This window comes from Cryphonectria parasitica (genome assembly GCF_011745365.1).
Source record: "Cryphonectria parasitica EP155 unplaced genomic scaffold M406scaffold_1, whole genome shotgun sequence".
NCBI lineage: Eukaryota > Fungi > Ascomycota > Sordariomycetes > Diaporthales > Cryphonectriaceae > Cryphonectria > Cryphonectria parasitica.
The window spans coordinates 4,494,978-4,597,394 of NW_024468909.1; the positions used below are offsets into that span (position 1 = coordinate 4,494,978).

The 102,417-nt window shown below is 37.6% G+C and overlaps 11 protein-coding genes across 11 annotated transcripts; 3 read left to right on the plus strand and 8 right to left on the minus strand.

The window, feature by feature from the left end:
• Positions 1-7,324: 7,324 nt before the first annotated feature.
• Positions 7,325-7,480, minus strand: M406DRAFT_245392 (uncharacterized protein; the record flags this gene model as incomplete). The annotated part of the gene is made up of 1 exon (XM_040916327.1): positions 7,325-7,480. A coding segment is annotated over one exon (156 nt), but the record flags the coding sequence as incomplete, so codon positions are not given.
• A 19,606-nt stretch (positions 7,481-27,086) lies between these two features.
• On the plus strand, positions 27,087-27,239 carry M406DRAFT_246851 (uncharacterized protein; the record flags this gene model as incomplete). The annotated part of the gene is made up of 1 exon (XM_040916429.1): positions 27,087-27,239. A coding segment is annotated over one exon (153 nt), but the record flags the coding sequence as incomplete, so codon positions are not given.
• A 308-nt stretch (positions 27,240-27,547) lies between these two features.
• M406DRAFT_245447 (uncharacterized protein) lies at positions 27,548-27,829 on the minus strand (the record flags this gene model as incomplete). Its single annotated transcript, XM_040916334.1, has 1 exon — positions 27,548-27,829. A coding segment is annotated over one exon (282 nt), but the record flags the coding sequence as incomplete, so codon positions are not given.
• A 141-nt stretch (positions 27,830-27,970) lies between these two features.
• Positions 27,971-28,195, minus strand: M406DRAFT_247915 (uncharacterized protein; the record flags this gene model as incomplete). The annotated part of the gene is made up of 1 exon (XM_040916493.1): positions 27,971-28,195. The coding sequence occupies one exon, from the start codon at positions 28,193-28,195 to the stop codon at positions 27,971-27,973; it is 225 nt and encodes a 74-aa protein (XP_040781575.1).
• Positions 28,196-36,767: 8,572 nt separating this feature from the next.
• Positions 36,768-36,938, minus strand: M406DRAFT_245961 (uncharacterized protein; the record flags this gene model as incomplete). The annotated part of the gene is made up of 1 exon (XM_040916375.1): positions 36,768-36,938. A coding segment is annotated over one exon (171 nt), but the record flags the coding sequence as incomplete, so codon positions are not given.
• A 13,936-nt stretch (positions 36,939-50,874) lies between these two features.
• On the plus strand, positions 50,875-51,111 carry M406DRAFT_246111 (uncharacterized protein; the record flags this gene model as incomplete). Its single annotated transcript, XM_040916390.1, has 1 exon — positions 50,875-51,111. The coding sequence occupies one exon, from the start codon at positions 50,875-50,877 to the stop codon at positions 51,109-51,111; it is 237 nt and encodes a 78-aa protein (XP_040781577.1).
• A 13,437-nt stretch (positions 51,112-64,548) lies between these two features.
• On the plus strand, positions 64,549-64,942 carry M406DRAFT_320448 (uncharacterized protein; the record flags this gene model as incomplete). The annotated part of the gene is made up of 1 exon (XM_040919387.1): positions 64,549-64,942. A coding segment is annotated over one exon (394 nt), but the record flags the coding sequence as incomplete, so codon positions are not given.
• Positions 64,943-65,953: 1,011 nt separating this feature from the next.
• On the minus strand, positions 65,954-67,215 carry M406DRAFT_320451 (uncharacterized protein). The gene is given in 6 exon segments (XM_040919388.1): positions 65,954-65,979; positions 66,075-66,105; positions 66,297-66,343; positions 66,425-66,654; positions 66,915-66,927; positions 66,943-67,215. 2 exon segments carry the CDS (start codon positions 66,625-66,627, stop codon positions 66,298-66,300), a joined length of 249 nt encoding a protein of 82 aa, XP_040781579.1. The 5' UTR covers positions 66,628-66,654; positions 66,915-66,927; positions 66,943-67,215; the 3' UTR covers positions 65,954-65,979; positions 66,075-66,105; position 66,297.
• Positions 67,216-72,471: 5,256 nt separating this feature from the next.
• M406DRAFT_67008 (uncharacterized protein) lies at positions 72,472-73,384 on the minus strand (the record flags this gene model as incomplete). Its single annotated transcript, XM_040925032.1, has 2 exons — positions 72,472-72,489; positions 72,896-73,384. The coding sequence occupies 2 exons, from the start codon at positions 73,382-73,384 to the stop codon at positions 72,472-72,474; spliced, it is 507 nt and encodes a 168-aa protein (XP_040781580.1).
• Positions 73,385-77,394: 4,010 nt separating this feature from the next.
• M406DRAFT_285362 (uncharacterized protein) lies at positions 77,395-80,294 on the minus strand (the record flags this gene model as incomplete). The annotated part of the gene is made up of 5 exons (XM_040918610.1): positions 79,463-80,294; positions 79,293-79,363; positions 78,859-79,227; positions 77,605-78,769; positions 77,395-77,502 (listed from the first exon to the last, which is right to left on the minus strand). The coding sequence occupies exons 2-5, from the start codon at positions 79,325-79,327 to the stop codon at positions 77,395-77,397; spliced, it is 1,677 nt and encodes a 558-aa protein (XP_040781581.1). The 5' UTR covers positions 79,328-79,363; positions 79,463-80,294.
• Positions 80,295-93,354: 13,060 nt separating this feature from the next.
• M406DRAFT_87468 (uncharacterized protein) lies at positions 93,355-99,545 on the minus strand (the record flags this gene model as incomplete). Its single annotated transcript, XM_040926107.1, has 3 exons — positions 93,355-95,478; positions 95,599-95,715; positions 95,761-99,545. The coding sequence occupies 3 exons, from the start codon at positions 99,543-99,545 to the stop codon at positions 93,819-93,821; spliced, it is 5,562 nt and encodes a 1,853-aa protein (XP_040781582.1). The 3' UTR covers positions 93,355-93,818.
• Positions 99,546-102,417: the final 2,872 nt, after the last annotated feature.

Sequence of the window (102,417 nt, forward strand, 5' to 3'; positions counted from 1 at the left end):
GCTGAAATCTGCTTTAAAAAGAATACTTTTATCTAATACAAATCTTTTCTATATAATTATCTAGAATATTAGAATAATTCTAATATATATACTTAAGATATAAAGAATATATTTAATTTCTTTACAAGCTTTAAGAAAGCTTTAAGAAAGATTTTTAGCAATTCTAATAAAAAATATATTATAGCTTAATAATTTATAAATCTAAAATAGATTAAATTAGCTTTAGCTTATATAATTAAATTCAAGTAATTCTTAATATAATTTTTATAAAAAAATAAAAATCTTATAAAATATTATTATAAAGAACTTAAGAATAAAATTAAGAATAAGATTTCTAAATAGAATTAGCTAGAAAACTTTATAATATTCTCAAATTAAGCAATCTATATTAATAATTATTTATATAAATAATAGATAGAAAAATCTAAGAAAAAAGAAAGCTAATCTATATAGTAATTGCAGCTAAATATTAGTAAAAAGTTTCAATTCTAAAGCTAGAATAAAAGCTTTTAATAAAGTATAATACAGAGTAAAAGTATTTATACTGAATTTATGAAATTAAATGCAATTATAAGAAAAATATATAATTAGAATTATTATAATTATAATAAATTAAGCTATATTATATAAGATTATTGCTAGCTTAAGAAGCTTTAATAATAAAAGCTTATTTCTAAAGAATAATAGCTTAATATAATATAAGTATAGCAATTCAATTAGCTAAGCAAAAATATTATTAGTTTACTATTTCCAATAATAACTATCTCTAATAAAAAAGAATAAACTTTTTACATAAAAGTTTAAACTATAAACTAAGGAGCAAAAGCTCCGAAAAGGAATTTCAGCTAATTACTTTAATTTAAACATTCTTATTGAAATTAAACAAACAAATAAATACTATAGAATAGAATTTCTAACAAAAGAAACATTCTTATTTAAATTAAACAAATAAATAACTATAGAATAAAATTCCTATTGAAATTAGATAACAAGCTATTTCAATTCCAGTAACTAAATTGTAATGAGCACTGCAGCAATCCAAAGATTCCTAAGTACACGAAGGGGTTTATGCTAACAAGAGCGGTATCGAAGTATTAAGTTCTTGAATACGGAACCGTACAAGTCTTAATAAGCGATGCAAGTGTTTACTGCCTTTGGGGCTACTCAGTGTATAAGACTGAATACTTAGATTGACAACTGAAGAACTATCTGAAGGAAATCTATCTAACAGCAGGAAACGTGAACCTTTATATACTTGGTTCTTCAGTACAGCTCGTTGGCAGGCCTAATGATCCATGGTGTGAGGCTCGCCTGGATTGGTAGCGATCCCACCGGTCCTCCCTCCTTTATAACCCTAATCCTTGCTTACATAATCTTGGTTGGTTTTCCATGACGTGTCCCAGCCCCGCTGATTCCTATCGGCCTACTCTTGCGACCTATTCAGTGCTGGTGGTGTTGGTTTATAACATTATCTCCCTTCTGTGGTCTTTCATCCCGAAAGTCCTTCCGTAAGTATTCTGGCAAGCCGTCCGTGTCCCTGATCATGCCTTCCTAATCGAGATGTTGAACAGAATCGCAAAACCCAAATCTTCGAATCCTCGTTCCAATAAGAAGAAACAGAAGAACTTCCTTCTTCAATCCATTGTTTCTAACGGTTTCGATATGCATTCTTGTTCTTATTGCGATGGGCGTGGTTTATCTTTGTATACCGTCTCTCTCAGGGATTCTTCTCGTTGTTCCGAGTGCGTGGCTCAAGGTTGCGCAAAGTGCGATGTTTTGGAGCCGACCAATGCTGCTGAGCTTCTTCTTACTTCGATACAATACCAAAAGCTGGAGGACGAGATCGAGGAGTTGGAGCTGAGATTGATCCGACTGCGCTAGCAGAAGAGGATGTAGCGTGAGAGGATGTCCAAGGCCATCCGCCGAGGCCTTAAGAACCTTGAGGAGCTCGAGAAGGAGGAGGCCGAGGAAGCTGAGGCCGAGCGGGTTCGTGCTGCTGCTGAAGTGCAGGCTGTGGTGGCCGAGGAATCTGCTGCTGTTGCTGGGGATCCTTCCTTTGAGGGTTTTGACTGGAATTCTGTGGATGTAGGAAATTCTGTGGTTGACTGGTTGGGTTTTCTGGAGAGCGAGGTTTCCGAGGCTCCTGGATCTCAGTTCGGGGTGGAGCGATTGTCTTAGGTGCTGGTTTCTTTCTTTTTCCAATACTCAGCTACTCTTTCCTGAGTATTTTCGATATTCTTCCATAGTTCTCATGAGTTTTTGCTCGCTGGATAGCCTTTTCATTTGATGAGATATTCCCTCGTGCTATTTATGCTTCTGTGCTTGAGAATCTTTTCTATCTTATATTCTGATTCATTATTCTTTACTTCTGCTGTATTATTTATTAGTATTTTCTGTGCTGCTAGTTCTAGCAGTAAGATATGAAAAACTGGATATATCTTCATTCCATGGAATAATGCTAACTTATAATTAACTGAGGAGATTTGTTATAAGATTTTGAATGATTTCAACTTTTTGTAATTGAGTTTATTGCTGAGTTTGGTTATTTTAATGTTTTTTCGAAGTAGGTAAGCCTTATCTCTTTTTTATAGAATTGATTTCTTAATTCTTTTGGAGTTTGTATAATATGCTATTCGTTCCTAGATAAATTATAATTCTAATTAGAGTTCTTTCTGAACTTTCTTAATCTTCTTAACTCTTTTATCTGTAGCTTCTGTATTTGCTTTCAGCAGTGCTTTGTAATAAGCTGTTAGATTATATTTATAGAATATAAAGAATAGCAATTTCTTTATTATGCTTATATTTGTATTATTATAAGCAAATTATATAAGAAGTAATAGATTAACTCAGTTATTCTATTTCTGATTGATATAATATTGTAAGTATTGTTTAATAACTTGATTCATTCTTTTTATTTATTTATCTGTTTATAGATAAAATGCTGTAGATATTCTGTAATATATTTCAAGCTGTTTTATAAGCAAAGTTTAAAACTTTGAGTTAAACTTTCTATCTCTATTAGAAATTACTTTCTCTAGTATGCTGTAATTAGCAATAATCATTCTAAGAAATGCATATACAAGTTTCTCTGCTATACTGCTTTTCTTATAAGAGAGAAAATAAGCATACTTGCTTAATTTGCAAATTACTATTAGAATATTATTATATTATATCTTAGTTAAGGATTCTTATAAGAAAGATAGCTTAATAATAAAGTTTAGATTAATAAATTGCTAGATAGTTATAAGTATTAATAGGAAGTGCAGTAGTTTGTAAAGCTTATATCTTTCTGCTTTATTCTTCTTATAGCTATTGTATTGTTATAAGATATTCTCAATTCTTTTTCTAAGATTTAATAGATTTCAGTATCTTTTAATATATTCATAGATTGCCCTAACTTCTTAGTATTTATATGCTAATATACTGTATATATTCTTAATATAATTGTTTTGTTTATTTGGAGTTATTAATTCTGAATTCTTTTTCAAGAATTCTATTCTAAGAGCAGCATTCAGTTCTCTGTATATATTGATAAGATTTCCTGATTTATCTTGAATAAAGATGTTCTATATATTCGAAGAATCTGCATCTCAATAGTCTGATTTTCTGCTGAGAGCATCTGCTTATTCATTCTTCAAGCTTTTGCAGTATACAATCTTGAAGTTGAACTGTAAGAGGAATTCTGCTTATCTAATTTATTATTTATTCAAAATCTTAGTTATTATAAATATAATCAGATTCTTATAATTCGAGTGAATTATAATCAGATATTATATGCTAATAAAATAATATTGCTACTTTTTAAAAGCTTTTATTATTGCTATAAGTTTCTGATTAGGGATTTTATAGTTGATTTTCAAGCTATTTAACTTCTTTAAGAAGTTGCTTATAATCCTTAAATGCTCTTAGTTGTTTTGCTAGCTAAGTTGTTTTTTGAATGCATATTCTAATATATTAATCTTAATTTTAAAGAGTTTATAAGAATCTGCTTTATACAGAATTAGCTTTAAGGTAATATGCTTAATAATCTTATTAAAAGCTTCTTATGCTTTAAGAGTTTATTTGAAGAGCTGTTTCTTTTTGATGAGATTTGTAAGAGAATATACAATCCAGCTGTAGTTCTTAATGAACTGCTTATAGAAGTTGATGTATTTGAGAAAAGATTTAATATCTCTAATATTTCTAAAAACTAGCTAATTTCTAACAGCTTTTATCTTGTTTTTCTGTAGCTTAATGCATCTTAGCTTGATTGTAAATCTGAGATAGTTGATCTTTTGTATGTAAAAGTAACTCTTTGCGGATTTTATAAGAAGTTTTGCATTTTGAAGCATTTGCAATACTATTTTCATATATTTCTTATATTCTTCTAGTATTCGAGAATAGATAAGAATAATATTGAGATAAGCAATAATAAACTGATTCAGATACTTATATAGAATATAATTGATTATTTTCTGAAATAAAGCTAAAGTATTTATTAGATTAAAAAGCATAATCAAATATTTGTAATATTTATAGCATATTCTGAAAGCAGTTTTTCATTCTTCTTTTTTCTTTATTCTAATCAGATTATAAGCTTTTTTTAGATTCAGAATTATAAATTACTATACTTCTTGTAATCTATTTTATAGTTTCTTAATAAGTAGTAACGAATATTAGTTCTTAATTGTAATATTATTAAATTGCTTATAGTTAATATATAGCTTGAGCTTATTATTTTTCTTAAGTATAAATAGGATGGAATATTCTGCTAATAATTGCAATAATTATATATATTCTTTCTTAAGATTCTTATTAAAATACTTTCTAAGTATTTCTAGCTATGCTTTATCTAGTTTATAAATAGAGAAGAATTTGAATTGTTTTTCTTTTTATAGCAGGATTTTGTAATTATATAAGCTGTATTCCAGCAATTCCGTATTCAATTCTTTCTGAAATAGTTTCTTAAACTTATAATATTCTCATAGTATATTTGCAAGTATTAGTTTTAATTCTTATACTATTTCTGCTATCTGAAGGAATAGTAGATACTGTTAAGCATGCTTCTTTTCTAATAGCGTTTTTGAAAGCTTTAAGCATTTGCTTCGGGCTGAACTGAGCGCTTGAAAGCTTAATTTCGAGGTTTTTCTTGTATAGTTCTACAATTTATATTCTAAAGCTTTTCCTTGCTGCTTCAGAGCGAACCAACTTGCTAAGAGTTTCGCTTCTATTGTTTTGCTAATCTATTAGCATTCTAGCACTGTTTGAGTTTGCTTATTACTAGATTCTTCTTCTTGAACTGCTAGCTCTGCTAACTTGGAGATGTATATGAAGTTGTTTAAAGCTTCTTTTTCCGAGTATTTTTCAATAACTAGCTTCGATTCTGCATTATTGATTGTAACTATCTCTCTGGATATAGCTTGTTCTTATAAGATCTAGCTAGTAATTCAATCGATTCGAGAATTGTGCTCTTTAAGCTATAAAAGTTCTATAATTAGTTCATATTATACTATATTCATGATATTAAAGGAAGCTCTGATTATATATTCTTAGATTAAGATAGATAAATAATTAGTTTTCTTATTAATTATTTCTTAGTTATATATAACAGATTATTCTTTTATAGTGCTGAGAGTATATAAGTATCTTTTCTATCTTTATTATAGTTATATCTGATTAATAATGTATAAGAATATAAAGTTTTCCTAAGTATTACTATTCAATAGTGTATTATATTTGTATTCTTGAATGTATATATTGAACTTAATGTAAGCATAGTTTGCTTTGAAAGCTTTACATAGGAACTATTCTAATCTGATTATCTGCAATTCTTTTATAAGCAATCCTGTTCTTTTGAATCTATTAAGAACTGCTTATTCTTCTGAGCCTGCTTTGCTGCTTCTTAAGCAAGCTTCTTAGCTTGCTTTTACTTATATTATTATTATTCCTAGTTTTTCTTCTATTAATGCTAGTTGCAAGCTTTATTATTGATATGAATTATGCAGAATATCATCTTGTATTGCTACTATTTTATTTTCTTATTTATGTATTGTATGAAGCAGTTATCTGGTAGTTCGATATATGTATTATAGTGCTATCTATTAAGAACTTCTCTGAAGTGCAGCTTTTGTTTCTCTACAGCTTAAAGAATTTATTCTAGTTCTCTGATAAAGAATTATTCATATTATATCTTTTCTGAAAAATGCGTTCTGCAGCTATGATAGCTGCAGAAGATTCATGCTAGTTCGTAATATAGATTGTGAAGTAAGCTGATTCGAGGATTCTTATCTCCTCATGCTTCGATGTTCTGCAAGAGGATGCAGATAAAAAGCTTTTCCAGCTCTATTCTGTAAACGAGATATTCGATTCATGTTATTTCCTTATTCTATCCAATGCTAAAGGGAAATCTTTCTTTAAGCTTGTTAAGCATATTATTTGCAGAGAGCTTCTACAGGCTGCTAGATTATTTGCTCTAGCTTGATTCTTCTATTGCTTAAGAAGCGTTTTCTATATTGCTTAGATATTTGTATCAGTAGCTAAGAGAGTATTATTTCTTATTCATATTCCTAATTATAGTGCTTAGTATAAATAATGAAGAATATTGAAGGATATCGTTGCTAAATCCTTCTTTTAATGTTTGAATGCTTTATTCTGCAATGCTAGAGTAGTTCAAATTGCTACTCATAGAGATGCTGAATATGCACTCTTACTCTGCTATTGCTATTTGTTTGCAGCGCTAAGGCTTCTGAAGGAATCATTCTAATTCTTTCTTACTCAAGAAGTATATTAAGCAGTTATTATTGTAGCAGAATATTCAGCTAAGACTTCTGTAATCAATAGAGTTCAATATTTACTTCAAGAGGATATTTTTGCTTAGTTAATTGAGTTTCTATTATTAAGCAATATTTATCTAATATTCTTTCTAAACTAGTTGCTATTTGTTTTTCTGGAATTGATAGCAGTTGTATGCTATATATTCTTATTTATTACAGTTATAGCAAGTAATACTATTCTTCTTACTATACTGCTTATTAGCTGTATTAAGTTCTATGAGACTAGCATGCATAGTACTGCTCTAAGCTATACTATCCTATTATCTGCTATTCTTGTATTGAAGTTTCTTATCTATATTAGCTAGAAACTTCCAAGTTTAGCTTTCTTTCTTCTTAAACTTCTTTATCTATTATTTATACAGATAATTATTAATATAGATAGCTTAATTAGAGAATATTGCAAAGTTCTTCAGCTAATTCTGCTTGGAAATTTCATCTTTAATATTATTCTTAAATTCCTTATAATAATACTTTATAAGATTCTTATCTTTCTATAGAAGTTGTACTAAGAGTTATTTAAATCTGATTATATAAGCAGAAGCTGATTTAGTTTGCTTGAGATTCATAAGCTGCTGAGCTATAATACATTCTTTGTTAGGATCTTCAAAGGTTTCCTTAAGAGCTTTCTCGAAGCTCTTAAAAGAATTAAATATATTCTTAGTACTCTGGATATATGCATCGGAATTATTCTGATGCTTCAAATAGTTGTATAGAGAAGGCTTGTATTAGATAAAAGCATTCTTTTTGAAACAAGTTTCTATAAGAATAACTTTCTTAGATTTCTTAGTAAACTAAGTCTTGTAATGCAGGAAATATGCTCTGCAGTAAATAAGAAATTTATATAGCATTTTTTGATTGCTATTATATATAGCAAGCTTATTCATCTTATATGCTTTTTCAGCGCTACTGATAATTATAAAGATAAACTGCATCTACTGAGCTTATTAAGCTAGCTAAGCTTATTAGTTAGCAATAGTAGCGCTCTAAGCTTGCTATTGTTTGTATAGATTCTGAATATACTGAATAAGCTAGTATATCTAATTAATCAGTTCTTTCTGAATAGAAGCGCACGAGAACGAAGAGATTCCTAGAGAAGCTATCGTATTCCGTATTGCTCAAGAGAATAATACTAAACTATTCTTAAATAAGAATTATCAAAATGTAATAAATACTGTAGCAATCCAAAGATTTCTAAGTATATGAAGGGATTTATGCTAACAAGAGCGGTATTGAAGTATTAAGTTCTTGAATACGGAACTGTACAAGTCTTAATAAGCGATGCAAGTATTTACTGCTTTTGGAGCTACTTAGTGTATAAGACTGAATACTTAGATTGACAACTGAAGAACTATCTGAAGGAAATCTATCTAACAGCAGGAAATGTGAACCTTTATATACTTAGTTCTTCAGTACAGCTCGTTAGCAGGCCTAACGATTCATAGTGTGAAGCTCGCTTGGATCGGTAGCGATCCCACCAGTTCTCCCTCCTTTATAACCCTAACCCTTGCTTATATAATCTTGGTTGGTTTTCCATAACGTATCCCAGCTCCGCTGATTCCTATCGGCTTACTCTTGCGACCTATTCAGTGCTGGTGGTGTTGGTTCATAACAAACATATTCAAGTTATCCTGCTAGCTCTGAATAGCACATATCCCAAGCTATCCTTCCTGATTGGCTATGCCTATAACCCTAACTCTGAGTTATGTAATCAATGTTTTGTTAGAACGTTGAGTTCTTAACATCTGATCCTTGTTACTTGTGACCTGTTCCGTGACCTGCATGTTGGATGAGTTATAACACTGCTGCTAATTATACAGATTCTGAATATGCTGAATAAGCTGATATATCTAGTTGATTAGTTCTTCCTAAGTAGAAGTATATAAGGATGAAGAGAATCCTTAAGAAGCTATTGTATTCCATATTGCTTAAGGGGTAATACTAAACTATTCTTGAATAAGAATTATTAAAATATAATAAGCACTGCAGTAATCCGGAGATTTCAAAGTATATAAAGAGTTTATGCTAATAAGAGCAATGCTAAGTATAAGCTTTGAATATAGAAATACAACTGAGATAACTATACAAGTATTCACTACTTTTGAAGCTATTAGAATAGGAGAATAATCTAATACTTAGATTAATAACTGAAGAGCTATATATAATAATCTATCTAATAGTAATGAATGTATTCTTATATATTCAGCTCTTCATTGTAGCTTATCTTAGATTATTAGCAATCTAAGTAATCCAGGCTTATTAGATTATCTAATGATTCAATAATCTATCTCTGTTGTAATCCTTGCTCTGGATTATATAATCACTATTAGTTATCCGATGTTGGGTTGTGATACCTGATTCCTTGTTTAGCGAGCTCGTTCTGTGACCTGCATGTTGAATGAGTTATAATATAATGAGCACTGCAGTAATCCGAAGATTCCAAAGTATACAAAGGGGGTTTATGCTAATAAGAGTGGTATTAAAGTGCTAAGTTCTTGAATACGGAATCGTACAAGTCTCAGTAAGCAATGCAAGTATTCACTGCCTTTGAAGCTATCAGAGTAGAGAGTAATCTGATACTTAGATTAACAACTGAAGAGCTATATACTGAATCTATCTAATGATAATGAATATGTTCTTATATATTCAGCTCTTCAGTTCTAATTAATCTGATTATATTATGATTTCTCATAATTATTGCTCCGAATATATTGATTATATTCATAGTTAATATAGTTGCGCTAGCAATTCTAATCCGAGTTATATAATTCTGATTAGTATCTAATGTTGAATTGTAATACTTAGTTTCTTAGTTAGTAGAGCTTATCCTGTAATCTGTATATTGAATGAATTATAATATCATTTCCTTTCTATTAGTTGTTATTCTTAATAATCTTCTATAAGTATTCTAGTAAGTTCTTTATATGCATGATCTTGCTTTCCTAATTGAAATATCAAATAGAATCAACAAATTCTGTATTTGCAAATCTTCTTTCGTTCCAAAGAGTATTCAAGATTGAAATCTCTTAATTTCCTGCTTCTTGGAAAATTTTATTGAAATACCTGTTTATTCCTATTGTAAGGATTATAGTTTCGGATTCTGCAAGGTGTTTTCCGGAGATTCTTCTCATTGCATCGAATGTATTCGATTAAGCTGCTTCAAGTATGATATTATAAGCTCTTCCTCTGAAAAGCTTTGCAATATTACTATTCAATATCGAAAGTTAGAGAATAAGATTAAGAAAAAAGAGATTAAGCTTTTTTGTTTGCACTAATAGAAGTAGATATAGTTTGAGAAGATGAAATGTACTCTGCATTGTAATATTACTTGTATAGAAGAATTGAATTGTATGGAAGCTGAAAAAGCTAAGGCTGAGAGGATGCATATTGCTGCTGAAGTGCAGGCTGTAGTAGCAGAGGAATCTGTTGTTATAGCTGAGGATTCTTTCTTTGAAGGTTTTGATTGGAATTCTGTGAATTTGGAAGGTTCTATAGTAGATTGATTGAGCTTTCTGAAAAGTAAGATTCCTGAAGCTTCTGAATCTCGATTCGGGATGGAGCGATTGTCTTAGATGCTGGTTTTCCTTTTCCAATATTCAGCTATCTTTTCCTAAGTATTTTTAATGTTTTTCTGCAGTTCCTAAGAATTTTCGCTTGCTAAATAATCTTTTCATTTGATAAGATATTCCCTTGTATTATCTATACTTTTATGCTTGAAGATCTTCTCTATCTTATATTCTAATTTATTGTTTTCCACTTCTGCTATATTATTTATTAGTATTTCTTATGCTGCTAGTTCTAGCAATGAAATATGGAAAACTGGATATATTCTCATTCTATAAGATAATGCTAATTTATAATTAATTAGGAAGATTTGTTGTAAGATTTTGAAGGATTTCAGTTTTTTATAATCAAATTTATTGCTAAGCTTGATTATTTTGATATTTTTCCGAAGTAAATAAACTTTATTTTTCTTCTATAGAATTAATTCTTTAATTCTTTTGGAGTTTGCATAATATGCTATTTATTTCTGAATGAATTGTAATTCTGATTAGAATTCTTTCTAAACTTTCTTAATCTTCTTAATTCTTTTGTTTGCAGCTTCTGCATCTGCTCTTAGCAATACTTTATAATAAGCTGTTGAATTATATCTATAAAGTATAAAGAATAGCGATTTCTTTATTATATTCATATCTGCGCTATTATAAGCGAATTATATAAGAAGTAATAGATTAACTTAGTTATTCTGTTTCTAATTAATATAGTATTATAGATATTGTTTAATAATTTGATTCATTCTTTCCATCTATTTATCTATTTATAAGTAAAATGCTATGAATATTCTGTAATATATTTCAAGCTGTTTTATAAGCAAAGTTTAAAACTTCGAATTAAACTTTCTATCTCTATTAGAGATTACTTTCTCTAGCATGCTATGATTAGCAATAATCATTCTGAAGAATATATATGCGAATTTCTCTGCTATACTGCTTTTCTTATAGAAAAGAAAATAAGCATATTTACTTAGTCTACAAATTACTACTAGAATATTATTATATTGCATCTTAATTAAGAGTTCTTATGAAAGAAATAGCTTGATAATAAAGTTTAAACTAATGAATTGCTAAATAATCATAGATACTAATAAGGAGTACAGTAGTTCATAAAGCTTATATCTTTCTGCTTTATTCTTTTTGCAGCTATTGCATTATTATAGAATATTCTCAATTCTTCTCCTAAAGTCTAATAGATTTTAATATCTTTTAATATATTTATAGATTGCTTTAACTCTCTGATATTCATATGCTGATATACTATATATATTCTTAATATAGTTATCTTATTCATCTAAAGTTATTAATTCTGAATCTTTTTCCAAAGATCCTATTCTGAGAGCAGTATTTAGTTCTCTATATATATTAATAAGATTTTCTGATTCATTTTGAGCAAAAATATTCTATATATCCGAAGAGTCTGCATCTCAATAGTCTGATCTTCTGCTAAGAGCATCTACTTATTTGTTCTCCAAGCTTTTGCAATACATAATCTTGAAATCGAATTATAAGAGAAATTCTACTTATCTAACTTATTGCTTATTCAAAATCTTGATTATTATAAACATAGTTAGATTCTTATAATCCGAGTAAACTATAATCAAATATTATATACTAATAAAATAGTATTGCTACTTCTCGAAAGCTTTCATTATTGCTATAAGTTTCTGATTAGAGATTCTATAGTTGATTTTCAAGCTATTCAACTTCTTTGAGAAGTTGCTTATAATTCTTAAACGTTCTTGATTATCTTGCTAACTAAGTTATTCTCTGAATGCATATTCTAATATATTAATCTCAATTTTAAAGAGTTTATAGAGATTTGCTTTATATAGAACTAGCTCTGAGATAATATACTTGATAATTTCATTAAAAGCTTCTTATGCCTTAGAGATTCATTCAAAGAGCTGCTTCTTTTTAATAAGATTTGTAAAAAGATATGCAATTCAGCTGTAATTCTTAATAAACTGCTTATAGAAGTTGATATATTCGAGAAAAAACCTAATATTTCTAATATTCCTAGGAACTAGCTAATTTCTAATAGCTTCTATCTTATCTTTCTATAGCTTAATGCATTCTAGCTTAATTGTAAATCCGAAATAATTAATCTTTTATATATAAAAGTAATTCTTTGCAGATTTTATAAGAAGTTTTGCATCTTAAAGCATTTGCAATACTGTTTTCATATATTTCTTGTATTCTTCAAGTATTTGAGAGTAAATAAGAATATTATTGAAATAAGCAATAATGAACTGATTTAGATACTTATATAGAATATAATTAATCATTTTCTGAAATAAAGCTGGAATATTTGTTAGATTAAAGAGTATAATCAAATATTTATAGTATTTATAGTATATTCTGAAAGCAGTTTTTCATTCTTTTTCTTTCTTTATTCTGATTAGATTATAAGCTTCTTTCAGATCTAAAACTATGAATTATTATACTTCTTGCAATTTATTTCATAATTCCTTAATAAGTAGTAATGAATATTAATTCTTAATTGTAATATTATTGAGTTACTTATAGTTAATATATAGCTTAAGCTTGCTATTCTTCTTAAGTATAAATAGAATGAGATATTCTGCTGATAATTGTAATGATTATATATATTCTTTCTTAAGATTCTTATTGAGATACTTCTTAAGTACTTCTAGTTATGCTTTGTTTAGTCTATAAATAAAAAAGAATTTAAATTGTTTTCCTTCTTATAGCAGAATCTTATAGTTATATAAGCTGTATTCTAATAATTCTATATTCAATTCTTTCTGAAATAGTTTCTTAAACTTGTAATATTCTTGTAATATATTCGCAAGTATTAGTTCTAGTTCTTATGCTGTTTCTGCTATCTGAAGGAATAGTAGATATTGTTAAATATGCTTCTTTTCTAATAGCATTTTCGAGAGCTTTAAGCGTTTGCTTCGAATTGAATTGAGTGCTTAAGAGCCTGGTTTCGAGGTTTTTTCCGTATGGATTTACAATCTACATTCTGAAGCTTTTCCTTGTTATTCCGGAATGAACTGATTTGCTGAGAATCTTGCTTTTGTTATTTTGCTAATCTATTAGTGCTTTAGCACTATTTGGATTTGCTTATTACTAGATTCTTCTTCTTGAACTGTTAGCTTTGCTAACTTAAAAGTATATATGAAGTTGTTTAAAGCTTCTTTTTCCGAGTATTCTTCAATAACTAGCTTCGATTCTGCATTATTAATTGCAATTATCTCTCTGAGTATAGCTTGTTTCCATAAGATTTAGCTAGTAGTTTAATCGATTTGAGAATTATGCTTCTTAAGCTATAAAAGCTTCATAATCAGCTTATGCTATGCTATATTCATAATATTAAAAAAAGCTCTGATTATATATTCTTAGATTAAGATAGATAGATAATTAGTTTTCTTATCGATTACTTCTTAGTTATATGCAACAGATTATTCTTCTATAATACTAAGAATATATAAGCATCTTTTCTATCTTTATTATAGTTATATCTAATTAATAATATATAAGAATATAAAGTTTCTCTAAGCGCTACTATTCAATAGTATGCTATATTTATATTCTTGAATATATATATCAAACTTAATATAAGCATAATTTGTTCTAAAAGCTTTATATAGGAATTATTTTAATTTAATTATTTATAATCTCTTTACAAGCAATCTTATTCTTTTGAATTTATTGAGAACTATTTGTTCTTCTAAGCTTGCTTTGCTGCTTTTTAAGCAAGCTTCTTAGCTTGCTTTTGCTTGTATTATTATTATTTCTGATTTTTTTTTTGTTAATACTAATTACAAATCTTATTATTAATATGAATTATGCAGAGTATTATTTTGTACTGCTATTATTTTATTTTCTTGTTTATGTATTGCATGAGGCAGTTGTTTAGTAGTCCGATGTATGCATTGTAATGCTGTTTGTTGAGAATCTCTCTGAAGCGGAGTTTCTATTCTTTAATAGCCTGAAGGATTTTGTTATAACTCATCCAACATGCAAGTCACGAAAACAGGTTACAGGCAAACAAGGACCAGATGTTATAACTCAACATCAGACAACTTACAAGGATTATATAATCCAGGATTAGGATTACAGGCTAACCAATCAGAAGAACTCACCTGTGCTCACCAAGCCTCAGTGAGCACCACTGAACAGCAGTGAGCCCCAGTGAGCATCAGCAAGCTATACTGAAGAGCTGAATATATAATTACACATTCATTACCATTAGACAGATTATCATACATAGCTCTTCAGTTATCAATCTAAGTATTCAGTTTCATATACTGAGTAGCTCTAAAAGCAGTGAATACTTGCATCGCTTATTAGAACTTATATAATTCCATATTCAAGAACTTGATACTTTGATACTACTCTTATTAGCATAAACCTCTTCGTATACTTAGGAATCTTCGGATTGCTGCAATGCTCATTATATTTTGATAACTCTTGTTCAAGAACAGTTCAGTATTATCCTCTTGAGCAATACAGAATATAATAGCTTCTTCAGAAATCTCTTTATTCTTGCATGCTTCTACTTAGAAAGAACTGATTAACTAGATATACTAGCTTATCTAGTATATTCAGAATCTGTATAAATAATAGCAAGCTTAGAGCGCTATCATTGCTAACTAATAAGCTTAGCTAGCTTAGCAGGCTTAACAGGCGCAGTTTATCTCTGCAGCTATTAATAGTGCTAAAAAGGCGTATAAGATAAACAAGCTTGCTATATATAATAGCAATCAGAAAATGCTACATGAATTCCTTACCTACTATAGAGCGTATTTCTTGCACTATATAATCTAGTTTATTATGAAATCTGAAAAAGTTATTCTTATAGAAACTTGTTTTGAAAAAAATACTCTTATTTAGTATAAATCTTCTCTATACAACTACTTGGAGCATTAGAACAATTCTAGCGCATATATTCAGAGTACTAAGAATATATTCGATTCCTTTAAGAGCTTTAAGAAAGCTTTTAAAAAGACTTTTGATAATCTCAATAAAGAATGTATTACAGCTTAGCAGCTTATAGATCTCAAGCAAACTAAATCAGCTTCTGCTTATATAATCAGATTCAAGCAGCTCTTAGCGCAATTCCTATAGGAAGATAAGAATCTTATAGAGCATTATTACAAGAGATTTAAGAATAATATTAAAAATGAAATCTTTAAGCAGAATTAGCTGAAGAACTTTGCAATATTTTCTAATTAAGCTATCTGCATTAATAACTATTTATATGAATAATAAATAAAGAAGTTTAAAAAGAAAGAAAGCTAGATTTGAAGATTTCTAGCTAATATAAGCAAGAAACTCTAAAATAAGAATAGCAGTCGATATAGCAATATAGCTTAAAGCAGCACTATATATACTAATTTCATGGAATTTAATGCTGCTAATAAGCAATATAGCAAGAAGAATAACATTACTTGCTACAATTATAATAAATAAGAATATATTATATGCAACTGCTATTAATCTCGAAAGAATAAATAGCAATCAGTTTAGAAAGAATGCTAGATGAATATTGCTTAATAATAGAAATCCAATTAACTAAGCAAAAACATTTCCTTGGAGCAAGTATTGGATTCTATTAATTACAGAAGTCTTAGCTGAATATTCTGCTATAATAATAACTACTTAATATACCTCTTAAATAAGGAAGATTCAGAATAGTTCCCTCAGAAACCTAGGCGCCACAGGCAGATAGCAATAGCAGAGCAAGGATATATGCTTAGCATAACTACAAGCAGCAATAACTCAGACTGCTCCGATGTTACTGAATGAAGCATTCAGGTGCTGAAGGAAGAGTTTAAAAGCGATGCTCTTTGCTATTCCCTATTACCTGCATTAGATATTATAACTAGAGAAATGAATAAAGGATAGTATCCTCTTGATTATTAATATAAATATCTAAATAATATCGAAAACGTTTCTCAGATAATGGAAAGATCAAGCTAGAATGAATGATCTAATAATTCACTGAAGTTTTCTGTAAACAATGAATTCAAAAAGCTTACAGAAAGATTTCCCTTCAGTATTAGATAAAATAAGAAAACAATATGAATTGAATATCTTATCTATAGAATAGAGCTAGAAAAGCTCTTTATCTGCATTCTCTTGCAAAACATCAAAGTATAAGAAAATAAGAATCCTCGGATCAGCTTACTTTACAATCTATACTATAAATTAGCTTGAATCTCCTGCATCTATTATAGCTGCAGAATGCATTTTTCGAACAAGATGCAATACGAATAATTCCTTATTAGAGAATCAGAATAAATTCTTTAAGCTATTAAAGAACAGAAACTCCGCTTTAAAGAGATTCTTAATAAGCAATATTATAATGCATATATCAAGCTACTGGATAACTGCCTTATACAATATATAAACAAAAAAATAAAATAGTAGCAATATAAAATAATACTTTATATAATTCATATTAATAATAAGATTTGCAACTAGTATTAATAGAAGAAAAACTAGAAATAATAATAATATAAGCAAAAGTAAGCTAAGAAGCTTGCTTAGAAAGCAGCGAAGCAAGCTTAGAAGAATAAGTAGTTCTTAATAAACTCAAAAGAACAGAATTGCTTGTAAAGAAACTGCAGATAATCAGATTGGAATAATTCTTATATAAAGCTTTTAGAATAAATTACGCTTATATTAAGTTCAATATATATATTCAAGGATACAAATACAGCATACTATTGAATAGTAGCGCTCAGGGAAACTTTATATCTTTATATATTATTAATCAAGCACAACTACTATGGAAATAGAAGAGATGCTCATATACTTTTAGTATTATGAAAGAACAATCTATTGCATATAACTAAGAAGTAATTAACAAGGAAACTAATTATTTATCTATCTTAATCCAGAGATATACAATTGAGATTTCTTTTAATATTATAGATACAGCACAGCATAAGCTGATTATAAAGCTTCTATAGCTTAAGAAGCACAATTCTCGAATTGATTGAACTATTAGCTAGATCTTATAAGAATAAGCTATATTTAGAGAGATAGTTATAATCAATAGCGCAGAATCGAAGCTAGTAGTTGAAGAATACTCAGAAAAAGAAGCTTTATACAACTTTATATATATTTTCAAGTTAGCAGAGCTAGCAGTTCAAGGAGAAGAATCTAGTAACAAGCAAACTCAAATAGTATCAGAGCGCTAATAGATTAGCAAAACAACGGAAGCGAGATCCTCAGCAAGTTAGTTCGCTCCGGAGCAATAAGAAAAAGCTTTAGAATATGGATTATAGAATCATACAGAAAAAACCTTGAAACCAGGCTTTCAAGCGCTCAGTTCAGCCTGGAGCGAATGCTTAAAGCTCTCAAAAATATTACTAAAAACAACGAACAAAAAGAAGTATACTCAACAGTACCTACTATTCCTCCAGATAGCAGAAATAGCACAAGAATCAGAACTAATACTTGCAAATATATTACAAGAATATTACAAGTTTAAGAAACTGTTCCAGGAAGAATTGGATATGAAATTGCTAGAATACAGCTTATACAACTACAAAATCCTACTATAAGAAGAGAAACAGCTCAAATTCTTCCCTATTTACAAACTAAACAAAGTATAGCTAAAAGTACTTAGAGAATACTTTAATAAGAATCTTAAGAAAGAATATATATAATTATTGCAATTATTAGCAGAATATCTTATCCTGTTTATATCTAAGAAAAATAGCAAGCTTAGGCTATATATTAACTATAAGCAATTTAATAATATTACAATTAAGAACCAATATCTGTTGCTACTTATTAAGAAACTACAAAATAGATTGCAAGAAGTACAGTAATTTATAGTTCTGAATCTGAAAGAAGCTTACAATTTGATTAGAGTAAAGAAAGAAGAAGAATGGAAAACTGCTTTCAGAATATGCTATAAATACTACGAATATTTGATTATATTCTTTAGTTTAATAAATATTCTAGCTTTATTCCAGGAAATAATTAATTATATTCTATATAAGTATCTGAATCAGTTCATTATTGCTTATCTCAATAATATTCTTATTTACTTTCGAATACTAGAAGAGCATAAGAAATACATGGAAACAGTATTGCAGATACTTCAGAATGCGAAACTCCTTGTAAAACTTGCAAAGAGCTACTTTTATATACAAAAAGTTGACTACTTCGGATTTATAATCGAGCTGGAATGCATCAAGCTATAGAAAGATAAGATAAAAGCTATCAGAAACTAGCTAATTCTTAGGAATATTAGGAATATTAGATCTTTTCTCGAATATATTAACTTCTATAAACAGTTCATTAAGAATTATAGCTGAATTGCATATTCTCTTACAAATCTTACTAAAAAGAATCAATTCTTCAAATAGATCTTCAAAATATAAGAAGCTTTTAATAAGATTATTAAGTATATCATCTTAAAGCTAGTTCTATATAAAGCAAATTTCTATAAACTCTTTGAAATTGAAACTGATATATTAGAATATGCATTTAAAGAACAACTTAATCAGCGAAACAACTAAGAATGTTTAAGAATTATAAGCAATTTTTCAAAGAAATTGAATAGCCTAGAAATCAATTACAGAATCCTTAATCAGAAACTCATAGCAATAATAAAAGCTTTCAAGAAATAGCAATATTATCTCATTAGTATACAATATTCAATTATAGTTTATTCAGATTATAAGAATCTGATTATATTTATAATAATTAAGATCTTGAACAAGCAATAAATTAGATAAGCAGAATTTCTCTTATAATTCGATTTCAAGATTATATACTGCAAAAGCTTGGAAAATGAATAAGCAGATGCTCTTAGCAGAAGATTAGACTATTAAGATGCAGATTCCTCAAATATATAGAATATCTTTGCTTAGAATAAATCAGGAAATCTTGTTAATGCATATAAGGAGCTAAATGCTGCTCTCAGAATTGAACTTTCGGAGAAGAATCTAGAATTAATAATTTCAAACGAATAAGATAACTATATTAAGAATATATATAATATACTAGCATACAAATATCAGAGAATTAAAGCAATCTATAAATGCATTAAAAGATATTGAAATTCATTAGATTTTAGAAAAAGAATTGAGAATATCTTATAATAATATAATAGCTATAAGAAGAATAAAGCAGAAAGATATAAGCTTTATAAATTACTGTACTCCTTATTAATATTTATAACTATTTAGCAATTCATTAATCTAGATTTTATTATTAAGCTATTTCTCTTATAAGAATCCTTAACTAAGATACAATATAATAGCATTCTAGTAATAATTTGCAAACTAAGCAAGTATGCTTATTTTCTTCTTTATAAGAAAAGCAGTATAGCAAAGGAACTTGCATATGCATTCCTTAAAACGATCATTGCTAATTACAGCATGCTAGAGAAAGTAATTTCCAATAGAGATAGGAAGTTTAACTCAAAATTTTGAACTTTGCTTATGAAACAGCTTAGAATACATTATAAAATATCTATAGTATTTCATCTATAAATAGATGAATAAATAGAAAGAATAAATCAAATTATTAAACAGTATTTACAATACTATATCAATTAGAAACAGAATAACTAGATTAACTTATTGCTTCTTATACAGTTCGCTTATAATAGCACAAATACAAGTATAATAAAGAAATCACTATTCTTTATACTCTATAAATACAATCTAATAGCTTATTACAAAGTACTGCTAGAAGCAGATACAGAAGCTGCAGATAAAAGGATTAAGAAGATTAAGAAAGTTTAGAAGAAACTCTGATTAGAATTACAATTCATTTAAGAATGAATAATGCAATATACAAACTCCAAAAGAATTAAGAAACTAATTCTACAGAAAAGAGATAAGATCTATCTACTTCGAAAAAATATTAAAATAATTAGATCTAGCAACAAACTTAATTATAAGAAATTAGAACTATTCAAAATCTTGTAATAGATTTCTCTAGTTAATTATAAGCTAGCATTATTTTATAGAATAAGAATATATCTAGTTTTTCATATCTTACTGCTAAAACTAGCAGCATAGAAAATATTAGCAGATAATATAGCAGAAGTAGAAAATAATAAATCAGAGTATAAGATAGAAAAGATTCTTAAGCATAGAAGTATAAATAGTATAAGAGAATATCTTATTAAATGAAAAAGCTACTTAGCAAGCGAAAACTCATGAGAACTACGGAAGAATATTGAAAACGCTTAGGAAAAGGTAGCTGAATATTGAAAAAGGAAAACCAGCACCTAAGACGATCGCTCCGCCCTGAACCGAGATCCAGAGCCCTTAGAAGTCTCATTCTTCAGGAAACCTAACCAATCCACTACTGCATTCCTCACATCTATAGAATTCTAGTCGAAATCTTCAGAGGAAGGATTCTCAGGAGCAACAACGGGCTCCGCGGAAACCACAGCCTGCATCTCAGCAGCTATGCGCTCGCACTCCTCCTCCTCCAGGCCCTCGTTCACCAGCTTTATCCCCTTCTCCTGAAGAAAGCGTTGCTGCTTCTTCAGCTGTAACAAACGAGCCAGCAATTCGTTTATGCAAACCTGAAGTTCCAACAACCGCTCCTCCTTCTTAAGCTCGCACCTATTAATACAGATTAACTCATCAGTAATTCGGAATACTAAGAGAAAAAGTCTTAATCAATAAAGAAAAATATTCAGAAGGAAATATCAATAGGAAGAAACGGATATGCAACCTGCATCGCAGGAACGACCCCGCTTGGTACATTGCAAACAACTCTTTACTCCATCTACCATCTTATACAATACCCCCTCTTCCAAATACAAAGAATACAGCATCACCTTGTATTCATTGGATTCAATATAACCGAAATATTCTCAACAAGCAAGGCTCTTCTTGGAAAGAATAGAGGAAGAAGATTTACTAATGCAAGAATTTAAAGTTCTGCTTAATATCTTGATTAGAAAAGCATAACTACGCATACAGAGATGTTATGACTCATCCAACATGCAGATCACAGGATAAGCCCCACTAACCAAGGGACCAGGTATTACAACCCAACATCGGATACCAATCAGGATGATGTAATCCGAGTTAGAATTGCTAGCGCAACTATATTAACTATAAACATAGTCAACATATTCAGAGAAATAACTATAAGGAATCGTAACATAATCAAGTTAGTTAGAACTGAAGAGCTGAATATATAAGAACACATTCATTACCATTAAATGAATCCAGTATATAGCTCTTCAGTTATTAATCTAAGTATTCAGTTTCATATACTGAGTAGCTCCAAAGGCAGTAAACACTTGCATTGCTTATTAGAACTTGTACAGTTCCGTATTCAAGAACTTAATACTTTGATACTGCTCTTGTTAGCATAAACTCCTTCGTATACTTAGAAATCTTCAGATTACTATAATACTTATTACATTTTGATAATTCTTGTTCAAGAATGATTCAGTATTATTCCCTTGAGCAATACGGAATACAATAGCTTCTCCAGAAATCTCTTTATTCTTGCATACTCCCACTTAGGAAGAACTGATTAACTAGATATATCAGCTTATTCAGCGTATCCAGAATCTGTACAAATAATAGCAGATTCAGAGCGCTACTATTGCTAATCAACAGGCTTAGCTAGCTTAACAAGCTTAACAGATGCAGTCTACTTCTATAGCTACTAATGATGCTGGAAAGGTATACAAGATGAACAAGCTTGCTATATATAATAGCAATCAAAAGATGCTGCATGGATTCCTTATCCACTGCAGAATATATTTTCTGCACTACAAAGCTCAGTTTACTAAGAAATCTGAGAAAGTTATTCTTATAGAAACTCATCTCGAAAAAGATACTCTTATTTAATACAAGCTTTCTCTATACAACTACTTAAAGCATCAGAATAACTTCAATATATATACTTAGAGTATTAAGAATATATTCAATTTCTTTAAGAGCTTCGAAAAAGCTCTCAAAGAAATCTTTAGTAACTCTAATGAAGAATGCATTATAGCTTAGCAGCTTATAAACTTCAAGCAGATCAAATCAGCTTCTGCTTATACAGTCAGATTCAAGCAACTCTTAGCGCAATTCTTATAGAAAGATAAGAATCTTATAGAATACTATTATAAGGAACTTAAGAATAATATTAAAGATGAAATCTCTAAGCAGAATTGGCTGGAGAACTTTGCAACGTTCTTCAATCAAGCTATCTGTATCAACAACTATCTGTATAAATAACAAGTGAAGAAGTTCAAGAAGGAAGAAAGCTAGATTTGAAGATTTTTAGCTAATACAAGCAAGAAATTCTAAAATAAGAATAATAATTGATATAGCAGTATAGCTTAAAGCAGCATTATACATACTAGTTCTATAAAACTCAATACTGCTAATAAACAATATAATAAAAGGAATAGTATTACTTGCTATAATTATAACAAATAAGAATATATTGCATGCAATTGCTATCAATTTCAGAAGAATAAATAGCAATCAGTTTAGAAAGAACGCTAGATGAATATTGCTTGATAATAGGAATTCAATTAACTAAGCAAAAATACTCTTTCGGAGCAAGTATTAGATTCTATTAATCATGGAAGTCTTAGCTGAATATTCTGCTATAATAATAACTGCTTAATATATCTCTCGAATAAGGAAGATTTAGAATAGTTCTCTTAAAAACCTAGATGCTGCAGACAAATAGCAATAGCAGAACAAGAGTGCATGCTCAGCATCCTTACAAGTAATAGCTTGAATTGCTCTAACATCGCAGAACAGAGCATTCAGGCATTGGAAGAAGAGCTTAGCAACAATATTCTTCAACATTCTTTATCACTTATGCCAAGCACTATAACTAGGAATATAAATAAGAGATAATATCTTCTTAGCTACTAATACAAACATTTAAGTAATATAAAGAATGCTTCTCAAGCAACAGAAGAATTAAGCTAGAGCAAGCAACCTAGCAGCTTGCAGAAACTCCCTACAAACAACATGCTTAATAAGCCTAAAGAAAGATTTCTCTTCAGCATTGGATGAAACAAGGAAATAATATGAATCGAATATCTTATCTATAGAATAGAGCTGAAAGAGCTCTTCATCTATATTTCCTTGCAGAATATCGAAGCATAAGAAGATAAGAATCCTTGGATTAGCTTACTTTACAACCTACATTACGAATTAGCTTGAATTTCCTGCATCTATTATAGCTGCAAAACGCATTTCTCAAACAAAATGCAATACGAATAGTTCTCTATTAGAGAACTAGAACAAATCCTTTAGGCTGTTAAAGAATAGAAACTCTGCTTCAGAGAGATTCTCAACAAATAGCATTACAATATATATATTAAGCTACCAAACAATTATTCCATGCAATATATAAACAAGAAGATAAAATAATAGCAATATAAAACAATATTCTGTACAATTTATATTAATAACAAAGTTTGCAACTAGCATTAACAAAAAAAAGACTAGGAATAATGATAATATGAGCAAGAATAAGCTAAGAAGCTTGCTTGAGAAGCAGCAAAGCAAGCTTAGAAGAATAAGTAGTTCTTAATAAATTCAAAAGAATAGAATTATCTATAAAGAAACTGCAGATGATTAGACTGAAATAATCCTTATATGAAGCTTTTAAGATAGATTATGCTTATATTAAGTTTGATATATACATTTAAAGATACAAGTACAGCACACTATTGAACAGTAATGCTTAGAGAAACTTCATATCCTCATACATCATCAATCGGATACAACTACAATGGAAATAGAAGAAATGCTCATATACTCTCAGCATTATAAAAGAATAATCTATTGTATACAACTAAGAAGTAATCAATAAGAAGACTGATTATCTATCTATCTTGATTCAAGAATGTATAATCAGAGCTTCTTTTGATATCATGAATATAGTATAGTATAAGCTGATTATAGAACTTCTATAGCTTAAGAAGTATAATTCTCGAATTGATTGAACTACTAGCCAAATCTCATAAGAACAAGCTATACTCAGAGAAATAGTTACAATTAACAATGCAGAATCGAAGCTAGTGATTGAAGAATACTCAGGAAAAGAAGCTTTATATAACTTCCTATATATCTCCAAACCAGCAGAGCTAGCAGTTCAAGAAGAAGAATCTAGCAATAAGCGAACTCAAACAGTACTAGAGCGTTAGCAGATTAGCAAAATAATGAAAGCGAGATTCTTAGCAAGTCAGTTCGCTTCAGAGCAATAAGGAAAAGCTTCAGAATATGAATTGTAGAACTATATAAGAAAAATCTCGAAACCAGGCTCTTAAGCGCTCGGTTCAGCTTGGAGCGAATGCTTAAGGCTCTTAAAAATGCTATTAGAAAAGAAGTATGCTTAATAATACCTACTATTCCTCCAGATAGCAGAAACAGTACAAGAACTAGAACCAATACTTGCAAATATATTATAAGAATACTATAAGTTCAAGAAACTATTTCAGAAAGAATTGGATATGAGATTACTAGAATACAGCTCATATAATTACGAGATTCTGCTACAAGAAGAGAAACAACTCAAATTCTTCCCTATTTACAGATTAGATAAAGCATAACTAGAAGCACTAAAGAAGTATCTCGATAAGAATCTTAAGAAAGAATATATACAACTATTGTAATTACTAGCAGAATATTCCATTCTGTTCATGCTCAAGAAGAATAGCAAGCTTAAGCTATGCATTAATTACAGATAACTCAATAATATTACAATTAAGAACTAATATCTATTGCTACTTATCAAGGAATTATAAAACAGATTGCAAGAAGCATAGTAATTCACAGTTCTGAATCTGAAAGGAGCTTATAATCTGATTAGAATAAAGAAAGAAGAAGAATAGAAAACTGCTTTCAGAATATACTATAAATACTATAAATATTTGATTATGCTTTTTAGTCTAACAAATACTCCAACTTTATTTCAGAAAATAATTAATTATATTCTATGCAAGCATTTAGATCAGTTCATTATTGCTTATCTTAACAACATTCTTATCTATTTTCGAATACTTAAAGAATATAAGAAATATATGAAAACAGTATTGCAAATGCTTCAAGATGCAAAGCTTCTTATAGAACCTGCAAAGAGCTACTTTCACATATAAAAAGTTAACTATCTCGGATTCATAATTGAGCTAGAATGCATCAAGCTATAGAAAGATAAAGTAAAAGCTATTAAAAATTAGCTAATTCTCAGAAATATTAGAAATATTAAGTCTTTTCTCGAATATATCAATTTCTATAAACAGTTCATTAAAAACTATAGCTGAATTGCATATTCTCTTATAAATCTTACTAAAAGAGATTAATCCTTCAAATGAATCTTCAAAATATAAGAAGCTTTTAATAAGATTATCAAGCATATTATTTCAAAGCTAGTTCTATATAAAGCAGATTTCTACAAATTCTTTGAAATTGAGATTAATGCATTGGAATATATACTTGAAGAACAACTTAGCTAGCAAGATAACCAAGAATATCTAAGGATTATAAGCAACTTTTCAAAGAAGTTAAATAGCTTAGAAATCAACTATAAAATCCCTGATCAGAAGCTTATAGCAATAATAAAAGCTTTCAAGAAGTAGCAATACTATCTTATTAGCATATAGCATCCGATTATAGTTTACTCAGATTACAAGAATCTGATTATATTTATAATAACTAAAGTTTTGAATAAGCAATAAATCAGATGAGCAGAATTCCTTTTATAATTCAACTTCAAGATTATATACTGCAAAAGCTCAGAAAACGAACAAGCAAATACTCTTAGCAGAAGATCAGACTATCAAGATGCAGATTTCTTAGATATACAGAACATCTTCGCTCAAAACAAGTTGGGAAATCTTATTAATGTACATAGAGAACTAAACGCTGCTCTTAGAATCGAATCTTTGGAAAGAGATTCAGAATTAATAATTCTGAACAAATAAAATAACTATATCAAGAATGTATACAGTATATCAGCATATAAGCATTAGAAAGTTAAAGTAATTTATAAATGCATTAAAAAATACTGGAATCTACTAGATCTTAGGAAAAGAATTGAGAATATTCTATAATAATGCAATAGCTGCAAAAAGAATAAAGTAAAAAGATATAAGCTTTATGAACTACTGCATTCCTTATTAGTATTTATAATTATTTAGCAATTTATTAGTTTAGATTTCATTATTAAGCTATTTCTCTTATAAGAACTCTTAACTAAGATATAATATAATAGCATTCTAGTAATGATTTGCAAACTAAGTAAGTATGCTTATTTTCTTTTCTATAAGAAAAGCAATATAGCAGAGGAACTTGCATATATATTCCTCAGAATAATCATTGCTAATTACAGCATATTAGAAGAAGTAATCTTCAATAGAAATAGAAAATTCAACTTAAAGTTTTAAACTTTACTTATGAAACAGCTCAAAACATACTATAGAATATCTATAGCATTTTACTTGCAAACAGATGAATAAATAGAAAGAATAAATCAGATTATTGAATAGTATTTTTAATACTATATTAATCAGGAATAGAATAACTGAATTAATCTATTATTTCTTGCATAGTTCGCTTATAATAGTGCAGATATAAGTATAATAAAGAAATTACTATTCTTTATACTTTACAGATATAATCCAACAGCTTATTACAAGGCATTACTAGAAGCGAATGTAGAAGCTGCAGATAAGAGGATTAGAAAGATTAAGAAAGTTTAGAAGAAATTCCGATCAGAACTATAATTTGTTTAGAAACGAATAATACAATATGCAAATTCCAAAAGGATTGAAGAATTAATTCTGCAGAAAGAAGATAAGATCTATCTACTTCGAAAAAATATCAAAATAACTAGATCTAGCAATAAACTCAACTATAAGAAATTGGAATTATTTAAAATCTTGTAACAGATTTTCCTAGTTAATTACGAGTTAGCATTATCTTATAGAATGAGAATATATTCAGTTTTCCATATCTTACTACTAGAACTAGCAGTATAGGAAATATTAGCGGATAATACAGCAGAAGTAGAAAATAACGAATCAAAGTATGAGATGAAAAAAATTCTTAAGCATAGAAGCATAAATAGCACAAGAGAATATCTTATCAAATGAAAAAGCTATTTAGCAAGCGAAAATTCTTAGGAACTGCAGAAGAACGTTGAGAATGCTTAAGAAAGAATAGCTGAGTATTAGAAAAGAAAGAAAGCTAGTATCTAAAACAATCGCTCTGCTCCAAACCGAAATCCAGAAGCTTCGGAAATCTCACTCTTCAGAAAGCCTAACCAATCTACTACAGAATCTCCCAAATCTACAGAATTCCAATCGAAACCTTCAAAGGAAGAATCCCCAGTTACAACAGCAGACTTCTCTGCTACTACAGCCTGCACTTCAGCAGCAATATATATCCTTTCCGCTTCAGCCTTCTTAGCTTTCATATGATTCAATTCCTTCATGCAAGTAATACTACAATGCAGAGCATATTTCATCTTTTCAAACTATATCCGCTTCTATTAATACAAACAAAGAAGCTTAATCTCCCTTTTTTCAATCTCATTTTCTAACTTTCAATATTGAATAGTAATATTGCAAAGCTTCTCGGAAAAAAAGCTTATAACGTTGCACTTGGAATAGCTCAGTTAAATGCATTCGATATAACGAGAAGAATCTCCAGAAAATATCTTGCAAAATCTGAAATCACAATTCTTGCAATAGGAATAGATGAGCATCTTAATAAAATTTTCCAAGAAGCAGGAAATCAAGAAATCTCGATCTTGGATACTCTTGGGAACGGAAGAAGATTTGCAAATACAGAATTTATTAATTCTATTCAATATCTCAATCAGAAAGGCAAGATCATGCATATGAAGAACTTGTTAGAATATTTACAGAAGATTGTTAAGAATAATAACTAATAGAAGAGAGATGATATTATGACTCATTCAATATACAAATTACAGAATAAGCTTTACTAATTAAGGAATCAGATATTACAATCCAATGTTGAATACTAATCAGAATGATATAATTCAGGTTAGAGTTGCTAGCGCAACTATGTTAATTATGAACATAGTTAACATATTCAGAGAAATAACTATGAGGAATTGTAATATAGTCAGATTAGTTAGAACTAAAGAGCTGGATATATAAGAATACATTCATTATCATTAGATGGATTCAGTATATAGCTCTTCAGTTGTTAATCTAAGTATTCAGTTTCATATACTGAGTAGCTTCAAAGGCAGTGAATACTTGCATTGCTTATTAGGACTTGTACGGTTCCGTATTCAAGGACTTAATACTTTGATACCGCTCTTGTTAGCATAAACCCCTTCGTGTACTTAGGAATCTTCGGATTGCTGCAGTGCTCATTACAAGAAAACTTATTGGATACTTACAGAAAATCGTTGAGAATAACAACTGATAGAAGAAAGATGATGTTATAACTCATCCAACATGCAAGTTACGAAAACAGATCATAAGCAAATAAGAACTAGATGTTATAACTCAATATCAGATAATCTACAAGGATTACATAATCCAGAGTTAAAGTTACAAGCTAACCAATCAGAAGAACTCATCTGTGCTTACCAAGCCTCAGTGAGCACCACTGAACAGCAGTGAGCTCCAGTAGGCATTAGCGAGCTACATTGAAGAGCTGAATATATAACCATACATTTATTACCATTAGACAGATTATTGTATATAGCTCTTCAGTTGTCAATCTAAGTATTCAGTTTCATATACTGAGTAGCTCCAAAGGCAGTGAACACTTGCATTGCTTATTAGGACTTGTATAGTTCTGTATTCAAGGATTTAACATTTTGATATCGCTCTTGTTAGCATAAACCTCTTCGTATACTTAGGAATCTTCGGATTGCTGCAGTGCTCATTACAGATTTGTTCTAATTCTCTGGCAGAGAACTATTCGTATTGCATCTTATCTGAGAAATGTATTCTGTAGCTATAATAAGTGTAGGAGATTCAAGCTAGTTCATAATGTAGATTATAAAGTGAATTAATCTGAGGATCTTCGTTTTATTATGCTTTGATATCTTGTAAGAGAATGTAGGTAAAGAGCTTCTCTAATTCTATTTTATAAATAAGATATTCAACTTATATTGTTTAATGCTAAAGAGAAATCTTTCTATAAGCTTCTTGAGTTTATTATTCATGGAAAACTCTAGTAAATTATTAGATTGTTTATTCTAGCTTAATCTTTCCATTATCTGAGAAGCGTTTTCGGTATTGAACCAGAACTAGGGCGCCGTTGCTCTCGAAAGAAAAAGGGACAAACAGCTGCCGAAGCAATGAGCAAGAGCTCGTGCAACCCAAGCGTGCCTGTGCAGATGAGAACAGCAAACTAAGGCCATACGAGCACAAGAACAGAGTGAAAAACCTATCTTAGACCTATCCAAAGAATTCAAAATTGAAAAGAAGAGAAAGAATACTTCATTATTGCTTATAGCTAAAGAATTTGAAAAGTAAGTGATATTCTTTATATATATAAGAACCCTTGATTCACTGTACTCTACATTCCATGAACTACCACTCTAGCTACTACAACAGTTCTCTCTCAGCAACTTTCTTCCAAAGTTGCAACAAGTTCAATGGTGTGCTAGATTTGATCAGAGAAAGATAAAGTAAAGAAATAAAGAATTCATTGCAAACTGCTAAAGAAAATACTGCAAACCAAACTATTCTTCCAATTCAACTCTCATATTTCTTTCTATTATTTAAGCTATTATTCAAATTAATGCAGAAGTATTAGTATTCATTTTCAGTTTATTTATAATATGAGTATGATCTGAATAGATTCTAATGCTAATCTCTTCTCTGTTTCCATCTGCTTTCAAACTCTGCTTGAGCAGTAGTAGCAGCAGCAGTTCTTTCCTGATTCTGTATTCTTACTCGATGGATCCTTTTGCAGTCCGCTTTATATATATTCATTTTAATAGCATGATCGAATTCTATTTAATTCGGAGAATCTACTGAAAGTCTGATAGAGTTAAGGCTATAAAGCTTATTTTATAGAAGCATATGAGGCTTCTGAGGTTTATTAGGAAAACTGGAAGGCATGATGTTGCTGCTTCTCAGTCTCTGATGCAATAGGGCTTCAGTAATACATCCAGGCTTAGCTGTTTGCTGCATTGATAGGTTGATTATCAGTTCTGAATCAATAAGCATTTCTCGAGATAAAGAGAAGTAAGAATCAGTAGAAGTTCTGAATGAGAATTGATTTAATTCTGAGCTAATACTATATTTTCTTAATAAATGCAAGATTAAGCTAGCTAGAGCTGTACTCTCTCAGAACTGTTGTTTTGATGAAACTAAGCTAGATGCTCTATTCGCTCTGAAATTCTTTAGAGCAAAAGCTGATATGTTTCTTCTTATCCTATCGAGATTGCTTTCAATAAATAGTTCAAGCAAGTCTGCAATTCTTCTTATAAAGAAGATAATATTCAGCTTATAAGTTATATTTAGTATCCCATCAGCTTTTACTTGTACAGCCTTGTATTCTTGAAGTAAAGCACTTCTTCTTAATGGCTGATTAGGATATTGCATATAGTTGCTGTATTTCAGCTTATAAAAGAAAGCTTAGCAGTGCAGACTTATCATAGCTATCTCCGCATTCTATTCTTCTACATTTTGTATAATCTCTCTATAATTAAGATAAAGAGCTTGCTTTCAGTCTGAACAGCTACTAGATGATTAGTAGAAATCAGTAGATTCCAGGATTCGAAGGCGAAATAGTTCGATTGTATAGAGCAGAGCTGCATTCAAATTATTATTCAGCAGCATAATTGAAATATTCTCAAAATCCTAATTCTAATTAGCTTCAGCACTCTTAAGCTAATTATTCAGATAGTGCTTGCTTATATAAGCTAGTAGAATATCATCGGATTTGTATATAGCAATGTAAAATCCTTTTTCAGTCTTTATATTAAGCTAAAACAGAGTATAAGCTGAAATCGCTGTATTAATTGAAAGGAGAACTCATAAATGCTTCTATCTAGCTTTATATCTAAGCAGATCCTGCTTATTAAGAATATTAGAAGAGCTAGATAGATAAGCTATTAATGGAATACGAAGATATTCCATCAAGAATATATCTTATTGATTATACTAAGCATAATAACGAAAAGCAGCTATAGCATACTGCAGACTAATATCTTGAGAAACTCTTGTATTTAAGAATCTAATCAGATTATAGATATTAAGAAGATATTTGAAAGAATTAGCGCTAAAGATTGTAAGCAAGTACAACTTGCAAGGAGGTAATTCTGAGAAGTACTTCTCAACGAGTTCTGCTGCTAGATAATTTTCTTCATCTCTTAGACTAAAGTAGAACGAACGATTCTTGATTACTTCAGTTGAGTATAGCGCTCTAGGAAAGATAGTCTGAAAGCAGTAAGCTTTGGTTATTCAGTTCTCTTAGCTATGCTGAATAGATAGGAATAGAAAGTACTTGAATTTGGCTATTGCTGCTGAATTGAAAGGAAAGTAAAAAGAAAAGAACAGCTTTGTTGGAAGGTGAGCAATTGCAAGAGAGATTTGCAAAAATGTAAAATCAAGAGATTGAAAGAGTATTGATTAAGAAAGAAAGATAGAAAAGAATATAGTTTTAGCTTAAGAATCTGTTAAGAAAGATAATATTATATAAGCAGAGCAGTTAATAATTTGCTCTAATGTTAGTATATAGATCTGAAGCAGCGTTAATAAGAAAGAAAAAGAATGTATATATGCTCGAGAAAGATAGTTGTAAAGAAGTTGAAGAAGAAAGAAGAATAGCTAGCTGCAAGTATAGATAAAATAGCTAATTTATCTTATCTAGCAACTACTCAAGTAATTCACTGCTTTCTGTTTATTACAAAGCAAACAGCTTCACTCTTAGCTAAGTAGAAGCTATTCAGCAACAGACTGAATAGAAAGCATAGTAACTCAGTTGAGTATATTTGTTATCCATTGCTATCTTATTAATCTTTAGCAAACTATTTAATAACCTCTTTCTTAGTTCATCTTGCTTTTCAATTCATTTTTCATATAACAACTTCTCCTTCTATCAACCTTTTCTTGCTCAGCTCTGCAATATACTCAAGATATCTCGAATCATTACTAACGCTATTTTCTCTTTGCAGATAAATACTGCTTCTCAAGAGATTAATAAGATTTGAATCTGGTTTTCTTCTTCAGTTTCTTCTTCTCAGAGCAGCAATTATTACTAGCTTAAGAATATCCATATTAATTTTCTTAATATTATAAACTTCAATACTATTAAGAGAGATCTTAGCTTGATATATGCTTCTTGGAATATTCAAGGCGATATTATGTTTTAGAACAACTTACTGCTAAGCTCTAACTTTGCTGCTTATTTCGCAAAGCTGAATAATAAGAATTCTATCAAACTGAATTCTATTGTAGTATGTAAAGCTGATTGAAAGCTCTTTAGCGAATATCTTACCTGCATCTTCTCCTGCTCTAAGCGAGTAAATTCCCTCCTTGTTCAGTTCTATAATCAGCATAATCTAATCCCTTGCAATTGCTGCTTTCATTAGTATGCTACTGCTTATATACTTGTATAGGAATAGCAGATTAATATTAACTAGCTTTTCTTAGAATGCATTTCAATAGAAAGCTTCTTCAATAGAAAGTATAGCAACTGCATTTATTATGCAGAATCTGAATATAACTATACCAAAAACTTTCCTTGTATCAAAAAGTGCAGTATACGAATAAGATTCCTATTCTAATATTTTTAATCAGATTTGAGTATATACTAATTATTATTCTTCTTGCAGCATTAGCATTTGTTTTATTAATTTAGCTTTCAATATATAATTGAAATAGATTCTTAAATCAATTCTAATACTAATATTAAGCATATTATTAAAGCTTAATATAAGCTTATACAGAATAAAGATATTATATATAATTAAATTAAATAAATTCCTCTTGTATTAAGGAAGTAATATTTATAGAATATTATAAGTTTTATAATTAATTATGATTATAATACTCAAGAAGATTATTGCTAACTTTATCTATATAGATTAATAAGAAGAGTATTGCTTCTTCTGCTTCTAAGAAGAGAGTATCTGAATCTGAGCAAGCAGCTTTACAATCTATATCTTGCAGCAAGAATAAAAGCAAGAGCAAAGCTGTAGTAGAATCTTGTATTAAGAAATAAGCTAAGTTTGTTTAGTTTCAAGATTCTTTCTCTATTTTTGATAACAATTCTTTAGCAGATAATATAGATAATATAAATCTGAATAAGATAAGAAGAGAGCTATTGAATAATATTTACAGATATTCTAATAATGAGAATAATATATAAAAGTAAAGAGTTTTTATAGATTGCAGTATTTCTTTAGCGCTCTGCATTTTTCATGTATTGCATTTCAATATACTGCAATTTTTGAATAATGAAAATAGCTTTAGAGCTAATCAACATGCTCTATGCTGAATGCTTTGAAATTTTTAGGTAGGTTTACAGTATTCTGTAATGAGTAGTAGCAGATGATACTTTATCCCTTCTTCTTCAGCAAAATATACGAGATGAAATAGAAAAAATGAAAAGAAAATGTATTTTGCAAACAAAAAGGAAATATAAATAGAAAGAAATCAATCTTCTCTATAAGCTAGAAATGCTGATTTAGTTGGAATTAGTATAAACATTCTACTTTTATCTGCTTTCTCTTATTCTCGCCTTTCCTTCTTTGCTGCTTATATAAAATATTTATTATTACTAATTCTATTTCTATTCTTAGTATCATCATCCGCTTCAGTTGCTAGATTAATAATCTCTGAATTAGAACTAGTCTAGCTAAGCATAGAGTTATGCTTAATAATATTTGAAACTCAGAATGTAGCATTATTGCTTAAATCTGCTTTCTAAACTTCAAAGATATTATTATCTAATTCCTTTTGCTAGAAAGCTCTTATTGAATTCAGCTTTTCTGCTAATAATTAGCTAGATTAAAGCTTAATATTTTCTTTTTAAAGTATAAGCATCTCGGATTCTCAAATGCTATTCATATTCTATATAAACTTTTTGAGATTAGTAGCTGAATATATGCTTTTTAGCAGAACTCTGTTTGTAGTCTTAAGCTTATAAGCATATTTATTTAGAATTTAAGCAATTAGATATGAATTCTTTCATTTATAAGAGATCTTAGCATTGCATAAGTAGCTCATTTTCCGAATATGATTATAAATAAGCATAAGATTTCCAATACTCAGTTAAGATTTTCATATCAGACTCTATATTTAACTTTTAGCTACAATCTTTTAATAATATATCTGAACAGCTTCAATTATCTTCTACATATCATCTTTCTTAGCTGCAATCATTCTTAACTACATTTCAAATGCTTTCTAAGAGAATTAGTTTTCAGTTTATATAAAAACTCTCTATATTGGAATTTTAGTTTCAATTGGAATAAGCAGCTTTCAACTGAAAATCAAATAGAAGAAGCTGTATTCATACAACTAGCAGATTGTAGTTTTTTCAGCGAAGAGTATAAGTCTCAAGTACTGCTTCCATCTTCAGAATTAAGCATTAGCTAGCTTAGCAAGAGTACTTGTTAAGAAAAGATAATTAATTTCTACTTATTCTTAAGTATGGAGATTGTAACTAAAGATCTGAATAAGCAGGATTCCAAGAGCTCTGATAATCTTAGCTATCTCAGCTTTGTTTTCTGGTTTTCTATTAATAGTAATTTTGAGAGAGCATCTGAATATAAGAATAATCTCTTTCAAAATAAACTTTCTTATTTCTGCAGCTATAGCTTTCTTGAAAAGTTTTGCAAGTATATAGCTAATCAGATTATAGCAAGCTTCTGCAAGATATCTATAATCGCTATTCTCAGCTATATATTGAATATTAATGCTGATTCTTATAAAGAGTTAACTTGAAAGGATTGGAATTACTTCTTCCTTTTATATCTTTGAATCGAATTTTGTATACTTCTTGCAATTCGAAATAATATTAGCTATATCTATTCAGAGATCTCTTCAATAGTAGAATTGCTTAATATAAGCTACTATAAAGTTTCGATCTCGATATTCAAACTTAGTATAACATTCTCTAATAATTCAGCAATAAAGATTAGAATTATCTACTACTTATCAGCATAGAAGTTTTATACTAGTATAGCGCTACAGAGTTTAATCAAATATTTAATGTTTTAATGCTTTTATTATAAAGTTCTTACAATCCCTCTTGGAGAGTTTTGATGAAATAATTTCATAGCATAAGAACTCTGTATACTGTTTCAATTATTCCATCTACTAAAGAGTTGGATTTAGCAGTAGTACTAGATTAGCTTTATCTGAATTCATGCTATTAAGCTGAGCATTATACTAGTTCTTAATATTGCTATCTTTATCTTTCTTAAGTAGTATTGAGTATGAAGATTGAGAAAGAGTATTAGCTATAGGATTCTTTAATCCAGAAATGTATTTAATAGTAAAGTTAAATATCTTGATTACTGCTATCTATCTATTCAGAAGAGCACTGAATATATTATTCATTTCTCTATTGAATTAATCTATTAGAATGCAAGCATTGGTTTCCAGAATGAAATAGCAACTATAGAGATATTGCTAAAGAGACTGTAAAGCACAGAGAATAGCGCAATACTTCCTTTTAGTAGCATTATATTTCTATGCTGCAACTATTCAGATTCCGCTAACAAAATATATTAGCTTTCGTTTATTCTCTACTATCTGTATCAGTACAGCGCTCTAGCTTAATAAGCTTGCATTTATTATAAGAATAATTTCTTCAGTATTAGTGCTATAATTAATTGAAATAATAATTGAATGAGATATAAGTATTCGGATAAGTATAGCAATAGCTTCTTTCTGTTCCTTCTTCTATCTCTATGCAATATCTTTCTTGAGAAGATTATAGAATAGTTAGATAATAATTGTAAAGTTCCAAATCCAAGCTGCATAATAAATAATCAGTTTAATAAAAAAGCGAATATCTTTAATATTCTTGCATTCTATTCAGGCTAGAAGCTTTTCCATCTTCCTATTCTAAGATTATCATCCGCTAGAACTAATAATATAATCAACTATATTAACTTTCACTCAGCACTATTCTAACTTAAATGCTGAGATCGTAGCTCTAGCTAGCTCTGCATTTACAAGAATCTTATTAAGATTTCTGATATGCTTAGCAATATATCTATGCATTCCGAGAAGGCTTGGAATCTCTTCATTCCTATAGATTATTATAGAATTACAAACAGAAATGTTATTAAGAAAAAGCTAGCATATATAAGGAATAAAATTATACAGAAATCTAATTATTATTCTTATAAACTGAGCAACAGAATTAATAGCACTTTAAAGTAGAGTATATATTCTGAATAAGCTTAAGAGCATTAAGAAGATTATTATATCTCTGCTATTAGAATGTAGTTATACTTAATTGTACTCGAAAAAGAAATCAAGCAGTAAAAGAATCTTGCATATAACAAACTCTTCCAAGAATTCATCTGAGGCAGGCAGTATGAAAGCATTCTTGAAGCTGTACTTATTATACTTTTGAGCATTATTGATCAGATGTAAGCTATTATCCTTTTTGATAATAAGAAACTAGTTATTTCTGTATAATGTATAGCTTTTCTTAATAATTTCCTGCTTAATACATTGTTTCAAAAGCTTTATTAGCTTTAGCTTGAGAGTATTGGAGATTGGAATGTACTTTGCTTGAAAGATCTTGTAGAATACAGTTCTGATTTCTTGCAAGAAAGCTATTTTCTCAATAATCTTTCCAATCTTAGTAAAGTTTCATGCAAGAGCTTTGATTCTGTTTCTTAATATGTATTTGAATATTTCCTTTTTAGCTTCAGAAAATCCTTTATAGTTTTTCTCTTGTATAGCAGCTTACTAATCAGATCTTAAGCGCTAATTAGAATTTAGATCGCTGAACTTGGATTCAATTTACTTATTATACTTAGTAAGCTTTGTAGATTACTAAGCTTATCTTATCTTTTTAATCTTAGCAAGCTTTCATTCAATTATTTCTTTTAGTACTAAACTATTAAGCTGGAAATTATTAATTAGCTTAATCTTCTTATCTTTGAGCTTATAAAGAATATTAATCAAGCTTAAAACATCTTTTCTTTCCTTCCTCATACAATATAGCTAGTATGAATAGCACTAGCTGCTGTGCATTCTATATAAGCAAGACTTTCAGATCGCTCCTTTCTTATTCACTATAGAATAACTCTTCTTCAACTTTCTTCTTATCAGTTTTATCATTAACTCATTTACAATAGCTACAATATCTTATTCAGATATAAACATTATAGCTATATCTCCCTTCTTTAACAATATTCATTCTGAGATAATTTCTCCGTTGATAGCTCTGCATTCCTCAGAGTAGCTGCTAGCACTCAGTTTTTTGGTATAGTTTTGTATAAACTCTTCCCTTTAAGGAGTTTCTGATTGCTAATTATAATAATCAGTTATACTTCTCCAAAGGCGAAGCTTATACAGAGAAATCCGGAGATAGAGTAATCAAAGGAAAGCTTAGTTTATATTACAAATAGCATTTCTAATAGTATAGGATGATTTAGCGATATCAATCTGTTATTAATAATATAGAATATCATTTATTCAGAGAAGCTGCTATAGAAAACATTAGTTTCAAGAATTCTAATAAGCATTATATCTAATTCATTGTATATATATAAAATAATATTCGATATTAGTATATAAGATAAGCGCATGCTCGAATACAGAGAGAAAGCTATTAAGCTTATTTCAGCATCTATATTCAGCATTACTTATACAGATTCATTCTCTTTATCTCTCAGCTGCAGAGAGATGTATGCTACCGAAGCAATACTCCTATCTCGAATACTGCTGAGAGCAGTTATGAAAGCTATTATAGAAGGAAATGAAGATTTGTTAAAGGCTCGAATCATGTTAACAGTAAGCTTAATATAGCTAGATTCAGCAATAAGAAATAAAGCTTGAACTGCAGGTAATTGAGCTAGTTTCGAAAGATACTTAGTAATATCTCAAGTATTAATAATCTGATTATTAATAAGCTTTTCAAGCTAGAAAAGCATTAAGATTCCAGATTTATACTATAATGAATTAGCTGATTTAGCAGTATCTACCTTGTGCAGATCCAAGCTAGTTTGATTATTAAGATTAACAACTTTTCAAGCTTCAGAGCTGATTTCTTAAAGACTATGAATCAGACAAGCTTCTCATTCTAGTAATATAACTATCATTTCTCAGCTTGAAATCTTCAATAGATAATCTAGAAACTGATTTAGAAGCTTATTACTAATAGCCTGAACTATTAGCTCTCTATTTAGATTATTGAATTGCTTGTTGAATTCCTCTAGTTCAATATTCCCGAAATGTATAGAAACTTTAACAGTTCTCATACTTGCATCTCTTCCAATCTTACTATCATCATATCCAGCTTTCCTAATACAGCGCTTCTTTGCTTTATCTGTATTTATCTAAGCTTGAACAGGCTCAATACTCACAGTATTAATGCTGGAAAGCTTTAGTAGATACAGTTCAGCTTGAGCTAAAGTAAGATATAACTTCCCTACTTGAATCTTACCAGCATTACTAAGAATCTCAATATTATTAGTTCTATACTGATTATTATATCTGAGAATGAGATTAGTTTCTTCTTATAATATCTTATTCTTAGCTATCTTAGAATCTCCATACTATTTCTTATTCTCTTAAACTAAGCTAATATATCAAGAGATTCAAGAATTCTTAATACTCTTTAGCTGCTAATCCTTACAGAGATTAAGAATTAGATGAATTATACTGTCTTTGGGATTATCTCGAGCAAATATAATCTAGCTATATAATACTGATTTTGATCTAGAATCTAGAAACTTCAAGCAATTGCTAAGATGCTACTCTAGCTTTGCTAATGCTAAAGCATAGCAAATGCTACAATTTATAATAGTATGGAGTTTCATGCACTTATAAGCTCTATGAAACTTTAATCTATAGCTATAGTACTTGTATAGAGTTTCATTCTTCTTCAGGATTTCATTAATCTCTGCTCGCCATACTTCAGAGTACTGCTCTTTCTTATCCTTCAAATTTGTATAAATAACATCCATTTGCAAGGAATTTGCATTCCTCTAGAAAGAATTTCTTGCAGAAATAGTTTGGGAATGCTTGATTAGTTGTAAGATCTTCTGTAGAGCTTTAGTTTGATTATATAAGATATCTTGTATCTATTTGAAAGCATTAGTTTGCAGCTTTAAGGATTTTGCTATTGCAATTTGGTTAATGCGGAATTGTTTCATTATTGAAGCTAACTGGTTGTATTCTTAGTTGCTCTTCTAAGCAAATTCAGCTTTCAAGATCTGCTTAGTTAGTTCAGGCTGAGCTTGCTAATTATAAGTTAACTATTAAAGCAGTTAATAATATAATAGCCTTACTGCTTATTCCAATAGATTCATTAATTAACTAGGAGCATTATATATCGAATATAGAATAGGAATAAGCTGTATCTAGTTAAGGATTAGCTAAGGTAAAAGCATAGAAGAATCTTGGAATTGAGCTTATTGATGAAGTTAAAGATTAGTAGCACCAAAGGCAAGTTGATCTTGAATCTCCTCCTGAAGTACTTCATAATAAACCTTCAACAGCTTTTCCATAAGATAAGGCTACTTCTTGTTGCTAATGCTTTTAGCAGTAATATTATAATTAGCTCAAAAGCGCTTAATTCAGATTAAAGAGAGCTTTATCCATGCTTCTGCTACAGATTGATTATCTCTGATCTTAAAACAAATAAGAGTATTGTTATAGTTTACAATAAACAATCAGAAGCTAGCAGCATTAATAATGAAATAGTTGTTAATAATATTCAGGCGCTTCTGCTTAGAAATATATGCTTAGAGATAGTTCTAAGAGCAATAAGCAACTAATAGTTGCTTCTTCTATTCATTTCAAGTTTTAGCGCTTGTAATAAATCTCTTCACTTCTTCAGCAATAATTATATCTGCATAGAAGCTTTTCATAAAGTTGAGTACTTGAATATTATCAATCCCTTTAATCTAATATCACCAGTCGAATTGCTTCAGCTACAAGGAAATTTCCATACAAGCAAATAATATCAATCCATCATTAGCAAGCTTACTGTAGAAGGGGAATCTGAAGTTCTAATTATAATAATTGTTAGCTAAGTAATTAGCTGAACTGAGTATCTGATTGAAAGAGCTCTCAGATATAGAAGCTATTTTCCCTCTTGATTATTGCTTCCTCTAATATTTCTTTGCTTTTCTAGTTCGAAATCCTTGAATTAAGAATGCTATAGCTGGAATACTTTCCGTATTCTACAGAAAACAATACTGTAGAGATCGAGAGGATTCAGATGCTTAAGAGAGATTCAATCTGTAAGTAAAGCATATATAAGATCTATCTTGTAATGAATAATAAGGAATTGAATTAGCTATTCTATATTATATTGGGATTTTCTTTATTAATAGTTCTGCTAATTAATGAAAATATTTCTAATTAGGTATAAGATATTGATTAAAGTTTGATATTGGATAATATTATTATAATTCTTAATCTCTATTCTTTGTATATACTAATAATTTCTTATCTTTATCTCCTTATATTCTTCGCTTTTGAAATAATGTAATTAGCAAGCTTTTGATTCAAAAAATCAATGTGGCTAAATATATTCAGATAGAGTATATTAATTAAATTATTATAAGAAATACAGATCTTATTAATTATATTACTTTTCTTTGCAGAATACTATTTATCAAAAGCATTTCACTCTATAATTTAATTATGAACTTATATTCAATATAATTAAACTTTCCGCTGCAGCTTATATAGATTTAAGCTATATCAGCTTCTATATAGAATTATTAATTAATATAGGAAATATTGGAAAAAGAAATTCGTTTCTTTATAATATTAGCTTGCAAGCTTAATGCATTGTTCATTAGCTTATAATCAGAACTCATATCACTTCTCCTCTATCCACCTATCTCCTTTCTACAAGAGATCTCAGATATGATCCAGAGTTCAGATATGATGTACAGCCTGTTATATAAGCATGATAGATAAAGGAAATAAAAGAGCTTAGCAGGGAAAAAGAGTGCGCTCATCCATAGAATAAACTTGCTGCTCTTACTGATTCTCACAAACTGTAATGCAAACAGCTCTAAGCTACCAGCCTGAACAGCTAAATCCACACTCACTGCATCATTGAACCAGAACTAGGGCGCTGTTGCCCTCGAAAGAAAAAGGAACAAATAGCTGCCGAAGCAATGAGCAAGGGCTTGTACAATCCAAGCGTGCCTGTGCAGATGAGGACAGCAAACTAAGGCTATATGAGCACAAAAACAAGATGAAAAACCTGTCTTAAATCTGTCCAAAGGGTTCAAAATTGAAAAGAAGAGAAAGAATGCTTCATTGTTGCTTATAGCTAAAGAATTTGAAAAGTGAGTGGTATTCTTTATATGTATGAGGACTCTTGACCCACTGTACTCCACATCCCACGGACTACCACCCTGGCCACCACAACAGTATTATTTAGATATTTATACTAATAATCAAGAGAGTATTATTCTTTGTTCATTTCTCTGGTTATGATGTTTGGTACAGGTAATGAGGAATAACGAAGGGCATTGTTATTAAGCTCTTCCTTTAGCGCTTGAATGCTTCATTTAGTAATATTGAAGCAGTTCGAGTTATTACTGCTTATAGTTGTACTAAGTGTATACTCTCGCTCTGCTATTGCTATCTGCTTATAGCATTTAGGTTTCTAAGGGAATTATTCTAAATCTTTCTTATTCGAGAAGTATATTAAGCAGTTATCATTATAGTAGAATATTCAGCTAAAACTTTTATAATTAATAGAGTTCGATATTTGCTTTAAAGAAGTATTTTTGCTTAATTGATTAGATTTCTGTTATTAAGCAATATTTATCTAGCATTCTTTCTAAACTAATTGCTATTTATTCTTTCGGAATTGATAGCAATTGCATGCAATATGATCTTGTTTGTTGCAATTGTAGCAAATAATGCTATTTCTCTTACTATATTGCTTATTAGCAGTATTGAGTTTTATAGAATTAGTATGTATAATGCTGCTCTGAGCTGTATTGTTTTGTTGTCTGCTATTCTTATATTAGAGTTTTTTGCTTATATTAGCTGAAAATTTCTAAGTCTAGCTTTCTTTCTTCTTAAACTTTTCTACTTATTGTTTATATAGATAATTATTAATATAGATAGCTTAATTAGAGAATATTATAAAGTTTTTTAGCTAATTCTGCTTAGAGATTTCATCTTTAATATTATTCTTGAATTTCTTATAGTAATATTTTATAAGATTCTTATTTTCTTACGAAAATCTTGCTAAGAGCTGTTTAAATCTAATTGTATAAGCAGAAGCTAATTTAGTTTATTTGAGATCTATAAGCTGCTAAGCTATAATGCATTCTTTATTAGAATTATTAAAAGTTTCTTTAAAAGCTTTCTCAAAGCTTTTAAAGAAATTGAATATATTCTTAATATTCTAAATATATGCATTGGAATTATTTTAATACTCCAAGTAATTATATAGAGAAGATTTGTATTAAATGAGAGCATTCTTTTTAAGATAAGTTTCTGTAAGAATAATCTTTTCAGATTTCATAGTAAATTAGATTATATAATACAAGAAATATGCTTTATAGTAGATAAGGAATTTATATAGCATTTTCTGATTGCTATTATATATAGCAAGCTTGTTCATCTTATATGCCTTTTCAGTATTATTAATAGCTATAGAGATAAACTGCGCTTATTGAGCTTGCTGAGCTAGCTAAGCTTGCTAGTTAGCGATGATAGCGCTTTAAGCTTGCTGCTGTTCGCATAGATCCTGAATATGCTGAGTAAGCTGATATATCTAATTGATTAGTTCCTTCTGAGTAGGAATATACAAGGATGAAGGAGTTTCTAAAGAAGCTATTATATTCCATATTGCTTAAGAGATAATACTGAACTATTCTTGAACAAGAGTTGTTAAAATATAATAAGCATTGTAGTAATCCGAAGATTCCAAAGTATACAAAGAGAGTTTATGCTAATAAGAGCAGTATTAAAATGCTAAGTTCTTGAATACGGAATTATATAAATCTTAGTAAGCAATGCAAGTATTTACTGCTTTTAGAGCTATCAGAGTAGAGAATAATCTGATATTTAGATTAATAACTGAAGAGTTATATACTGGATTCATCTAATGGTAATGAATATATTCTTATATATTCAGCTCTTCAGTTCTAACTAACCTGACTATATTATGATTTCTTATAGTTATTGCTCTGAATATATTAACTATGTTCATAGTTAATATAGTTGCGCTAGCAATTCTAATCTGAGTTACGTAATCCTGATTGGTATTCGATATTGAGTCGTAATGCCTGGTTCCTTGGTTGGTGAGGCTTATTCTGTGACTTGCATGTTGGATGAGTCATAACATATAACAACTGAATTATTCTTGAATAAGAGTTATCAAAATGTAATAAATATACTGCAATATTCGAAGATCTGAAATATATAAAAGATTTATGCTAATAAGAGCAGTATCAAAGTAGAATTCACTGAATACGGAATTGTAACTGAGAAGTTCATACAAATGCTATTCATTCGCTTTTAAAGCTATTCAAGTATATAATAAATAAATACTTAGATTAACAACTGAAGAGCTATATTCTAATAATCTATCTAGTAGTAATAAATGTATTCTTATATATCCTACTCTTTAGTAGGAATATATTGAATAGCAACATATTCAAATTATTCTGCTAGCTCTGAATAGCATATTGTTATAACTCATTTAACATGCAGATCACGAAACAAGCTCCGCTAACAAGGAATCAGGTATTATAACCCAACATCGAACAACCACCAGAAATTACATAAGCAAGAATTAGAGTTGGATCACAATAAAACAAGTAAGCTACTTACTGAATCATTACAACACAGATCATGAATCACAGTAAGCTAGATAAGCTATAATGAAAAGCTAAATATATAAGAATACATTCATTACTACTAAATAGATTATTATATATAGCTCTTTAGTTATTAATCTAAATATCAGATTACTCTCTACTCTAATAGCTTCAAAAGCAATGAATACTTGCATTGCTTATTAAGACTTATATAGTTCCGTATTCAAGAATTTAGTACTTTAATACTGCTCTTATTAGCATAAATTCTCTTTGTATACTTTGGAATCTTCGGATTACTGCAATGCTTATTATATTTTGATAATTCTTATTCAAAAATAGTTTAATATTACTCTTTTGAGCAATATAGAATATAATAGCTCTTTTAGAAATCTCTTTATTCTTATATGCTTCTATTTAGAAAAAACTAATTAATCAGATATATCAGCTTATTTAGTATATTCAGAATCTATATAAATAATAATAAGCTTAGAATACTATTATTACTAATTAATAAGCTTAGCTAGCTTAATAAGCTTAACAGATGCAGTTTATTTCTATAGCTATTAATAATGCTAGAAAGATATATAAGATGAATAAGCTTGCTATATATAACAGCAATCAGAAAATGCTATATAAATTCCTTACTTACTACAGAGCATATTTCTTATACTATATAACTTAGTTTACTATAAAATCTGAAAAGATTATTCTTGCAGAAACTCATTTCAAAAAGAATGCTCTTATTTAGTACAAGCTTTCTCTATACAATTATTTGAAGCATCAGAATAACTCCAATATATATATCTAGAATACTAAGAATATATTCAATTTCTTTAAAAGCTTCAAAAAAGCTTTTAAAGAAATCTTTAATAATTCTAATAAAGAATGTATTACAGCTTAGCAGCTTATAAACTTCAAATAAACTAAGTTAGCTTCTGCTTATATAATTAGATTTAAGTAGCTCTTAGCAAAACTTTTATAAGAAAATAAGAATCTTATGAAATATTATTATAAGGAATTCAAGAATAATATTAAGAATAAAATCTCTAAATAGAATTAGCTAGAGAACTTTGTAATATTCTCTAATTAAACAATCTGTATTAATAATTATTTATATGAATAACAGATAAAGAAATTCAAGAAAAAAGAAAGCTAGATTTGGAGATTTCTAGCTAATATAAGCAAGAAACTCCAATATAAGAATAGCAGATAATAGAGCAGCACAGCTCAGAGCAGTACTATGCATACTGATTCTATAAAACTCAATGCTGCTAACAAGCAGTATAGCAAGAGAAATAGCATTATTTGCTATAATTATAATAAATAAGAATATATTATATACAACTGCTATTAACTCTAGAAGAATAAATAGCAGCTAGTTTAGAAAGAATGCTAGATAAATATTGCTTGATAATAGAAACTTAATTAACTAAGCAAAAATACTCTCTTGAAGCAAGTATTGAATTCTATTAATTATAGAAGTTTCAGCTGAATATTCTGCTATAATAATAACTGCTTAATATATCTTTTGAGTAAGGAAGATTTAGAATAATTTCCTCAGAAATCTAAGCGCTACAGGCAGATAGCGATAGCAGAGCGAGAGTATATGCTTAGCATGATTACGAGCAGCAATAATTTGAATTGCTTCAATATTACTAAACGAAGCATTTAAGCGCTGGAGAAAGAGCTTAATAACAGTGCTCTTTGCTATTCTTCATTATCTATACCAGATACTATAATCAGAGAAATGAACAAAGAATAATACTCTCTTAATTATTAGTATAAATACTTAAACAATATCGAAAATGCTTCTCAAGCAATAAAAAGATCAAGCTAGAATGAATAATCTAATGATTTACTGGAATCTTCTATAAACAATAAATCCAAGAAGCTTATAAAAAGATTCTTCTTTAGTATTGAATGGAATAAGGAAACAATATGAATTAAATATCTTATTTATGAAATAGGATTAGAGAAGCTCTTTATCTGCATTTCCTTGCAAGATATCAAAGCATGATAAAACGAAGATTCTTGGATTAGTTTACTTTATAATCTATATTACAAACTAGCTTGAATCTTCTGCATCTATCATAGCTGCAGAATGCATTTCTCAGATAAGATGCAATATGAATAATTCTTTATCAGAAAATTAGAATAAATTCTTTAAGCTATTAAAAAATAGGAATTTCGCTTCAGAAAGATTCTTAATAAATAATATTATAATGTATATATTGAATTATTAAATAATTGCTTTATACAATGTATAAACAAGAAAATAAAATGGTAGCAATGCAAGATAATACTCTATATAATTTATATTAATAATAAAGTTTGTAACTAGTATTAATAGAAGAAAGATTAGAAATAATAATAATATGAATAAAAGCAAGCTAAGAAGCTTGCTTGGAAAGCAGCGAAGCAGGCTTAGAAGAATAAGCAGCTCTCAATAAACTCAAAAGAATAGAATTGCTTGTAAAGAAACTACAGATAATTAAACTAGAACAATTTCTATATAAAGCTTCTAAAATAGATTATGCTTATATTAAGTTCAATATATATATTCAAGAATACAAATACAGCATATTATTAAATAATAGTGCTTAGAAAAACTTTATATTTCTATATATTATCAATTAAGCATAATTATAATAAAGATAAAAGAAATGCTTATATACTCTCAGCACTATAGAAGAATAATCTGTTGCATATAATTAAGAAGTAATTAATAAGAAAACTGATTATCTATTTATTTTAATTCAAGAATGTATAATCAAAGCTTTCTTTGATATTACAAATATAATATAGCATAAGCTGATTATAAAGCTTTCATAGCTCAAAGAGCATAATTCTCAAATCAATTGAATTACTAGCTAGATCTCATAAGAACAAGCTGTACTCAGAGAGATAGTTGCAATCAATAATGCAGAATTGAAGCTAATTATTGAAAAATACTCGGAAAAAGAAGCTTCAGACAACTTTATATACACTTCTAAGTTAGCAGAGCTAGCAGTTTAAGAAGAAGAATCTAGTAACAAGCAAACTCAAATAATGCTAGAGTGCTAACAGATTAGCAAAATAATGAAAGCAAGACTCTCAGCAAGTTAGTCTGCTTCGGAGCAATAAGGAAAAGCTTCAGAATATAGATTATGAAACTATACAAGAAAAATCTCGAAACCAAGCTCTCGAGTACTCAATTCAGCTTGGAGCAAATGCTTAAAGCTTTCGAAAATACTATCAGAAAAGAAGCATGCTTAACAATATTTACTATTCCTTCAGATAGCAGAAATAGCATAGAAATCAGAATTAATACTTGCAAATATACTATAAGAATATTATAAATTCAGAAAACTATTCCAGAAAGAATTAGATATAGAATTACTAGAATATAGCTTATACAATTATGAAATTCTGCTATAAAAAGAAAAATAGCTCAAATTCTTTCCTATCTATGAGCTAGATAAAGCATAATTAAAAGCACTCAGAGAGTATCTCAATAAGAATCTCAAAAAGGAATATATATAATCATTGCAATTGCTAGCAGAATACTTTATTCTGTTTATACTCAAAAAGAATAGCAAGCTCAAGCTATATATTGATTATAAGCAATTCAACAATATTATAATCAAGAACTAATATTTATTATTACTTATTAAGAAACTATAAGATAGATTACAGAGAGTATAATAGTTTACAGTTCTAAACTTAAAAGAAGCTTATAATCTGATCAGAGTAAAGAAAGAAGAAGAATGGAAAACTGCTTTCAGAATATGCTATAAATACTATAAATATTTAATCATATTCTTTAATTTAACAAATGCTTCAGCTTTATTTCAGAAAATAATTAATTATATTCTATGCAAATATCTGAATCAGTTCATTATTATCTATCTTAATAATATTCTTATCTACTTTCAAATATTAGAAGAATATAAGAAATATATGAAAATAGTATTGCAAATACTTCAGAATGCAAAGCTTCTTATAAAATCTGCAAAGAGCTACTTTCATATACAAAAAGTTAATTATCTCGGATTTACAATCAAACTGAAATGCATTAAGCTACAGAAAGATAAAATAAAAGCTATTAGAAATTAGCTAGTTTTCAAGAATATTAAGAATATTAGATCTTTCCTTAAATATATCAACTTCTACAAGCAGTTCATTAAGAACTATAGCTGGATTGCATATTCTTTTACAAATCTTATTAAGAAGAATTAACTCTTCAAGTAAACTTTCAAAGTACAAGAAGCTTTTAACAAAATCATCAGATACATCATTTCAGAACTAATTCTATATAAAGCAGATCTCTATAAACCCTTTGAAATTAAAACCAATGCATCAGAATATATACTCAGAAAATAGCTTGATTAACAAGATAATCAAGAATATCTAAGAATTGTAAGCAACTTCTTAAGAAAATTAAATAGCTCAGAAATCAACTACAGAATCCCTAATCAGAAGCTTATAGCAATAATAAAAGCTTTCAAGAAATAGCAATATTACTTCATCAGCATACAATATCTAATTATAGTTTACTTAAATCATAAGAATCTAACTATATTTATAATAATTAAAGTTTTGAATAAGCAACAAGTTAAATAAGCAGAATTTCTCTTACAATTCAACTTTAAAATTATATACTGCAAAAGCTTAAAAAACAAACGAGCGGATACTCTTAGCAGAAGATCAAACTATTAAGATGCAGATTTCTTGAATATATAGAACATCTTCGCTCAAAACGAGTTGGAAAATCTTATTAATATATATAAAGAACTGAACGCTGCTCTCAGAATCGGATTCTCAGAAAGGAATTTAGAATTAATAACTTTGAATGAATAAAACAATTATATCAAGAATATATACAGTATATCAGCATACGAATATTAGAAAGTTAGAGCAATTTATAAATATATTAAAAGATATTGAAATCTATTAAGCTTTAGGAAAAGAATTGAGAATATCTTATAATAATATAATAGCTGCAAGAAGAATAAAGCAGAAAGATATAAGCTTTATAAACTACTATATTTCTTATTAGTATTTATAACTATTTAGCAATCCATTAATCTAAACTTTATTATTAAGCTATCTCTCTTATAAGAACTCTTAATTAAGATGTAATATAATAGCATTTTAGTAATAGTTTGCAAACTAAGCAAGTATGCTTACTTTCTTCTTTATAAGGAAAGCAGTATAGCAGAAGAACTCGTATATACATTCCTTAGAATAATTATTGCTAATTACAGTATGCTAGAAGAAATGATTTTCAATAGAAACAGAAAGTTTAACTTAAAGTTTTGAACTTTGCTTATAAAATAGCTTAAAATATACTACAGAATATCTATAGCATTTTACTTATAAACAGATAAATAGATAGAAAGAATGAATTAAATTATTAAATAATATTTATAATACTATATTAATCAGAAATAAAACAACTAAATTAATTTATTACTTCTTATATAGTTTGCTTATAATAGCGCAGATATAAGCACAATAAAGAAATTATTATTCTTTATACTCTATAAATATAATCCAATAGCTTATTATAAGGCATTGCTGAAAGCAGATACAGAAGCTGCAGATAAAAGAATTAAGAAGATTAAGAAAGTTTAGAAGAAATTCCAATTAGAATTACAATTCATTCAAGAATGAATAATGCAATATACAAATTCCAAAAGAATTAAGAAACTAATCCTACAAAAGGAAGATAAGATCTATTTACTTTGAAAAAACATTAAAATAACTAAATCTAGCAACAAGCTTAACTATAAGAAGTTAGAATTATTCAAAATCTTGTAATAGATTTCTCTAATTAATTATAAGTTAGTATTATCTTATAGGATGAGAATATATTCAGTTTTCCATATCTTATTGCTAAAATCAGCAATATAGAAAATATTAGCGAATAATATAGCAGAAGTAGAAAACAATAAACTAGAGTATAAAATAGAAAAGATTCTCAAGCATAGAAGCATGGATAGCATGAGGGAATATCTTATCAAATGAAAAAGCTATCTAGCAAGCTGTAATGAGCACTGCAGCAATCCGAAGATTCCAAAGTACACAAAGGGGGTTTATGCTAACAAGAGCGGTATCAAAGTGCCAAGTTCTTGAATACGGAACTGTACAAGTCTTAATAAGCGATGCAAGTATTCACTGCCTTTGGGGCTATCAGAGTAGAGAGTAATCTGATACTTAGATTAATAACTGAAGAGCTATGTACTGAATCTATCTAATGGGAATAAATGTATCCTTATATATCCAGCTCTTCAGTATGGATATATTGAATAGCAACATATCCAAGTTATCCTGCTAGCTCTGAATAGCACATATCCAAAGCTATTCTTCCTGATTAGCTGTGCCCATAACCCTAACCCTGGATTATGTAATCAGTGCTTTGTCAGAATGTTGCATCCTTGATACCTGGTTCCTGTTATTTGTAACCTGTTCTGTAACCTGCATGTTGGATGAGTCATAACATCATCTCCCTCCTATCAGTCGTTGTCCCCAACAATCTTTTGTAAGTATCCTGGCAAGTCCTCCGTATACATGATCTTGCCTTCCTAATTGAGATGTTGAACAGAATCAATAAATCTCGCTCTCATGCTGAGAAGACTAAACAAAAGAATTCTCTTCTTTCCTTAGTTCTTCAAAACGCCATTACCATGCCTTCTTATTCCTTCTATAAGGATTATAGTATTCAGTCTTATCAAGTCTCTATCGAGAATTCCTCTTGCTGTACCAAATGTGTCCGCCTGGGTCGTTCTTGGTGCGATGTTCAAGGACTGAGCGCTGCGGAAATTCGTTAGATAGGTATTTAATACTAATGCCTGGAAAACCAACTCGAGAGTGCTAAGAAGCAGCTGCACAATGCTGCTGCAGAGATAGAACGTTTGCAGAAGCAGAAGCGTCTGTAGTTTGAGAGGATAATAAAAGCTATTCGTTGAAGCCTTTCTAGTGTGGAGGAGTTGGAATGTGAAGAAGCTAAGGAAAAGCGAGCTTGCGTTGCTGCTGGGGTTTGTTCTGTGGTTGCAGAGAAATCTGCTGTAGTTGCTGAAGATTCTTCTTTTGAGGGTTTTGACTGGAATTCTGTAGATGTAGGGAATGCAGTGATGGATTGGTTAGGTTTTCTGGAGAGCGAGATTTCCGAGGCTTCTGGATCTCGCTCCGGAGCAGAGCGATTGTCTTAGATACTGGTTTCCTTCCTTTTCCAATACTCAGCTACTCTTTTTTAAGCATTTTTAACGTTTTTCTATGATTCTCATAAATTTTTGCTTGCTGGATAATCTTTTCATTTAACGAGATATTCCCTTGTATTGTTTATGCTTCGATGCTTAAGAATCTTTTTCATCTCATATTCTGATTCATTGTTTTCTACTTCTGCTATATTATTCGCTAATATTTCTTATACTGCTAGTTCTAGCAATAAGATATGAAAAACCAGATATATTCTCATCCTGTATAATAATACTAACTCGTAGTTAACTGAGGAAATCTATTGCAAGATTTTGAATAATCCCAGCTTCTTGTAATTAAGTTTATTACTAGATCTAGTTGTTTTGATGTTTTTTCGAAGTAGATAAATCTTATCTCCCTCCTGTAGAATTAGTCTCTCAATCCTTTTGGAGTTTGCATACTATATCATTCATTCCTAAACGAATTGTAGTTCTAATCGGAATTCTTCCTGAACTTTCTTAATCTTCTTAACTCTTTTATCTGCAGCTTCTGCATCTGCTCCTTGCAGTATCTTGTAGTAAGCTGTTAGATTATATCCGTAGAGCGTAAAGAATAGTGATTTCTTCATTGTACTCGTATCTGCGCTGTTATAAGCGAACTGTATAAGAAGCAACAGATCAATTCAGTTATTCTATTCCTGATTGATGTAGTATCGAAGATACTATTCAACAATCTGATTTATCCTTTCTGTCTGTTTATCTGTCTGCAGATGAAATGCTATAAACATTCTATAATATATTCCGAGCTATTTTATGAGTAAAGTTCAAAATTTCGAGTTGAACTTTCTATTTCTATCAGAGATTACTTCTTCTAGCATGCTATGATTAGCAATAATCATTCTAAGAAATGCATATGCAAGTTCTTCTGCTATACTGCTTTCCTTATAGAAAAGAAAGTAAGCATACTTGCTCAATCTGCAAACTATTACTAAAATGCTATTATATTGCACTTTAATTAAGGGTTCTCATAAAAGAAGTAGCTTGATAATAAAGTCTAAACTAATAAATTGCTAAATAGTTATAAGTACTAGTAAGGAATGCAGTAGTTTGTAAAGCTTATATCTTTCTGCCTTATTCTTCTTGCAGCTATTGCATTATTATAGAATGCTTTTAATTCTTTTTCTAAAATCTAGTAAGTTCTAGTATCTTCTAATGCATTCATAGATTGCTCTAATTCTCTGATGCTTATATGCTAGTACACTATATATATCCTTGATATAGTTGTTTTATTTATTCAGAATCATTGATTCTGAATTTCTTTCCAAGAGTTCTATTCTGAGAGCAGCATTCAGTTCTCTATATGCATTAATAAGATTTTCCAACTTGTTTTGAGCGAAGATGTTCTGTATATCCGAAGAATCTGCATCTCGATAATCTGCTCTTCTGCTAAGAGCATCTGCTTATTCATTCTCCAAGCTTTTGCAGTATACAATCTTAAAATCGAATTATAAGAGGAATTCCGCTCATCTAACTTATTATTTATTCAAAATCTTAATTATTATAAATATAATCAGATTCTTATAATTCGAGTGAACTATAATCGAATATTGTATGCTAATGAAGTAGTACTGCTACTCCTTGAAAGCTTTTACTATTGCTATGAGTTCCTGATCAGGGATCCTGTAGTTGATCTCCGAGCTATTCAACTTCTTTGAGAAGTTGCTTATAATCCTTAAACATCCTTAGTCGTCTCGCTAGCTAAGTTATTCTTCGAGTGCATATCCTAATGCATTAATCTCAACTTCAAAGAGTTTGTAGGAGTCTGCTTTATACAGAATCGGCTCTGAGATAATATACTTGATGATCTTATTGAAAGCTTCTTATGCTTTGGAGGTTTATTCGAAAGGCTATTTCTTCTTAATGAGATTTGTAAGAGAGTATGCGATTCAGCTGTAGTTCTTGATAAACTATCTATAGAAGTTAATATATTCAAGGAAAAACCTAACATTTCTAATGTTTCTGAAAACTAGCTAATTCCTGATAGCTTCTACCTTATCTTTCTATAGCTTAATGCATTCTGGCTCGATTGTGAATCCAAGATAGTTAGCCTTTTATACATAAAAGTAACTCTTTGCAGGTTTCACAAGAAGTTTTGCATCTTAAAGCATTTGCAATACTGTTTTCACATACTTTCTATATTCTTCCAGTATTCAAGAGTAAATAAGGATATTATTGAGATAAGCAATGATGAACTGATTTAGATGCTTGCATAGAACGTGATTAATCATTTTCTGGAATGAAGCTAGAATATTTGTTAGATCAAAGAGCATAATCAAATATTCGTAGTATTCATAGCGTATTCTGAAAGCAGTTTTCCATTCTTCTTCTTTCTTTACTCTGATCAGGTTATAAGCTCCTTTTAGATTCAGAACTGTGAACCACTATGCTCCTTGCAGCTTATCTTATAATTCCTTAATAAGTAGCAACGAGTATCAGTTCTTAATCATAATATTATTGAGTTGCTTGTAGTTAACATATAGCTTGAGCTTGCTATTTTTCTTAGATACAAACAGGATAGGATATTCTGCTGATGATTGCAATGATTGTATATATTCTTTCTTAAGATTCTTATCGAGATACTTCCTAAGTATCTCTAGCCTTGCCTTATCTAGTTTGTAAATAGGGAAGAATTTGAGCTGTTTTCCTTCTTATAGCGGAATCTTGTAGTTGTATAAGCTGTATTCTAGCAATCCTGTATCCAATTCTTCCTGGAATAATTTCTTAAACTTGTAATATTCTTGTAGTATATTCGCAAGTATTGATTCTGATTCTTATGCTGTTTCTGCTATCTGGAGGAATAGTAGATACTGTTGAGTGTGCTTCTTTTCTGATAGCGTTTTCGAGAGCTTTAAGTATTTGCTCTAAGCTGAAGCGAGTGCTTGAGAGCTTGGTTTCGAGGTTTTTCCTATATAGATTTACAATTCATTTTCTGAAGCTTTTCCTTATTGCTCCGGAACGAACTGACTTGCTAAGAGTCTTGCTTCCGTTATTTTGCTAATCTGTTAGCACTCTAGCATTATTTGGGTTTGCTTATTACTAGATTCTTCTTCTTGAACTGCTAGCTCTGCTAACTTGGAAATATGTATAAAGTTGTATAAAGCTTCTTTTTCTAAGTATTCTTCAATTACTAGCTTTAATCCTACATTGTTAATTATAACTATCTCTCTAGATACAGCTTGTTCTCATAAGATCTAGCTAGTAATTCAATTAATTCAAGGATTATGCTTCTTAAGCTATGAAAGTTCTATAATCAGCTTATGATATACTGTATTCATAATATCAAAAGAAGCTCTGGTTATGCATTCTTGAATCAAGATAGATAAATGATTAGTCTTCTTATTGATTACTTCTTAATTGTATATAATAGATTATTCTTCTATAGTACTAAGAGTATATGAGCATCTCTTTCATCTCCATTGTAGTTATGCTTGATTAATAATATATAGAGATATAAAGCTTTCCTAAGCGCCACTATTCAGTAATATGCTGTATTTATATTCTTGAATATGTATATTGAACTTGATATAAGCGTAATCTATTCTAGAAGCTTTATATAAGAACTATTCTAATCTGATTGTTTGCAGTCTCTTTACAAGCAATCCTGTTCTTTTGGGTTTGTTAAGAACTGCTTATTCTTCTGAGCTTGCTTCGCTGCTTCTTGAGCAAGCTTCTTAGCTTGCTTTTGCCTGTATTATTATTATTCCTAGTCTTTCTTTTATTAATACTAGTTGCAAACTTTATTATTAATATGAATTATGCAGAATATTATCTTGCACTACTACCACTCTATCTTTTTATCTATACATTGCATAGGGCAATCATCCGGTAGCCTAATATATGCATTGTAGTATTGCTTATTGAAAACCTTCCTGAAGTAGAGTTTCTATTCTTTAACAGCTTGAAAGATTTATTCTGGTTCTCTAACAGGAAACTATTCGTATTGCATCTTCTCTGAGAAATGCATTTTGCAGCTATAATAGATGCAGGAAATCCAAGCTAGTTTGTAATATAGATTGTAAAGTAAGCTGATCCGAGAATTCTCGTCTTCTCATGCCTCAATATTCTGCAAGAGAATGTAGATGAAGAGCTTCTCTAGCTCTATTCTATAGATGAGATATTCAATCCATATTGTTTCCTTATTCCATTCAATACTGAAGGGAAACCTTTCTTTAAGCTTGTTGAGCATATTGTTTGCGAAGAGCTTCTGCAAGCTGCTAGGTTGTTTGCTCTAGCTTGATTCTTCTATTGCTTGAAAAGCATTCTCTATATTGCTTAGATATTCATACTAGTAGCTAAGAGAGTATCATCCCTTATTCATATCCCTAGTTATAGTGCTTGGCGTAAGCAATGAAGAATATTGAAGAATATTGCTGCTAAGTTCTTTTTCCAATGCTTGAATACCCTGTTCTGCAATATCAGAGCAGTTCGAGTTGCTGCTGCTTGTAGTCATGCTAAGCATATACTCTTGCTCTGCTATTGCTATCTGCCTGTAGCGCCTAGGTTTCTGAGAGAACTATTCTGAACCTTTCTTACTTGAGAAATATATTAAGCAGTTATCGTTATAGCAGAATATCCAGCTGAAACTTCTGTAATCAATAGAGTTCAATACTTGCTCTGAGAAGATATTTTTGCTCAGTTGATTGAGTTCCTATCATCAAGCAATATTCATCTAGCATTCTTTCTAAACTAATTGCTATTTATTTCTTTAGAATTAATAGCAGTTGCATGCAATGTATTCTTATTTATTGCAGTTATAGCAAGTAATGCTATTTCTTTTGCTATACTGCTTGTTAGCAGCATTGAGTTTCATAGAGCTAGCATGCATAGTGCTGTTCTGAGCTATACTGCTATAATAACTACTATTCTTATTTTGGAGTTTCTTGCTTGTATTAGCTGGAAATCTCCAAGTTTAGCTGCTTTCTTTCTTGGATTTCTCCATTCGTCATTCATACAGACAGTTATTAATACGAATTGCCTAGTTTGAGAATATTATAAAGTTCTTCAGCTAATCCTGCTTAGAGATTTCATTCTTAACTTTATCTTTAAATTCCTTATAGTAATACTCTATAAGATTTTTGTTTTCCTATAGGAATCATGCTGAGAGTTGCTTGAATCTGATTGTATAAGCAGAAGCTGATTTGGTTTATCTGAGATTCATAAGCTGCTGAGCTGTAGTATGCTCTTCGTTGGGATTATCAAAGATCTCTTTGAGAGCTTTCTCGAAGCTCTTAAAGGAATCGAACATATTCTTAGTATCCTAGATATATGCATTGGAGTTGTTCTAATGCTTCAAATGATTATATAAAGAAAGCTTATATTAAATGAGAGCATTCTTTTCGAAATAAGTTTCTGCAAGGATAACTTTCTCAGATTCCTTGGTAAATTAAGTCTTGTAATGCAGGAAATATGCTTTACAGTGAATAAGGAATCCATGTAATATTTTCTGATTGCCATTATATATAGCGAGCTTATTCATCTTGTATGCTTTTCCAGCATCATTAGTAGCTGTAGAAATGAACTGCGCCTGTTGAGCTTGCTGAGCTAGCTAGGCCTGTTAAGCCTGCTAAGCTAACTGAGCTTATTAGTTAGCAATGGTAGCGCTTTGAGCCTGCTGTTGTTTGCGCAGGTTCTGAATATGCTGGATGAGCTGATATATCTGATTAACCAGTTCTTCCTGAGTAGGGACGTGCGAGAACGAAGGGGTTTCTGGAGAAGCTATTGTATTCCGTATTGCTCAAGGGGTAATACTGAACCATTCTTGAACAAGAATTATCAAAATGTAATGAGTACTGTAGCAATCCGAAGATTCCAAAGTATACAAAGGGAGTTTATGCTAACAAGAGCAGTATCAAAGTGTTAAATCCTTGAATACGGAACTGTATAAGTCTTAATAAGCGATGCAAGTATTTACTGCCTTTGGAGCTATTAGAGTAGAGAGTAATCTGATACTTAGATTGATAACTAAAAAGCTATGTACTGAATCTATTTAATGGGAATGAATGTATTCTTATATATCCAGCTCTTCAGTATGAATATATTGGATAGCAACATATCCAAGTTATCCTGCTAGCTCTGGATAGCATATATCCGAAGCTATCCTTCCTGATTAGCTGTGCCCATAACCCTAACCCTGGATTATGTAATCAGTGCTTTGTTAGGATGTTGCATCCTTGACACCTGGTTCCTGTTATTCGTGACCTGTTCTGTGACCTGCATGTTGGATGGGTCATAACACAAGCGAAAACTCATGGGAATCACGGAAGAATGTTGAAAACGCTCAGGAAAAGATAGCTGAATATTGGAAAAGGAAAGCTAGCACCTAAGACAGCCGCTTCGCCCCGGGCCGAGATTCAGAAGCCTCAGGAATCTCGCTCCCCAAAATGCTGTCTCAATCCACCACATCGAGAGCATTCCAAGACTGAGCTTCGGCTACAGCCTCAGATTCAGCAGCATACCGAGCATCCTCCTCCCAACGCTCTTTCTCCTCCAACTTATCCAGGGAACGCAGATCCTAACTAACCATCTTCGCGCTACAATCACGCAGGGAACGTTTCTGCTTCTGCAAACGCACCAAGCGAGCTGTTGCTTTATCCAGTTTGGACTGAAGCTTAAGAAGAACTTTCTCCACATCCAACTCCTTCTGATCTAAGCGATTAAGTTCGGTAATAATACGAGATACTATTATAAGAATTAGAAAGCGAATAAGAAAAAACTCAGAAAAGAAGCAAAACCTACAAGCATTCACCGGAATACTGGAATCATTGCAGAAACAATTCCAACAAATACAACAGAAATACTGCTTAATATCTTTCATTATCTTATACTCCAATCCCTTCAATATACAGAAAGAATAAAGCATGATTTCGAAATCTTGAAGATTGATAATCAGAGAAAGCTGAAGATATTATTCGGATTTTCAAGAAAGGAACTTTTCGATTCTGTTCAACATCTCAATTAGGAAGGCATAATCAGACCCATGAACAGCTTGCCAGAAAACTTACAAAAGTACATTAAGAACAATGACTGATAGGAGAGAAATGATATTATAATCCATTCAACATGCAGATCACGAAACAAGCTCTGCTAACAAGAAATCAGATATCACAATCCAACATCAAACAACCACTAGAAATTATATAAGCAAGGATTAGGATTAGATTACAACAAAACAAGTAAGCTACTCACTGAATCATCACAATACAGATCACAGATCATGATAAGCCAGATGAGCCACAATAAAAAGCTGAATATATAAGAACACATTCATTACTACTAGATAGATCATTATATATAGCTCTTCAGTTATTAATCTAAGTATTAGATTACTCTCTACTCTGATAGCTTCAAAAGCAATGAATACTTGCATTGCTTATTAAGACTTGTATAGTTCCGTATTCAAGAACTTAGCATTTTGATACTGCTCTTGTTAGCATAAATCTCTTTTGTATACTTTGGAATCTTCGGATTGCTGCAATGCTCATTATACATATATCCAAAGCTATTCATCCCGATTAGTTATGCTTATAATCCTAACCCTGGATTATGTAATCAGTGCTTAGTCAGAGCGTTGGATTCCTAACACTTAGTTCTTGCTTGCTTGTAACCTGCTTCGTAACCTGCATGTTGGATGAGTTATAACATATAGAAAGAACAAAGAATCATATTAATAGCTTTAGAAAGAATAATGAAGTAAAGAGATTTCTTCTGTTTTAATCTATTAGAATGAGAATTGAGAGATTTCAGTTTTTTAACTCTGTTGAATATTCTGATTAGAAAGGCATGATAATATAATAAGGAAATGCTAGAAAACTTACGAAAGATCATTGAGAACAACAACTGATAGGAGGAAGATAATATTATAACTCATCCAGCATGCAGGTTACAGAGCAGGCTCCGCTAACAAGGAATCAGATGTTGCAACTCAGCATCTGACAACAGATAGTATTACATAATCAGGATTAGGATTATGATAGTTGCATAGTTGAAGAAGTTGATATCGACTCTGTTAACCAGTCGAAGAAATCAATATCAACTCTATTAACTCATACTGAAGAGCTGAATATATAAGAATACGTTCATTACTACTAGATAAACCATCAGAACATATGTTATAACCCATTCAACATGCAGGTTACAGGATAAGCTCCACTAACCAAGAATCAGGTGTTAAGGACTCAACATTCTAACAAAGCATTGATTACATAATTCAGAGTTAGGGTTATGAGCACAGCCAATCAGAAAGGATAGCTTCGGATATGTACTATTCAGAGCTAGCAGGATAACTTGAATATGTTGCTATCCAATATATCCATACTGAAGAACTGAATATATAAGAACATATTCATTACTATTAGATAAATTCAGTACATAGCTCTTCAGTTATCAATCTAAGTATTCAGTCTTCTATACTGAATAGCTTTAAAGGCAGTAAATACTTGCATTGCTTATTAAGATTTGTATAGTTCCATATTCAAGAACTTAATACTTTAATACTGCTCTTATTAGTATAAATCTTCTTATATATTTAGGAATCTTCGAATTGCTATAGTACTTATTATATTTTGATAACTCTTGTTTAAGAATAGTTCAGTATTATTCTCTTAAGCAATATGGAATACAATAGCTTCTTTAGAAATCTCTTCATTCTTGCATACTCCTACTCAGAAAGAACTGATTAATTAGATATATTAGCTTACTTAGCATATTCAGGATCTGCGCAAATAACAGCAAGCTTAGAGCGCTATTATTGCTAACTAACAAGCTTAGCTAGCTTAGCAAGCTTAACAGATATAGTTTACTTTTATAGCTACTAATAATGCTAAAAAAGTATATAAGATGAATAAGCTTGCTATATATAATAGTAATTAGAAAATGCTGCATAGATTTCTTACTTACTGCAAAGCATATTTTCTGTATTATAAGACTTAGTTTACTAAGAAATCTGAGAAAGTTATTCTTGCAGAAACTTATTTCAAAAAAAATGCTTTTATCTAGTATAAGCTTTCTTTATACAATCACTTGAAGTATCAGAATAATTCCGATATGCATATTCAGAATACTAAGAATATATTCGATTTCTTTAAAAGCTTTGAAAAAGCTTTTAAAGAAATCTTTGATAATTTCAATAAAGAATATATTATAGCTTAGCAGCTTATAAATCTCAAGCAAACTAAATTAGCTTCTGCTTATATAGTTAGATTTAAGCAATTCTTAATACAATTCCTATAAAAAGATAAAAATCTTATAGAATATTATTACAAAGAACTTAAGAATAATATTAAAAATAAAATCTTTAAGCAGAATTAGCTAAAGAATTTTGTAATATTCTCTAATCAAGCTATCTATATTAATAACTATCTGTATAAATAATAGATAAAGAAGTTTAAGAAAAGAGAAAGCTAGATTTAGAGATTTCCAGCTAATATAAGCAAGAAACTTCAAAATAAGAATAGCAATCGATATAGCAGTATAGCTTAGAGCAATACTATGTATGCTGATTCTATGAAATTCAATGCTACTAATAAGCAGTATAGCAAGAGAAATAGTATTACTTGCTATAATTGCAACAAACAAGAATATATTATATGCAACTGCTATTAATCCCGAAAGAACAAATAGTAATTAGTTTAGAAAGAATACTAGATGAATATTGCTTAATAATAGAAATCCAATCAACTAAGCAAAAACACTCTCTTAAAGCAAGTATCGGATTCTATTAATTATAAAAGTTTCAGCTAAACATTTTATTATAATAATAACTGCTTAATACATCTCTTAAGTAAAGAAGATTCAGAATAGTTCTCTTAGAAATCTAGATGCTGCAGATAAATAGCAACAGCAGAACGAGAATGCATACTCAGCACTCCTACAAGTAGCAATTCGAACTGCTCTAATATTGTAGAATAGAGCATTCAAGCGTTAGAAGAAGAGCTTAGCAATAATATCCTTTAATATTCTTCATTGCTTATGCTAAGCACTATGATCAGAAGCATGAATAAGAGATAATATCCTCTTAATTACTGATACAAACATAAGAACGCTTCTCAAGCAGCAAAGAGATCGAATCAGAACGAGCGGTTCAATAGTTCATCAGAATTTCCTATGAACAATGAATTCAAGAAGCTTACAGAAAGATTTTCTTTCAGCATTGAATAGAACAAGGAAATAATATAAATTGAATATCTCGTTTATAGAATAAAGCTAGAAAAGCTCTTTACCTGCATTCTCTTACAAAACATTAAAGTATAAGAAAATAAGAATTCTCGAATCAGCTTACTTTACAACCTATACTACGAACTAGCTTAGATCTCCTGCATTTATTATAGCTGCAGAATATATTTCTCAAACAAGATGCAATACAAATAGTTCTTTATTAGAGAATCAGAACAAATCCTTTAAGCTATTAAAGAATAGAAACTCTGCTTCAGAGAGATTCTTAATAAACAGCATTACAATATATATATTGAATTATTAGATAACTGCTCTATATAATGTATAAATAAGGAAATAAAATAGTAGCAGTATAAAATAATACTCTATATAATTTATATTAATAATAAAGTTTGTAACTAGCATTAATAGAAAAAAAACTAGGAATAATAATAATATAAGCAAAAGTAAGCTAAGAAGCTTGCTTAAGAAGTAGCAAAGCAAGCTTAAAAGAATAAATAGTTCTTAATAAATCCAAAAAAATAGAATTGCTTATAAGAGAACTGCAGATAATCAGATTAGAATAATTCTTATATAAAGCTTTTAGGATAGATTATGCTTATATTAAGTTTAATATATATATTCAAAGATACAAATATAGCATACTATTAGATAGTAGCGCTTAGAGAAACTTTATATTTCTATATATTATTAATTAAGCATAACTACAATAAAGATGGAAAAGATGCTTATATACTCTCAGCATTATAAAAGAATAATCTATTGCATACAATTAAGAAGTAATTAATAAGAAAACTGATTATCTATCTATCTTGATTCAAGAATACATAATCAGAGCTTCCTTTGATATCACAAATACAGCATAGCATAAGCTGATTATAAAGCTTTCATAGCTTAAGAAGTACAATCCTCAAATCGATTGAACTACTAGCTAAATCTTATAAGAATAAGCTATATCCAGAAAGATAATTACAATTAACAGTACAGAATCAAAGCTAGTAATTGAAGAATATTCAGAAAAAGAAACTTTATACAACTTCCTATATACTTTCAAACTAGCAGAGCTAGCAGTTCAAGAAGAAGAATCTAGTAATAAGCAAACTCAAATAATGCTAGAATACTAATAGATTAGCAAAATAACGGAAGCAAGACTCTCAGCAAGTTAGTTTGCTCTGGAGCAGCAAGAAAAAGCTTCAGAATATAGATTATGAAACTATACAGGAAAAACCTTGAAACTAGACTCTTAAGCGCTCGGTTTAGCTTGAAGTAAACGCTTAAAGCTCTTGAAAACGCTATCAGAAAAGAAGCATGCTTAATAGTATCTACTATTCCTTCAGATAGCAGAAACAGCATATAAATCAGAACTAATACTTGCAAATATACTACAAGAATATTATAAATTTAAGAAACTATTTCAGAAAGAATTGAATATAGAATTGCTAGAATACAGCTTATATAATTATAAGATTCTGTTATAAGAAGAGAAATAGCTCAAATTCTTCCTTATTTATAGATTAAATAAGATATAGCTAGAAATACTTAGAGAATATCTTAATGAGAATCTTAAGAAGGAATATATATAATTATTGCAATTATTAGCAGAATACCCCATTCTGTTTATATTTAAGAAAAATAGCAAGCTTAAGCTATATATTGATTACAAGCAACTTAATAATATTATAATCAAGAATTAATATTTATTACTACTTATTAAGAAATTACGAGATAAGCTGCAATGTTATGACCCATCCAACATGCAGGTCACAGAACAGGTCACGAGTAACAGGAACCAGGTGTCAAGGATTCAACGTTCTAACAAAGCATCAATTACATAATCCAAGGTTAGGGTTATTAGCGGATAGATACAGTCGATGTCTATCCTGTTAATAAAGAAATCGATAGAGTTGATATCAATCCTATCTATCCGAACTGAAGAACTAAGTATATAAAGATTCACATTTCTTATTATTAGATAGATTTCCTTTAGATAGTTCTTTAGTTATTAATCTAAATATTCAATTTCATACACTGAGTAGCCCCAAAAGCAGTAAATACTTGCATCGCTTATTAGGATTTGTACAGTTCTGTATTCAAGAACTTAATACTTTAATACCGCTCTTGTTAGCATAAACCTCTTCGTATACTTAGAAATCTTCGGATTGCTACAATGCTTATTATATTTTAATAACTCTTGTTCAAGAACGGTTCAGTATTACCTCTTGAGCAATATGGAATATAATAGCTTCTCTAGAAACTCCTTTATTCTTATGCACTTCTACTCAGAAAGAACTGATTAACTAGATATATCAGCTTACTCAGTATATTCAGAATCTGTGCAAACAATAGCAAGCTTAGAGCATCATCATCGCTAACTAGCAGGCTCAGCTAGCTCAATAGGCTCAGCAGGCCCAGCTAGCCTAACAGGCTCAGCAGGCGCAGTCCACCTCTACAGCCACCAATAGTGCTAGAAAAGTGTCAGGTGGAAAGGTTGCAAAGGCAATGTGGCGAAGTCTTTCTCTCTTTCAGGGGTATACAACCAGAATAACATTGAAGCCTAAGGAGCTAAGTTCTGCTCAGCAGTGCTGACGTGGCTAGAAAGCCGCTTTATAGCCGCATATTGCTTAGTCATCCGTAATCCAGCTGGCTTAGCTGGCCCTGAGCCTTGCTGGCACAATCGGCCCTGACAGATTGTCCCCCCTTATCAGGCCTTGTCCTCAAGGCCTTTGAGGCTTCCGAGCTTTCGTTGCTTCCAGGCTTCCGTTGCTCCCAAGCTTCCGTTGCTCCCAAGCTTCCGTTGCTTCCAGGCTTTCGCTGCTTCCTAGCTGCTCCTACGCCTTCTCAATGCTTCAGGCTCTTAAGATCTCTCAGTGCTTCAGGCTTCTCAAAGCTTCTCAAGATCCCTCAGTGCTTCAGGTTTCTCAAAGCCTCTCAAGATCTCTCAGTGCCTCAGGCTTCTCAAGGCCTCTCAAGGTCTCTCAGTGCCTCAGGCCTCTCAAGGCCTCTCAAGGTCTCTCAGTGCCTCAGGCCTCTCAAGGCCTCTCAAGATCTCTCAGTGCCTCAGGTTTCTCAAGGCTTCTCAAGATCTCTCAGTGCCTCAGGCCTCTCAAGGCCTCTCAAGATCTCTCAGTGCCTCAGGCTTCTAGGCCTCTCAAGGCCTCTCAAGGTCTCTCAGTGCCTCAAGCCTCTCAAGGTCTCTCAGTGCCTCAGGCTTCTCAAGGCCTCTCAAGATCTCTCAGTGCCTCAGGCTTCTAGGCCTCTCAAGGTCTCTCAGTGCCTCAGGCCTCTCAAGGCTTCTCAACCATCTCCCTCCTTCTCTTCTGGCTTCGTCCCCGAAGCTTGTGAAAAAAAAATCTCTTTTTAATCACATTCCAGACGTAAGTCTTCCGAGTGCAATACCCGCGCCATATACGCTGCTCAGTTGCTGCTCCCTCAGCGCTTTATCCAGGCACTCTTCAGAACTTAAAGCTGTTTGATGTAGGTTGCAAGCCTTCCACCAGGGACTTGGTTTGCAGCCAAGGAGCCCAGCATCCAGAACAGCGTCCCTGCAGCTATAACGGATAATTATAGCTTTCCGTCTTGAGAGTTGCTCTCTAGCAACTCTGAAGCCGTTGCCACGCTTCGCTCCACTGCTAGGCGCAGAAGGGTAATTGGTTTGCAACCTAATACCCAAGCAACTTCAGTTGCCAAGCGGACACTCCGCTTCAGCTCTGCGCTCTCGCTCAAATAGCAAAGAGCACACTCTCGAAAACAGAAGATACTCAGATCTACTGCTTGCTCACTCTGCTCTCTCGCTCGAATAGCGAAGAACACACTCTCGAAAACAGAAGATACTCAGATCTACTGCTTGCTCACTCTGCTCTCTCGCTCGAATAGCGAAGAACACACTCTCGAAAACAGAAGATACTCAGATCTACTGCTTGCTCACTCTGCTCTCTCGCTCGAATAGCGAAGAATATACTTTCGAAAACAGAAGATATTCAGATCTACTGCTTGCTCACTCTGCTCTCTCGCTCGAATAGCGAAGAACACACTTTGTTCTAGCTTAGCAACTCGAATGCTCTGAATCTCTTCTGAACGCTTCTCGCACGCTGCTTGCATACTGCTTGCTCGCTATTTGCTCTAGCTTAGCGACTCGAATGCTCTGAATCTCTTCTGAACGCTTCTTGCACGCTGCTTGCATACTGCTTGCTTGCTGTTTGCTCTAGCTTAGCGACTCGAATGCTCTGAATCTCTTCTGAACGCTTCTCGCACGCTGCTTGCATACTGCTTGCTCGACACTGCTTGCTCGCTGTATGCTCTAGCTTAGCGATTCGAATGCTCTGAATCTCTTCTGAACGCTTCTCGCATGCTGCTTGCATACTGCTTGCTCGACACTGCTTGCTCGCTGTATGCTCTAGCTTAGCGACTCGAATGCTCTGAATCTCTTCTGAACGCTTCTCGCATGCTGCTTGCATACTGCTTGCTCGATACTGCTTGCTCGCTGTATGCTCTAGCTTAGCGACTCGAATGCTCTGAATCTCTTCTGAACGCTTCTCGCACGCTGCTTGCATACTGCTTGCTCGATACTGCTTGCTCGCTGTATGCTCTAGCTTAGCGACTCGAATGCTCTGAATCTCTTCTGAACGCTTCTCGCACGCTGCTTGCATACTGCTTGCTCGCTGTTTGCTCTAGCTTAGCGACTCGAATGCTCTGAATCTCTTCTGAACGCTTCTCGCACGCTGCTTGCATACTGCTTGCTCGATACTGCTTGCTCGCTGTATGCTCTAGCTTAGCAACTCGAATGCTCTGAATCTCTTCTGAACGCTTCTCGCACGCTGCTTGCATACTGCTTGCTCGACACTGCTTGCTCGCTGTATGCTCTAGCTTAGCGACTCGAATGCTCTGAATCTCTTCTGAACGCTTCTCGCACGCTGCTTGCATACTGCTTGCTCGACACTGCTTGCTCGCTGTATGCTCTAGCTTAGCGACTCGAATGCTCTGAATCTCTTCTGAACGCTTCTCGCACGCTGCTTGCATACTGCTTGCTCGCTGTTTGCTCTAGCTTAGCGACTCGAATGCTCTGAATCTCTTCTGAACGCTTCTCGCACGCTGCTTGCATACTGCTTGCTCGCTGTTTGCTCTAGCTTAGCGACTCGAATGCTCTGAATCTCTTCTGAACGCTTCTTGCACGCTGCTTGCATACTGCTTGCTCAACACTGCTTGCTCGCTGTATTCAAGGCTCGAAAGCTCGAAAATCGAAGGCTCGAAGGTCAAAGGCTCGAAGGTTAAAGGCTCGAAGGTCAAAGGCTCGAAGGTCAAAGGCTCGAAGGTTCGAAAAGAATAGTGGTCTGATCGTTTGCTCTGCTCCTGCTCAGTGTTAGCGCTGCCCCTAGGGAAGAAAAAAAAGATAGAAAGCCTCGCCGGATTGCCTCCTTTAAAAGGGCCAGGCCTCAAACTGTCAGGTGGAAAGGTTGCAAAGGCAATGTGGCGAGGTCTTTCTCTCTTTCAGGGGCATACAACCAGAATAACATTGAGGCCTAAGGAGCTAAGTTCTGCTCAGCAGTGCTGACGTGGCTAGAAAGCCGCTTTATAGCCGCATATTGCTTAGTCATCCGTAATCCAGCTGGCTTAGCTGGCCCTGAGCCTTGCTGGCACAATCGGCCCTGACATTCAGTCTTACGAAATGAGCAGCAAAGCTAGAGCTTAGCAGTAAGTTGTTTCAAAACATAATATTGCCTTAGATATCCCAAGAAGCATATATTAAGCTAAGATCTCTCTTAATGATATTGAAATCTGTAATATTAAGAAAGTTAATATGAATATTCTTAAGCTAGTGATAATTGCTGCTCTGAGAAGAAGAAATCAAAGAAGAAAACTAGATTCAGATCTTATTAACTTCTTAAGAAGCAGTATTTATATGCAAAGAGAAAATAGCATTAGTAATAATTCGAAATATCTTGAGCATATTGCAGAGCTGAGCAAGGGAAGATTGATAGGAGGAGAAGTTGTTATGCAAAGAATGAATTGAAAGGCAAGGTGAACTGAGAGAGAGATTGTTGAATAGATTGCTAAAGATTAATGAAATAGCAATGAATAACAAATATATTCAACTGAGTTACTATGCTTTCTATCCAGTTTGTTGCTAAACAGCTCCTACCTAGCTAAGAGTAAAGCTGTTTATCTTATAATAAATAGAAAGCAGTGAATTACTTGAATAGTTGCTAGATAAGATAAATTAGCTATTCCATCTATACTTGCAGCTAGCTATTCTTCTTCCTCCTTCAATCTCTTTATAACTATCTTTCTCAAGTATATATACACTCTTTTTCTTTCTTATTAATACTATTTCAGATCTATATACTAATATCAGAGCAAATTATCAACTACTCTGCTTATATAATATCATCTTCCTTAACAGATCCTCAAGCTAAAGCTGCATTCTTCTCTATTTTTCTTTCTTAGTTAATACTCTCTCGGTTCCTTGATTTTATATCTTTGCAAACTCCTCTTGCAATTGCTTACCTTTCAACAAAGCTATTCTTCCCTTTTTACTTTTCTTTCAACTCAGCAGCAATAGCCGAATTCAAGTATTCTCTGTTTCCACTTATTCAGCATAGCTGAAGAAACTGGATAATCAAAGCCTACTGCTTTCAGACTATCTTTCCCAGAGCGCTATATCCAACTGAAATAATCAAGAATCATTCGCTCTATTTCAGTCTAAGGAATAAAGAAAATCATCTAGCAGCAGAACTTATTAAGAAATACTTCCCAGAGTTACTCTCTTGCAAGTTATACTTGCTTATAATCTTCAGCATTAATTCTTCCAGATACTTTTTTAATATCTATAATCTAATTGGATTCTTAGATACAGAAGTCTCTCAAGATATTAATTCGCAGCATGCTATAGCTGCCTTTCGTTATTATACTTAGTATAATTAATAAGATGTATTCTTGATAGAATGCCTTCGTATTCCATTAATAGCTTATTCATCTAGCTTTTCTAATATTCTCAATAAGCAGAATCTGCTCAGATATAAAGCTAGATAGAAGCGCTTATAGATTTTCCTCTCAGTTAATATAGCAATTTTAGCTTATACTCTATCTTAGCTTAATATAAAGATTGAAAAAGGATTTTATATTGCTATGTACAAATCCAGCAATATTCTACTAGCTTATGCAAGCAAGCACTATCTGAATAGTTAGCTCAGAAATGCTAGAGCTAATTAGGATTGGGATTTCGAGAATATTCCAACTATGCTGCTAGATAATAATTTGAATGCAGCTCTGCTTTATACAATCGAACTGTTTTGCCTTCGAATCCTGAAATCTACTGATTTCTATTAATTATCTAGTAGCTGTTCAAACTGAAGGCAAGCTCTCTATCTTAACTATAGAGAGACTGTATAAAATGTAAAAGAATGAAATGCAGAGATAGCTATAATAAGCTTGCATTGCTAAGCTTTCTTCTATAAGCTGAGATATAGCAACTATATGCAATATCCTAATCAGCTATTAAGAAGGAATGCTTTACTTTAAGAATACAAAGCTGTATAAGTAAAAGCTAGTAGGATATTGAATATAATCTATAAGCTGAATATTATCTTCTTCATAAAAGGAGTTGCAGACTTGCTTGAACTGTTTATTGAAAGCGATCTCGATAGGATGAGGAGAGATATATCAGCTTTTGCTCTGAAGGATTTCAGAGCGAGTAGAGCATTCAGCCTAGTTCTATTAAGACAACAGTTCCGAAAGAGCACAGCTCTAGCTAGCTTAATCTTGCATTTATTAAGAGAATGTAATATTAGCTCAGAGTTAAATCAACTCCCATCTGGAACTTCTATTGATTCTTACTTCTCTTCATCTTAAGGAATGCTTATTAGTTCAGAACTAATAATCAATCTATCAATGCAGCAAATAGCTAGGCCTGGATGTGCTACTGAAGCTTTATTGCATCAGAGACTGAGAAGCAGCAACATCATGCTTCTCAGTTTTCCTAATAAACTTCAGAAGCTTTATATGCTTTTATAGAATAAGCTTTATAGCCTTAACTCTATCAGGCTCTTAGTAAGTTCTCCGAACTGAATAGGATTTGATTATGCTATTAAGATAGATATGTATAAAGCGGACTGCGAAAGAATTCGTTGAGTAAGAATGCAGAATTAGGAGAGAACTGCTGCTGCTGCTGCTGCTTGAGCAGAGTTTGAAAGCAAACAGGAACAGAGAAGAGATTAGCATTAGAATCTATTCAGATTATACTCATATTACAAATGAACTGAAGATGAATACTAATACTTCTGCATTGATTTGAATAATAGCTTAAGCAATAGAAAGAAATATAAGAATTGAATTGGAGAGATAGTTTGGTTTATAGTATTTCCTTTAGCAGTTTGCAATGAATTCTTTATTTCTTTACTTCATCTCCCTCTAATCAGATCTAGCACACCATTGGACTTGTTGCAACTTTGGAAGAAAGTTGCTAGGAGAGGACTGTTGTGATGGCTAGGGTAGTAGTCCGTAGAACATGGAGTACAGTAGATCAAGGGTTCTCATACATATAAAGGATACTATCTACTTTTCAAATTCTTTAGCTATAAGCAACAATGAAGCATCCTTTCTCTTCCTTTCAATTTTGAACCCTTTGGACAGGTCTAAGACAGGTTTTTCACCCTGTTCTTGTGCTCGTGTGGCCTTAGTTTGCTGTCCTCATCTGTACAGGCACGCTTGGGTTGCACGAGCCCTTGCCCATTGCTTCGGCAGCTGTTTGTCCCTTTTTCTTTCGAGGGCGACGGCGCCCTAGTTCTGGTTCAATAGCAATGCTGTTCTCATTTGCTCATCTTATGAGCTTTGAGTTCTTGAATAGAGCTATAACAAAGCTAAACTCTGGTTCATTATTACATCCAAGAGCTTGAATCTTCCTGCTCGATTAATACTCGAAAAAGGCAATAAACTCTCTGATCTAGCCAAATATCTTGTGCTTTCTGTTTGCAAAGTAAACTCAGTAGAAGTTCGTATCCATATTAACGAAATGAAAGCAATAGCAACAGCTATTATATCCCTCCTGGAATTCAACGAGATCAAAGCGGATAAGCTGGCCAGAAGCATTATACTTGGATTCCTAGTATTTTCCATATACATTCATGAGGCAGTTCTCTAAGCATAATTTGCAGTGGAAATTCTTATTCTTAACAATCATAATGCTAGCTCTCTTTGCTGCACCTTGTATAGCTGCTAAGCTAGCATGCATAAAGCAATCATAAAGGCGTTTGTATGTAATCAACATAAGCATCGCTGGTTTAGCTAGAAAACTACCCTCTGAGGGTTCAGAGCAGTTAATAGCTTTCAGAACTAGCACCCTCTCTTTCCAGTTAATTTAGCATATCTCCTTCTTATTCGCAGTATTAATAATGTAGTTTATATAGCTATCAAAGCCATATCTACACGCTATCAGCTTACCTATGCTAATAAGATTGCAAAGCATATTTAGAGAGAATTTAGCATTCTCAAGCATAATAGTAGCAATCAATTCATTATTATATATTACATCAAACTATACCGTTCCAGCTATTTCTATCTTGAAGAATCCTGCTACTAACTCCATAGCTTCCTATTCGCATAATTAGATCAGATTCAGAAATCACTTGAGATTGTTGAAAAGCATCTCTGAAGCATCTATATCAGCAATAATGCTATTTCTCAAGAGTTTTCCGTTCTCAACGAGAGCAGAGATAGCAATCATAGCTGGTTTGCTAGCTACGCTCGATCTACCAAAAACTGTTGATCCCGCCATGATCAACAAACTCGTTGATGTTAGCTGGGCTGTTTAGCCTTGAGTATTATTCCTGCAGCTTCATTCAGACGTGCTATAGCACTTGCCACATTCCTTACAGTATTTCCAGCTAGAAACAAGGTATCTCTTGTATTAGTAACAATAGGAAATCTTCTTGATGATCAACTTAGGCAGCTTTACGCTGTTAACGATGCCTGTAGAGAGCAGGGAATTCTTGCAAGGCTATTGCTTTATATCCCCTTAAGCTCCTCCTGAAGCATTCAACGAGATCAACGTTTGAGCTATCTTCTTGAAGAATGAAAAAGCCTTATTACTTATGCTTATAACAATAGCCGAATTAATCTCTGCTATAAGAGTATCCCAGATAAGCATGCTCAGTTTGTAATCCCTTCTAGCAAACGCATGCATTTCTAGTAGCATATCCTCAATCTTTTTCAGAACGATAGCAAGGAAGAAGCTCTCTGAAGGCTCCAGTTTAAGCTCCTTCAGGCATTTCTTCATATACTGTAAGTTATCTCTGAAAGCTTGAAGAGTTGAGTAGTCTGCTATCTTGCAGTTTGCCAGTTGTATGGCTATTTGATTGATATGATCTTCTAAGTGCTTAGAAATCGTCTTGAGAACAGCATTGTATATCACATACAGGTTCTCTTCTCCCACAGAAAGGCCAGCATTCGTTAGCATGCTTCTCACCTTATACAATGTGCTTTGAAGAAGAATAACTACTGTTCTCTGCTCTTAGTTTCACTTGTTTCATCCCTTAGGATCCTTCTCTTCATCAGGCTCAGGAACAGAAGATTTGATGTATTTGCTTAAGCACATCTGCCTAAGAATTAATGCTACTATTACTAACCAATCCTCGAGATTCTTCTCGCTAAGAAGAATAGAGATAGCATAAGTGATCAGCTGCTATAGCTAACTTATAGGTTCCTCCATCTTCAACGGACTATCTTGCTGAAGGAGGAGGTTTTGTTGTTATTATTGCTGCAGTTGAAAAGCTTCTAGCGCCTCTGTTGCAGCTATTTATTGTTATTGCAAGAGTTCTTCGCCATTCTCAACATCCTCGCAGTGTAGTCGAGTGGAGGTTTTCAGGCCTCTTTCTCATGATTTTTGGTGATTTTGACCGTTGCGAGCGCGTACGAGATCAGAAATCAAAGGTGGGCTCGTAATTCAGGGTCAATTGACGAGGAATATCGTCAAATTGATGAAAGAAGAGTATGAGGGGTCATAACCTATGGGAAATGAACTGTATTGGACTGCGCTTAGGGAAGGAAAAGGAAGGAAAAGAAAGGAAAAACAGCTGGCTATCTGAGGCTATAGAGGTAGGCTGGCGATAGTGGGGCCAGTGACTCACCTGGCCTCGCACAAGAAACACTTGTTCGTATTGATTGTTGAAATGCTGAAGGCACATAACTGCTTACTTACTTGGATACTCACAGGAATAGTTGAGACTGGCAAGTTGGGCCTGCCATTCATCTCATGGCTATCAAGCATCCAGTTCCATTCTAGCCTTGCCAGTATATGTTCCACGACAAGTCCTTCTTCTTCTTCTTCTTCTTCTTCATCTTCATCTTCAACATCTTCTTCTTCTCTGACCACTGCAAATAGCAGGCCAAGACCCGGCAGGCTCCATACTGAGTTGTAATCGTACATCTGAACAATGGGAAATGTATGGTCTGCAGGTGTAATCTCTTCATGCCTCCAAGAAGGGCCAAGGCGGTCGGGAACAGGGTGAGGTGGCAGGAGGAGGTGTTGGCATCGCCATGTGCAGAGCTGTAGGGCTCGGAAGCAAAAGCATTGCAGCATCGTATCGTCGATTTGGACATGTCTGATCATGCGTGCGCTGGCCGTGTTGAGAGACAAGGTTGCTTGCCTGGAAACTGTCTCTCTGCTCGCTCTGCTCAGACCCGTCATGATCAGCAAATGCTTCTATGCCACTCAACATCTGAAAGAAGGGCAATGGCTTCAGGACTAAGGGATCCAGACACAAGTGCTGCACCAGCTTGTAGATTCCTTACTGGAACAAAACGAATGTTGAAAGGTGAAAAGGAAGAATCGATCAATTACCGGCTAATGTGCGCAAGGCATAATCATGTCAATGGTGAAACTAAATGGAAGAAAAGGAAGAAGGAAAAAGAACAGCTCCGGTTTCTCTGCGTTTGCGAATGGTACGAACGACCATGAGCCAACAGCAAGGACTCTCTGAGCAGGGCAGACATAACAAACCTGATGATAATCACCTCAAGTAACTGGATCCCTGGTCTTTGGCATCAGGACAAAGGAAAACTTGGTCAGACAGTTTCATTCTCCCCCCAGGTGTGCATGACACCATATTGATAACGATGATCATTCATCATGCATAACGATGCATACTTCAAAATTCTCTCTCTCTCTTTCTCTCTCGCGGCGTCCAAAAGCTGTTTCGCTCTCCCAGACTCCAAAGAAGAGAATACAAAGCCTCGAATTCTATCCGAATGGCCTGTGAAGGCGAACTCCCAGGAACTGCAAGATCACCAACCCCCTTCCTTTCCGTCTTCAGCTTGCATTTTCTTTCTTTTCTCTCTAGCCTCTTTAATGGTTCGTATACGAGGTCTCCTCCACAACCAAAAAGAGAGCAAAACAGCCCTTGTCCCACCCCTTCCCCCGTCCCCTAAAGCCTCTAGCTTTCTTACCCGCCACACCCCCTGGTCTACCCATGAAGAGCAAAACGAGGGAAGTCCAGGATACGTAGTATAGCTCCCAGCCCAGGGTCAAAGCAATCAATACGAGAATATTCCAAGGCAGGAATTAGACAAAGGAAAGAGAGAGAGAGAGAGAAAACCACGTCAGGTGACTGCTGACTAGCCCAGCCGCCCCCTCGCCCAAACGTATCATGCATGCATGCACAACCGAGAAAATAAAAAGAAAAAGATTTATTGGAGGGCAAAGTGAGGTGACAAGTCTTTTGCTCGGCCTTAACCCAACCACGTTCGTCTAGGACATCTTACCTCTTCCCGTCTGTGTCGCCCACATTGTAAGCTCGTACTGTTTATTACTTCCTTGGCGATCACGCGGGCCAGCAAGGAAGATACATGTAACATTGCTATGAACACACTAGCATGGCCCAATAGTCAGAGAGAGAGAAAGAGAGAGAGAAAGAGAGAGAGAAAGAGAGAGAGAAAGAGAGAGAGAAAGAGAGTCGTAAGGTTTCTTTGTCTTTTTTCGCCTTTGCCCGCCCCCATTCCCCCAACAGTGGCCTTCTCCCTCGCTTTGTCCTTAATGACATCCTCGTCCCCAGCATGGCATCAAGCCAGCCAGGCACGACAAGTCACCAAGGCTGAGCACCTTGTCACCAAGAAAAGCAGGGTGTCAAGGAGTCATAGAAAGGAACTAACATCAAGCCGTTGTGTCCAACCACGAAGACCCCCTTGGACATGCAGTAATTAGCAAGGCTCGGAAAGGGGAGATTGGGAAAGGAGGAGGGAGGGAGGGAAGAGAGAACGAGGGACCACTAACCACCACCACCACATCGATCGAGGCGGTGAATAGTATCGTCATCGAGCTCACCCTGTTCCCCCCCCCCCCCCCGGAAGCAAGCCAAGCAATTCACCCGTCCGTCGCCTGCCAGGGATTACTGATTTGTCCCGAAGCTTTCCCAAGCATTCTACGGGTCAGGCGATTTTTCCCGCCCCACGGAGTAAAAAAAAAGGGGGGAAGGGGTGGAAGGGGAAGGGGGCCCTCTCTTACCTTTCCAAGGCCCAGCAGCAGCAGCCTCGGACGGGGAAGGGTGGAGAGATGCATGCATATACACTAACCACTGACTGGACGCTTCATACATATCATACATGTGCCAAACCAGAGGAGGAGTAGGTAGTCTGGTTATTTTAAGAACCAGGCTAGACGGACTGTAGCTTGTTCTGTCCAATGGAGACCTTGAGGGAGGGGGGGGGGGGCGCACTACCTAGGTACATATGCGAGACCAAGAGATGGAAAGGATAGCAGGACGGAGGAGCTTGCGTGGGGGCTGGGGGGGGGGGGGTCACGATGGATCGAGGAATACGAGATTTTTTCCCTTGCCCTGCCCTGTCCTGCCCTGCCCTGCCTTGCTGACGGCCCAAACCTGCCCTTATCTCGTCCTTGCTGGGCCTTAGGTGAAGTTGGTACTAGGCAGGTTTGTCTAGACAGGAAACGTTGTAGCGGGCCGGCTGTACAGATCGACGTCTCCTGACGGATTTTGCTGCCTGATTCAAGTTACGTGCTTCAGTCCACGCTCTTGTTGAATTGTCTCGGGCTAAATCGTGCTGCTTCTTTTGAGGGGGGGGGGGGCGTTGAGAACAGATTCGCCCCGGGCCTCGAATGCGGGACGAAGATTGTGTGGCCATTGGGACTGTAATGTTTCAATGCAAGTCACAACTCCTCAGCGAGGCATAGCATGGTTATCCAGTTTCCAGTGGGGTGATTGTTGTAGAAAATGAACACGGCAGAGATTGGATACTGCAGAGGATGTTCTAGAGACTTCACACAATGAAATTCAAATGTGCGTGCGAAAATGGAGGGAAAAGGCTTTCTTTATTCAATTCGAGATTATTATTAACTATTAGATCTCCAGGCGAAAGCCATCCAGACTGCTGGGGACCTGTTGGACCAGAGTCGAAACCGACATGGACCTGCAGAGCCGCCGACAGGACCGTGACAATTGCCCACTGGAGAAGGGGGGGTCCGTGTTCCTTTGAGTTCCTTGACCGGGCCGAAAGACGCCGGCCTGTTCACCGTCTTGTTCGAACATTTTTTGACTCCGCGTGTCAAGAAAACAGGTCGTTTGCCTTTTCCTCTTGCCTCATGAACAGTACAAAAAGCACAACAGCGCACAGCCGTCTCGCACTAACCCTCGTGGGAGACCTCTCACAACCAATCAAATCAACCACTGAAACTTTGTGTGCACAGAACGCCATAGTTTGCCTTTCTCTCCTCCTCAGCAAGGTAAAACCTGCTGTCGCACAGATCCGAAATAGATTTTCGGACCACAAATCCTTCAGGAGGACCCAGGAAAACGCCGCGCAATGCTGAAGTGGATCGCTCCTGATCCTTGCCCACCCCCTTTGGGCCTCAGGTTTTCCAAACCTATCCAAATCCATCCCGAGAAAACAGTCCAAAAGAAAATACAGTCGCTATGCAGTTGGGTATCATGATCATCAAATCCGTAAGGAGTGTCGTCTATGCCGAAGTAAATCCGCCATAACTTTGGGAGTTGCTAAAGGAGTGTCTATGTTTTTCTCCGTCCAAGCCGGTGGGTGAAGCAGAAAAAAAAAAAAAGAAAAAAGGAATGTCTATAGTGGGTATCTTGCAATGGTTGACAAAGGAGCGTCATGTGAACAATCTTGCGAGAGTTCGTAGTTGGAAATTGCGAACGAAAGAGCGTTGTCAAGTGTCGCAGGACACTTGGAAGTGTTCGAAGGCCTTGGATGTTGAGTTGAGCGACCGTGCGTTTGAAGGAGTGTTGTGTGCAATTGCGGCTGTCGGAAGAGAACATGCGAGCTGCAAGCTCGGCCATTATTAAGAAAAATCATAGGGCGGCGGGGTAATGCGTGATCAGACTAGAAAATGCAGACGCGATAGCAAGATCCTAAGGCGCGCTGTTCTTCCTGTCGGCTGGGAAGTAGAAGCTAGGTGGGGCAGAAGCCGTCGAGAGGTTGTGTCGGTGATGAGAAGAAAGATGATTTGGTGAGCCCGGCAGTGGAGACTCGGGAACCGGGAGCATGGAGAAGCCTTCAGGCGAGAGGAATGGGGAGGCAGCTGTTGTCGAGACGGATACGGAGGGAGAGTGCCGGAACATCAAATTCTCTGGCGGCGGAAGGGTTGGGGTGGTGCTCAAGTAAGGCGAGTGCGTCCTGTCCAATCTGTCAATTAACTTGTTGCATCCTGGTGGATGTGGCCGCCAGATGGACCTAGTTCCATAGAGGCTGGATTTGGATTGGAGTGACGAACCCGAAGTCGTACGGCCCGCCCATCTGGGGCAGACTGCCGTTGTATCCCATGTTGCACGAGTTGAAGGCCTCAATGTTCTCGGTGCTGCCTGGCCCTGACAGGGATAATCGCAGATTGGGTCCAGCGTAGCCCAAGCCGTATGAGCCAGAGTCTTCATTGTCGCTGTAGACGATGGGCGAGGTCTCATAGCTGAACTCGTCTCCGATGCTGGATGCCTCACATGTGCTGGACACGGGACTATAACAGCCAGCCATCGGTGGAGGGATCTTCAGGTACTGCTGGTTGCTATAGGGAGACGGCATGGCGACTGGGCTGGGAACGCCGGTGACACTGCTGTCGGACTTGATAGACAGGTTCTCGGTACTGTAGCTGAAGATCGGGTTGCCCGAGTACGGGAGACCATCGGCCAGAGGCGCCGACGTCATTGGCAGGACAAAGTCCTCTTGGGCAGAGAAAGGCGATGGGGACGGCGTGAACCAGCCCATGCGAACGCGGAACTCCCTGACCATGTCCCTAGCAAAGCTCATGAGCTGCCGGGTCGCCTCAGGGTATCCCTCAGCATCGTAAACGCTGTGAGATACCAGCCGCTTGTCAATCTCCTCCAGGGGGCCGATGGCCAGATTCCCAAAGTACGCAGCACCAATCTCAGGGAACATACGCTCCATGAGAACAGCCACGGTGTAGTAGTAAGCAATGACCACGAGGGCATTTGGAGATGCGTGCGTCTGGCGCAGGTGCATGACAGGAAGCCAGAACAGCCACTCTCGCAAGGGCTTGAGCCGCTCGAATTGATCAGCCACGGCCATCGACTGGTCGACCTTGCGAGTGCCCTTCAGGAAGCTGATCAGCTGGACCACGAGCTTTGTGTCTTCTCGGCTCTGCTTCAGGTGGATCTCCAGTTTCTGGAGCTGCGCAAGGGTGTTGTTGAACGCCTCCGAGTCATCCTTGCCTGGGAGCTTCGGCTTGTGATCTGGGGAAGGAGAAGCAGGAGCGGTTGGGAACGTAATGGTCTCTGAGATGAAATCCCCAAACTGAGACTTGTGCTTCCAGGAGCCCATCTGGTCAATGACTCCTCGGGTGCCCTGCATGTGCTGGGTCCAGCTCCTCCAGTCCGTGGCTTGCCAGGAGAGGACCATGGAGGCGGCGAGAATGGCATCGGAGTTTCCCTCGCAGAAGGCATTGAGGGCCTTGCTGACGCCCATCAGTGCACGCCCGCGATGTTCGAACGCCATCTTGCCGACCATAGGGCATCCGGTAATGTTGGAGATGTGTTCGGCGGAGAAAGCCAGCAAGGCCTCCATGACGAAGCGGTGGACGGCGCCAACTCCAAGAATACTAACGACGGTCATGTTAGCAAAAAAAAGAAAAAAAAACGATCGACATGTCATTGAAAGGAGGGACGGATATGATGATTTGACACTCACGTGGGAATCTGGCGAGTCCACAGGGTGAAGCCGTTGGCACCCCAAGCGCTGAGCTCGTTGCTGATGGATGCCACATGGTGAATCAACCTCAGCTCCTCGACGGTGTAGTTCTCGGGCATGGGCGGGTTGACGATTTGCAGATCCGGGAACGGGAAGAAGCCCGTCCGGCGCCACTGATCGATGACGGCTTCGATTTCGGGGTCCCACATCAGATTGGCAGGGCCGTTGGGCCTGGCTTCCTGGATCGGGAGGTCATTGTATGGGCACCTGATCTTGTGCTTGGTACAATTCTTGCACTGCGGGAAGTTCTCATCACATCGGATGTGGCGCTTCTTGCAGGTCTCGCAGCCCTTGCGAGATTTGGTATGGCTATCGAAACTGGTCAGCACCCCAACGGTGGTTATCCGGAAATCAGCACAAGTGAGGGCACATACCTTCGACGGGGAGGACCGCCACCTGGACCAGCCATTGTTGCAGAAATTCGGGATGTTGAGAGTAGAATGAGCTATCTCCGTGTTAGTACGGCTGCGAGGCTGTGGGACACGGCGAGTCACAAAGCTACACTGATGAGACCATCGTAGCAAAGGAACTGAGGTTTGCTTACATAGAGATATCACTCGTGACAACACGGGTGATTTCAGAGCGAGTGTCTCTTTAACAAGGAAAAAAGAGGTGATAGTCCAAGACCCGAGGTTGAATATAGCGATTGCTCCTGGGTAAATGCGAAGCAGGAGAAAGATCCGAGTCGCAAGACTTGAACCTGTAGAAACGAGTCGAGAGCCGGAAGGTTATCGTTCGAGTCGAGATTGATTTTGTCGAGATCGAGTTATGGTAGATGGGAAGACCTCGATCGCATCGATGTTTGGCCGATTAAGAACAAAGAGGAACAATACACAACCAACTATTCCTTCCTCTGACTCTCTTCCTGCGTGACTTCTCCAGGGGCGATAGCGAGTGGAAGAAGGGACCTTTGGGGGAGGTCAAAGCGAATGTGAGCAAAATCTGGATGATGATGCTTGAATCTGGGAGGGCATCGAACCGGTGCACTCTCAGGATGGTGATGAATCGAGGCGGTCTGGTTCAAGTTACGAGGTCGATTGGGGCTTGTCGGACCGTAGGATCGTGGATTCCAGCTTGAGATATACTGATAATTGCTACTCTGGAGGCGAATAGTATCCGAGGTTGGCAGATGGTCTTTGGGGTGATATCAGTTTGTGTTGTCTTGACAAGTAGTACGAGTACGGTGGAGTCCGGGTACAGGTGCTGTTCCTTGCCACAGGATTTGGATGTGAGGGAGTAAACGAAACAAAAAAAGAAAAGTACAACAAAAAAGCACAAAGCGAATGACAGGAGTCAACGAGGACTTCCTAAGGGTTTGTTTGCGTTAGCGAACGTGGGTTGAGTACAGCAGCAGCGCTGGGTCGGGAGTTGACGATGTTAAGTTTGGAGGATGAATAAAATGAGAGGAGCGAGGGGTTGGGCTTTGGTGGGAGGACCTGACAGTGTTAAATACTGGAGCCCCGTCCAAAGCCCTGCGGCCAACCGGCAGCCAAGGGCCCAAGGGTCAAGGCCCACGCAGGTTCAGGAGCCCTGAGGGAAAGTGCGGATTTGGGGGTGTTTGCTGGCCACTGGCCGCTGCCCCAAGCGCTGGCGCTCCGCCTCAGCAAACAGCACAGTGCAGGTGGTGTGGGGTGCTTTTTGGGGGGTGGGAAGGGGGGGGAAGACGGAGGGTGAGCGCTGGGTTGATTTCGTGGGCGGGTGGATTTTGAGTGGGTCAGTGGGCGAGTGTCAGGTGTATGAGTGAGTACCATATTATGTGGGTGATGTGCTGTGGGAGTGGGTGGGTTGTGCCTTCTGGTTGTCTGGCTTGCATGGGGTGGAGCCATGAGCCATCAAGAATAGTTTAGCCCCGTTTCCAAGACGTGGTCGTGCGGAGCGCCGCATCTGCATAAGGGAAACGCAGCAGCAGGGATGGAAGGGGGATGAGAAACCGAGGATCCATGACAATGATGGACATAAACATTGGACAATAGACAATTGACATGGACGTCAACCCACTCTGCCCACCCAGCCTGGTAGGGAAAACCCCCTTTTGCGTCTCCGGTCCCGACAGACCCGTATATGGCACTGAACAGGGAGAGATGGAGAGATATACTTAACATTATTGCATAGTATATTATATACTCGACCCCATGGTACCTTTTTGGAATAATTGCGGTACAAAGTAGGTAGTAGGTATCTGTTGTACTATTGATAGGTCTCCTTCCTTCACATGCAGAGCGTGATAGCCCCACTCACTCACTCCCTTCTCACCTGGATACAGAGTATTTAATGAATCATTCCATCTTGGCAGCCCATCAATTTTGAAGAGCTAGAGAAGGAGAGACGGAAAAGAGAAGAGGAAATGGTAGATTTGAAGCGAGCGACGACAAAAGGAGAGAACCTAAAAGCATCAAATCACCAGATCAGCCCAGAGAGAATTAATTGCATTCTGTAGATTCTACTGGGCACGGTGCACTTGACTTTGGCTAAGCGAGGCGCTTGTTCCCTTTCTGGAAGAGCGGCTGTGTCCCGCGGAAGTAGCACAGTACCAGAGTACCCATTACATAGTAGCATGTATCTCTGTACAGTGTGCAGGCCCTGCTACGATACACCCGCAGTAGTGCTCCCACTAAACCCCCCCCCTCCCCTCCATTCGCCTGCTGTGGAAGGAAGGTGCTTGCCATTACCCTCAGCTCATCCTAGGAAAGGAGGAGAAATTGTGGCAAAGGAAAACCAACTAAAGAAGAAAAAAAAAAGGGTAGAAGGGGAAAGAACGAAGAAAACAAATATTCAAGGAAGGAATAAACCAGCTCCAGGGAACGTTTGCAATTACTCATATTCACACCAGATGAGAGCGGATCTCGGCACCGCCCTTTTAAACAAATATGCACTGTATCTGCCTCGCTTTCCTTCTCTCCGTCCCCTCCCCTACAGTACATCCTCACGCCCCACCACCGAACATATGGACCGCTTAGTCGTGCATTGATTTGGATTCCTTGGATCTTGTCAGCACCTCACGCAATACTAGGTATATTCCCTTTGTCCTTGTCCACAAGAGGCAGCCATGGCCGACTCGAGCCTGTGTTTGCGCCGCACGACGAGGACGATAGCCGCCGCCGAGATGACACCATACAATACCTGTCTTTTCATTTTCGGGCACATCAGTATCCAGAGCTGGTCGGCTTCCAGAAGGAGATTCTAATCTTCCACCGCAGCTGAGGCTTGCCCCACGATTCTCCTCCATTCCGCCGTGGCTTGCATGGCCTGGAGGTCGGCTCAAGCCTAAGACAAGCAAGAAGAAAGGAGAGAGAAGAGAAAAACACTGCAACAAATGTGGCACAGCGTCCTTTACCAGTCACACAATTCTACTAGTACAGCAGCTACTTGACCTGCAGTGGCGTTCGCTGCCCAGTCCTGTTTTGTCTTGTCACGGGGTGGGCATGGACCCGCCCATGCATCTCAAGTCTAAGCAGCGCAACGTTAGGTTGGTAGCCTTCTTCTTGTCTCTCCAGCAAGACCAAGCTAATCTTTGCGAGGGGGTTTCCCTTCTTCTTTCTTTTTCCCTTTCATTTTTGTTTGGTTGTTGTGAATGTGTTTGCAGGGGGCCGATCTGCCAACTCTCGTTGCTTGACATTGAGGCAGTGCACATCCCACATCTCCGGCGCTCCCCTGAATACCGTTGTTTCTGACGACCCTGGCCCCACCCGCATCATTACCATACGTTGCAGTATTATACTCCTATGCGAGCACAAGAAACGTTTCGTCGCCCTGGCCCCTGTTCTCCTGCGTCGCGGTCATGCTCTCATCAGCTGCTCGGCTGGCTGAGGCGGGCTGGCTGTGCGCATGAATGATATGGATGATGTGGGCATCAACAAAGATTCACGGGCGCAGTAGACTCATCACCCTGTCTCTTATGAACAAACGGAGCTTCTCACCGACCGAAAGGAGCTCATGCAACCCACATGGCTGCTGCAGAGCAGACGATTGTCAGCCAAAAAGTGACTCTTACCATGCAACCATGGGTGGCACCTTGGAGGATCTGCATCAGGCAAGCCGACCCTGGCCCTGCAACGGCTGGCTCAGAGAACATGGATCTGTAAAACCTGGTTCACACTATGGTGTTGAGGTAGTGCTGTCATAACCAGCACTGTTGACATCACCTCTCCACGGCCTAATAATCCTGGAGGGCATCGTCGCCTGTTTCATTGCTCCAGTACGTGTCATCGCACCATGTTCACCACCATGCCGAACAATTGGTTGGTCCCTAACGCCCGGAGATCTTACTGGAGGGTTGTACAGCGCCTAGCCAGGATCAGCTACACCATATCCATCGCGGAAGGCTGGAAGGGGGACCAGGTTCACCCAGAAGTGCCTGGGACTGGACCTGAACAACATTTGTGGTCGGTGGGACGAACTCGTTACGCAACAGTCGGACTGCACCGCGGCCTCCCGAGTGGCTCTTCTCCTAAAAAGTATACAGACCAGTCCGTCGGGTGGAATACAACCGGGTCTGTCCCCAGGCATGACTTGCCCACGGCTCGGTAGAGACATAGTCTTTCTCTCCAAGCGGCCACAATTTGCTTGCAAGCTTTGAGTGCCGATGGAACGGCAAGTGATGCCAATTTTAAACCAGGCCCTCCGGCACAGCATTAGCTCGAGAGCTTCTTGATAGTGCCGGCCAAGTCCCACATTGTCTAATCCCCATCCGCAACAATCAGAACGCTCATGTCCAGACAGAGTGAGCGCGCGAGCTTAAGCTTCTGGGGCCGTCAAGGCGCTACCGGCGTGATGGTCCGATCAACAACAACAGCGTTCAACATAGAACCTTAGTGTCGGGCATGACTTGGTCCCCGGAAGTGCGAGCCGTAACGAGATTACAACTTGTCCCGAGCGCGATTCTTTGGCCACTCCAACAAACAATCGAGGAAGACATCTCGACACTACGACGGTGCCGTGTTGCCACTGCTATGTATGTGTACCATGCGTTGTCGCGGGGTCTTCTCGGCCGATCGTAGAGAAACGGCTCTATTCTCCTTAACCCGACGTGGATCCTTCTGAGGCTGATGATGGGACTCGCCAATCTTTTCGCGATGCGCCAAGATGGATATGATGACCTTTATCTTGCTGGTGCAGCCTTGGGTCGGAATTCGTGACGAAATCCGCGTTCCCGGAGCCGGAGACATTCTGTCATGTGTCATGGAAGATGTATCTTCGGAGCAAGAGTACTCAGAACAGCGACCTGACCGACGACGATCACTTGCAGTCGTGTGTACTGTGTGCGCTGAGGGCCGTGTCCCCAAAAACTCTACTCTGGCATCTAAAAGTCTTGCCGAGCGACCCGTCCTTTTTCCAAGGACTGAGACATCAACACTTTTTAAACTACTACTAGAGCACTCACCAGCGGAAACCGGCCTAGTCTCAGTTTTTCAGGTTGACGACGTGGAGATCCTAGGGCGTTTCTTCCGGAATTCCCGCAAAGTCGCGACGTGTAGTCTCTTGGGATGATCTCGGTCTCCGGCCCCGTGTGCCAAAGCGCTGGTCTCCCCCCTACATTCCACATGGAAGCCCTGTGTCTCGAAGCACAAGACCCCTGCTCCAAAAGAAGGGGGGGGGGGGCAGTTGGATGGCAGCTTGCTACCTTTTGGGACTGATGAAACACGCGTTTCTCGTGTCCAGCGATGATGGTTGTTTCGAATGTTGGGTGTCTAACCTGACTTGACTTCGATAATGAGCAAGCCGCAGACGGATCGGGAGAGAAGCGATTGCGCGATATGTTTGTGCGCACGTCAAACTGCATCTGCAGCAAATGTGGGCAGTGTGCTTCTCGTGCTGGTTCTCCGAAACAAAAACAAGAAAAGATGGACCGGACCCTGCCGAGCCCGGGCTGGCGGAGATGAGTTACCCCTCAGACCCTTGGGCTCGGGACGCGGTATAGCTCCCGAGAGAAAAGAGAGAGCGAAAGCTCGCTTTTCATTTCATAGCATGGATAATAGTACCAAGAGACACTCCCCTTCCGACATGGCAGAGACCCATGCTCTTCAGCTGCAAGAGTCAGATCAGGGGGCCCAGCATTGCCTAACGACAGGTGCCTTTCTCCTCTCCCTCGACAGCCGTCGCCGCCCGACGATGCCGCGCCCAGCACGACTCGTACGGGCCGCAGGGCAATCTCAACCTGACCCAGCGCGCTTTGACAGAGACGCGCGACTATTGGAAAAAGGCCAGCAACAAGTTGGTCCGAGGTTGACAGGGTCCAGTTGGGTTATATATCCACAATGACAATCTTGGAAACACTGACCAGTTTTGCTCCGGCAGCAAATATCCAATCCCCTGGTTCGTTCCCGATCGGGAACCTGGTTGAATTGCACCTTACCTCAAAGAACAGGCTTGCCGCCGTCGCTCGGCCTGAAGTGGAATTTGTAGGCTGCCGAGGCTCCATTTTGGGCCTGTCCCCGACTACCATAGCAGTTTCTGCGTCCGGCTCAGCCACGGTAAATTTCGCTCCCCCTAGTGTTGGCTTCCTTGTGATGTCTCTTGCCTCTCTTCTTTTTGTCCCTTACATATCTCATCCTGGTCACCGATGGAGGGGGAGAGGGGTCCCCAGTCAGACATCTCGGCAAGCAAGGTCTGGCGAAAGCAGCTATATTTTTCTCGTGGGGACATCATCATCACGGCCGCCTTGGTAATGTGATGTGCGCTCAAGGGAAAACACAAGAGCCTAGGACGAGTAGGAAGGGGGGTGGGGGTGGGTGTGAGTGTGTATGAACCGTTGACGCACTGTGTACATGGCTCGCCCGACCAGGATACTCCGCGCGCCCCCCGTCGATCCTCGCACTGACGTCCTGCAGAATTGAGTGGCTCCAAGGTTCCCCAGCTAGGTCTAAAGAGGTCTAGAGGTCTTCTATAAAAAACTTTAACCTTCTTTGGCGTGGCAGCTTAGCGCCTTCCCTCCTCTTTTCTGTGGGCGCATCATAGGCCGAAGGGCCACCTGGCAGCACACACACTTTTTTTTTTTTTTTTTTTTTTTGTGTGTGTGTGTGTGTGTGTGTGTGTGTTTGTCTTGTCTTTGTCGTTGTCGTCCCTGTTGCAAGCTTTTCCCTCCAGCCCAATCCCTTTTCTGGCCCTAGGCTGATGATGATGATGATGATGATGATGATGATGATGGATGGCACAGCGCGCCTGGTCAGAAATCTTGTTCGAGCGCCAAGCCCTCCCGGTGGTCCCTTGGACATCCTAAAAATCCCTACAAAGCGGGCAGTATTCTCACGCAACGTTCCATGTTTCTCATGGCGCCCTCCTCCAACCACCCCCCGTTGCCTTCTTCCCTCTTTCGGCTCTTCTCTCCATTCACCAGCTTTTTTTTTCTCAGGTTATGACGTCCAGCCGAGCGGATAACATAAGATTTATGCACCTCGTTATCGCTCTTGGTCGCCTTTTCTCTCTCCCTCTCTCTCTTTCGTCTCGTCATACAAGCGGAATGGTGGTGACTCCGAGATCTGAATCATGTGCTGTCTGGTGTTTTTTCTTCTTCTGTGCGTCCAGTGCGTTGACTGACCAATCAGGGAAGGGGCCGAGCACCTGTCTCGGGGGGTGTAAGAAGGTCCCCCTCAGCCTCCTATGGCCCTTTCTGTTCTTGGCTACCAGCTCTAGTTTCCAATTGCGCAGCAGTCCATATTGGAGTTGTCATTGTCATTGTCAGCATCAGCAGCGGCAACAGCTGCAACAACAACAGCAGTCATCAGCGAGGGAGCCGTCTCTACTCGTGACGGCCCAAAGGAGGCGTTGTGGCATGACAGGATCAGTTGTATCCTTTGCCTAAGACTTCTACGGTGATCTTACAACCTTTAGCCCGCATCGAGGAGTGGAATGCGAGATGGCCCTAGCAACGTCTTTGTTGTCAGTTAGATCCTCCTCCACATCGATCTAACCACGCGAGGCCAACTTTGGGGCCAAGTTGTGAGAAGAGCCCTGTGCATCCGTCCTCCTTGCTTGCCTGATCTTCGTATTTTCTGTCTTTCTTGTTCTTCATATTCTGTTGTTTGTATATCTCTTTGGATAATTCTTTTTTCTGCTCTCTCTTCTCATGACAGCGGACAGTGTACAGCCGAACTCTTACAACTTGCCAATGCATGTACCTCCTCAGCAGACGTGATATCCACACCGGTCTCCTTGATGCTTGGGCAAATGATGCCACCAGACGATGGATGCTACCAAGCACTGGTTAGTAGCAGCTATTCTAACTAGTGCATTTCCTGTCCCTCCCGCTTCGCCCCTCCCCCCCTCCTTGAAGACCTGCATCATCGTCACGTCCTTGTCATCGCTGACGAGAGTCTGCCGGGCAAGGAGAAGAAGAAGAAGAAGAAGAAGAAGAAGCAACAGGTGATGCATTTACCAACCAACCACCTCTTTGTGTAGGGACGACAGCACAGCCTCTGTCAGCTCCGCAACGTACCGGCCCAATAATCAGGTGCAATCCAATGGACACAAGACGCCGAGCAAGCTAAAAAAGGGCAAAACCGTCCCTTGTCTAGACAAAATACGTGATGGATCGTGACATGGTCCTAAGTTTAGAGGGAGGACATGCCAATGAGATGGCTTCACATGCTGCCTTGCGGACTTCTCCTGTGGTCGTCGAACCGGTCAGACCCAAGGACGAATCCGAAGCTGTGTGGCGTAGGACATGTTGCATGCCAGATTGGCCAATATTGCGCAGGCGGTGAGTCGGCCTCCTTGCAGCTGGTCGGCTTACACCTGTGCGCTGCTGCAGACGGGATAGCTTGCTGCACTGCACTGGCACTATACACGCCACCATCACCGACCGACCGGATCTGTCGGGAACCTCAGGGCCCAAGAGGCGGCCTCCAACCTTGTGCCGCCGTGTCCTGGGTTGGGGATGCGAGCCGAAAGGGAGGGAAGATGCAACGACGGGACGAAAGACAAACAAAGAAAATAAAATCAGAAAGGGAAAAAAACAAGAGAAAGAGGGAAAAAAAGAACACCCACTGTTTCCAGGAAATCTAAGAGAGAGAGAGAGAGAGACCAAATTCGCATGCCACGCTCGGGTCAGGTAGAGCCGCATGTCTCAGAGCGGCAGGACGGTGCGTCTATCCCGACTATTGGCATGCAAGGCACGGACGTACTTGCTTCCCTGGCCGGGGGCTGAAGGGAAGGGGGTTTCTTTGACGCCGTTTGACGACGGCCCTGCCGCGATCATCATGACGATCTCGCACCACGAACGGTCATCACCTGAGCGAGCCACGGAGGGAGAGCCACTCGCAACCAGGCCCCTCCTCTTCTCTCTCTTTCTTTTTGTCTATCTCTCCTTACGTCTCTCGCCCTACCTGACATCCCTGTGTGAGATAGTCGGCGACTCTTCCCGATGGCGGTGATGATGATGATGATGACGATGCCGCCGCTTGCAGCTGATGCTGCGTGATGATGCTGCGGTTTCGGTCTCATGCTCGGCGCGTGTCGGCGCACCACACGACAAGACAGAAGACACAATCACACAATCACACACACGCACAGACTAAAACTGACCTGATTGCACAGCAGCACATGACGAACCCTCTGCAGAATGTGCCCACCCCAAACCCAAAAGCTCTTGTCGACATTGCTTGGGGAAATGGGCGAACCGGGTTTTTATGAGCAAATTAGCTAGGCGAAATTGAGCCTAGCCCTGGCTGCCAAATATAGAACTGCTAGACCAACCAAAATGCTTAGCCCATGGTTTCCGACACTCATTGGCCGAGTACCACTTGTTCGCCCCCTCGCTATTCGCCTCTCTCTCTCTCTCTCTCTCTCTCTCTCTCTCTCTCTCTCTCTCTCTCTCTCTCTCTCTCTCTCTCTCTCTGTGTCTCTGTACCCGACCTGGAATGTGACGACCAAGTGCGAACAGAAGGTGTGTGGTGGGTGTGGTGGTGGGTGTGGGTGTGGGTGTGGGTGTGGTGGGTGGTAATGGTGTGTGAGGGTCGAGCCCACATGACGAGCGCAAGTCTCCTGCCACCTGCAGTGGTCTTTCTATCTAATCTATCTCTCTGCGCCACCCATCATGAGCACCCATGATCGCGGGAGACGAAAAGAGAGCAGATAACGTGGTTTTCCTCAGCTCTTACACACAACATACAATACAGGACAAGCAAGAGCAAGAGAGAAAAGAGGAACAAAGAAGGAAGAAAAGAGAGAGGGAAAAGAGGCTGACACATCTCTGGCCCCTCCGCCCTTCCCTTTCTACAATCGGTTGCCTTCTTTGGGCTTCCCCAGCGCCATTGGAGAGAGAACGGGACGGGAGAACAAATGCTGTGTTCCCGCGCTACGCGTCCACGCAGAAGACTATAGGCCCCCTCTCCTCCCAAACAAGCTTATGACGGGCAGCACATGGTCCCACACGGCTGACAAGATATGCTGTGCGACAAACATATCCCGGATTGGGTTTCTTTGGGGGTTGTTCCCGCAGGGGCTGAACGAGTTCAGGAACCCGGCCATGGTTCCACAACAGCAGCCCCTTTTGCTCATCCCACGGAGAGAGACCACCAGCTAACTAGGCCTGTATTTGGGGCCTTTCGTGAGGTCACGCGGCCCTCCAGTATTGGAGAGGGAGGCCAAGATAGGATGGATGGATGGATGGGGGTTGGGAATGTCTCGCCTGCACGTTGTCACTAGTTGGGATGACCTGCGTGTCTCTGGCCTCTGCTGCGGCCGCAGCCGGGGGGGGGGGAGGGAGGGTTCTTTTCTTGTCTTCGCCGTGGAGGAAGGAGCCAAAAAGACAGCGCGGAGGAACAGGACGAAAGGGCAGGTTTTGGAGCGGCCCGTGAACTGACTTGTCTTGTTTTTTTTTTGTTGACAACACAATGTCTGTTCAGTGGCTGGCCTATGTGCCGGAGCAGCCTAGAGAAGGAGAAGAAGAAAAAAGAGAGACACACAGAGAGGTATAGGTTGTTGGGGAGACGCTGGGGCTGGTGTCGTATCGCCTTTTCCTCTGCCCTCGTCGCCTTTCTTCCTTCAAGAGCAAACGCTCACTCGCCCACCCAGCCGTCCCGTCCATCTCTGGACCCGAGTCCAACGCATGTTGGGAGAGTGGAACTCATCCTCGCCGACCAGGACCGGCTTAGCTCATGATCGACACGTGCGTCGTTCATGATTTGCTCCTGCTCCTTCTCTCGTCCTCCTCCACAGCAAAAGAGTCACTTCGGACGAAGGCCAGGGGCACGTTTTGACGAGAGACAATGGGTACACACCTTCCCTCCTACTGCATTCTCGTTGGAGGGGAAGTGAGTGGATGCTCGGGACACACCGGAGGCCGGAGGCGGGAAGGGTTCGAGTGGCAAACCGTCGGGGACCACCTTGGTTGGGTTACGTCCATCCCGTCTTCGAGCCCGGTCAAGGAAGCAAAGGAAAAAGAAAAGGAAAAGAGAGAGAGAGAAAAGAAACATGCATGCATGCATACTTCCCAAGATGGGTTTGGCTTGGCCCGCTCTTGAGCCCAATCCCCGGTAGCTGTTGTTCCCCCTACCCTTTCGCTGCCTTTTTTCCCCCCCTCTGCTGCAGGCACGGGAGAAAGACCAGAGCTGATTCGATGAGAAATTGTCCGATGTGCGTGTGTCTCTCTCCGTGCGTGTGTCTTCCCGCTGCATGCACTCAGCCTGCTTTCTTTTCTTCTTCTGTTTCTCCTTTGGGATGAGGTTTATCTGTTGCTTTTCTCGCGCAAACAGAAAGCGAAAGAAGGGTGGGTGTGTGTGTGTGTGTGTGTGTGTGTACTCCTTTTTGCAGCCGCCAGGACGGGCTCGGTAGTTTACCTTGTCCGAGTCTCGGCAAAGCATCTTTTTTCTTGCCTTTCCCATCCTCTTCCTTACTGGTTTCTTTTTATCCTTCCCTCAGTTCGTGGCCCGCCCTCAGCCTTGCAAACAACCCCTGCTAGGCCAAGGACATCTCTCCCTTCCGGCCGCAAGAGAACAAGTTTCTAGCTCTTACACCTCGTTCGTGGTGGGCTCTGTGGCGTCCCCCGCTGAAATGACATCTTATCATGGGAGCTGAGAAGCGTGACAAAAAAACATGCTACTGATCCTGCTGGGACTCGAACTAAGACTGACCCGAACGCGTGGTAATAAACGTGGCTCCGAACGCCCGCATGAAACCGTCTCTCACTCTTTGTCTCTTTCATTGGCAGTTTTCTTGCCCTACGAGCATCCAAGGTGCAGAAGTGATAACTCATCACTCTCCTTCCCCCCTCCAATCACACCCCCCCCCCCCCCCAAAAAAAAAGAAAATACCCGTGCGGCGCAGCCCAGTCAATGTGAACGAGGCCTTGTGTGGCTCAGCCCTGCAAGGCTGACAAGTTTAATTTCCCACTACCCCTTCCTTTCTTCCTCCCTCCCTCCCTCTCATCCTCTCTCTCTCTCTCTCTCTCTCTCTCTCTCTCTCTCTCTCTCTCTCTCTCTCTCTCTCTCTCTCTCTCTCTCTCTCTCACCCCATGTCTCCAGCCAGCCAGCGGCACCCGAATGCCTTTTTTTCCCAATCCAGGAAGCCATTGGATGCTGTGGCTGAGCTGAAATGGGCCACGTCATTGACCTGCACCCGGCCCCCCCTTGGTCTCTACTGGTCCAGAGGGGAGACAGACATGACAAAGTCTCTCTCTGGTCATCGAGTCGCCCGCCCCCTCCCCCCCCCCCCTTTTTTTTCTTCTTTTTTCTGCTTTGATTTTATGTGTAAGTGAGCCCACATACAGCAGGGAGAATCTTGGGGGAGGGAAGCCAAACGAAAGATGATCTTTTTATTTATTTATTTATTTTCTTCATGTCCTTGAAAAAGAAATGTATGCCAAAGAATACTGCTATCTATGCTCCCTCCCTCCTTCGAAATAAAATCCTTCAGAAGAAAAGGAATGAGTTTATTTGATCTGTTATTTTTCCCACGTGGCTCTCTTTTTTTCTTTTTCTTTTTTTCTTCATTCCTTTCTGTCAGTGTAAGCAAGCTCTGTCCAACACACCACCACCAGGCACCCGGCAAGAAAGAAAAGCAAAAGCGCGCCAAAAAAAAAAAAGGGGAAGGAATAAGAGAGGACCCACAGAAAAGAAAAGAGAAAAGAGACAAAGGCAATAAAGAGGGTCTGATTGATTATGCACATCGCTGCTCACTGCTATGCCGATCCATGGCGCTGGCCTAGGTGTGGGGCTCGTTCCAATGCTACACCATGCACGCACGCACCCCTAAGCACGTTCCTCCTTCGTCTCGTCCTTCCGTTGTCCGGTTTTGGGTTTTTTTTTTTCCTCTTGGAAAGAAAAATAAAAAGACAAAAAAAAAAAACCAAAAAAAAACACGTGGGGGCCACGAAAGGGGAGAGACGGGAAGAGACGAGAGGAGGGGGGGGCGGGTCGGAGGATGAGGATGAGGAGGGGAGGCCTCGGTGCCGGGCGTGAATGTACGGTGGGGTTTTCCTCTTTCTCTCTTTTTTTTTTTTTTTTTTTGGTTTTGAGTTTTGTGTGTGCTATTTTTGGGAGGTTGCGATTCAGAAAAGAATTCCCATCGCTATCTTCAGGGCGTGCTGTGTGTGTGTTTTTTTTTTTGTTTTGTGTTGGGGGGAGGGGGGAGGGGAGAAGACAGGTGAGATGGGTCTATGTGCCTCCCTGTGTACACACATATGCATTGTTCCGGTGCATTGTTCAAAGATGGCAAGGAACTGCTGTTCCCATGATTCCTTTCGATCCATGATCCTTTTCTTTACTCCCCCTTCCCCATCCGCGCAATGGCTTGCGCCTGGATGAGAGTATTTAGCTCTGGTAACTGAAGCCACCTTACTCCTCCTTCCACTGCAATGAGATTTGATTTTTTGACTCCTACAATTCCCTTGGATGGCTAAAAGGGGTGACAATACCAAGCAGTCGGACTCTGCTCCTCTTGCTGGCTTCTCGTGCAAGCCCGGTATCCGGTAAGCCAGCGCCCCTTGGGTTTCTGTGCTGTCTGGTCCGCTGCAGTTGGATGGGGAAGAAGGAGAAGGAGGATAGAGAATTTGGGGCAGTAGGATACATGTCTTATCAAGAGAGGTGTGAGTTGGGACGAGAGAAAACAATAACATAGAAGATAAAACTCCAATTTCGTCATATTCGACAATGGGTATATGATGATTCTCACTTGTACCCTACCACACAGTCCAGATATGAATATACACAGCCGCTTCCTCAACTAGAAAAGACACATGTGACCGCCGTCTCCCCAGGCCTCTTGGTTTGCTAAGTATGCTTCATGATGCAGCGTGGTGTAGATGCAATCGCGCTCCTTGACAAATATATCATCTTGATCTTGGCGGGCACCGGCTGTCTCTCTCTTGTCTTTCTCTTCTCTCTCTCTCTCTCTCTCTCTCTCTCTCTCTCTCTCTCTCTCTCTCTCTCTCTCTCTCTCTCTCTCTCTCTCTCTCTCTCTCTCTCTCTCTCTCTTGAACCATCCCTTTACGCCCGCTCGCTCGTGGCAAAAGAAAAAAGAAAACAGGTTGAAAAGACGCCAAACCTCGCTCGTCCCTTTTTTATGCCCTGTCCTGCTGCTTGCTCCTTTGCTCCAGGTCCAAACCATGTCGTTCCCGGTCCGTTCCCTAGCCCCTTTGCAAACATGCCCACGCTCAGTCGTCCTTGAAAAGGAACCTGATGCATTATGACAAGAACACGAGTGAGAGATCCATCCTCCAACACCTCGCCATGCGTGTGATTCACGAAGGCCCCATCCCCAACACGTAAAAGTCCACCAACACCGGCCAAATTTGATACACAAAAAGGGAAAGAAAAAAAGAAGAGGGGAAAGGAAAAACAAACACCCCCCCCCCAAGAGTGGACTTTACAAAGAAGATAAATAAATGAGATAAAAAAAAATGGAGAGGAAGAAGGCGGGACAAAGGGGTCAAGGCAACCAACAATCATCAGATGATCAAGCTTTTGTTACTGCAGCCCGATATTGACCTCCTGTGCGACCAATCCATATATCCAGTTGGCCTCCGTGGCACTGCTGCACTGGAAGCACCACTTCTTCACCGTGCCGGCCAGGTTTCCCGTCTTGGGCGCGACGCCGACCTTGTTCTCCTCGTCACGTAGATCCTCCCACACGTTCAAGATGATGCCACGTGCGCCTAATCGTCCGAAACACTTGGACCCGAGCACGACATCCAGAACGATGATCGGCTTAGTCTTCTCGGGGTCAGCATCGCCGAATCGGAACGTCTTCTTGGGAATCTTGGTCACGATCACACGCTTCTCCATCCCGTGCCGGATGCGTAGTTCCTGCCTCATACCCGGCGGCGGCCGTGTGATCTGGAGGTTGCAGTTGCCGTGGTCTTCCCACTTGGTTGGTGTCACAAGCAGATGGCAACGGATCTTAAGGTTGTCGCTGCCGAGAACAACAGTGCGGCCGCTGCTGGCCTCTGTCATGGAGACGGATGGCGACCGCGGCGGTGTCACGTTGCCAGAAGAGGATGAGCCGCTTGTGTACAGCGATGCGGCAGCTGTGGTGGGGCGGCTCATGCTGCGCCGATCCACCGAGGACTTGTCAATGTTGAACGACGGGCTGCTGCTGCCCGTGAGACGTTTGAAGAGCGATGGCGCAGATGAGCTGGACGATGTGCCCTGTGACTGGGACACAGACTGCGACGGCGCGCGCGTCGAGGCCCGGTAGCTGTTCCTCCTACCAAACCAGCTACGGCGGTGGCTGCTGCTCGACTGACCGTCAGGGTCCTGGGCGGTCGCATCCGGCTGCCCAAACGAGCGGAACCTGGCTTCTTCCTCAAGAGCCTTGTACTTAGCATTGTTGAGGCGAGCCTGGTGGACAGCGGTGTAGAGCGTAGACCCTTCCTTGGTAGATGTCGCCCGGAAGCGGAAGATCTTGCCGTCAATCTTGGCCAGCTTGCAGTAAGGCCGGACCGGAGAGCGGACCTCGAGGTCAATAACCGTGCTCTGCCGGATCATGACGATGGGCGTGAGCTCGAGAGCAATCAGCGGCTGCATACGGGAGAGGTCTGCATCGCCGCCAAACTCGGACGATCCTGATGAGTTCAGGGCTCCCGTGCCGGAGACAGGGTGCATGGACAGAGGGTACGCCTCGATCAGGCCTGGAGTGACGACAATCGAGCATGCTTCGTGCCATGCGTCTCCCCACTGCCCCTTCTTGTCGGACCAGTACGAGATGGCGGCGATTGCCTTGACGGTGTACTCCGGGTCCTTTGCGCCTCCAGGACCCAGCCGGCCATAGAGACCAACCTGGGAAGCTGAATGGGACGGGGTGATGCTGTTATCGGACACAACCGACTCTATGCCTGATATGGCGGACGTTTCCTTGATGCTGATAGCAGGCTGTGTGTCGGGCACATCAGCCTCGTCCAGCTCATCGCCCGACGACTCGACATCGGAGGCGGAGTCGCTGTCCGACTCGGAGGAGTCAGAAGAGACGTCCGAGGGTCGATACTCATGCTTCAGCGGCGAAGACCCACGTCGTCTGATGCGAGCTGCAGGGGCCAGCTCGACTGGAGGGCTGAGAGGCGCCGGCTTGCCCGTGGATAGAGTGCGGTGCACAGGGGGCGGTGGTGCACCGTCCTCGCGGAATGGCTTGCTGTTGGGGGGCGATTTGGTGAGCTTCTTGGGGTCAGGCCGCATATCCTCCCGGAGCGGTGTGGTCTCAGGTCTGCTCTTCCTCTCGTACGACTTTTGCGTGGGTGTTCGCTCTGGTGACGGGCTGTGCTCAAACGAAGACGCATCCGCTGGCGGCGTCCTTGGGGTAGACGGTGTGCTTGCATGCCGCACATGGTAGCGGCTCGGTGTGCTGGATGCACGTGGCTCCTCCGCTGCGCTGACTGTTCTTAACGGGGCTGGAACCGATCCCTTGCGAGGAGACTTGGCTGGTCCCGTCCGCTCACCCAGGGGTACATCGGATTCTTGACGAGGTGAAGAGGACGCAGCCGAACCGTCCTTCATGGTACTGTGGGTCATCTGCGGCGGCACTGGTGTCGTCCCGAGCATGTCTAGCCAGTCCAGGACTTGCTCCTCGAGATCGGTCGTCAGCGTCAGCAGCTCGTACCACTCCTTGCCATTGTGCCTGCCACGGACCATGAGGACAAGGGCACCAGGATAGTCACCCCTGCGGGCGGAAATGGCCGACTTGGGGATGGGAGGGAACAGGAGGGAAAAGCGAGCATGTCCAGTATCTCGAATAAGGACATCGCCTCTGTCCGTAGGGTCCTTTGGCTTGTCCCGGTAGATGAGCTCGACCTGACATTCGAGCCTCTGCCCGTTGGAATGGCAGATGTCCATGGAGAAGAAGTCTTTGGCGTTGACCTGTCGAGTCGGGTCGATGAGTACCCCTTCCATGGGCTTCAGGTTTCGCAGATCGGAGCAACGGCTGGTGTCTGTGTTGCTGGCGTCTTCGTCTGTCTTGCGAGCAACTTCTTCCCGGTACCGTCTGCGGGCCTTCTCTTGGAGGGTCGTGAAGTCGTCGATCACCAGCGCAAGTTCTGGATGCTTGATGCCGATGGCGCGTGCGCCACGCAGAAGCTTCAGGAGCCCTCTAACCCGTGCCAGTGGTCTCGTCAAGAGGCGCTGGAGATCGACGGGCTGGCCCTCGGTGTCCACGACATCCCCAGCCGCGTTGCGAGGCATCGCATTGATCAAGGAGTCCTCGTCGTCCATCCTTCCCGAAGCCGGTGCAAGGTTTACGATGATACCTTCAAAGCCCAGCCGCCATGCATCCAGGTACTTGTCATAGACCGGGTATGCCGTAAAGACCCAGGTGAGGATCCTGTCCACATCGTTGAGAGGCGCCCACTTGTGCAGGGCCTTGAGCTTTTCCAGGGCGACGCCCATGTTGACCACAGCCCTGCCGAGGCTGTCTCCTCGCCCATCTGACGAGGCGGAGAACAGATCCGCCGCCGAGCCCCCCTCGCCGTGGACTGCCCTTTTCAGCAGCACGGGGATCGCGCCGTCCACCAGGGTCTTGAGCTCCCTCCGGTAGAGGTCCTCGTCGATGGAGAATTCCTTCAACAGATCTTCCGCCGTGACCCTCTCCAGATTGCTGGTCCTCCGCCGAAGACTACTGGTCGACTTGATGCTGCTGGCTCGCACAGGGCCATCTTGGTCCGGAAGAGACAGGACAGAGACGAGATCGGAGTGTTTGGTCAGGCGACGCTTGAGCCCAGGCCCCCTGTTTCTCCGTGAGATAGCACTGGACCTAGTAAGTGCCGTCGTCTGTGTCACGGTGGATTCTGAGAGGACTGTCATTGTTTCCGACCCGACGGTGCTCTCCGACCCCTCCGAGACGATTGTTGATAGTTCGTATTGCCCGTTTGTCGGTGGTGGCCGGTGTCTAGGGATGGCCGATGTCATGTATGGCCCCTCGGTATTACTGCTCACATCAGTAGAAACATAGGAAGATTCTGGCGAGGGCGATCGTCTTGGTGGATCAACTGAGCGGACATGAGGGTCTCCCTGGTCGTTCTGCTCCACATAGTCCGTGTAGCTCGACTCCGACTCCGTGTCCGTGTCCTGGTAGCTGGAATAAGCCTTGGTAGGGATTTTGTGTCCGCTGGACTCTCCTCTGAAGAGGTTGTTGAGGGTCTCGCGGAGGGGCGTCTTCGCCGAGGGCTGCTTGAAGGAATTGATTTTGGTCGCCTTGCTCCTCTTGAGCCCTATCGGTGTCTGGCTGACCGGCTCGGAGGGTTTCCTCTGCGCCTCACTCTGCAAAGGTTGTTCTTTGTCTTCTTCCTTACTGACGCGCGGAGAAGGCTCAGTTGGATCCGTCGGAGTGGCTGCTGTTTTTTGCGCGATCTCGGCCGATGCGCGCCTGCGAACATCCTTCTCCCAGTCTTTCTCGACCGACGTCCCCTTCGGGGCTGGTTTCTCGACAAAGGGGTCGACCGTCCCATTCAGCCACTTTTCGATACTTGGTGGCTGGTTCACAACAGGCTTGGGTGGGTCGACTTTCTCGTGAACGATCTCCTTGGCGCCCGTCATGATCTTCTTGAATGCATTGGGCACCGCCTTGAAGCTGCTGGTGTTCTTCTGAAGCTTGGGCCGCTTGAAATGGTGGTGGTCTGCGCCCAGTGGCAGATCAAGCTCGCTGAAGGCTGAGTTGCCGAAGGGGATGTCTGCGAGTGACTTCTCCGGTGCGCTGGACGGCTTGTCAGATTCGTATCGGGAGTCCGACTCGTGGCTGGTCCATGAGCCCTCGCCATCCGAGTAGGTGATGGACGTCTCGGTGGCCGTTGGGGCCGGCGCCGTGGCGCGACGCATCGTTCGCGTAGGTCCTCGGGACTTGGACTTCCTAGTAGGAGTGTCTGTTGCCGCATCCTCGCTGTTCATGCCGTCCCTCCCAGTGGGCGTCCGCTCGCGGTCTGCACCGGGCGCGTGAGCCGTCTTGTCCCTGGACGTCTTCCTTGGAACACGACGAGGCTCAGAGTCCGGCACGGGGCGGACTCGGATCCCGTCATCAGGCAGTGGCGAGGTCTTGATCGGCTGGACACGAATTCCATCGTCCACGCGTACGGGTTCCTTGTTCCTGCGAGTAGGTTTGATGTTCAACCTCTCGTCGCCGCTCACGTGTGGACTCGCCGTCCGCACAGCCTTCACCCGAATGCCATCGTCCCCAGAGCGACTACTACCGGTTGCCCAAGTGCGTGCGCTGCTCTTCCCATCCTCTTCTACTGTGATGAGCTCTGGACCACGCCCATTTTTCACAGTCGAGCCGTCCTCCTCCACTGTGATGGTGGCTCCACATCTGGTGGCGTATTCGCGAGCCGGTTTGGGATTGTCTGGTATCTTGGGCGGCGCCGGAGACGCAGGAACCTCGACTTTCATTGCCCAGTCCTTGACCCTGTTCTGCGTGATCGATGGCTTGTTCAATTTTGGAAAACTTGGGCTGATCCTGGCGCCCGGCCCGGCAGTTGCCTTGGGAGGCATATTGCCCTTATTCCGCTTCATCCAGTTGTCGTCACTAACGATTCTCTTTTTGGGCGGAGCTTTGGGACGCTCGGCGGCGGGCGTGGGCTCCTTGGGTGCGTCGTCCTTTGTCGTGTCGAAGCTCTTCTCTGGAGGTGGAGGTGATGTCTTGGGCGTGCCTGTAGATTTCCGCCTCGACTTTTCCCTAAACTTGATGCGCACGCGGTCCTCCTCTGTGACGCTCTCCTCGTCGACCTGCACGGCGACCTCGGTGGGCTCGCTGGCAGCGTCCTCCGGGTTGCCCGTCGCCATGGCTGCAGCATTGTTCGCCTGCCACTGCTTCACGCGAGACTGCACCCCGCCAGGCCTCTGCACCCTGCGCACAGCGTCTTGACGCATCTGCTGCCGCAGTTCCTGCCTCACCGCTGCGGTACCGACGCTTTTCCGGCGGGCAGCCGCCTGGCGCGCTGGTGATGGTCGGCCGAGGAGGAAATCACCCAGCAGGCTGGGCTCGACGGACTTCTTCGTTGGTGATTTCCGAGCCCCAGCGCCGGGGCCGCCGGCTGCGGCTGGAGCAGTCTTGGGGGTTTGTCCGGCGGACGTCTTGCGGTTGGCAGGTGTGGCGACGCCATTGTTGCCAGGTCGCTTCGGGGCAGGAGGGGTCTTGTTTGCTGCTGCAGAGGCCTTCCGAGGGCTCGTGGGTGGTTTCTCGTTGTTGCCCTCATCGGTTGATGCTCTCGCAGGGGCCATCTTCTGCGGTCGAGAGGGTCAGTATCATGCAGACGTAGAGAGACACCATAATCTTCTATCCTATGCTCCAGCAAGGAAAGAAAGAGAGAAAAACAGAGAGGGTGAAGGCCCAGTCAGGGTCCTCCTGCAGGTGCATCTATGACGTGGGCCCACACTGCAGGAGGCAGAGACAGAAGAAGAGAGAGAGGGAGGGAGGCCTGGCTTTAGGCCAGGGTTGGGTTTGTACGCACCTAGAAGGCCCACATGCTGCTGTCGGGCCTGTGTGACAAGGCAGGGCGACAGCGAGGATCACCGAGTCGAGGAGCTAGGACGAGTAACGGCCGTGAAGGAGAAGAAGAAGACGACGACGATGATCTTGAAGGGTGTTGAACAAGGGCATGCCAGGCTCTTCTTGCTGGCAGGGTAAGAGGGAATGGTTTGTTTACAATGCTGCTGGAAGCGGAAAGTATCGGCGAGTCAAGAGGGACGGGCAGTGGAATGAAGTGCGGCTCGTTAACACCAGTTGTTGGGTTTCTGATGAACCCGAGAGGCTAAAACGAATCAGGATTGCAATGCTGAGACGGATGACATGGACAGGCGCTGATCCGATGCGACGATAAGAAAGACTCGAGGTCTAGAACTGTTTGCCATGAGGGAAAATGTAATGGTGCCAAGAGGCGTTGCTTGTGGTTCAAATTGCAACAAGATGAGAATGAAGGAACGAGCAAAGAAAAAGATCAGAGGCCAGCAGGTTCTAGAGAATAGATGATGGGGAAACAGCCCTGCCAACCAACAGTGGCTTCCTCCTGTACAGGTTCACCTGGCACAAGTTTCGGGCGCCGTGCAGGTTCTGTGCTGTTGCTATTACAGGTAATTGAGTGGCCCTGGAGCCAATGGCAGAGCTTCAGACAGGGTGGGTAAACAGAAGCACAACCCCTGTCAAAGCGGCTTAGACAGGCCTCCTAGGGATCCTAGCAAATGCCAGGATCACAGGTGCCCCACCAAAGCCCCAGCAAGCCTAATCGTGCTTGCATGCTCACCAAAAGCAGCCCCCCGTTGTTCAGGGCCGCCTTCTACTGGACCTGGTCTAACCTGGCATGTCTGGCTAGACCCCCCCAGCTTAAGGTTGTTTTCTTTCCCCCTTCCCAGCCTCCTCATCCAGTGCAAGGGGAGGAAGAACAGGGCCAGATTCAGATCCACTTCCAACTTCAACATGATGGAAGGTTTATTTAATTTTCGTCTCTGTCCTCTCCTCTACTTTTATTTTGCTTCTTAATCTCCTGCCTATCTTGAACAAGATAACAAGAAGAACAAGAGCCACAACAACAAGACGGATTTGCAAAGATCTCGGGACAACAAGAGGGGCACAATGAGATGATGCTGGGATTCATCAGCAGTAGGAAGGCATTAGAAGCATGTCATCATGGTGTTGTTGCCCAGCCCTGCCAGGGTCTAAGGACTCGATGAGGGGCACAAACAAATAACATTCAGCAGCCACTCATTCAGAGCACTCACCACCCTCCTCCTCATGATCACCATCACTGCCCACCTTCCTCCACTCATCCGGATCCTCTTGTACCACGTGTTCTCATGTATTGATTTGCTATCGATTTCTCATTTCTGACAGTACCAGGTGGCAGTCTCTTGGCTTTAATTTTTTACCTTTTTTTTTTTTTGGAGGAGGAGGAGGAGGAGGAGGAGGAGGGGTAGGGGGAGGGAGGAGTTGCCCTCTGATACGAAAAGAGTAATTTCCGGTCTTCCAAGGTCAGCAGCAAGTTTTGGTGTCTTATATCAGACACCCTCTATAACGTCGAGTACCATAGTACGGAAGGTACTGCTACGCTACTATCGATACGCACCATGCCTCCTCATTCGTCCACAAATTCCGTTTTATTCGCGCATCCTCAGCTTGCATCCTCGCACACACAGCCAAAAGAGCGAAACCCCCGACAAGCCTGGCTGTCGAGAGTCCTGATCGGTGTCACATTTTCCTTAGTGTCACCTTTCTACCCGTCCCTTGTCAGCTGCTCTGGTGTGCTGAGACAAGTCGACACCCGATTCTGAGGTGGTGGACGACCACACGCCCTGGCACGGGAACAATCTGCCTGCCCACCACCACCTGCTCCAAGTCTAGGTCTGAGGAGTCGTCTATTGCCTAGTTCGAGGGTAAGACAACCTGTTTGGTGAATTGCAAGGTGTTATGTGCCCTGTGGAAACTACCCCAGACCCCGATCGACACACCCGCTGCTTCGTATCGGAGCCGGATTTCGGAACGTGAGCTATCGTCCCACAATTAGGAGCCAATGTGACATCGATCCACCGCGAACCATGAAGCCAGTCCAACATCATGGTCACGATACTTAATCTCCACTGTCACGGTTCTCCTTCTTCGGACCCTCCAGACACGCGGCCAGTCTCCTGTACGGGCTGTGCCAGGTGATGAGGTCTAGGGTAGTATGAGGAAAAGGTTGGCCTCAGAACATCGTCGTCGTCGTCGTCGTCGTCGTCGTCATCATCATCCCCATCATCATGTGTTGTATGTTGCACAGGTCTACCCTCTGGCGACAAGTTCTGGGTCCCAAGAAGGTGCCGTACAAGGCAGTGCAGACATCTTCGCAAGAATGTATCTGCTATGCTCTTTCCCAAGCGATGATCGAAGACAGATGAAAAGCCAAACAAAACAACGTGGATTTTGACTGTCATTGGGTCTCGATGATTTCGACAATCTGTCTAACAATATATTGCGGCAACTCGAGCACCGAGCGTCATTTCGAACTATACGTTCCTGAGGATTTGTTGCTGTTCCTGGATTGGACTGCATACGCACAACATCCATATCTTCAAACAGAACCTCAACTTCCATGGCCTGCCATATGATCTTTCAAATTGCAGT

Coding starts and splice junctions, on each gene's coding strand:
- M406DRAFT_320451 (XM_040919388.1), bottom strand. CDS start 66,627: ATGCAAGCAGCGTGCGAGAAGCGTTCAGAAGAGATTCAGAGCATTCGA. Junction 66,344..66,424: donor GCAAGCAGTATGCAAGCAGC/GTGCGAGAAGCG, acceptor GTATGCAAGCAG/CGTGCGAGAAGCGTTCAGAA.